The sequence below is a fragment of the Momordica charantia genome (genome assembly GCF_013281855.1).
Source record: "Momordica charantia cultivar OHB3-1 chromosome 4 unlocalized genomic scaffold, Mcharantia_2.0 BLBB01000004.1, whole genome shotgun sequence".
Classification (NCBI taxonomy): domain Eukaryota; kingdom Viridiplantae; phylum Streptophyta; class Magnoliopsida; order Cucurbitales; family Cucurbitaceae; genus Momordica; species Momordica charantia.
This window is the reverse complement of record NW_028275162.1, coordinates 22354092-22495688: the sequence shown is the minus strand read 5'-3', so window position 1 is coordinate 22495688 and position 141597 is coordinate 22354092. Positions and strand designations below refer to the sequence as shown.

General features: G+C 33.9%; 14 protein-coding genes, 1 long non-coding RNA gene and 1 pseudogene across 23 annotated transcripts in view; 7 read left to right on the top strand and 9 right to left on the bottom strand.

Moving 5' to 3' along the window:
* LOC111011840 (nodulin MtN21 /EamA-like transporter family protein) overlaps nt 1–2836 on the bottom strand; it is a 4878-nt gene extending 2042 nt beyond the window's left edge. Inside the window, exons 1-3 of the mRNA XM_022285753.2 lie at nt 1983–2836; nt 850–972; nt 31–180 (exon numbers count right to left, since the gene is read on the bottom strand). Coding sequence (XP_022141445.1) covers nt 31–180; nt 850–972; nt 1983–2732 — 1023 coding nt within the window. The 5' untranslated portion in view covers nt 2733–2836. The remainder of the gene's footprint in view (nt 1–30; nt 181–849; nt 973–1982) is intronic.
* A 4145-nt stretch (nt 2837–6981) lies between these two features.
* On the bottom strand, nt 6982–7826 carry LOC111011803 (uncharacterized). The gene is made up of 2 exons (XR_015790124.1): nt 7434–7826; nt 6982–7249 (listed from the first exon to the last, which is right to left on the bottom strand). It is a non-coding gene; the product is annotated as an uncharacterized LOC111011803 (long non-coding RNA).
* Nucleotides 7827–8500: 674 nt separating this feature from the next.
* On the bottom strand, nt 8501–12523 carry LOC111011975 (2-methylpropanoate--CoA ligase CCL4-like). The gene is made up of 3 exons (XM_088122341.1): nt 12399–12523; nt 12200–12286; nt 8501–10336 (listed from the first exon to the last, which is right to left on the bottom strand). Exons 1-3 carry the CDS (start codon nt 12456–12458, stop codon nt 8627–8629), a joined length of 1857 nt encoding a protein of 618 aa, XP_087978467.1. The 5' UTR covers nt 12459–12523; the 3' UTR covers nt 8501–8626.
* Nucleotides 12524–19650: 7127 nt separating this feature from the next.
* Nucleotides 19651–21695, bottom strand: LOC148212027 (2-methylpropanoate--CoA ligase CCL4 pseudogene; annotated as a pseudogene).
* A 3906-nt stretch (nt 21696–25601) lies between these two features.
* LOC111011789 (GRIP/coiled-coil protein) lies at nt 25602–28835 on the top strand. Its single transcript, XM_022285684.2, has 2 exons — nt 25602–25957; nt 28592–28835. Exons 1-2 carry the CDS (start codon nt 25808–25810, stop codon nt 28667–28669), a joined length of 228 nt encoding a protein of 75 aa, XP_022141376.1. The 5' UTR covers nt 25602–25807; the 3' UTR covers nt 28670–28835.
* Nucleotides 28836–29287: 452 nt separating this feature from the next.
* Nucleotides 29288–32277, bottom strand: LOC111011979 (NC domain-containing protein-like protein). The gene is made up of 2 exons (XM_022285983.2): nt 32033–32277; nt 29288–30161 (listed from the first exon to the last, which is right to left on the bottom strand). Exons 1-2 carry the CDS (start codon nt 32124–32126, stop codon nt 29482–29484), a joined length of 774 nt encoding a protein of 257 aa, XP_022141675.1. The 5' UTR covers nt 32127–32277; the 3' UTR covers nt 29288–29481.
* Nucleotides 32278–35587: 3310 nt separating this feature from the next.
* ARF8 (auxin response factor 8) lies at nt 35588–61215 on the top strand. The gene is made up of 14 exons (XM_088123042.1): nt 35588–36258; nt 36496–36611; nt 36787–36885; nt 37057–37113; nt 37200–37355; nt 37441–37525; nt 50267–50357; nt 50446–50610; nt 50707–50829; nt 56780–56855; nt 57385–57532; nt 59091–60118; nt 60187–60377; nt 60799–61215. Exons 1-14 carry the CDS (start codon nt 36216–36218, stop codon nt 60971–60973), a joined length of 2553 nt encoding a protein of 850 aa, XP_087979168.1. The 5' UTR covers nt 35588–36215; the 3' UTR covers nt 60974–61215.
* Nucleotides 61216–62921: 1706 nt separating this feature from the next.
* PQL3 (PsbQ-like 3) lies at nt 62922–63701 on the top strand. Its single transcript, XM_022285879.2, has 2 exons — nt 62922–63413; nt 63496–63701. The coding sequence occupies exons 1-2, from the start codon at nt 62964–62966 to the stop codon at nt 63589–63591; spliced, it is 546 nt and encodes a 181-aa protein (XP_022141571.1). The 5' UTR covers nt 62922–62963; the 3' UTR covers nt 63592–63701.
* Nucleotides 63702–64296: 595 nt separating this feature from the next.
* TIC40 (hydroxyproline-rich glycoprotein family protein) lies at nt 64297–74891 on the bottom strand. 2 transcript variants are annotated; one of them, XM_022285717.2, is made up of 14 exons: nt 74491–74891; nt 74285–74384; nt 74146–74203; nt 74015–74032; nt 71923–72172; nt 71175–71281; nt 71044–71098; nt 70596–70674; nt 69331–69371; nt 68941–68986; nt 66763–66857; nt 65912–66015; nt 65797–65844; nt 64297–64791 (listed from the first exon to the last, which is right to left on the bottom strand). In XM_022285717.2, the coding sequence occupies exons 1-14, from the start codon at nt 74693–74695 to the stop codon at nt 64732–64734; spliced, it is 1266 nt and encodes a 421-aa protein (XP_022141409.1). In that variant the 5' UTR covers nt 74696–74891; the 3' UTR covers nt 64297–64731. The 2 variants fall into 2 exon arrangements, with proteins under 2 accessions (XP_022141409.1, XP_022141408.1); XM_022285716.2 differs by having other exon boundaries at nt 71044–71107; nt 74491–74890.
* Nucleotides 74892–76115: 1224 nt separating this feature from the next.
* ATMAK3 (Acyl-CoA N-acyltransferases (NAT) superfamily protein) lies at nt 76116–79878 on the bottom strand. Its single transcript, XM_022285952.2, has 4 exons — nt 79518–79878; nt 79313–79433; nt 78769–78824; nt 76116–76662 (listed from the first exon to the last, which is right to left on the bottom strand). Exons 1-4 carry the CDS (start codon nt 79719–79721, stop codon nt 76453–76455), a joined length of 591 nt encoding a protein of 196 aa, XP_022141644.1. The 5' UTR covers nt 79722–79878; the 3' UTR covers nt 76116–76452.
* A 4871-nt stretch (nt 79879–84749) lies between these two features.
* On the top strand, nt 84750–87478 carry FUS3 (AP2/B3-like transcriptional factor family protein). The gene is made up of 6 exons (XM_088122401.1): nt 84750–85096; nt 86101–86190; nt 86292–86392; nt 86471–86517; nt 86713–86789; nt 86899–87478. Exons 1-6 carry the CDS (start codon nt 84884–84886, stop codon nt 87208–87210), a joined length of 840 nt encoding a protein of 279 aa, XP_087978527.1. The 5' UTR covers nt 84750–84883; the 3' UTR covers nt 87211–87478.
* A 6152-nt stretch (nt 87479–93630) lies between these two features.
* LOC111011780 (nucleolin) lies at nt 93631–94600 on the top strand. Its single transcript, XM_022285671.2, has one exon. It carries the CDS (start codon nt 93810–93812, stop codon nt 94410–94412), a length of 603 nt encoding a protein of 200 aa, XP_022141363.1. The 5' UTR covers nt 93631–93809; the 3' UTR covers nt 94413–94600.
* Nucleotides 94601–98426: 3826 nt separating this feature from the next.
* NRPB7 (DNA-directed RNA polymerase II) lies at nt 98427–103444 on the top strand. Of its 7 annotated transcripts, none has more exons than XR_002601477.2 (8): nt 98427–98585; nt 98680–98810; nt 100898–101063; nt 101163–101213; nt 102344–102409; nt 102500–102568; nt 102893–103024; nt 103260–103444. XR_002601477.2 is itself a non-coding variant. In XM_022286014.2 (8 exons), the coding sequence occupies exons 2-7, from the start codon at nt 98695–98697 to the stop codon at nt 102953–102955; spliced, it is 531 nt and encodes a 176-aa protein (XP_022141706.1). In that variant the 5' UTR covers nt 98427–98585; nt 98680–98694; the 3' UTR covers nt 102956–102998; nt 103260–103444. The 7 variants fall into 7 exon arrangements, 4 of the variants coding, with proteins under 4 accessions (XP_022141706.1, XP_022141704.1, XP_022141705.1 ...); XR_002601476.2 differs by having other exon boundaries at nt 103229–103444; XR_015790517.1 differs by having other exon boundaries at nt 103210–103444.
* A 2604-nt stretch (nt 103445–106048) lies between these two features.
* Nucleotides 106049–111349, top strand: DET3 (vacuolar ATP synthase subunit C (VATC) / V-ATPase C subunit / vacuolar proton pump C subunit (DET3)). 2 transcript variants are annotated; one of them, XR_015790362.1, is made up of 11 exons: nt 106049–106284; nt 106382–106450; nt 106679–106806; nt 106896–106995; nt 108046–108113; nt 108186–108327; nt 108548–108664; nt 108763–108905; nt 108972–109055; nt 109137–109216; nt 110991–111051. XR_015790362.1 is itself a non-coding variant. In XM_022285793.2 (11 exons), exons 1-11 carry the CDS (start codon nt 106171–106173, stop codon nt 111091–111093), a joined length of 1131 nt encoding a protein of 376 aa, XP_022141485.1. In that variant the 5' UTR covers nt 106051–106170; the 3' UTR covers nt 111094–111349. The 2 variants fall into 2 exon arrangements, 1 of the variants encoding a protein (XP_022141485.1); XM_022285793.2 differs by having other exon boundaries at nt 106051–106284; nt 108763–108888; nt 110991–111349.
* Nucleotides 111350–113426: 2077 nt separating this feature from the next.
* On the bottom strand, nt 113427–120269 carry LOC111012007 (putative calcium-transporting ATPase 11, plasma membrane-type). The gene is made up of 7 exons (XM_022286025.2): nt 119897–120269; nt 117569–117623; nt 115526–117468; nt 115277–115435; nt 114838–115009; nt 114181–114479; nt 113427–114093 (listed from the first exon to the last, which is right to left on the bottom strand). The coding sequence occupies exons 1-7, from the start codon at nt 120080–120082 to the stop codon at nt 113785–113787; spliced, it is 3123 nt and encodes a 1040-aa protein (XP_022141717.1). The 5' UTR covers nt 120083–120269; the 3' UTR covers nt 113427–113784.
* A 4767-nt stretch (nt 120270–125036) lies between these two features.
* LOC111012001 (zinc finger CCCH domain-containing protein 46) lies at nt 125037–130284 on the bottom strand. Its single transcript, XM_022286015.2, has 9 exons — nt 129094–130284; nt 128045–128215; nt 127704–127889; nt 126943–127028; nt 126228–126464; nt 126030–126144; nt 125765–125926; nt 125581–125674; nt 125037–125386 (listed from the first exon to the last, which is right to left on the bottom strand). The coding sequence occupies exons 1-8, from the start codon at nt 129828–129830 to the stop codon at nt 125602–125604; spliced, it is 1767 nt and encodes a 588-aa protein (XP_022141707.1). The 5' UTR covers nt 129831–130284; the 3' UTR covers nt 125037–125386; nt 125581–125601.
* Nucleotides 130285–141597: the final 11313 nt, after the last annotated feature.

Here is a 141597-nt window from a genome sequence, read left to right as displayed (position 1 = left end):
ATAAGAGATCACTTGAATGGTTGATCCTACCCATCCAGTTGCCATAATAGGATCAGAGTACTTGGAAACCCAGCGGACCATGACAGTACCCACGGCCATGCTCTGTGCAGCAAGAAACATCCACCACTCTCCACTTCCCCATAACGAAAAGGTACTTGCATCTAAAGCAAGTGAAGGAACCTGTCAAACCGTGTGCCATGTCAAACATAAGCTATGTTTTGATAAGTGCAGATAGATTAGTCTCATGAATGTCACGTCTTTCCAAAGGATAATATTCTTTAATAATCGTACCAACAAAATGATGAAAATAATATAAAGACATTACACACACACACAAGACAATTATTCTATTGTGGAAGAGAAAGAAAAAAGTGTTTTATTTAAAAGAGGCCAAGAAGCTAAGCTGAACATTTATAAGATAGTGCAATTACAGTTAACAAAAAGAGTATGAATGGTGAAATTTAAAAATCAAGATTTGATCAGATTGTAGCATCGAAGATGCTAAAGTGTGTTTAACAGTTCTTGAAATTCAGTATAAATATGATATTCAGAATCTCTCTGCATTTTGAGAGAGGAGAGTACTATAAGGCTCGAACTCTCAACCTCAAGATAACTCTAACTCTAAACCATGAGAGTACTATAAAATTATGGTTTTCATTTCTACAAGAAACTGGGTTTCATCAGACCAAAGCTCCCCAAACTCCCCACCAATTACATAAATCAAGCTAAGATTACACTCTGTTAGTCTCATGAGTTGTGCACATCTCCATAACTGTTCTGTTTTTTAGTACATCCGTAAGCAGTAACAAAAGAGCCCCCAACTATACCAACAAGGGGAAAAGGAAGTACCTCAAGAAGCAAAAGTCCTAAAACACCAAGTAAAAGTCCAGCGGCTCCAATCAAACTGATGGATTCACCAAATAATAAGGCTGCAAGCACCGCTACGGTTAATGGTTGAGAATCAATTATTACCTGCAAATTAAGGTGTAGGAACAGAAAACGTGAATGCTATATGTAATTTTTTTTAATATAAAATTGACATTGGAAAAATGAAAATAAAACATAGAACACTGAACATCCCCACCAAATGGCACAAATAAAAAAGACAAAACATAATTGCAAAAGTTTTTATCAAGAGAACTCCAAGTAGAGGTTATAAAATGATATCCTCCTCCTCGTCACTTTAATGCTCGAGAAACTCTTCAAGAAATTTCCTTTGAGAGGAGGTTAGGGGTCCCATCCCATTAAATGGAAGGTTGTGTTTAAATTGTGTGAGGCAGGAGGGCTAAAGGTAGGAAATCTGAGAATAAGAAATAACACTCTCCTTTCAGAGTCATTGTGGTGTTTTCCCTTGAAACTGATGCTCTATGGTATAAGATTGTGACTAGCAAGTATGGTCTCCTCGCCGTTGGCACTGGCACCTATAGAAATCTGTGGAAAGCAATCTCTATATAAGGAATCTTTCGGTGAATCCATTTAACCCTAGTGCTTTTATTGTACCCAAATTGTCATTGCATCAAATTTTCTTCAAAAGGGTCACCTCTCCGCCAAAATTTGTTGCCAATCCACAGCATCAGGTAAGAACCAACTCCTCTAATCTAGAGTCTAGAGTGTAAATTCGGGAAAGACTGATCATTTCTTCCTTTCATCTCAACATTCAACCGTCATCCAATATCAATTCACTAATAAAAGATTTATTGTCTCTTTCTATCGAAATAAGTGGAAAAGAGCTGAATTTCATCCTTCCTCTCGTTAGTAATCAAGCAAGCAAACGAAATAAAAAATAAAGAGTCCAACGAAATAACTTTATTGAGTTCAGTTTGTGTTCTTGATTTTTGTAAGAAAACAGGTCCATATCAGACTTTTTCCTTTTTATTTTTTGTCCACCAGCGCTTTCAACAAATACTAAATTAATTACCAATTTGCAATGAAGTAGAAAGATATAGATGTAACGAGGCATAAGATGCAAAAATGGAACATACACTGCCCAAGCCTGCGGATGTCCTCTGCAAGCCTTGAGCAAGAAAGCCCTGAAATGATGTAGCGTCGACTAGAGCAAAGAGAGCGATGGAAATCCAAGCAGAAAAACCAGAGGGAAAGGGGCGACCGCGGAAAGCAGCAAAGGCAATCAAAAGGAAACCGGCAGGTATAAGACGAAAGGCGGAAACAAAGAAAGGACCAGACCTCGGAAGCACCTCCTTCATGGCCACCATAGCCGTACCCCAGAAGAAAAATGGCGACACCAACACCGCGAACTCCCAGGCTTTCCCCAAGACTGCCAAAGAGCCATCACCATCGACATCGGCAATCGAAGATCGAGGATCTTCGTCGGCCGGGGAAACAACGCACTCCACATCCTGGGCAGTCCCCACGCAATCAACGGACTCCGACAAATCCAATTCAGTATCTGCCCCACTTCTGGTGCAATTCACCACGGGAATTGGTACATAATCGGCACGGAACCAGTCATTGTGGCCGTACCTTCCGGTGCTGCTGAAGTGAAACCCTACTCGCCGGTGAACGATTGGAGCAGGGGAGGAATTGGGCGATGCAAGAAGAAGTTGTCTGCTGAAACTGAAATGAAGAAGAGGGCGGGAGTTGGATGGAGTTGGTAAAGAGGAAGAGGCGGAGGGCCAAAACCCCGCCATTTTTGTTCTCTCTGCTACAGTTACTCGCTGTGGTTGAAGAAGGAATGCATTTGGCGGCGAGGACACCGCCGTAGCCAACGCCATTATTCTTTGTATGTTATCGTCTTCTCACCAAACAATGGCTCGATTTCGGACACAACTGCCAAAATCTTACCATTTCCATACTTCCATACTCTCTGGATAATTAAGGACCCGTTTGTCCTGATAACATTCCTTTTTGGTTTTTTATTTTTTTGTTTTTTGTTTTTAGTTATTAGAAAATAAAAACCGAATAGGTTGGATGATTTTAAAAAACATAAAATCAAACATGTTTAACAATTTTTAATTTTCTGTTTTAAAATTTTAAAAATTAAAAATATGTATTAGAAGAAAAAAATTATATATAAAGTAGAGATGATAATAGTGGGGTGGGAGTGAGGATGTACTCTCTTATTCTCGTGCTTCTAAAAATGTTTAGTCTACCATCTCCACCTCTTTCTTCAATTTTGGAATCGAGATCTAGGTTAAATAATTCTTATTTGGGGAGAAATATTCGTGGGAAAAATTATCGCTTTTAATTATTTTAGAAATAAAAAATATATAATAAATATACATTAATTTTTTTAACAATTATTTACTAGTATAAATAATTCGTTTAAAAAATATTTAATATTTTATTCACAACTTAGTAAATATGTTAATAAAATATATATTAATTATTTAGAAAATGGATCCAGATGGGGTTGTAATATTCATTTCCTATTTTTGGAATGAGACCCACCCTGCGATAATTTTTGTCATTCTTAAATGAGGAGACATGAAAATATAAGTTTAGTGGGATGGAAATAAACGTTTTAAAGATAAATTTAAGAGAGATAAACAAAATATTTTTAAAAAATGTACTAAAAGAAAAGTTAAAGATGAAAAGAAAATTGTAGAGAAAAAAAGTAAAGTTGGGAGAAAAAAGTAGGGGTGTTCAAAAACCCGACAACCCGGTGAACCCGACGAACCCAACCAACCCATAAGGGTTGGGTTGGGTTGAAAAATTCTCAACCCGACCGGGTTGGGTCGGGTCTCGGGTTAAGCCTTAAAATTTTCGGGTTGACCCGACCCAACCCGATAATACTTTATTTTTATTTTTTTATTATATATGTAATATATAAATTATATATATATATATATATATTAAACCTAACCAAGACCCTAACCTCCCCCCCTCCCCCTCTCTCTTCTCCCCCCTCCTTCCGCCTCCCTTCCTCCCCCGTTCCCCCCCTCCCCCTTCTCTCTCTTCTCCCCCCTTCTCTCATCTCCCTCTCTGTCTTCCTCCCTCCATCCCATTTCTTTTTCTTTCATCTCCCTCTCGGTCTTCCTCCCTCCATCCCATTCCTTTCATCTCCCTATTGTTCTCTTTGGTCTTTCCCTCCCCTCTTCTCCCTCAATCGATCCCTTCTCTAGTCTCCCCCTCCTTTCTTCTCCCCTCATTCTGCGTACTCTTCCTCATTTTATATGATGGCGGCTGGGATAGTGAATTGTGAATAGTTTTCTCTACGATGAACAATCGATTTTTGCAGATTTCGACTGAATCCTCTTTTGTTTGACTGCCTTCTCTCGTCTCAACCCGACGATCCAACCCGAAAATATAAGGGTTGGGTTGGGTTGGGTTGGGTTGACCTTCTTGTTCGGTTCCATCGGTTCTCTATTCTACCCAACCCGAAAATTCGGGTTGGTCCAAAAAACTCCCCTAAATCGACCCAACCCAACCCGTGAACACCCCTAGAAAAAGGTATGTTAAAGAAAGAAAAAAAAATTATATTATATTGAGAAAAAAAAATTAGAGATAAAAACAAGATTCGAAATATGTTTTTTTAGAGAAAATAAATTAATTAAAAGAGAAATAAAAGATATAGTAAACGAAAATAGAACGAGAAAATAAGATATAATTTTTAGAGGAAAAATAGATTAGGAAGAGAAATAAAAGTTACAAAAGAAAATTGTAGAGAGAAAATTTTTTGAGAAAATTTTTAATTTTTAGAGAGATAAATGAAAACGGTGTCTTAAAACAAAAGAAAAAGGAAAAAAAACATATAAAGATGAAAATTTTGGAGAGAGAAAAATAATAATAAATATTTAGAATATGAAAATTTTAGTGGGAGAAATTTAAGAAGAAAAAAGACCTAGAAAGAAATTTGTCAGAGATAAATATATCAAGGAAAAAAAATTGAATATTAGAAGAAAAAATGAGATTTTGAAAAGCATATTTTTGTTTTTTTAAAACAGATCATAAAATGGGTTATCAAAAAACACTATTTTTAAAAAATCTAAAAACTAAAAACTAAAAATAAAAAATCAAATAGTTATCAAACGGGTCATAAATTATTAATTTAGCGTATAGTATTTTTTCCCTTTGACCTCACGTTATTTTTTTAATACAACGATCCTGGGACAGAGATTGAACCTTCAAATTCTAGAGCATGAGAAAAATGTCTTAACTGCTCAACTAACCTCATGTTAGTTAATGCTTGCTTTTTTAGATACTCAAAATATATATACACGAAAAAAATACATACATACATAACATATATATATATATATATATATAATTATTATTTTGACGTTTAAATTTTTAAAATATTTATTCGTTGTAAGTATTGGTGACTGTCTCAGTTCAGACACGTCAAAGCGATAAGGTAAGGCCAACATGTCTAAAAGTTGTGCTCAGTTCGAATTTGACCAATGAAAACTATGACCAGCAAGAAATCTGTTGACAAGTAGTGGAATATCAATTCTCTGTCAATAAAGAATCTTTGGTAGGATATCAACTGAATGATAGGTACAGGTATCGTCAATGCAATGCAGGGCACCACTTTCCAATGCTCCTATTATGAAAGACAGAGTTCCACCTTCTTGAAGGTATGAAATCTCTTGCATTTGCATAAGCTCAACTTGATATTAACTCGAATTAGTAAAGTACTAACTTAAGCTTTAGAGTATATGTGGCCAAACACAACACTATTATGTTTACAAGTTTCCAGTTAAGCCAATGTCAAAGTCAACATTGGATCACCCGTTGACGTGCCACACATCAACATTATTTTTATTGAATTTTCAAATATTTATCTTAGTGGTTTGAACTTTTGAAAAATATTAACTACTTTGGTGATTGCTATATATTTTGTCACTGAATATCTTTTCGCTCAATCAATTTTTATGGCTTTAATAAGTACTCATCTTAGCCATGTTAATACACATATTTAAAATCATGTTATCTATTTGCATAATAATTAATGAAAAATAACAATGAGAACTAAAATGGTTGTTCTTTAAAAAAAAAGACTCAACTACAAAAAAACATTTTAAAAATTTAGGCACCATTATAATATAGAATAAACTTAAAAATTTCACAATTAGATATATTAAAAGTCTATGAACCAAAATAGAAGGATTCTTAAAAGTTGAAGAATTGAAATAGAGTTAAATTCTAATAAATATATATCAAAACTTTAACACCACATTATTTAAACCATTTTTTTAGTATGCAATAAATTGGAATATGCGGTGATTTGAACCTTTAATTTTTAAACAAGGCGAAGTAGATGTTGGAACTGTTGATACTCATGTTGGTATGACTCGTTTCAATATTTTGCATTACCAAAAGAAAAGTTTGTTTAAAAAAAATTACACTTAAATTCTATTCTTTTATTCCACATTTTAATCCATGAGATTTAAGAAATAATTCTAAATGATTTACAAAAGTTATTGTATCCTTGATGATGCTCACCCATGATATGACTTTTACATTTTTTTCTCATCTCTCTTTACTTTCTCTTTTTTATTTCTTTCCTCCTCTTGAACTATTTTTCTTGTTTCTATTTTCTTTGTACCAGTTGGTGGAATATGATAAATTTAATCGACCCAACAAGTGGTTATCACTATTAATTGGAGAGACTTTAACGAATACACATATCTGTTTCATCATTTTCTATTGCTTGGCTTTCTTTTGGACTTATTCCAAAGGAAATAAGACTTCTTTGTTCTTAATTATCTTACTTGATTCAAGTTTGAGAAACACCTCCCAAAACTTTCAAAGAAATGATCTCCATTTATATATATTTTGGCCAAATGCTACATTTAAAACCTCCGACAAAAATATCGAAACCTCAATTTCATAGATTTGTCAATGAAATATCAATAAAATATTGATGTCGATTTTCATAAAAGTTATGGAATTAAAAATGATTAATATTAATATTATATCAATATTAATGATATTTTGTTAATACTTTTCATATTTTTTTACAATACTACGTCGATTTACCCTGATGTTGCTATCGATTTCATGGACACGTAGAAGATCTCAATGAAAATGTCGACATATGGATAAAAATTTAATACCCGATTACAACACAATTTGGCAAGTGAACATTGAGAAAATAAAGTAGAAGAGTAACATGATAATAATTCAATACTCATTAACCCACAAAAGTAGAGAAAATAGTGCGGAAAATCGTATCAAGGGTTGTTGTTTGGAGGGTTGTAACCACCCTTCCATGGGAAATCATAACTTGCTGCCTTTGCTCTCAACACAGCCTTCCCAACACTTCTATACTCCATACCCAGTTTACCTTGTAAACATCACCAAAAGTCAAAATCAAAGTTAATAAATTAATAAAGAAATACAAATTTTATGATATTAAATATATGTCAAACACGTCGATACTTTTTATCTGATCTACGTTAAAAAAACATGGTTTTGTACCACAGACTTAAAAAAAAAAAAAAGAAAGAAAAGCATTTAGATGAACTTACGAATGCGAGGGCGTTTGTGAATGGAAGGAGTACTCGCAGAAACCCTAGAGGCGATGAGAAGCAATGCGAAGAAGAAGAGCTTCAAGACGAATGAAATCCTGAGAGAAGCCATTGTTGTGAGCTCGGAGGTCGCCGATAAGGCCGAATTTATAGCCAATTTCTGAGTTGCAGACTGCAGTGGACGAAGAAGAAGAAGACCGCTGGTCGTCGCTACACTCTCTTTCCTTTTGTCCATTTGGGGATTCGGATTTTACAGTCAAATAAATCTGCAGACGGAGTTGGTAGTGACTTGGATTTTTATGGCTGTCTCCCACTCTCTTGATTTTCGATCCTTCTTTTTTTTTCTTTTTTAATTTAATAATTACATAGATGGAGATTGAATGTAATAGGCAGAGTTGAAAGTTTAAACTAGCATTTCATCAAATTTTTTTTAGGAGCGTGAGGTGCGAGATTCGAATTCATAACATCTAGGTCAGAGTTATGGACTAATTATTGTTGAGCTGAACTAACCTTTATTTGTCTCTTTTTAGTACAACAATTTGAAGATATAAGAAATCCAATCTTCAACCTGGAGATAAGGAATACAGCTCAATTACAATTGAGTTGTTGTTTTGATAGACCTCTGTCATTGTCAATTGGACGTTAATATTGAAAAAAAATCATTAATAGTTGTATCATTTTTAATTGTTGGAATTGAAGTTCTTAGATAAATCACTGAGAATATGTTATATAATTTTTTATTGTGATACTTGTAGGTAAAGTTATTTTGTTGACAATATATATGTATTTTTCTTTTTAATATTTTGTTGACAATTAGGATAATTTCATTATAATATTTGACCACTAATAGGAAAATGAAAAAACAAGATTTCTTTTAAATGATGAGTAGTAAATTTTTTAATAATAATTAGGACTTTAAAATAGTAGGAAGAGAGAAGCCAACTTGATCAAATATACTTCAGCATTAATTGACATCTACTTGAGAAGTATCAAATATTGTACGAAAAAACTTGAAGATATTTTAATGAGATATATGAATTTTAATAAAATAATAACAATAATAATAATAAAAGTCAAACAGTTGTTTACTTATTATTAAACCAAGTAAGGTTAAGGAGTAATTAAGTTTTTTCCATTAAGTAAAATTGTTGTTGAGGACCAATCCACTACTTCTACTTCTACAAGTGACTCGTTCATGCGGGGCCCATTGACTTGGCGATCTCTTTGAGCACGAACTTCTGGATCTTTCCGGTCGACGTCTTCGGCAGCTCCGCCTTGAAAACCACCGTCTTCGGCACCATGAACCGCGGCAGCTTCCCTCTGCAATACTCCATTATCTCCTCCTCCGTCGGCTTCCGAGTCAGTCCTTCTCTCAAGCTCACGAATGCGCACGGCGTCTCCCCCCAAAACTCGTCCGGTCGTGCCACCACCGCCGCCTCGTTCACCGCCGGATTCGTGTAAAGTACAGATTCTACCTCCACACTGCTTATGTTTTCACCTCCACTTATGATAATGTCCTTCGATCGGTCCTTGATTTCTAAATAGTCGTCGGCGTGCATCACGCCGATGTCTCCGGTGAAGAACCAGCCGTCGTCGGTCATCAATTTGGATGTTGCTTCCGGATCTTTGAGGTAACCAAGCATGATCGATCCGCCTCTCATAACGATCTCTCCGATTGAGGATCCGTCTCGTTTCACGCTCTTGCACGTCTCTGGATCCACCACGTCCACCTCTGCCATCGTCGCCGTCCTCACGCCCTGTCGCGCCTTCAGTCTCGCTCTCTCCGTCGCCGGCAACCGATTCCATTGCGGCTTCCACGAGCAGCAAACCACCAGTCCACCGGTCTCCGTCAGTCCGTATCCATGGCTCACATCGAAACCTAACGATTCGGTGCGGAACAGAACCGTCGCAGGCGGCGGCGCACCGGCGGTGAGGATCTTCACCGGACGATCAAGCGGCTTACTGTCCGGGGAGTTTGTGAGCATATTCAGCACCACTGGAGCTCCGCACATGTGCGTCACACCATGAGTACGAATTAGTTCAAAAATCGACGGCGCGTCGAATTTCCGGAGACAAATATTTGTGCCGCCTACGGCGGCGATTCCCCACGAGAAGCTCCATCCGTTGCCGTGGAACATCGGCAAGGTCCATAAATAAACCGATTGCTTAGGGACGCCCCATTCGAGAAGCGAATCCAGAGCCAGCATGAAAATTCCTCTGTGGCAATGGACCACTCCCTTGGGCGACGACGTCGTTCCGGAAGTGTAATTCACAACGATCGGATCCCACTCGCTCACCGGCCGAATCCACCGAAACTCCGGATCCCCTTTCTCCACCATTCCCTCATACGTGTCAATGAAATCACCGGAAATCGGTGAAGAAGACTCCTCTGCCGCAGCATCGTCCTCAATAAGGACGAGCGCCGGTCGTTTGGCTTCCGCCGGAAACAAGGCCAAGGCGTCGGAGATAAGGGAGCAAGAAGCTTGGTCAACGAAGATGAGCTTGGATTCACTGTGGCGGAGGAGGACGGAGATGGTACGGGCGTCGAGGCGGAGATTGATGCTGTTGAGGATAGCGCCGGCCATCGGAACGGCAAAATGGAGCTCGTACATGGCGGGGGTGTTGGGAGCGACGACGGAGACGACGTGGCCCCTGTGGATGCCGTTGGATGAGAGGGAAGAAGCGAGTTGAAGACATCGACGGTGGGTCTGAGACCACGTGTAGGAAGTGGAGCCGTAGATGACTGAAGGGCAGTCGCCGTAGATGGTGGCGGCTCTGTCGAGGAAGCCAATTGGCGTAAGAGGAGAGGAATTTGCAGGCCTTGGCTTCAAATCTTCAATGGAATTAGTTGCAACTATAACTGATACTGTAATTGCTCTCCTACAACTCCTCTGTTTCTCTCTCTGCAAATACAAGTTTTTTTATTTAGACCATGTTATTCTCTAATATTTCGGTGTTTTTTTTTAAATTAAAATTGGTTGATTATGAACTTATATGACATAAATTTTAAGAAATTGGTGGAATTTAGAGGAAGAAAAATGTTAGCTCATGGGAAGAAATTTTTTAATTCTATAAAAATAAAATAAAAATAAAAATCTATAAAAATCATCAAGATTATGCAACCCAATATAGGGAAGTATTATTTGAGTATTTGAAACTTCAGCAGCAGCTCTTGAAATTTCTATGAATTTCTTTTCCTTTTTTCAGTAAAGAAATATGTATTTTAATTTTCTTTCTAGAGAATTCTTTAAAATGATTTTGAAATTATGGTCAAATTTTGAAAACTAAAATGGTAGATTATAAGCCTTTATTTTTCCCTTTTTTTAAATTGGCTTATGATTATGGATAATGTTTTTAAAAATTAAAACCCTAAATGAAGATACTGGTAAATATAATTTTTTTAATTATAAAATAAAAATAAAATATGTTTATGTTAATCTAATTTAAAACTATTTTTAGAAAAGTTGCAGTATTATAATGTATATATTAAATTTTCGAGGATTAATTTTTTCAAAAAATACAAAATAAAAACAGAAGCAAAGATTTCAAAAAATATTGGATCTAATAGAATAAATCTTAGCTTTTAAGTTCTGAACTCTAAATATCTTTTTCAATAATAAAAATAAGGAGAGGCTGATTGAATATATTAAAGTCAAATATTGGCGTAGCATTTCTTTAATATAAATGTTTAGGTAGGCTTAACTAACTTTTTATTATTTAATTCTAAAATATTAAATTGAACTAGAATTAAGTAAATAAAACTGTACTAAAAAAATTAATAAAATTAATACACAATTAAACAAATTAATAACTCAACCTTGGTTTGATAATAATGATTTTATTTATAGTTTCCTACTTTTTAAAATTAAGCTCTTAAAAATTATACATACCTCTCTCTGTGTATATATATGTTTTGGTGTATCACTTTTTAAAATATTTTTAATGCCTAAAATCAAATTTTAAAAAGAAAAACAAGTTTTTGAAAACTATATATATATATATATATATATATATATTTTTTTTTTTTTTTTGCTATACTTTTTAATGTAAATATAAAAAATAAAACAATCAGCAAATAAACCTAATTTAGAATACAGAAGAAAACACCGTATTTTGACGTATTTTGGTTACTGTTAAAAAAAGTGGCAACGGGTGCATTTGGATCACTCTTGAGAAAAATATTTTTTAAATAAAAACCATTTTTCCATGAATAATTTAGAGAGTGTCTTTTAATATATTTTTCTAAGTGATTTTATATAACTAAGTTTTTTTTAATCTACTACGTTCAATAATAAATAAATAAATAATTTAAAAATTTTGATTCCTTTGAACTCCCTCTTCGAAGAAACATACCACGATGTTTATCCGAAATTATTTTAGAGTAATTGACCATCCTAATTTAAGCATTTAAGAGGTAATTAAGCATACAAAATGAGGAAAACGCTAAAATTAAAAGATATACCAACCTCACATATTTTTTCTCTTTTTGTGTTTTTTTTTTCTTTAGTCAAAGTCCAGGCGAAGATAATCTAATTTACTAAATGTTATAATTATAACCACTAAAAAGCTTATCATCTAATTTTTCAATGCATTTTATAGGAATATAATCTTCACTTGTTATACTTAATTATTTTTCAATATTTTAAAGCATTGGAACAAAAATTAATCAAGTATGATCGATATAAATATTATAATTCAAACAAGGGATCATAATTCTAACCCACAACCTATAACTCAACATGATCGTGATTACAAAGTCAATTTACCTCCATTGAGAAGCGTGTGGCTGTTTTGGTAGGCATTACTCTTGTTCCAAACATGAGACTATGGCGTTTATAGATTGAAGTCGACTCCTACGACATTTTTTTCATGTTGGATCAAGAGAAGGTAAATTAGACGTGTTAGTACATAATACACTATAATAATTAAATGTCGTAGAGACATAATTAAAATTAATTTTCATACCTTCATATCTTTGAAGATTATTAACTTTTCCAAATGTGATGGAGACCAAGTGGTATACATTCTTGCTGAATAATTCTCTTTATCAACCGATGACTATGCAACTTTTGGATCTAAAATTGGCCAAGTGAACTCTCTTAATATATGTTGTGATTTTCTGTGGTTACATTCTACTATTCATTGATAATTAAATACAAGTTTCATATATTTATTGATAATTAAATACGAGTTTGTTTTTAGTATTTAATTTGAGAATTTAAGTCTTGAGAGGTTTTATTCCAAGGAAACGTACAAGAGAGACTAAATATTTTTAATTACTTTAGTTTTATATTAAAATTTCTAGATCTAAAAGTTTATATATATATATACATGCACCTCTCGTACCACGCTCTCAAAATACAACTCATATAACATATACAACATATTTTCTATTTTCTCAATCTACTTTCTTTATTTTGCTTTTCTAAGAGAAATGGGTTCAAAGAGGTGTATTCTTTACGTAAAGGTTTGAATCTCGTGGAATCACATTTCAAGCTAATTGTTTAAGTGTTTGTTTCTCAATATTTACTCCAATTACTTATCTATAATTTCCCCAACAATTTTAAATATATAGAAATGTAACTTCCAAAGTCAACGTTAGCATTAAACATATGTAAGTCGCATAGACATAAAGTCTATATCTATCTATACAATCTATATCTCAATTATATAACTAACCGTTTATTAATTTGAATTAAATGTCTTCAACAAAAATATAATATAATATAATCGTATCTAATTAATAAATTAAGTTAATTTAAGTATAACTAATAAGCAACAAGATGTGTTAATTTTTGGTACATAACTATAGTTTTTTTAATCCTAAGAGACGTAGGGTTCACGGGTTGGGCTGAGTCGGGTTAGAAGGAGTTTTGGGACCAAACTGAATTTTTGGGTTGGCCATATATATAGAAACCGTCGGGTTTGAGTTGGATGGTCACTCCAACCTAATATCTTCGTGTTGGGTCGGTTGTCGGGTAGTGTTTTTTTTTTAATTATCACGGCGGCGACAGAGAGTTTGGATTAAAACTAAATAGACGGTTGAGATTAAGATACAAAATGAAAGAATATAATATGAAAACTTTAAATGAAATGTGATGATTAAAACTAAATATACAGTTAACATTGAAGATAAACATATATATATTATATATAATTAAAAAAATACACATATATGCATAATAATTTAGGTTGGGTTGGTTTGAGTTGACCCGATTTTTTAAAGGTTGAACCCAAGATCTCGGGTTGGGAAAATCACAATCCAACCCAACCTGAGGCTTCATATAACTCAACCCAACCCTTACATACGGTTTGGATGTTGGGTTCGTTGGGTTGTCGGGTTTTTTGAACACCCCCTAAAAATAGGTCTTCAATCCTAAAAGAGGTCTTCTGCAAGGTGATCGTTATCTCCTTATCTTTTTCTCATTTGTGCGGAAGGCATATTTCCCCTTCTAACATAGGAGGAACAACTTCAAAACTTTTCAGGTTAGCGTATTAATAATTTATTGTCCTTCTATAACCCATTTGTTTTATGCAGATGGTAGCTTAATGTTTTTCAAAGCAAACTACCAAGATTGTCAAGTAGTCAAAAATATCCTACAAACTTATGAAAATGCATCTATTTTGAGAAGTCCATGTTTATGGTAAGTAAGAATACAACGGTTGGGATGATTGATCTTGTCGTTACGGGTTTGCGACATGGAGCGACCGACTTTCTTCCGGAGAGTAGAAAATGGAGTCGCCACCAGTCTTTATTTATAAGGTGTGACTGCGCACCCAAATACATGGATAAGTTGATCTGCACAAAAAGATTTAGGTTCGGTGGTTTTTAAGTATGGGGAAGGTATTAGCACCCCACAACACTCAAGGGCTATCTGGACACATACTTCGTGAAATGGTTCATGCATGCTTGTTGCCTGGGGCAACAAGATGGTTTTCAGTGCTGGTTATCCAGTTACAGAAACGACCCCATAGGCTTTCGCTTTCGCGTCTCTCTAAAATTGCAGTCATGGTAAAATCTTGGTTTATTTAATCATTAATCATCAGGGACTCCCAAGCACATGAATTATCTATCTTTTCTCCCACCTTCAGAAGAATAAAGTATAGGCATTCCACTATTGTTACAATTTTCTGAAAGATAACTATCTCGGTTTAATCTAGAAATTTATATAGAATCCTTGAAAAAGACTTTCCTTCATAAGAAAGAAAAGACTTACTGTCTTTGGGATCTGATGCTACACCGCTGCTCAATATCGTAGGGGATCCACCCTATTACATAAGTGGATTCCTTCATTTTGATCTTATATCATGATAAAACGTGAGTCCGCGGGCCTCATATATCGGTCAGGTGGGGTACCCCGATGGAGACACGAGGCTCAATTTAGCTGCCACCTACTCGCTAACAATGAAATGAGTAGACGGCTTTTTCATAAGTAACTCAGCGCATGTGTGTCAAGTAGTCCAGAGGGAAAACAAGATAAAAGAAAGATCATGCAAGCAATGAGCCAACATAAAGAACCGCGCGATCCCATAAAGCGATTGCAAACATCTTCCAAATGGAAGGGAATCCGGCCCACTAGGGCCTTATCACCTTTCACCGGAGATGAAGACCTGAACGATAATTTATTTTTCATATTATTTTCAAGAAAACGGCTTGTAAAAAAATAATTTTATTTTTATTTTTAAACGTCTCATGTTTTATTGATTATTATTGGTAAAGTAAATAATGGATAATAATTATGAGTGGCCTAAAGCCATTAAAAAAATTTTGTTTATTTGAATTTAAATTGGCCTTCCAAAATAAATTCATCACCAATCTCCGTAATAGGAAATTTTTTTAGGAAAATATTAAAATAAGATTTCGAAAAATATTTTATTTTTTACTTTTAGAAATATCATGAGTGCTTTAAAAAATGTCAACTTTTTAGGTGGAAATGTCCTTATAAAGATTTTTTTTTATCGTTTAAATGTTTTTTTAGCAAACTTTTAAAGAAGATTTACAAAAACAAAATATATTTTTATTTTTTAAAGAAAAGATATTTATTTGCTTCAAAATATGATATTTTTTAGAAAAAAGAAATGTAAACAATTTTGTATTAGTATTTCAATTACTTTTTAAAACCAAACAAGGGATAAACGAGAAAACGACTAAAAATACATCATTCCATTAGGAAACATATTAAAAATCAAATCTTGACCCCCCGAAATATTGATCTTTACCCTCAAGAATCCAAGAACATCGACCTCCCGAACATTTCAAGGTTCCATCGTTGGGAGGTTCCTTTTGTAAAATTTGAGTTGAAGATATTTAATAAAATCAAGAAAAATAACATTTATTGTATAATATTACACAATATATACATTTGCCAAATTTCATACATGAAATCAAAATAAACATGTTAAAAATATAATCAATAAAATCACATGTTATAAATAGTTCAAGCAACCATAATATGAAATTGGCAATAGGGAAAAGGAAAAACAAGATGAAATAAAATAAGATAAGAAATATATCTTGAAAATAATGTCGAAAGAATTAAACTTGTACTTGGAGCGTAGGTAGGCACAAAAAATATATGACGAAATACGTCAACCTACTTTATTCGGCAAGAACATGGAAACTTACCGTTTTGCAAGCAAATTCCGATTCTTACCTCCTTCAAATGCGGCGCGAGTCAAATGATGAAGAAGAAAATGGTGGAGAAAATAGTGATAGAGCAAAAATTGGAAGAAAATGAATAACGAGAGGGGAAAAAATAAAACAAACGTAGTAACCAAAAAAAAGAAAGGAATAGGATGAAAAAGTTATGATGAGTGGAAGAGAGAAAATAAATAGAGAACGAGAGAGAGATCGTGTGGTGGAATATGAGCAACGAGTGAGGTGGGGTGAGATAGGAGTTTGTGAGAGAATGATAAAGTGATGAATCAAGATAAAACAAAAGGAAGCAAATTTTAGAAGAGAGCAAAGAATAAAAATCAAGACTAGTAGACCTCTTTTGTGATGGGTTTCCTCAATGGAAAAAATATTTTCATTCATTACACAATCAATCAAATCTTATGATTTTATTACAAATTTTGATTTTTACCCAAATTATGTTAAATCAAATTTAAAACTTTTCCATATGAGTAAGAGTTTATTTTTATTCTTATTGAAAAGATTTTATTTTGAGAAGACGTGGAAATTCACATTTAATAAAAAAAAAATTTATGATTTTGTCACTTTTTTTATTTTATTAAAAATGATTTTGATTCAAAATAATAATAATAAGGAAATCGATATTTAAACCAAATACTTTTTACTTTTTTATAAAAAAATATTTCCCACAAAATATAAACAAAAATTCTGTTGGAAAATTACTATAAGAATGATGAAATGGGTCTACAGATCTTATTAAAAATGAGCTTGGTATTACTTACACTAATTCAATGGGTCAATATCTTAGCCTTACCTTCTCAGATCTCTCCAAGTCATCAAGTTTTTAATTTCATAAAAGAGAGCGTCTGGAAGGTACTGCAAGGTTGGGAGGAGAAACTATGTTGCCAAAGCAAAGCTGGAGGTTACTTAAAAAACCAACAAGCCTTCTTGCAATAATTTTTAGGGGAAAATACTTCAGACGTGGCAATTTTATGAGAAAAGAAGTTGTTTGTTCAAGGGGGTAGATGGAGAATAGAGAATGGTTCACTAGTAACAATAGGAAGTGACCTTTGGATTCCACGTGCGGTACCCCCTGTAAAGATTACTGGGAGTGGCTATTTGTGAAGACGAGTAAAGCAGATCGTGAGAAGTGTATGATAATTGTGTGGTAAATCTTGGGAGGAGAAATAGAGTTATTTCCGATAGCAAAAGTATTCAAATAAAAATTGACAAATATATCGAACAAATCTCATGTCACAATACAAATCAAGCACAAGCACGATCATCTTCATTAAAACACATTAAACTAAGTAACAAAGTGACTTAGCATAATGAATTACCATATAAAATACATTTTGAACTGAAATATTTTCTTTGGAAGCTCTTATTTTATTGAGTTGATCTGTTCACTTGTTATTATGTCATGTTTAATCATTACTCTTTATTTTTCGAGGCAAGCACTACATCAAAATCTAAGCTATGTTGATTGCAATAGGCCGGATTAAATAGAATCAAAATAAAAAGTTTAAGAACATAATATAATTAACATTTTTTAAAAGAATTTATGGATTAAAATAAACACAAATTACCTTAAATTTCTGTTTTTGATGTTTGATTTTTTATTTATAGTTTTTAGTTTTCTAATTTTAAAAAACAAAAATCATATATGTTTGATAATAATTTTTTGTTTTTAAAAATAGAAAAATAAATATATTTGATAACCATTTTTAATTTTCTGTTTGTAGAAAGTTAGAAAGTTGAAAATATATTGGTAGATAGAGAAAATTTTATGTAGGATAGAGATGACAAGAGTGTGTCGTATGAGTGAGGATGTCCTCTCTCCTATTCTCGTGTTCGTGGAAATTTTTAGTCTCCTGTCTCTACTCTGTTATTTGGCTATGGGAATCGAGATTCAGGTTGAAGAATCCAGATTTGGAGACGAGGATATTTTCGGAAAAGATTATCGGTATTGTAATTAATTGTGATTATTTTTTTGAATTTAAAAATGAAAAAGTGCAATAAATATATACTAATTATTTTTACAATTATTATTTACTAGTATAAATAATTAGTTTTAAAAATATTTAATATTTTATTCACAATTGAGTAAAAGTGTTAACAAAATATATATTAATTCTTTAAAAAGTGGAATCAAGGACGACGTCGACCCCGTCCCTGATTTTTTAGTGGAGACCCGATCCTTTCCTACGAGAATTTTTGCCATCCCTAATGTAGGGACATGAAAATAGGAATTTAGAGGGATGAAAATAAACTTTTTAAAGAAAAATTATAGAGAAATAAAGAAAAAGAGAGAGAAAAAAAATTAAAGAAAAAATTAGTGAAAGAAAAGTTAGAAATAAAAAGAGAAAAAAAATTAAAAAAATAGTAAATTTGAGAGGAAAAGATAGGTTAAAGAACGAAAAAGAAATTAAAAAAAGAAAGAAAAATTATGGTCACGCAAGAGAGAAATTAAATATATACTTTTTTAGAGAAAACAAATAAATTAAAAGAGAAATAATAGTTCTAATGAAAAAAATTGAACGAGAAAATAAAATATAATTTTTTAGAGGAATAGATTAAGAAGAGAAAGAAAAGTTACCAAACGCGAAATTTTAAGATAGAAAACGTTGGGAAAATTATTAAATTTTGAGATAGAAATATGTTAATTTATTGAAAAATAAAACAAATTAAAAATACATAGACATGAAAATTTTAGGGAGAGAAATAATAATAAATATATAATTTTAGAGAGAAATAAAATTTTTAAAAAGAAATTAGGAAAGAAATTTACCAATTTATGTCACAGAAAAAAAAGAATGGAGTATTTTAAAAAATAGAAATATGCTTTTAAAAAACATTTTTTTATTTGAAATCTAAGTAGAATTTCAAAATCGTTTTTCAAAAAAAAATTTAAAAAAATGAATTGGTTACTATACAGTAATGTTTTTTAAAAACAAAAAAACATAAGAGAAAATGGTAATTAAAGAGACCATAAAAATTCTAAATTTAAAAATTAGTTACAAAGATTATCCAACCCCGAGAGAGGAATTAAATTTTAAACATATTAGAAAATCTCCAAAAAATTATAAGATTCTCAACTATTAAATGTCTGACAGATATTTACATTGACATTTGCATGTATCTATAAGTTCGACATCAACGTAAAGGATAAATCGAAATTTTCATGATATTAACAAAAATCAATAAAGTATAAAAAAATATCCTTAATATAGACATAATATATTAATATTAATCGTTTCTAATTATTTAAAAAAGTTGAAATGCGATTTAAATATTTTTTATGAATTTTTTAATTTTATTATCATTTTAAAAATTCTATCCATATGATTTTTAATAGATATTTTTATAAGATTGAGATATTAGCATTTCTATTTAATCCTATGTCAACATTTAAAACTTTGGTTACATTATCTTCTATGTATTCCTCCCTTTTAACAAACATTTTGCTGCCAAATAATATGTTTCTAACAAAAAATACCACCTTCGTTTTGCTATATTCTCTTTCTTTTTTAATACGTGCACATACCCCAAAAAAAAAAAAAAAAAAAAAAACTCTAACCCTTCTATAAAAATTTGCTCAAATTTTATATCAAATACAATAAAAAATTGAAAATAAAAGATTTATTATTAAGTAAATTTGTTATTGAAGACCTCTCCACTACTTCTACTACTACAAGTCTACAAGTGACTCGTGTGTGCCGGGCCCATCGACTTGGCAATCTTTCTAAGCCCGAACTTCTCGATCTTTCCGGTCGACGTCTTCGGCAGCTCCGCCGTGAAAACCACCGTCTTCGGCACCATGAATCGTGGCAGCTTCCCTCTGCAGTACTCGATTATCTCCTCCTCCGTCGGCTTCCGAGTCAATCCTTCTCTCAAGCTCACGAATGCGCACGGCGTCTCCCCCCAAAACTCGTCCGGTCGTGCCACCACCGCCGCCTCGTTCACCGCCGGATTCGTGTAAAGTACAGATTCTACCTCCACACTGCTTATGTTTTCACCTCCGCTTATGATCACGTCCTTCGATCGGTCCTTTATTTCTAAATAGCCGTCGGCGTGCATCACGCCGATGTCTCCGGTGAAAAACCAGCCGTCGTCCGTCATCGATTTGGATGTGGCTTCCGGATCTTTGAGGTAACCGAGCATGATCGTTACGCCTCTCATAACGATCTCTCCAATCGAGGATCCGTCTCGTTTCACGCTCTTGCAGGTCTCTGGATCCACCACGTCCACCTCTGCCATCGTCGCCGTCCTCACGCCCTGTCGCGCCTTCAGCCTCGCTCTCTCCGTCGCCGGCAACCGGTTCCACTGCGGCTTCCACGAGCAGCTAACCACCAGTCCACCCGTCTCCGTCAGTCCGTACACATGGCTCACATCAAAACCTAACGATTCCGTGCGGAACAGAACCGTCGCAGGCGGCGGCGCACCGGCGGTGAGGATCTTCACCGGACGATCAAGCGGCTGATTGTCCGGGGAGTTTGTGAGCATATTGAGCACCACCGGAGCTCCGCACATGTGCGTCACACCATGAGTACGAATTAGTTCAAAAATCGACGGCGCGTCGAATTTTCGGAGACAAACATTTGTGCCGCCTACGGCGGCCATTCCCCACGAGAAGCACCATCCATTGCCGTGGAACATCGGCAAGGTCCATAAATAAACCGATTGCTTAGGGATGCCCCATTCGAGAAGCGAATCCAGAGTCACCATGAAAATTCCTCTGTGGCAATGGACCACTCCCTTCGGCGACGACGTTGTTCCAGAGGTGTAATTCAAAACAATTGGATCCCACTCGCTCAGCGGTCGAATCCACCGGAACTCTGGATCCCCTTTCTCCACCATTCCCTCATACGTGTCAACGAAATCACCGAAAATCGGTGAAGAAGACTCCTCTGTCGCAACATCGTCCGCAATAAGGACGAGCACCGGCCGTTTGGATTTTGTTGGAAACAAATTCAAGGCGTCGTTAATAAGGGAGCAAGAAGCCTGATCGACGAAGATGAGCTTGGATTCACTGTGGCGGAGGAGCATGGAGATGGTATGGGCGTCAAGGCGGAGATTGATGTTGTTGAGGATGGCGCCGGCCATCGGAACAGCGAACTGGAGCTCGTACATGGCGGGGGTGTTGGGAGCGACGACGGAGACGACGTGGCCCCTGTGGATGCCGTTGGATGAGAGGGAAGAAGCGAGTCGAAGACATCGACGGTGGGTGTGAGACCACGTGTAGGTAGTGGAGCCGTAGATGACTGAAGGGCAGTCGCCGTAGATGGTGGCGGCTCTGTCGAGGAAGCCAAGTGGCGTGAGAGGAGAGGAATTTGCAGGCCTTGGCTTCAAATCCTCCATGGAAATGGTAACTGATACTGTTATTTCTCTAAGCCTCAGTGTGGGAAAGGAAATGGGAGATTACTGGATAATTTACAGAAAAATAAAATGTCTCACAATTCACTGAATTTGATTCACAAACTTGAAGAAGATGATGAAGATAAGATTCAAGGTCACTTTTATTTTTTTTTCTTAAAGAAAATAGTTTGATTTAGACATTACTTTTTTGTTCATTTGAAAAGTTGGACAGAAAAGTTTTTTATATAAAGGAAAGAACGAAGAGGGAATCGGAAGAATGGACGGAAATTTAGGGCGTTTCTCTTTTCTGGTAACATTCTCACAATTACAATTGTATACAAATTTTGGAAATAACCAAAAGTAGTTTGTTCTCATTTTCAATTTGTTCCAAAACATAAACAAAAAGATTGTTTTATCATACTTGAGATATTGAAATCATACAATACATTTTTCTTTATTAAAAATAAAAAAACAGAAATAAGAAACATGAACATTACCATACGAGTCCTTAGAAGAAGAAAAAGAATCAGAGAAAATTTTCTAATTCTTCCTCATTTTAAAGAAATTTGAGAAATTTTAAATTTAATAACATATTTTCTCTAATAAATTTCTGTCAATTCATTAAGCGACTCAATTGTAGGATTTTTAGATTGAAAATTTTTAAACATTGGAATTCCAATTAAAAAAACATACTAATATATATATTTAACCTTATTTTTTAAAGAAAATTAAATAAAAAATACCTAAAAAATAAAATAGTGGTGCACATCAAGATTATGCTCCCCAATATAAGAAAGTGTTATTCAAGTTTCTTTAAACTTCAGCGGCTCTTGAAATTTCAATGAATATTTTGGTTTTTGGTTTTTTCAGTAACGAAATGTATCTTTTTCTTTTCTTTCTAGAGTATATATATATTTTTTAAATGATTTTGAAATTCTGGTCAAATTTTAAAAATTAAAAGTTAAAAAATACTTTAGATTCTTTATTTTGGTTAAAATAACAATTTAGTTCCTGAATTTTAGTTTGTAACGAACTTTCAAATTAGTAACAATTTAGTTATTGGACATTAATATGTAACGATCTAGTCGTTGTAATTTAAGGTTTGTCATGATTTAATTCTTATCGTATATATAGATGGATAAACTAAAGAGGGACCAAATATGTTTATTAGTTAGAAAGATTAATTTGTTATATGATAAAATTTGACACTTAATTTTAATTAAATTTTTTACGATAGAGACTAAATTGTTAAAAATTTTAAACTATAGGGTCTAAATCATTACCAATTAAAATTTAAGAACTAAATCGTTACAGTGACCATATGTGTTTTTTAGTCAAATTAAGATTGGAGGAAGATGTTGGTAAATATAATTTTTTTTATAAGCTTGATCTTTTTAAATAGAAAATAAAAATAAAAATATTATATTTTTTATCCAATTTTAATCCCTGAACTAAAATTATTATAGCTTTGATTTATTTGATTTTGATTGATATGAAAGGTAAGATTGGGTTGGGACTGAATTATGGTTTTGTGTTAAAAATAAAGAAAATTAGGGAGTTTACAAATTAAGTAGGAAACTTGTGTTATGCAAAAATTGGATAGATTTGGAGATTTGAGCTTTTAAAGACAACTTACCTGTTTTGCACAACTCATCTCATTACCTTTTTTAGCCTAAAAACCTACTCAATTTTCTTTTTTTCCTTTTTGACCTTCTTAACTTTTCGTGGGTATCACATCAAAATAGGGAACATAAAATTTCAATGGATCATCATTTTATCACATTTGAAGAAAATATGTCACATAATAATGGTGTGGTTCAAATGTTAATTCGTTGTCTCCTTTCCACATTGTTTGGGTGTGAAAATCGTACGAGGGCAGGGAGAGGTCGAACATACAAGTCTTCCTTGGTGCCGACCTGAAAGTTTTCCTTGATGGCCGACCTAAAGGTCCTCTCTGGTGTTCGATCGAAAAATCTTCCATTTTATCAAGGTCTTACCTGAGCACTGACCTTATCAATGTCTTGCCTGAAAACCAACTTGAAGACCGACCTGAAGGTCTTCCCTAGTGGTCGTCTTCCCTGAAGATCATTCAAAGGAGGAACGAATGACCTTTCATACTTAACCAAATTCCAGATAACAAATATATGAATTGGAATAGCTATTCTCGACAGGTCGACCTTTATCCCGACATGCTCAACCGTTGGTCGGATTTCTTGTTGGATATCCAAACTTATAAATAAGGCACTTAACTCTTCAATCAGGTATGATATTCCATAATAAGGTCGAACTTAAAATTTACTTGAGCGTCTAAGTGTTTGTTCCCTTGTACAGATTTTTCCTAACTAAGTGGTATTTCAACTCATTTGAACACTTCACCTCATACTAAGCAGTCTATCATGACCAGGTCATACCTTCGTTAGAACAATCAAACTCTCTCATTGGTCATACCTCATACTCCCTCCCTCTTTTTTTAAGCATAAACACACATTTAAAGAAAATGTATCACATAAAAATACAATTAAATCTGGATAGCATAAATGCTTTAGAATATTTAGTCAAACAACGACTAATATAATGAAAATTTTTTAAATTATATAGACTAAGAAGGATCTGACTTTCTTCAAAAAGATATATATATATAACTTAAATTAATTAACTTTTGTATGTAGACCTAACTAATAATTTAATTTGTCAAACCCAACATAGCTCAAGTGGTTAAGGTATTTATCTCTGACCAAAAGGTCACATCAGCTAATTCTAATTAATATGTTCAATTAATGTATCAATTTTAACTAAGATGATCTAATTCAATATAAATTAACTTCAACAATAACTCGCCGCAAAAAAAAAGAATCAACAATAACTCATTGTTAATTAATTTACAGTAATCATATCTAACTAATTAATTAACTTTAGATAATATGGCCTAATTAAAATCAATTAACTAACTTTTAAATAATTTTATTGTATGTTAATTAAGCCAATTAATTTAAATGACGGATTTAATATAAATTAATTAATTTTAAATTTCTATTTAATTGTCATTAATTACTAAAAATTAACTAGTTAATTTAAGTTTAATTAATAAGTAATATAATAGTTTTTCCAAACACAGTTCAGTAAATAAAAAATTATCATCTTCGGGAAGGTTCCAGATTTGTTCAACTAAGGAAAAAAAGTAATTTTTGTAAAACAAAGAAAAAAGTAATAAATGATTTGATATATTTTAATTAATTAAGTATACTTGTTAAGTCATTAAAAGTAAGCATATTTAATAAATTAGTTACAAGTTTTCAATGATAGTATTAATCTGGCCAAAACGAGCATAACTCAACGGTATTTGACATATACATCCAATCAAAAGGTTGTGAGTTTGAATCACCACCCTTACATGTTGTACTAAAAAAACAGCATTAATATGATTATATATATTTAATTATGCTTGTTGATGCTAAACGAGATGTTGAAAGCGTGAATCAACGTCTAAATCGAGGTGAACTTTTATTCAACCGAACTAAGAACCTACAAATAAAAACTTACAATGATGTATCTAATACAAACAATAACTCGTTGAATATATATATATATATATATATATATAATAAATAAATAAAAGATACATTAAAATAGATACGCTTTACTAACCATCCATTTAACACTTCTTCAATTGATAACAATTTATAATTACAAGAAAAAATTCTGTCAAAAATAAATAAATAACTTGTCAAATAAGTTAGATTAAAATATATAAAAATTTAGAAATTGAATGTTGAAATGGTTAATGATTCACCTAATTAATATCATTTGAATAAATAGTATTTAATCTAATTTATTGATAAAAAAGGTCAAATAGTCACAATAAAAATTAAAAGAAAAAACAACAAAATATATCACTCGGCATCCATATAATTTTTTAAAGTGTAACCATTTGTTATAATATGTCAAATTTTCTTCCATTATCCCTTAAATTATTAAGGCTTCATTGGTGATATTTTCATTTTCTTTTAAATAAAAAATTAAAATTACATAATTAATGCCCGGTGAATTTAAGAATGATAAAATCAAAGAAATAAAAAAATCCTCATTTTTTTTTCAAATTCTATATAATTTTAAAATATTTCTAAACAATAAAAATAATTGTGAAATTTATAAACAAGAAACATAAAAATTCTAAAAGCAAAATTTTATGAAATTGTTTAGCAGAGAGCGTTCAAATCGACCAGTCTTTTACACGTTCAATTGTCCCTATGAAGAGGAAATTTTAATCGAGTTCATATCTGGAGAGAGGAAAAAAAATCTGCTGAATTTGCCTCGAATCGTCTTTGATCGTTGAAGAGAAAGCAAGAGATTTCGTCAAACGGGGCAGTCGTCGTCGGTGGCTATGGCTCGGACTGGCGGTCGGAGCAGGAATGGGAACGACTCGGCGGTGGTAGGGTTTCTAAAAGCGGTGTTGAGATTCTTGAAGATGGCGGAGTTTGAGATCCTTTTCATTCTCTTCTTCGTCGTAGCTTTCATCCTCTTCAAAGATCTCGTAAGTCTCCCCGTTATTGGTCTGTTGTTAATCTTACTTTGTCTTGAGGTTAATTGTCTCAATTGGATTGGATCCTGCGATATAGATCGAAATGAAAGTTGTTGAGAAAGCTATCTTTCTTTTTGCCTTGTTTAGGATCTTGTTATCAGAAGTTTCCTGTATGTCGATTTACTTTGACCCTCGAATTAGATTTAATCTGGGCAGCTGTTAATCTTTTTCCTTTTTTTTTTTTTGTTCAATGTATCCAGTAACTGGTTCAAACTAAACTTATGAAAACAATTTACACCGATGGGGGTTTTTTTTTTTTTTTTTAGTTTTTCACTTTTTACAAACATTAGAAACTCGAGCTAATTTCGGAACGACAGATACAGATTTTTTATAACTGCTGTTTTATTAGTTTTCAAAATTTGCCTAGAATGTAGAAAGTATTTGTGAAAGTAGATTGGAAACAGAGAAGATCCTTGGGGCTGGAGTATTGCTTGTTGTCGCTATAATAATGGGAAAAGACTGGTTTTTTATTGCTAGAGACGGCCTTCTTATTGAAGAAAGGTTGACTTTCAAGTGGTGGTGTTTCGGTCAGATTCTTGGAAGACCCCTAGATGGGATCCTATCCTTCCCTAGGCATAGGCTTATATTCCAGTGCAGTGAATAAACGATTAATCGTTTGTAATTGTTAGGTTTATAAGACCAAAGGGTGGAATGGTGCAAGAGACGAAGGGATAGAGCAAAATATCAAAGACAGAAATGATTTCTATATTCACGTGTGGAACTGGGAGAAAAATACTAGTATAGATAACCTAAGTATCTCTGATATCCTTTGCAAAAAAAAAAAAAAAAAAAAATCTATCTATGCTACGGAAGGTAATAAAATGAATACATTTAATTGGTTAGCAAGCCAACCTGTATTTGGTGATTTCCAACTATAACTTCAGAGAGGAGAATGCCCTCAATAAATGACCCCAAGTTACATTTTAGAACGCTTCCTTACAAGCTGGGTAGCCTGGGTTATAGGTATTGATCAAAATGCTTTTTCTTGATTTGCCATGTGATTAAATTTTTCCATACATACATATTGCTAGTCTGCAAGTTTATAGATTGCAGATATTTCTATTTTCTTGAAGTAAAGTTGTTCTCTAGGTGTCCTTTTCAGGTGTCCCAATATGTGGCAAACTGGTTGCATATCTTCTTAAGTGGTATTGCTCTTGAATTGACCTACCATATGAATTTAAAAGATGATGCTTGGTTTTGTATGAGATAGGTAGATGAGTCTAACTATCTACAAGATGTGTGAACGCTTTTGAAACTAGTCTAACTTTGAGCCTTTCTACACTTTTGTCAGCCTTGTATTTAGTAATGAATATCCATTTGGAGCTACAACTTTTTTGTTCTGTCGGAGAAATGTGTCACAGTCCCTTTCTTTTTTTTCTTTTTCTTCTTCTTTTTTTAGAATTTGGATTTCATCCTTCACAACCCTTTCTAATTCAGGACGGAGAAGGGTTCGTGAATCGTCTTAGGAACTTGTATGTTATCAAGGCTTATTGTAAAGGCTTGGAACATTGGAGATAAGTTCTTATAAGAAGATAAGTTAATAGTTTATACTGAGGGTAGTAGTAGTTGGTGCACATTCTGGTTCCTTTCCTTTGACCAATAAGTAAACTAAGATAATTACTCACAGGTTCGTTAGAAGGTATCTCCTCTTGAGGATCTGAGCGGCTACTTGTTTGATTTTCTAGAATAGGAGCAATCTCAACTAATGGATTTTTCTTTCTTCGCGTGGAGGTAACATCTTGTTGGTTATTGAGATAGGTCAATGATCGGTAGTGTCTTTTTAAATAGGGGTAGAATTATATTCTTGATTAAGGTAAATGGGATTAGTTTAAATATGGATTGATCTTTGAAGACTTTTGTAGAGCCTGGAAAACGCAGAATGATATAAGTTATTGAAGATGCTACTTCAAGTTGGCCTTTCACTGCAGCAAAAACTATTTCCGTGAAGCAATTTGTCCATGTACTACATCGAGAATGTCAGGTTGAGACGTATGTGGCAATATTTAGAAGTTTCCGTAGCTATAATGTTTACTTGGGAGCATTTGCCTTCCTGAGCACATTAGCATATGCCTGCTATCAAACTTCAGGACCAAAAGGGCATTGCTATAGTAATTTTGGAACTTCTTCAAATGTGACCATACTTTATTGGATACAAAAACTGACCATGTTGATGACTTAAATTAGTCCTCGGCCGTTCACTAACGAGTTCATCGTATCAGATGAATAGTGTTTTGAGTATCGGTAAAGTTTTGTGTGATTACGTTTCAAAATTATCGTATAGTATCAGTTAAGTTTGGGTTTCTAGGTATTATCCATGAATTGAAGCCTGTAGGAGCCTCAAAATTGTCTAAAACAACATTCTCGGTTTGGGTGAAATACTTTTTTAATAATTGCACTTTGAAAATCGGTTTAATACAATATACAAGCTAGGTGAAATGTTAAATCAACTTTCTCCATAAATTGAAGGTTGAAATCTCCGACCCACGTTAATGTAAATCCTTTATTCCAAGGAAAAGCAATAGTAAAATCTGTTATCGAGTTTTCTCATCATATCTTCCTAATATTCTTATCTTGAATCAATTGCAGACATCAAGACCAGAGTACAATCAGATCCTTGTAAAGAAGCCTGAGGGGTTTGATATGTGGCCATTCCAGAACTCCTAAGCTTGCATTCATGTCATCTGACTTATTATACTCACTCAACTTTCTCTAAGTTTGTATCTTTTTATATCGATGTGTGCAGAATGATGTAAAATGGTGGCTTTTATTTTGTCATTTTTGTTGATGTTTTCGTAAATGGAAGGATTTAGTATAAGATATTTGAAGTGAATATTCATTTTCGAAATGTCGTGGAAATGTCTATAAGATGTCGAAAATATCAAAATATTAAAAAAACTTGTCAAAAAACATAAGTGTAAAATATTGCTAATGGTGATGTATAATTACTTGATGCATCACAATTTTTTTACTTGTTAATTTTAATACTTTTTTATGAGTCGGTAAGTTTGAAGCTTTCTTAAAAAAAGTTCATCAACGTGAGCGGGAGGTGTTTGAGGTGAGAGTTTGGAATTCGTAAGATGTTGAACCCATGTACAAATTCATGAGTTTCAAATATATCGAATTCATTCACTCGTACTTGAAAAACATATTTTCTAAATCTAAGATTTTTGACATCTTCAAGCGTAAGATGTAGAACTTGTGTTCCGAACACGTCTTTGATGTGTAATAAAGTAAACGATAGATAATTTACATAGTTTCTCAAAACATGTTAAATCTTCATCATACTAAAAGTCACCTTCTAAATAAACAATAAACATAGTAAAACGTCATCACTGAATCCAAGATGTCAAACATGAAATAAACGGTAGTTTCAGTTACAACAATGAGGATACAATTAAAGCAAGCGGGTCCATACTAAAGAATCGATTGTCACAGTTCAACACAATCCTGTGGTTTAATTAATACCAACGACAACACTACTCCTCCTTGCCTGTCTGTGCTTGCGTTGCTGCGTCTGGAGCATTGCTGCTGCTGCTGGCTCTAGCAACGAGTTGCTCGACGGGGATTTTAATGACATCACGACGCACTCCGATGTCAGAAACAAATCGACTAGCACAATACATACCCAACCCCACAAATGCCAGACCGCTGAAACTAGTGGTTAAATATCGAAGTGGTGAAGAAACTATTGCACTTGTGGCAGCGAGAACCGATGCAGCCTGCCCACTCCTACCGACGCTGAGGGTAGAGTAAACAAGCAACCCTGTTTTACAATAGATGGCAAAGTCTTCACAGTTGTTCTTGAATATGTTGTACATACCAAAGCCATTTTGGAGGAGAAAAGAAGCACGATGAAGGACAACTTCAGATGAGTCAGAAGAAGCAAGAGTGCAGGTCCCGCCACGGGCTTTTGCGAGAAAGAATGCAGACGTGACACCATATTCAAAGATGTAGAGATCACCGCCCGAAAGAAAACAATCCAAGCATGAACAGATTACACCATCACCACTTGACTGATCACCGCATACAGGGCATGGATTGTCTGGAGAATGAGGAGATGAACTAAGAAAGATTCGGTCTAATGCAGTTCCTGAGCCAATCTCCAAACCTCCTCCCCGAGTGAAGTGGATCACCTTTCCGTCACCAATATAAATCCCTATAGTCATATAACAAGACATGTCAACATGAGATAAAATTCCATTTTTTTTATGAGAGACGATAATATATTACAAACAAAAAAAGGGAAAACAACCTAGAGGCAAGGGCCCAGGAGGCCCCCTTAAGAGCTACCACATTAAAGCTTGTCAAATCTTGTTGAAATAAGACTATCTTGTTATTACAAAAGATTTTTCTATAAGGCATCAAGAGGCCGTAGTAATTTGTACGCTATCACAAAAAATGTTGAGGGACAACGTGGAGCTGTTGAAGACTCTTTGGTTCCTTTCCTTCCAAAGACCCCAAAGATAACATTCATTATACAAGATTGTGTACTTGCAAAAGTTGTAGCATTTAGAGAGAGACTTCTACTAACAATTGGGATCAAGGAATCACTTTAAGAACAGTCTTTTCCAGAACTTATTTATACTCTCGGGAAATTCCTCTTTGGTATTTGATTAACATGCAATTCCTCTACTTTATCCAGCCTCCATCTCATTAAAAAAACATCAGTTTCATCTAACACCGTCCAAACACTACATAATCTATTATCTAATAACTTTCAAAGGCAAGTAAAATATCTAAGTAATGAACCCATCATAGGGCTTCTTCTCCTCCAGCTACAAAGAATCATCGATATCGGGCAAACATTAACGATTGCAAAGGAGACAAAATTCTTCATAATATCACAAATATACAATTCAAGCACTCCAATTCCAAGTCCAACTATGCACGAAATCAGTGAAAAGGCCAGATTAATAACTCTATGTATCAACCAAACAGAAGCTGGACCCCAGCAGCAGAAAAAGCAGACTTTGGGTGCTACATACAAAGAATTTGAGAAGCAGGGCAAACAAGTTTCAAAATAGATAAGTCGTATCAGCATAATACATAATTGCATCTGTAAAGGGCAATCTACCCTTACCCCCTAATTTGTCTTAGATTAAAACAATTATGGTTTTGTTTGGGAGTGATTTTGGCCACCATTGTCAAAATCACTCCTTCCATTGATCCGTTTGGCTAATTGAAAAATCGATTTTAAGAAGGTTTAAAATTACTTGAAATTGATTTTTAAGATATCACTTAGATGGTGATTTCGAAAAATCAATTAGACTTAAATCTCTTTTTTCAAAATTTTTAATCCCACCATCACTCCCAAACATAATAAACAATGAAGAAAGAAAGAAAGGACAGGACAATTACCCCTATTTTGTCCAGATTAAAAAACTATACATAAAAAGCAATATTTTATAGTTTTTAATGTAATTTACTCTCTAGAATTTTAGGGTTAAAACATTTTATATGCACAAACTTACAACATAAAGTTTGCCCTCCAGAAATTATTTTTTTGGCTCTGCTAGTAAAAGTGGCATGATGGCAAAATCAAAGTGGCCAATGGAAATCCTCCACCACATCAGATATAATTTAACTCATGAACAACTTCCCTGACAACTCAGCAGAACAATAGGAACTTAATCTCTTCGGATTTAAATTATATATTCCTGAGTTGAAATTCAGAATCAGAGAAGTTAGCAAATATTGAAGCAAACATCACCCACCCCGATGGCCATAGTTCTAGAATAATCCCAATCTATATCTTTCATTTTTTTTTTTTCAATTGCTCAAAACAACGAATGAAAGAGCACGATCTAAATCGAAACCCACATAAAATCAAAATAATATAGCAATCGGAAAAATCTAAAATCAGACATATGTCCCGATTTGAGGGAGTGATCCCAGACTGCAGTTACGCAATTAAGGAAAAACAATGGCATACGAAAAATAAAAACAAAATACACAATTTTAAAATTGAACCCAAATTAGAACGGCATCACGAAAGAAGAAATCGGGAAGAAAGAGAAGAGAAGAAACCGTGATGAGCGTATATATAGGCCTGCCTCCAAGAATAGACGTGATCCCCCGGCTTCAACTCCTCCCTCGAAATCTTATTGGACAGCACTCCCATCTTCAAGCACTATGAAAGCGATCTCACTCTACGATGCCATTTGAAGGGCAGAAGAAATTCTTAGGGAGAGAGCTGAAGAAAGAGCAGAAACCGAACCAGAAACAGCGTAACGAAGAAGGAAAAACAAAAGGCTTTATCCAAAATGAATTGCGTTCAATTTTATTGTGTATAATAATTACTTGTATTTAAGTGATTTAATTGATAACTTTTAGTAATAACTAATTAGAATTAAATTATTTATGAGTTAGGTAAGGAATCATAATATTTGGTAATAAAATCACAAAAAGATAGTGTCTTTTTTTAGAAGAAAATTATGGGTAAAATTAAAAGTAAAATAGATAAAAGCAATACTTTAGTGATAATTGACATATTTCTTCAGTTAGTTTGATCCCCTACTCTACATGTTGTAGTAAAGAAAAAAAGAAAAACGATTAAAAATTATATAGTAATTAAAATATATATTAGGAATTGTGAATAGGTGTGAATTTATTTTTATTGATTGAAAAAGATAATAATAATAATAATAATAATAATAATAATAAATAGAAACTTACCTAATAATTTAATTCCAAATCTTGGCCTATATTATTGCCATTTTATCTTTACCAAGAATGCCACGATGGTCAAGAAAATGGGCAATTTGGCATGTTATCCCAATTTGTTTGTTAACAAACGGTCGAGGTGGCTATACTATACCTACTACTAATGTTTACAAATCAAATCCCCATGCTAGTTGTGATGCATCAGGTACGATTGTGTGGCTATCTTGCAGATTTGTGGATCTGAAGTTATGGCCAGTTGGATTCGAACTGTGTTCGATACTTTTTTAGCTAATAAACTAGCATTTAGGGTGAGTTTCTTATACCTGCTTTTTAATGAGACCTCGTGCATATTATATTCCTTGTTAGTGTTTTTTTAGTTCTTCTATTACTTTGTTTGAGTTTATAACTGTTGTTATAATTGAGTTTGAGTTCAGAGAGGAAGATGTATTTATAGTTGTTGTCATGATGTTGGCTTAATTTTGAGACTTTTTTGTTAATGTTGGGTTGGGGGGAGGGAGTTGTAGCGCCTGAAGTCCGTGATTCATAATTTGGATTCAACACCTATTTGTCTCGGCATTTTTCTGCATCCCTTGCGACCTGACTGCGCTACCATTTTATCTGAACTACTTAGATGAGCGAATACTATATCCACAGGCCAAACACGATTAAAGTTTAAGTTCTTATTATTGAGCCACCGAAAAGGGAGGTGCACATTGTTGGTATAGATAGTGATTATTAATTCTTTTAAAAGTGTTTCTTAATCATGCTTCAATTATCTAAAGATCTATCTAATTCGGATGTGGTACCGGTTCATCCACGTACCCCTCATCTCTGCTCATACGTCATAGAGGCTCGATGGGATTTGATTGTGACATATGCTTGAGATCATAACTCGAGCTTGAGTTTAGGGAGGGTTATTTAATGGTTATGTGTTATCGGTGTGTTAGACCTATGCTTGAGTTTGGGTATTATTAAGTGAATTATGTTGAAATGTTAGTATTCACGTTGTTGTTTAGGTACTTTGTTTTAAGGTTCGTTAGTTTGATACAATTATTTGCTTTGTTTTTTCATGTATTTTCATAAGGATGTTTGCGGGTTGAGTTGGATCAAGTTATGACTGTTTTTTTTTTCCAACTCGAAAATTCGGGTTGGTCAATTCAGATACCTGACGATATTGAAGTTGATTTGCAAGGGTCGCCAACAAATAAAATTGTCGAGAGAATTGAGAATCAAGCCAACATTGGAAAAAAAACATCAATTAGCTACATATTGGAGAAGTCGTCATCGTAAAACGACTGCCTACCTCAAGTAGCTGTCCTAAAAAGATTTGGTTCAAAAGCTTTTATGAAGATCTCAAATTTTCCCAAAGACTTAGCAGAGAGAGACTTGCAGAGAGCAAGAGATATGGTTGAACCGACCAAACAACTCACCAAAATGTAAATTAAACTGAATTTTCCATTCTTGAAAATATTAATCAAACCCAAACCAAATTTTATAGGATTGAGTTGTTGTGTTACCGAGTTTTATAAACACTCCTCGTTTTTCATGTCATTCTCCATTGTTCTATGAACCCAAAGAGTCGGAAATCTCCTGGTACCTTGGTTAGGTCTACGTCATTTTTTGAATGTAAAAACTTTAAAATATTTATTTTCTTTAGGCCTTTATTTTACAAATACTTTGTATAAATTACTAGTACGTCATTTATGATATATTTGTACTATAAAAAGATATTTGATAAATTTAAATAAGTTTCCATGATTTATGAATAAGAAAAAATAACGTCGACAAAAAATCTATCTCTCGACGTTTTACAAAAAGTCTAGAGAAATCCTTTCTCTCGCTGAAAATTTTTTCCCAATTCTTTTTTCTTCTTATTTCAAAAAAAAAAAAAAGAAAAAAAAAAGCCATTTTCTCATTTAAATTTGAATTAGAGATGTACCCAAAAAATGGGGCCAGGTAGGAACTTGCCTTGAATGGGGTGAAGATTCCTATGAAAACGAAGATTTTTCTCTTTCCAATTTTCATTGTGGCGATATTTCTATTATTTTCTCGATACTGTAAGATAATTTATATTTTAGTACAAATACTTGTAAATTTCTCTATTAAAAAATATTTAAAAATAGAAATAATCTGTAACACAATATTATATTATCGGATAGAGACGGGGACGAGAAAAACCACATCCATATATCTATACGAAAACGACACTTCAAACTCAAATTAAATTTATATTATAGTTTAAATTTTACCCCTCTCTTACAAGAGCAACGCAATATTTAGAAGTCTTTTTATCAGTAGCCATGTGTCAACATCGCATCTTTTGGAATAATCGCAAGTGTTGCCAGCTCGACAAGTAGTAGCCTAAGTGATCTACAAATTATCTGTCAACCAAAATATGTCCGATACGAATTGTTCCTAAAGAACACTCGCATGAGCAAAGACAATAAAGATGTTATCTGACAACACACCACATTTTTCGAAATGTCAAGAACCATTGAAACAGCGTCGAGAATTCCATCAAACTTGATCTAACTTAGCCTTTGGGTATGATAACCCGGGGCTTCATGGTATTTCACCATCAAACACACTTGAAAACAATATTTTCTCCAATTTGAAAGTTTGGCATCTCCAAATCTTAAAATCAAACCAAAGATATTTTAGCAAACAGAAAATTGAAAAAAAAAAGAAAGTGAAAAAAAAGAGAGAAAAAAAGAAAATGTGATTATTTAACATGATCCGTACTTCTGACAAGGACCACTGGAGGATGGTGGCACATGCCTGCTGTCAAATCAGTGGGAGAATGGAGGGTGAGGATGGAAAGGTACGGAGAGATGAACGGCTGTGATTCGTCGTTGTAAATTAGTATCTCCTGGACTCCATTCTCTTTTTTGGTTTAGATTTTCTCTTTTTCTCACTATTTTCTCACTCTCAGAGACACTCTCTTGACCGTGCTTTCTCTCTCCTCTGTCTCTGTCTCTGTCTCTCTCTCTCTCATCTTTGAGTTTTTGGAAGGCTTTGATTGAAGCAGCAGCGGCTCTTCTCTTTTACTCTTTCTCTCTGTATTTGTACTCACTGACATTCTCAGTCAGTTCCGATTGCGATACCGGCTTACTCTACACTTCTCTGTCACTGGGTTTCTTTTTTTTTTTGTTCGGTTCCACTTGATTGTTGTTGTTGTTCGCTTTGATTTTCCTCGCTCGGGGATCTCGTACGGCTTGATTTTTGATGTGTGTGTTTGGGTTTTAAATTTGTGGGTTTACGTGTTTGAGGATTGGGGGGAGGAGTTTGATTTTTGGGGATTGCTTAAACCCTCCTCCTCTGTTCGTGGGAGATGGATATTGGGTTGGTTTGATTCCCGGGGAGGAGATGGGAGACGGCGGTGGGGTTGTGAGTGATAGCGTTGAGTTTAGGCAGCGGAGGAATCTTCTTAATGTTAGCGGTTGAGAGGGATGAGTTTTGGACAGGGTTCTTGTCCTGTCAGTTAGGGTTTTACTATTCTTTTTGTTTGTTGTATTTTGAGATTTTTTAGTATCGGGGAAAGCTTGATATGAAGCTTTCAACATCAGGGTTTGGTCAGCAGGATCACGAAGGTATGATTTCTTCCCCTTTTTTGTTTTTGTTTTTGGGTTTAATCTACTGTTTCAATTTGGGAGGATGGGGATCCTATTTGAATTATTATGCGCCCTTTTCGTTTTGCTTCTTGTTTTTTTTTTTCCCTTCCTTTTTCCCCTTTATTAAATGCTAAGGTTCCCCCATCTCCCGCCATAAATTTTATTCTTCTGTGCCGAACTTTAATTATGGTGTGGAAATGATTATGATGATTATAGGAGGGGAAAAGAAGTGCTTGAATTCAGAGCTATGGCATGCATGCGCGGGGCCCCTTGTGTCTCTCCCAACTGCTGGGACTCGGGTTGTCTACTTCCCTCAGGGTCATAGCGAACAGGTTCCATGGTTTATTATTATTATTATTTTTACATTTTTGCGGCCAGATTTTTCTTTTCTATATTTCTTTTTTTGTTTGTATGGAAAGAAGTTGAGGAACTGCATATTTGAATTAGTTATCATTGCATAAATTTGCAAAATTGAAAGGATTTTTCTGTTGAATATTTGGCCTGTAGGTTGCTGCCACGACGAACAAAGAAGTTGATGGGCATATACCCAATTACCCGAATCTACCTCCCCAGTTGATATGTCAGCTGCACAATGTAACGATGCATGTGGGTTCTCTATATTTCATGTAATTTGAGTGTATTTAGTATTCCTTCCATGAATCAACGGTTTTTTTATGTGTAAATATTCCATTAATCTCTCCTTAACTACAAATGAGGAAATTACATTAACATATCAAGGGAAAATCTTAGGCAGGATTTGTATGTGTGATATTTCAGGCAGATGTGGAAACAGATGAAGTGTATGCACAAATGACACTACAGCCGTTGACTGCAGTATATATCTTTTCAACTCTGTTTCTCTTTCAGTTCTTCTCGCCACATTTGTCGATCCTTTAGCTGTAATTATTTTATACACACAGCAAGAGCAAAAGGATACGTTTCTACCCATGGAGTTGGGGATTCCGAGTAGACAGCCAACAAATTACTTTTGCAAAACGTTGACAGCAAGTGATACAAGTACCCATGGAGGGTTCTCTGTACCGCGTCGTGCTGCAGAGAAAGTTTTTCCTCCACTGGTACATACATTTTGTTTATTCTGTTATATGATTGTGTTGGGTCTGATGGATCATTCTGCCATCTTTCTTTGGTATGGCCTTGCAGGATTTTACGCAACAGCCACCAGCACAAGAGCTAATTGCGAGGGATCTTCATGATGTTGAATGGAAGTTTAGGCATATTTTTCGAGGTAGGTGCTGGTATATTCTGTCCCTTTGTGGAAATAAGTGTCAAAGTTTTCTTTGTTTATGGTTTCTAATTTATTTTCAATATTTTTATTGATCCCTAGCTCAACCAATTATTTGTAGTGTTGGCTAAGCACTCGATCTGGCAGTTGAAATAATTCTTAGTTGGAATTTAGAGACCTTCCTCTATTGTTTGTCACGAGAATTCTTGTTTAGGCCTTTAGGGGAACTTTCGATGTGGTTAGATGGTGTTAGATATAAAGGATTAAATTTACCCTAACCAATCAGCTTAAGCTTTAGGTGATTAGTGATTTAGTCATGTTTAAAATAGTATGGAGCAGGAGGTCGAGGATTGGCTACAATTTGCTTAACCGGATTGTGCGCCCGCCCCCCCACACACCTCCTCAACACTCACAATACACAACCGGCCCCTACACCCTACCCCTATCTATGGCAAGGTAAATGCCCCAAGAAAGTCAAATTTTTCTGCTGGGAACTTAGCCATGGAGCTCTAAACACTCATTACAGAATTCAGAGGAAACACCCATACATTTATCTTTCTCCACATTGCTGTCTCTTCTGTTTTGGAGTATCGGAGACACAAAGCCATTTATTTTTTCTGTGCCCTTCTGCCACTTGCTTTTGGAACTATATCCTCTCAGCCTTTGGATGGACTACAACCTTACATTATCAACCACATATTCTTCTGGACAGCATTCTGGTGGACCACCCTTTCAGAAATGGCAAAGCTATCCTATGGGTTCAAATCGTTCGCGCCTTCCTTTGGTCTATTTGGTTAGAAAGGAATCGAAGGGTGTTCAAGGACAAAACCCTCTCTTTTGAAATTTTTTGTGATAGAGTTATTGTTTTAGCTTTGGGTTGGTGGAAATGTTTCTACCCCTTCAACAATTACTCTCTAAATGAACTTATTACAACTTGGAGAGCTCTCTTGTAATTGCCTTTTCAGGGCCTTTTGTATATTTCATACCATTAATGAAATATTGTTTCATATTAAAAAAAAAAAGTATGGAGCAGGAGGTCCTGTGTTCGAACTTCTAAATTGTCATTTCCTCCCCATTTAATATCGATTTTCACTTGTTGGGTTTGTGCAAATTTCCAAGCCTACAAGTGATGGAGTATTATATATCCTATACATGATTAAATTTACCCTAACTCATTAGGTTAAGTTTTTGGATTCATCGGTGATTTAATCATGTTTAAAAGATGGGTTGTTGAAATTCAAAAGGGCAGAATAAAAAGAATACATTAACTTGTTCAACAAGTGGATAGTGGGAAGCCTTTTGGAAATTCTTCTCTCAAATGGACTCTTCACATGGATAGACTGAAGCCCTTTTCACTTTTTGGCTCTTATGACTTCTCTTGAACTAGTTGTGGCGGTTCGCTTTAGAACCTTAGGCTCAGTGGTATAAGGTAATAAGGATTAAGGTATAAGTAAGTATTAAGATTCTAGTCCACCTTCTAAAGGTCCTTTAGGAATTTGTGGAAAGTGGTCTCCCTCTTTATCCCATTTTACTTTCTAGCCCTCTCTAAAAACTCTATGGTATCCACCATCTTTTGTTCACAGGTTTCACCTGTTTCTTTGATTCCAAATTTTGTGAAGCCATCCTTGATTGAGAGATCGAGGAGTTGTCTTCCCTATTCCATTTGCTTCAATTAGTGGATGTTTCCAATGGATGTAGAGACTAAGAGTCCAATACTTGTGGTTCCTTGAGTCGTTAGGATCTTTTTTGTTAGTCATTTCTTGCCCCCACCTTGGCACGTTCTTTCTCCTCATCCTTGTGGAAACTCAGCATCTCAAAGAAAATTTGATTCTTTGTTTGGTTGGCTGCCTTGGAAAATGATAATACCTAAAATGTTTTGCTGAAAGCCTCCTCTTGTGCATTAGGCTTAAACTGTTGTGTTCTTTGTTTTCCCACTAGATTACGAAGCTCATGAAAATTTTTGAACAAGCTTTTGGTCTTTCAATCAATGTCCAAAAGTCTATTGTTGTCGTATATATAGTTAAAAAAAGAAGTGGAATGACTGAGTATCACCTTTGGTTTCAAAAATGATTTTCTACCTTTCACATACCTTGGTTTGCCTTTAGGTAGAAAACTTAACTCGCCTTTTGGGACATGGTTATCGTTAGAATTGATGTTGACTCAGCAGATTTTTCTGCTTGTTTGTAATGTTCAAGTTCAAGAAAACGTGACTGAACCATAACAACTTCCTTAAAGATTTTAAAGTTTGGTGGAAGAACCTAGAGGTTCATGGGAACCTGGTTATGCTTTGTTCAAAAGCTCAGGCTTAGCATAAGGTTGAAGGGTCTCTCTCTCTCTTTGGTTTTGTTTTGCTAATGAGATTGAACAAGTCTTGGCCTTTCCTGGAGAGGACACCCTTATCGAGGATACTTTGCTCTAGGGGTGCACAACAAAATCGAAGAAACCAAACTGATTTTTCGGTTTATGGTTTGGTTTGGTTCATTGTATTTTTAGAATCAAAATATTCGGTTTGGTTTTCATTTGGGGTTAAAAAACCGAACACCGAACTGAATATATGTATTTATATTATTGTTTTGTTAATGTTACTTTTGAAGCTTGCCTTTCAGTTAGCTTTACCAGGCCTCAAGGCCCAATCCTCGATTATCCCCCAAATCTCACTTACCACGCATTCATCATGTCCTTGGCATGATTGACATTTTTATCTTCCTTTTTTCTTCCCTCCTTTTATTCAATCCCTTCTTTCTTAATTGTTAAGTTGTTTTGTTAGGGTTTTATTTTTCCATCTTTCTTCTCCAAGTTCCACCCACATTCTTACCCACTCGCCAACACTGTCAACTATCACCACGCTGCTGCTTTCGCCTCTTCCTCTACCTAGTCACAACCTCTCACAATCCGTCTTCTACGCCAACCTTTCTGACTTAGGTAAGAGAATTATTCGGTGATGTTAAATTGTTTGTTGCCTTTAACATTGGCATTGTATATTTGGGTAATCATAAAAACGGACCAAAGACAAGTAGATGTAATCGGCATGCTCGACTTCCTAACCGTCAAACTGTTGGTTTGTGGTTCAGTTCGATGCAGTTCTTTTTGCCTTTTAAAATAATTTAGTTCGGCTTCAGTTTGACCCTAAAATCGAGCCGAACCATACTGTGAACACCCCTACTTTGCTGCGAAAGGAAAGTAGATAGAGGCCTAAATGTAAAGTTAGATGGATCATCGTGGAGGCAAAAATGCTAGATGAATCATTGAAAGGGACGAAAATACAAACCATTTCCAATATTTTGCTGATGTTAGAAGAATGAAGAATCTGATCATGGAAATACAAAATGAAGACAAGTAAGGGTGCATTTGGTTGGTGATATGAAAATAGAAATTTGAAAATAAGGGATTCAATGAAAAATAGAGTTTTATTCCTTATTTTTAGTGTTTTTGGATATATATTTGGCAGCAGCTTTGAGAATTGAATCTCAATTTAAAAAATTGTTCATGTGTTGAGTTATAAAAACTGTTCATGTGTTGAGTAATATATCTGTATACTAGTGGTAGTCACCAACTAAATATTTAGTTCAATTTAAAATAATATTAATTAATTATTTTATTAATATTTTTGTTACAAATTTTGTAGAAATACTATTGTACAATTTTATATAATTCATAATATAATTTTAACAAAAATGAAATGAGTTTATAACATGTCATAGTAAATTTATCAAAGTATTTAATTTTTTTAATGTAATTTTGCATTTTAAAGTTTCCAATTCAAAATTTGAAAATACTAAAAATTTTGTTTTCATGATTTCCACTATTTAGATCATGGAATTTGAAAATAGTTTTAAAAAACAATATGACAAACAGATATTTATTGAATCTAGTCTGAAAACAAGAAACAGAATTTGGATTGCATACCAAATAGGTTCTAAGTATCTTGGAGAAGAATGCCATTGTGCGTGGGTTTATCCTATATTTTCTAAAGCTATATTCTAGAAAAGTAGATAGAAGTTTCTGTCCCTCCAACAGTAATTGAATATCTATTTGTTTAGAGGTCAGCCAAGATCTAAGTACCTTTTTTGAATAAGAAAAGAAGATATTCTCAGGTTGTTGTAAGAGTTTTCTAAAAATGGCATTCTTAACAAGTGTGTTAATGAGACCTACCTATGGATTATTTTGAAGAAGATGAGAGCTACAAAGGTTTCAGACTTTTGGCCAAACATTGCCACCGATATTTATAAACTTGTGGCCAAGGTACTTGCCAACATATTGTAAGTCCTCTACCACTCCATAACTCACAACCAATCAGCCTTTGTTGCCAATAGACCGGGAACCCTGTATTGATTGCTAATGAACTAGTGGATGAATATAAAACCAGGAGAAACAACATAATTCTTAGGGTATGAAGAGGTATCGAGAGGTTTGATCCCTTGACAGGTTTCATACCTCAAACCTCATTTTGGCCGTCTGTTTCTAAAGACTTTGTAAAGACTTTATCTTTTTTAATTGAAGTCCATTCTTGTTAAGTTAGTTTTTGGTTGGGTTGAAGTCCATTCTTGTTAAGTTAATTTTTGGTTGGGCTCTTTTTCTTGGGCTGGCTTTTTTGTGGGCTTGTTTTTTGTTGGTTGGTTTGTTGTTGGCCTTTTGTTGGCCTTTTTGTATTATTTCATTTTTCTGCACCATTGATCTTTTTGAGCTCATGTCAAAGGTTGAAAGTTAACCTTAGCTAAACCTCTATTGTGGGGGTTAATTTCCAAGAAGCTTAGGTGTAGAGAGTGGCTCAAGCTTGGGGCTATGGAGTTTCGTAAATGGCCACTTGATTACTTGGGTATGCAGCTTAGGGTAACCCTAGGTTGAGAACTTTGAGTAATCCAATTGAGATGAAGATTAGCTCTAAGTTGGCTAATTAGAGGTGCTGTACAAGCTTAGGAAAGAGGCTTACCCTTCTTAACGCTGTTCTCAATTGCATTCCTCCCTAATATATTTCAGTTTTCAGATGTTCAAAAGGTTTTGTTAGAAGATTAGAAAAGTTGTTGAGAGATTTTTTCTAGAAAGGCAAGAATAGCACGAGTTCTTCAATCTGATCAGGTGTTTGCTGGGAGCAGGGAACCTTAATGCCAAGAATGTGAGCCTCTTGGCTATGTGTGGTCAGAGATTCATGAATGAGCCAACTATCTTTGGAGGAAAGTGATTGCTAGAAAGTATAACGATAGGAACGACCTAGAAACCCCTTTACAAAGTTCAGAACCATTACAAGCTCATCCTTGGGTTCCATAGCGAAATGTTGTAAGTTGTAACTTAGTTGAAAAGTGGTATATGCCTAAGTTGGGGAATGGGGAAAAGAATGAGCCCAACTATTAGAGGAAAGAGATTGCTAGAAAGTATTACCATAGAATGACCTAGGGACCCGTTACTAAGTTCAGAACTGTTACAAGCTCACCCTTGGGTTCCATAACCAAATGTTGTAACTTAGTTGAAAAGTGGTATATGCCTAAGTTGCGAATGGGGAAAAGATTTTATTTTTGAATGTAATTGGATGGATATTGGCTCGCTTAGATCCTCATTTTAGAGGACATATTGTGTTGGAAATTCTAAGAAGTGCATCGTTTAACAAGTTTGGCTTGTTGAAACCCTTTCATGGAATCTCCTCATTGGATGGAATTTGTCCAACGTAAAATGGAGGAATGGCTTAGACTTTTTTTTTTACAAGATAAGAACTTCTCATTGACTTTCATGGAATCACCAAGAAGTGAAAGTTTTCCTTTAAATTTTCATTCAAAAAAAGTTGAATACTAATCATCGGTTCCAAAAGAAACTCCCAACGCTTCTAGTTTCCCTATGTTGGTGCACATGTTCAAATTCAATTTGGAAAATCACCATCATTTGTTTCTTATTTGCCTGTTTGTGGAGGTTGCACGGTCTAGGCTCTTCAACATCTTTACTACGTGCTAGTGTTTTCGAGAGGTTGTGAGAGTGTCCCAACTAGTGTTTTGAAAAGTGCGGCCCTTGCCTAGGTGCACTTTCTAGAAAAGTGAGGGGTACGCACCTCGCTTCAAAGAAGCGAGCTCCGGTCACTAAAGTCCAATACAAATGCCTTAGTGGGCTTAAAGCCCCATTTGATTTTATTATTATTATTTTTTAATTTTAAAAACTTTTTATGAAGTATCTTTGAAATATAGTTAGGAAATCTTTTTTGTTTCCAATTTTCACAAAATTCTATATTCTTAAATTTTTTATTATTTTATTCTTCTTAATACTATGTTTTTCAATACATATAAAATTTAAGGGAAAAATATATTTTTGGTCCCTAAGGTTTGAACTAGGTGTCTATTTGGTCCTTGAAGTTTCAAAAGGGACATTATGTCCCTGTAGTTTGGAAAATGGTTCAAAATGGTTCCCAAGTTAATTTGACTGAACAACGGTGTGGCAAGGTGAGGTGAAAAATTTTAGATGGGCTGTCAACTTTTATTAATTTTAGATTTGTTTTTAGATTACATGGCTTTTTAATTTTTTCTGCACATTCTTTTCCTCTCGTCTCCCTCCCTTCCCCTTCCTTTTCCTCTTCATATTCTCCGTCTAGGTGTTGTTCGCCCTTCTCCAACCTCTGCCAACCACGACTGATCTGCCATTCTTAAGAGGCATTGGGAATAGCTATCAACAACAACAACTGTTTTTTGCCCCATCTCCAGACAATCGAGAATGCGCGATGGGAGAAGGTGTACCCCATGATTCAGAGGCCGAAGAGTAGAACCACCAGCAGGCGATTGGACGTGGTGGGGACCAACTTTTACCGATACTGGGTGTTCTAATGCAATCATCTTCCTGTCTTAAAAAAGAGGAAAATCTCGGCAAATGGCGTCAAATTTCCAGGTCCGAAGCTCTTTTTAGAAGAAATTATGGACTAATGGGAGGAAAATTGATAAGAAAACTAACCGGATCAGAAGAGACTCTTCTTTGAGTTTGATCTTAGTAACACGCTTTTAGGTTTGAGAATCTCTAAAATGTGTCTTACAAATTCTACACGAGACTACAAATTTTCTTAAAGACTAACCATGGAACCCTTGTTTGAATAAAACGATCAACTTTTGCACCCAAAATTTCTTTTGTGTAAGCAAAAAGCAAAATCCAAACAGGAACTTCATGAAATTTGACCCATTTGTCTTAATTAATAAAATCCAGAGGGAAGAAAATAAACCTGGTGAATTTTCCGTTCGGTGGGTGGGATAGAAAATTTACAAAAATGAGGTTTGGAGACAACCTGCAACACCTAGTTGGAGAAGAGGAAGAGGAAAGGGAGAGGAGGGAGGAAAAGAGTGAGAGAAGAATTAAAAATCCATGTAATCGATAGAAATATATAAAATTAATAAAAGTTGACAGCTAATTGAAAATTTGACACCTCACCTTACCACATCATTGTTCCGTTAATCAACTAATGGTCAATTTAATGTAGGGACCATTTTGAACCATTTTCCAAACATTAGGGACTAAAAATATTTTTTTTGAAACTTCAGGAATCAAATATCCACCTAGTTAAAACCTTAGGGACCAAAAGTGCATTTTTCCCAAAATTTAATTATGTTTTTCTATTATACGCCAAATGAAAAAAAAAACAAACTTTTTTTTCTCACTTTTTTTTTGTCACGCTTAAAGCTCTAGAGGGCCATTGTGTCTGGCTTTAAAAAAAGTTGGTCCCAGCTTTTAGAGGGCTCATTTTCTAAGGGGCAGGTGTTGGTTTTGGGTTTATGGTCCAATCCAACGCAGTAATAGCTACTTTGTGAAGGCTTTGGAGTTTTGTTTGAGATGAATTAGAGAATTTCAAATGGATGGAGGCCAACCATGAGGAAGTTTGGGATCCCATGAATATTTTGGCTTTTACTTTGTATTTTCTTTTCCGGATTTTTGTAACTATAGTCTTGTGCATATTTTTGCCAACGGAAAATAGTTGGCTAGAGTAACTTGTTTCCCAATCTTGTTTGGGATTTTATTTATTTTGTTATATTTTTCTATCAATAGAATTCCCTAGTTTCTTATTAAAAGAATCTTTAATTTTTTTTTTTGATTCTTGTGTTTGTCTGGCGATTGTGTGAACCTTGAACAATCTCACGAGACAATTGCTTGATCCTGCACATTTGATTGTCAAGGAAACTCTAAGGTTTAAGGTTTTAAATCTTATGTAGATGATCATAATGAGGTTTGAACCATTCCCTATAAGTTCATTTACTTTTTCAATACCTCAAGTGGCCTATGGTGGTTCTTTAAGGTTTATTTGGAGAGTGTATGACATGGTTGATTAGAATCTCCTTGAAGCCCTCTCAGAAAAGGTTTCGGCAACAAGTGGACCGTGTGGGTTAATGTGTGCCTTACAAATACCTCATTTTCGATCCTCATATGTTGGGAGGCCTAGAGGTCGTTTCAAAGCTTCTAGGGGGACACCTGATTTCTCTATTTCCCTTTGTGATAGTTGTAGATGTTATGAAGCACAGACATGTAAAAAATGCTCAAGTGTCATTGTCAGACGTGCTAATTAGAGTGTCCTTTTTTTTTTTTTTTAATTTACCGGACACACTGGTGACACGATAGGGATACAGCGGGGACTTGATATTAAGAAAAATAAAAAAATCCATGAGCTCCAGGCGTCAAACCCTCCATAGGTAACAAATGAAGAAAGGGAGGATAAGGAAGAGTCAGATGGGAGATGAACAGTAAAAAAGTGAAATAGAAAAAGGGGGAGTTGAAAAATGAAGATGAAAAGGAAAAATATCGAAGAAGAAGAGATAGAAGAAGAATAAGAAGAAGAAAGAAGAGAAGTCAAGAAGTTAATGACGGAAGACAAAATCTTACTTTTTCTAGAAGCATTGAAGTAGAAGAAGAATCATAATAGAATAGAAGAGTTAGATGGGAAGAAGAAGAAAAGATAGAAGAAAAAGAAGAAAAGACTAGAAAGACTCACAATTTCTAGGAGCATTAAAAGAAGAAGAAAAGACAGAAGAAAAAGAAATGAAGAAGAAAAAAGCCGAATAAAAGTAAGAAGAAAAGTCACATGGGAGGAAGAAAAAAGTCTAGAAGAACTTACAATTTCTAGGAGCATTAAATGACTGCCGCACATGATATCAAATTGACAGATGGAGCATTTCTCCTCCAATTTTAGAACTTATATGGGCTATTAGGCCACTATATTTTACCAAATCTTCTTTCTCAATTATAAAAAACATCATATCTAAAATATTTATATTTCTATTTTTTCCTAAATTATTGAAGTTTTTTTTTTAAATATCAAATAGTTTCGTTAATACTTCCATAATTTAAATATCACTACTACATCAAAATATGCACGATATATATTTTTTATATTAAAAAATCAACGTGTTCCCAAATTGTTGTGTCCTACTTTTTGGAAATTGACATGTCATTGTGTTCATGTCGTATCCGTCTTGCGTGTCCCCGTCTGTTTTTCTTAGTGCAAATGTGTTTAGTGGCCTTCTTGTGGAATGGATAAGGGAAGGATGCTTTTAAGACAGTATACACTTAAACCACCTCCAATCTGCCAACGATACACCCTTATTTTTAGCTGATTAGCGAGATCCTAATGCATATAGATACAAATGGACCAATGAGAGCAAGAATTTTCAGGAACATTTCATTGCTGAGTAGAATTATTTCATTGCTTCTTCTCCGGGAAAAGACGTTCACGACCCGTAGACCTTCTACTTCCATGCAACATTGCTCCGTTAGGCTCAAACATATTAATGACGAGGAAGACATTTTTCCTCACTTAGCTCAGTAACTCATGTGCTAAAGTGAAGTTTAAAGTTCTCTGCCCTTAAAATTAATCTCGCCAACTTAGTGCTTGTTGGCCTATTTGAGTGATGAAAGGGATATTGTCCTTGCTAATTTCAGGAACCCTGCGCCTAAAACCTTAAAAAAATTTTTCTGCCTTGTTTGTTGGCCATGGATTAATAGATCAAGTCTTTGTTACTGAATTGTATTTTCATGGGTGAAAAGAAAACTGCATCGAAAGAGCTCGTAGTTGGTAAAATCCAGGCTGTGGCAGAGCTTTCTGTGGGGCCAGAATTAGTCTAAAAAAATTTGGGGAACTGTGTGGCTGGCTAATGATCCCTTAGGGGGAAGTCCTAGAAAGAAAGAGTTTTGGGAGTTCATTAAAGACCAAATCACAAGAAAGTAGCCTACTAGCCAACTGAAAGTACATCTCTCTTTCTAGAGGCGATAGGTTGACATTGACCCTCTTGAATGCTACTCTATCAAGTGTTCTTTGGTACTTTCTATCCATCTTTAGACACTCAGGAAGGTGATTAAGACATTGAAGAAAAACTTCAGAGACTTCTTTTGGAAGGGAATCAAGCGTGAAGGGGTCCCTAATGCTATTAATTGGAGATCACCTCTTTGTGTGTTTCCAAAGCTGGTGCTGGTATAGGCGGTCTCGGTCTTAAAGAAAAGAGAACCATAGCTCTCCTAGTGAAGTGGGGTTAGTGATTTTTGATGGAGAAAAATGCTCTTTGGAGAATCATTATGGCCAGTAACTATCAACTTTTGAAGAGGAAAGAATCCCTTACCCAAGGCACCTAAAGATTCAAAGGCCCTGGAGTTCTATTTCAAATTGTTATCATAAAGCAAAAATATGGTACAAGCCAGTTGCAACCCCTTATTTCGGACTAAAATATACATTATGCATAAGTCAGGCCATTTAATTTCTTGGGTAGTGAGCCTTAAGTCTGAACCCCAGAGGGTTTATTTTAGTCCTTTCATGGGAACCCCTTGGAGTTTGGGTTTTTACCATATTTATTTATTATTATATCTTTTTGTATTTTAAAATTGGATCTTATCCATGATCAGAAGTATAGGAGTTTTATTATTTCTTCTTGAGATTCATAAACCAAGTGAAATTGAATTGAAAACTGCACTGAATTTGTGATTTAAATGTTGATTATTATGAATCCACTATTAGGGGCTCTAATAAATGCAATAATTGAATCTGCTGTTTCCTTCTCTAGTTGATGCATGCACTAGTTAATGCATCGTGTGGGAAATAAAATGAGAAGAAAATTGAGGGGTGTATGACAGGAAGTACAAAAAAAGAAAAAGGAGATTAGAGAAAAGTGACAGGAAGGAAGAGTAATAAAATACTGGATGACGTACCAGGAAAAGATGACGATGATGGTGAAGAAGCATGGGTTTAAGTGAACTTTAAGGGAGCATTTGATATGCGGGGAATGAAATATGGGAATGTGATGCTCGATCGTTAGTTGGTTGTGTATGATACATGGGATAAGAATTGTAAAACGTAATTTCAATTTTGATTTACTTATTCTTTAAAAGTTAATTGTATCTCTTATGAATTTATAATTATGTAGAGTTAAATTAATTTTATTAATAATATTTTTTTGAATAAGTTACTTTATATTAAATCTAAAATTAATTATTTATACTTAAATTAAGTAATTAATATTTGTAAATTTATCCCAAGGAGTTGGCACATTGGTGTGATGTTTGAGTGTCAACACTCATGTTGCAAGTTCAAGTCTCAATGTTTCCTAAAATAAAAAAATATTTGTAAATTATTTTTTATGGGTGTAGCATGTAAATGCACAATAGTACCACTGAACCCCCTCTGCCCGCCTGCCTGCCCAGCCCCAATTGCATAGTGGATGCCTAAAAGGTAATTTCAAAGATTAGGATTTTGACAGAGGGAATTATTAATTTTTTGGTGAAGGAAGAACAAGTCCTTTGTTTCCTGATGAAGGGTAGGGTCACAAATCGCTGACTAAGGATGCAAGTCATTGTTTCTCACAACCTTCTTATGCTAATATTTCCAATTTTTTAGATAATATAATATATGTAACCTCGTTTGGTTTTTGTAGGTTGGGAGGATGTCTTATTTTCCCTCCTTGTACTCTTTCGTTAATGAAAAGTAAGTTTTTTATCAATACATATACACACATTCCTAATTATCAATTTATAAAATATACCTTTTACTGTTTTATTAGTCTGATTCTAGGTTGCTAACTGCTGATGTCAAGAGAATTGGTAGGTTGACAAGAGTTGTTTATGGGGAGGGGAGGTAGAAGAAAACAGAGAGGGGGTACCTCACTTGGTAAAGTGGGTGCTCTAAACCCACATCTATGGTGGCTTGGAGTTGAAACTACCTCGTTATTAAGAACCAAGCCATCCTAGGGAGATGGCTCATTTGATTAGTGGCCACGGGTAGGATTATCTCCGATGCACTATTCACAGGAGATATACCATTTTCCTTCAACTCTAATGATCAATTCTTGCAGGCAAGCTGTGGATTATTGAATCTTCAATTAAAATCATTGTACATTTTCCACTAGTGTCTAGTGCTAATTCCTTCAAGTTTGGTTGAACTTGAAAAGGAGCAAAAGCATTTTTTAACAACGTTAATGGGATAGAGAATGGGTGATTCACTTTGCGTCTCTACTATTGCTAGATCTCAAACTGTTATTTTCTTTCTTTAATTTTCTTTATTTTTCTCGTTCTTTTTATTTTGAGCCCTAGAAATTACTTAAGGTCAGGGCTTTTGCATGTATAGCTTTTGTAAAGGTTGCTTGGGGGATCCTATGTTCTGCTTCTTTACTCTTCCATCACTGTTACTGTATTCCTGTGCCTTTCCTTGCACTATCATTTCTCTTAATGGAAGGCTGATTTTTAATTTTAAAAAGCTATTTGGGAACAGTATACTGCAGCTGCTGCTCACATGGCTTATTCTCTTCGTTGTCACAGGACAGCCAAAACGACATCTTCTTACAACTGGTTGGAGTGTGTTTGTTAGTGCCAAAAGATTGGTTGCTGGAGATTCTGTACTTTTTATATGGTAACTATTCCATTTTCTTTATGTGTGTTCCATTCTATGCATCCCATTTTGGAGTTAATAATTGTAACACCCTGATTCATTTATCTAGGAACGAAAAAAATCAACTTCTTTTGGGTATTCGGCGTGCCACAAGACCACAAACTGTGATGCCATCTTCTGTTTTGTCAAGTGATAGCATGCACATTGGGCTCCTTGCTGCTGCAGCTCATGCTGCTGCAACTAATAGCTGTTTCACAGTTTTCTATAACCCCAGGTTTGAAAATATTCTCTCTTTTGCTACTGTTACAGCTGTTTTATAATTTAGTTTGGCCCTTCTTAAAACAATTTCTTTTGTAAAAAATAATTCCAGGGCTAGCCCATCAGAGTTTGTCATCCCTCTGACAAAATATGTTAAAGCTGTATTTCATACCCGTGTTTCAGTAGGGATGCGTTTCCGGATGCTTTTTGAGACTGAAGAGTCAAGTGTTCGAAGGTATGATAGCATTCAATAGTTCATTATCATCTGTTTGATTTACGAATATGCTTGCATACCTCCCTCTACAGCACTTCCGGTTGTCATATTGTTTTTCCTATCAGTATTTTTCTTTTCCCAACATTTGTTTCTGTAGACATTCCTTGAAAGCTGAAGTTAAGTGTGTATTGGTTGAATTTTGTTAGAACTTTATTTGGACCATTCAGTTGGAGAAAAACAATAGGATTTTCTTGGGTAGTGAGATTATTTTTTCTGTATGGGAGGCTGGGAGCATGTTACTTTTGTAGCCCTTTCTTGAATTCTTGGTGCAAACTTTACTAACTGTTTCTGTAGTTTCAGGTTATCTTTCCTTTGTGGTAATCGAAAGGCTTTTTCTGTAACTTTCTTAGCCTGGGCTGAGGCTTTACTCCCCCTCATTAAAAAAAGAAAAAAGAAAAAAGAAAATAAAGAGAAGGAAAAAAGATAAAGGGATATTCTTGCATTCCCATTCTGAGAGTTTATTTCATTTAAATGAAAAAAGTTGTTTCTATTGGCAATGCATTCACTTCATGTCATTTTCAGATGGTTGTGTTTCCGTAAAATAAAAATGGTTGTTTATCTTGGGTTTAATTACCTTTTCATTTACATCTGATAATTTGTAATTTTTAAAGGAGTTGAACAAGTCACAATTCTGCAAATTTACTTAGTCCGTGATAGACTGAATATAATTCTTCCTAGGAGCAACAATTGATCTGTATTTGAATTCAAGGTTTTGTTTTTTTTTTAACTAATTAAATAATGACCATATGATACAAATAATAATAATAATAATAATAATGACCATACAATAACAATTACATCATTTTTCTAGAGAACCTCTTTGTTTTTAAACTCAAAAAAGTGACAGCGTGATAGGAATGCCTTTGGGTAATTAGGATATAAATAGGATGTTAAGGGTCTATAGTAATTAGCTAAGGATTTTGTTGGTAGGGATTTGTTATAAATAGAGTCAGGGGAAAAGGACGAAGGTAGACAATTGTTTAGTTGATTTAGACTTGAGTGGTATTTCAAGAGAGTAGGTTCCATTAAGTACCTTGAATACTTGCAGTTATATTGTAGTGTTTCGATCTTCTATGTTACACTATTATTCTAGTTGTTTGGTTTCTATCTGCGGTACCTGGGTTTGATATTGTTTGCAAATCTTCTGATTTCTAGAGGGTGTTCGTGAAATTAGGAAGGTCGGACAATTAGTTAAAAAGGAAAAGAAGGAAGTTATTTGCCAAGTTATTGGTTATAAATAGAGGGGGTGAGTTGAGATGAAGGTAGACATTGTTTAATTGTGTAGTGGATTTAGGCTTGAGTGTTCTCGAGGGGAGTTTCCAAGTACCTCAAAATACTTTGTTTTATCTAGCTGTATTTTCTTATTGATGTTTCAATATAATTTCCTAATCTTATTCGTATCTTGTTAAAAAAAACAATTTCCTAGTCTTATTGTTTACTACCATCATCATTACTTGCTTGCATCATCAGCATGCAAAACTAACCTTTGAGTAGTTGCTGTTTTAAGATCTTTGCAATTACCCTATGTGTAATCACAAACCTTTTGTAGTATCCAATTAACCTTAGGAACCCATGTAGTTCTTGCAAATGTCGAGGAATGGGCCAATATCATAGCTTCTATTTGGTTGGGTCCAATGCACCTTGACCAAAAACGGATGCCCAATGTACTTGATCTTTGTTTGGGCAGAATAGTACTGCTCATTTGTCACCAACTTTAGTATCACCACAAACAAGACTTTCTGGTGGGTGGGTAGCGTGATTTCTAAAGTGGGGCTGTAAATGAGGATCTCATCATTCGAAAGATACATTGTCAAATCTCCAAGGTAATGTTGCAATTTGTCTTTCGCCAGTGTATGAAATGTAGCCCGGCATTCATCAACCTGAATGCATTACCTTAAATTTATTGTGCACTTCACGAGTTCTAAAGGTGTACTTGTGTAAATGAAGCTCTGTGGGGTTGGCATTTCAAAGGAAAAGAAAAAATATTGTGGAATTGTGTAGCCCTCTTTTGGAATCTTTGGATAGAAAGAAACAATAGAATTTTTGAGGATAAGTCTTCTTCTTTTGAAAAATTTTGTAATACAGTTCAGTTACACACTTCTTGGTGGTGTTATAGGCATAGAAAATTCTTTTGTAATTACAGCCTCTCTTCGATTTTGCAAGACTGGAGAGCTTTTCTTCATTAGTTCGTGGGAGGGGGAGCCTCTTCCCCTGCCCTTAGGCTGTTTTTTGTGGCCTGTGCCTTCTGTCTATAAAATGTTTCTTATCTAAAAAATACTTGTGTAAATTCTCAGCTTGGAGACAAGTTGGATGGTATCCTAATGTAAGATCAATCTTAAAAAATATTGGGTCCCTTGTAGCTCATCTAAGAGTTCTTCAATCATAAGATTAGAATGGTGTCCTAGTCAATGTCAAATCTCCAACTATCATTTCTAATGGGGATTGCATGACTATTGAAGAGATTCATGCTTATGCTAAATGATGTTTTTAACACAGTTCAAGAAAACCTTTCAATCTTGTCGTTCTAAAATTAGGAATAGTTTTAGTGTTATTAGATGATTGGTGCAGTCCACTCTTCAACAATAATGCCATGGTTGTCTTCTGTGTCGGTAAACTTGGTAAGATAGCGAAAATGTTAGAATGAGCACCAAATACATATTTTATTTATGCCTGGTGAGCACATTTTCTTAATTTTCACTCTCTCTTATCAATAGGAAATTTGGATAAATTAATATCCTAATAGCCCCCTTATTACTAAGGTGTATACGAGAAATAGAGGTAGAAAGCATAGTGGGCACTGAGCATACGTGGCTCTATCTGTGGGCCAAAGTTAGTTATGGGTTATTTTGGGAATATGTTGGGTGTATATAATAATACGCTGAGGAATGGAGGGGTATCTTTTTGCTAAGTATCTGATAGCGAGGCAGTGTGCGGGAGAGGTAGGGAGTTCCCTAGCCCTCCATTTGCCCCTTGTAATCCTCACTGTTTATCAATAATAGAGGATGGTTCTATGATATTTCTATGATCCTTTTGCCGAATGACTCCATCATGGTTTTAAAAGTCAAGCACATTGCTATAATTGTCTACTCATTTTGAAGATTCGATTTTTGGATGCTTTGGATGCTTCAAAGTTTTGAAGCTTTTGCCGGGTAATGGTATGGTTTGCTATAATGGTCTTCTTTCCTCCTATCAAGTTGAAGTTTTCTTGAGCTGTGAAGTCATTGGCAAGGTTTTGTGAAGTCTGAAATTTAGGCGGTTCAAGTGTGTTTGGGTTCAGAATTTTGTAACCTAGTCCCTCTCCGCCATTCTTTGTTTGCTTCGTTTGCTGCTACTCTTATGTAGATTTTCATGAATGAATGTAACATTCTGTTTCCTTAGAGAAGAATATAACTGCATCATGGTCTTCAACGACACTTGCTAAGTTGTTTTAATTGGGTAAAGCAATGTTTATTACCTCCTATTTCGGAAGCTTAAGTAACAAGGGTAAGACCACCGGCCACTGGCCACCGGGTTTATTCTGATTTTTGGAGTTAAAGTTACCCATCATTAGCCTCTTTTGGCTCTTCTTTGGACTTCTGCAGAAGCTTCCCTAATGCTAGGTAACGGGTTTATAGATGGGATTCGACCTTGTATCTCATCAAGTTCGTTGTTGAGTTCAAATTAGAATTGGAATTTGAATGCTCTCTTGTTCTCAATAATCCCTTTTGAGCTTTGTATCATCGGTAGAACCCACTATTATTTCATAAATATCTAGTTGTTGGCAATAGCGAGTGAGGATATTGAAGTCTTTTGTGACTAGCATGTCCTCATATCTCAGTCCATGGATAGATCCCTCAATCTCAAATGACTGGGGCCATGTTTTCCAGATCATAAGAAATTCCGTGAGCTGCTTCCCAGATTTTATTTGCGATTGAATAGGGGAGACAGTTATCACCAATTCAGTTGTCATAGACTTGATTAGCTAGGAAACCGCCACTCAGAAATTTAAGGTGTTCGCGCACAAGGATATGCAGAAAATTCTACATATGAGAATTATAACTGGTAAAAGAAAAAGAGAGGTCCAAGTTGGCTGGCTTAAATGGGCAAGGTGCATGTATTTATTTCAACACCGCACCCCAGGTTCATTACTGCACCACCTTTGATAAATTACAGCACTTAGCTTCCCTATCTCTCCCTCTTGAAACTAAGGGAAATAACTACCAATATTTGCCTGTTGTCCTTACCTTATTTCCACCCCTTTTATCTCACGGTATCTAACAACTTTGACCCACAAGTTTAACTAACTACTTACCTGAGCCCAACGCTCTACATAGCTCGTCACTAACTATCCTACTTACAATCAGTTTACTTCTCCTCAGCGGTCTGTCTTTTGTTTTGGCGAGCTTTCTTGTAATCAGTGTTCAGCTTCTGTTCTTGGGCGTCAGTCCTCATATTTTTATGGGTTTTTGTTTTCTATGTGCTGTTTTGTTTTGTTTTTTTTTTCTTTTTCCTTTTTCGCTTCCTTTGGGAGCTTGTATCCTTGAACTTTTTTCTTCCTTTTCATATTATCAATGAAAAGTTTGTTTCTTGTTAAAAAAAAAAAATATATGTGAACTTTTACTTAGAGCACATTGAAAATATTTCTGAAAAGGAGGGGGAACAGATATGGACAGGAGTAAAGTGCACATTTTGCTTTTGTAAAAGCTTCAGTGACCAACCATTGATTTTATATGTTCTTCCTTTTTTTATTTTTAACGGAGCTGAGAACTGTGATTTTATGTCAAATTTGCATGATATTTTCTGGTCAGATTCCTTTGTACTTCTATAAAGTAGTGCATATGTTGTGACATTTAACTAGAATAATATTGTCTTGATTGCATGCTTCGCATTCTCAGGCAGTTTTTTCCATGAAAAATTGAACATTCATGGGTAAATATGCTAAAAGAAAGAAAGAAAGAAAGAAGAAACTTCCGAAAGCATCCAAATAAGAGACTCACTACCCTAGGAATTATATGGCCGACGTTCATGGCAAGAAGTTTGAAATTTGGTGGTTTCTGTTTATTTTTATTTTTCTAATCGATCTTACTATGCTCATGGCGAATTCAAGGTGTTTTTTGCAAGTTGCAACTCTTTGGTTGGGTTTGGGATGTTTTTTGCCCTTTTTTTATATGCCATTTATTGTGTGCTATGCAATTCCTCTCTCTCTCTCTCTTTTTTAATAATTTATCAAAGGGAAAAAGAGGCCTGATAAACAAAACTCCACTAATAGGTTTACCCAATTATTTTTCCCAACCCCCCATGTGATAGTGTCGTCATATTTTCATAGCTATAGCTTATCTTTTCTCAAAAAGGAAGTGTTTTATTTTAGCTTCGTATGTAGGGAGAAATCATCCCCAACTTTTTTATTTCATCTCCTCAACTAAATATTTATTCTAAACGAAAATGTGGGCCTTACTCCTACAGTTATTGAACATATGTTAATTGTATATATATCACTCGTTTGTTAGTGTGTAAAAGAAAATTGAATATTACAAAATCAGAAATGAAAAGGCTTGTGTTGAAGTGCACTAGGCTTCAAGCTCTCGACCTGACAATAGTTGTATGCTTATGAATTTTCTTCTCATGCCTCAACCAATCCCTGTAATGAGGGGCCAAAAACCCCGACAAGCCAGCGTCTTTCTCCCTCCTTCCCCATCAGGAGGTGAACCAAAGTGTCAAAGTGCACTTTTTCAAGGGATACTGTTTTGTTAATTAGATTGAGGAAGAGCAAGCAGCTTACTAGAAGTCCATAGACTTTATTTGAAATGTAGTTTGTTTCTTTGACTTGCATTCTTCATCAGTGTAAAGTTTAGAATTTCTACCTTCTATTACAGATATTTTAGCACCATATGCATGAGTCTGCATGCTAACATATGGATAGTTGAATTGTCAGGTACATGGGTACTATAACTGGAATAAGTGATCTTGACCCTGTTCGTTGGGCGAATTCTCATTGGCGTTCTGTTAAGGTGTTGCAGCTTTATTACTACAGTAGTTCCACAAAACACCTGCTCGATTTATAATGACATTATTTTATCTTAAATTTATGTAGTAGGACATGCTTAGATTTTGGCCTCGTGTATGATGACTATTTTCTCTATTGTACTGTTCATTTAGTACCCCATGTCCGTTAATGGTTCATTCAGTGCGAGCTGTCTACTATGAAGTTTTCGTGAACCATCAAGACAGTTCTCAATTCTTGATCTCATCTAATGCTAAAGCACAACCTTTTATACAGTTCTTCCTTAACAGTTAATCCTAGCGTTAGCTAGCGATAGAGAGTTCTGTCTTGTCTTGTATGTACAACTAGAGATGTCAGCATCTCAAAGACTTGGGAATTTATAACCAATTTTCTGGCACTGTTTTTGCCAAATTTCCTAGGTGCATGTTCCTTCAAATTATCGTTAATTCACATTATCAGGTGGCGCCATCAGAAGACTGTTCCTTTCGGTATCGTTGACCCTTGGCCTTTATTTGTGTTACTTTGTCCTTTTGCAGGTAGGGTGGGATGAGTCAACAGCTGGGGAGAGGCAGCCAAGGGTATCACTATGGGAAATTGAGCCTTTAACTACATTTCCTATGTATCCTTCTCTGTTTCCACTTAGACTGAAACGTCCATGGCATCCTGGTGTCTCTTCTGTTCATGGTATTTGTCTTCTATCTTCCTAAGTCATTTCTGCATTCTGCTTTAGGTGTGTGAACTATTTTTCTGAAGTCTATGGTGCTTTTTGATGCACGTTATTTGGGCAGACAATTTAAGTAGAAAAAACACTTCCCTTTTAGGCAACAAAGGAATTGATTTTGGTTTACTGATTGGAGTCCATGCAGAGGTTTGAGGATAAAGAAAGGAGAGTTGGCATGGTTGGCTCTCTTTTGGCTTCCACAAATAGTTTTTTGGTATTCCTTCTTGTTTTGGCAGAGGGGTGGGGGGTGCTTTTTGTAAGCTAAGCTCATTTGCCTAGGTTTAGGGTGGACACATGGACGCCCTGGTCCTTCTATAATTATTTGCGTCTATGGATTTGCTCGTCTATATATTTTTGGATTATTCCACTTAATGAAAAGTTGGTTTCTTTCATTAGAGAAGATTTTCCAATATATGCTCTATTATTAGTATTTTTTTTATCCATGGGTGTTATAGGTTTGAAACTGAGATTGGGTTCTATGCCTTTCTGGCCTTTTTGGAGTATGGTTGCTGGCAGTTAAAAAAATTCCAAGTACCCTGAACTTTTGATGCTATTACCTGGTCTTCTAGCTCCAGATTTCAAAATGCTGGATGTGCAGTTTATGGGTTCTCTTTGTTGTATCCGCATATCTCTACTTTGTTGTTGGGTTTTCTTTTTGATACGTTATTTCATCATTATGGATATTTTGTTATCACATTCAACATGTAAACATTTGCATTTAAGCTCAGCTAGGTGTTCACTTTAGGATTCCTAAAAGTGTTTTCATTTAGTGTCCGGGCATCTCTACTTCATATGAGTTGTTTTCATTAATTTTCTTTCCTTTTGCTTTTATTCATTTCTGAAAAACTTCAGTAAAGGAAAAAATAAAACCAAATAACTCAGAATTATAGATTTTGACTTTTCCACGGTCTGTTACTTTTTAACATACAGTTTAAAAATTCATCTTTTTGTTAACGTAGTATCATTTTATATTCTTGAGAAATTGATGTTTAAAAATTGTTGATTGTACTGTATGAGTTGGAACATAGGACAGATGTAAACTAAACATCTTACCCATGTCAGATGTTAATTTTTAATTAAATAAAAACACTAAAGTTTTAATGCGATCGCCAACCAGTAATTTGTAGATGCTCTATGACAACAATACTATAGCAATAAATAGTTTGAGAATAGAATTGATTTATCGGCCCAATAGTGTATCTAATAGGAATATCAATTGGAGCCTATTCTTTAATATCTTCAAACAATGTTTTTATATCCTTGCATTTATTGTGATGTTTTATCTGAAAAAATAGTATTTGTTTCTGACATACCAGAGCTTTATGAGGTGCTTATTTGTATATCTTCTATCATTCCATTTTCTCTGTGTTGTGGGAAATTGTGGTCCCTCTTGTCAATAACTGGGCATTGATTATGCTCACGACACTGAGTGGTTCTTGCCAGTTTAGCATTATATGTATACATTTTCACAAATGTGCTCTTGGTTATGACTACATTTTTTAATGGTCTGTTTCCTAACAGATAACAGAGATGATGCATCTAATGGCTTGATGTGGCTACGTGGAGGAGCCGGGGAACAGGGTCTACACTCACTGAATTTGCAATCTGTGGGCTCATTGCCCTGGTTGCAGCAGAGAATTGATTCTTCCATGTTTGGAAATGATCATAATCAACAGTATCAAGCCATGTTGGCTGCTGGAATGCCGAACCTTGGAGGTGTTGATATGCTGAGGCAGCAAATTATGCATCTTCAACAGCCTTTCCAATACATTCAACCAGCAGGCTTCCATAATTCTCTGTTGCAGCTGCAGCAGCAACAGCAGCAGCAGCAGCAGCAATTGGTTCAACAATCTATGCCTCAGAACATCCTGCAGGCACCAAGCCAAGTGATGGCAGAAAATCTACCCCAACACATTCTCCAGCAAACCCTGCAAAATCAACCTGAGGATCTGCCTGACCAGCAACAGCATACTTCTTATCATGATACCCTTCAGGTTCAAAGCAATCAATTTCATCAGGGTGGGCATTCGAACGTGCCATCACCCACGTTTCCTAGAACGGACCTTATGGATTCCAACACAAATTACTCGGAATCCATTACCTCTAGAAGAAACATACTTGCTTCATCATGTCCTGAAGGGACTGGCAACCTTTCCAATATCTATAGAAGTGGGCAGCCAATCCTAACTGAGCAGTTAACTCAACAATCACATGTTTCTAAGAATGCCCCTTCACAGGTTGATGCTCACGCGAACTCAATGTCCTTTCCACCATTTTCTGGTAGAGACTCAATTTTGGAGCTGGGAAATTGTAATTCAGATGCTCCAAGTCCTACACTTTTTGGTGTAAATATAGATTCATCTGGACTCTTACTTCCATCTAATGTGCCCACTTTTGCTTCTCCTTCGATTGGTCCTGATTCATCCTCAATGCCACTGGGAGATTCTGGATTTCAAAATTCTCTGTACAGTTGTGTTCAAGACTCTTCTGAGTTGTTGCACAGCTCAGGGCAAGTTGATCCATCAAATCCAACTCGGACATTTGTGAAGGTGTGAACCGTGCAAGGTCAATGCTGTTTTATTAGTTGTATGCTGGCATATAACACTTCTTCTTTCAGGTTTACAAGTCCGGATCTGTTGGGCGCTCACTAGACATCTCCCGGTTCAGCAGCTATCAGGAGCTGCGAGAGGAGCTGGCTCAGATGTTTGGAATCGAGGGACAGTTGGAAGACCCTCATAGATCAGGCTGGCAGCTTGTATTTGTCGACAGGGAGAATGATGTACTTCTCCTTGGAGATGACCCTTGGGAGTAAGTACTTCACATATACTTCTCTGCTTCCATGCACCCCCTTAATAGGTTACACTGAAATGGACATGGTATTATCGTTCTTAGAGTTGCTTTTATTTAATAGTAGAAAGATCTTCGATTCTAAATTCCTCTCTAAAACTTTCCCATCATAGAATTGTAAAAGAAAATGGCTGTCTTCGTTCTTCTCATCTCGACTATTATATTGACTTCTGAGATTATGAAGTTTATTTAGTCAATATTTTGAATCCAGCAAACTTGATTTCCAGCAAACTTTCCAACTTGTTACCCTTTGTGAACCTTTAATCTGTTGCCTGTCTATCTGTTTTTTCATCTACCATCTGCTAATTCTGCATGTAATCTTCTTATATAGTTTTGGAAAAAAAGTTGAGACAGGCCGTTAACATAACTAACTATTTGGCAGGGCATTTGTCAATAATGTCTGGTATATCAAGATACTTTCTCCCCAAGATTTTCAGAAACTAGGGGAGCAGGCGATTGAATCCTTCAACCCTATGGTCGGTCAGCGAGTAACTAGTGGTGGCAATGAAGCTGAAAATGTTTCGGGGCTACCATCGGTTGGTTCACTGGAATACTGAACTTTTAAGGGAATCGTACGAGGTTCAGGAGACGTTTACTTCGGAACTTGCAGTTAAAACTAGATAATGCAGTTGAATGCCTTCAACTTAGATCAGTGTGTGTAAACTGTTTTGTATTCATAATTCCTTTTGCTTATAAATACTCTGGAAACAATTATCATTTTCAAAGATTATGCGGTTAAAATACATGTAAGTCGTTTACTTTAGATATGAAATATAACACGTTGAACATTTCTAGCTTACATGAGATGCTCTGTTCATTATGGGAATTGCCTTTCTTGCTTACATTTTGTTGATTAGGATGCATGCTGATCATAGCTCTCTCTCCCTCTCTCTCTCTCTATATATATGTATAGTGAATGCAGTTGCTTGGTATGTTAGGATGTGCCTCTAATCTCGTTATAAGGGATGATTTTTCACTTCATTTTGAGCAGGCCCCCCAAGAAAGTGTCTTTTATATTAATAGAATTCCACTACTTTTCCTTTGGATTATGCCAACGAAAGTTAATCAAATTTCGTAGCCACTGTTCTTTACGTTAATTTTGTCTCACAATGCGTGGTTGTTTAATTGCTCTTTGTATAAAACTATACTTGTGGATTACAATCATAATTAATTACATTATTCAATCCACGAATCACGTCTAAATCTATGACATCACTGATACATGAATAATCCAAGGACGGAAAATTGTGGGACTTGCGTAATTGGGAAGGTGTCATCATTCTTGCAGGCAATCGTTTCGTCTTCGTCGATAATTGTGGGAGTGTGAAGATGTTGGAAGCTATGGCTATTTTGGAAGGAATGCAGAACCTGTTGTTTATGGTTTCTTATCCTATTCAGGTGGAGACAGACTCGATAGAGATGGCTAAGCTATTGCGAAGGGAAGACGATGATCTTACCAAAATAACAAAGATAGTCAAAGAAATTTTACATCTTCAAGATGTTTGCGGCATCATCTCTTTTCATAAAGTATTCAGGGTAATTTTTGTGGCCATTATCTCGCTCGCAAGGCTTTCGATTTCGAAAAGTATATGTTGGTTTTCTGATAACTAACTTTTGACCTTATTAGATTTCACAATAAAAAATAATGGAGTGGGATCTAGTGTAAGAAATATTTTACTTACTATTAAAATTAATGGGATCTAGTGTTGTTTAATTGCTCTTTCCTCCTTTTGATAGCAAGAAGAGCTGCAATTTCAGGTTCTCGCAATTGACTTCATTTCATTGTATTGCGGATTTGATGATCTAGGTCTGGATATTGTTTTACTTTCCTGTACGAGTAGCTTTCTTGAGTTGTAAATTTGATCGATGAGAGGTCTCACTTTTTTTTTTATATTTCGGTCTATCCACTGATATACCATATCAATTCAATAAAATTAGTATATAACAGTGATTATGTGACTTCCATTTTTCTGTTAGTGTTCTTTCCAGATGTTTATCTAATATTTTGTTTATCATTCATATACTATATCAATATAATTAAAATATATAACAATGATTATGTAACTTTGGTTTTCTATACGTGTGATTTTTGCATGTTGATCATGATCTACTATAAGGTCTATCACTAATATACCACATCAACAAAATGAAAATGATATATCAGTGATTACGTAACTTTGATTTTTTTTATCACGATTCTATTTGCAAGCTTCTTTCATATTTGACTCCATATCACTAGAATTAAAATGACTTCTTAATTATTATGTAACTTTTATTTTCTAATATAATTTGGTTCGCATTGCCATATCAGTAGAAATAAAAACGACATATGAGTGATTATGAAAATGGTCTATTGATATGGAAAAAAAAAGGGAATTAATAATAATTATTAATCACACCGGTAATTTCACTCTACCAAAATATAAAATCTGATAAAAAAAAACAAGGAAAATAAAATCCCTTGCTTACGTGGCACATTCCAAGCTTCTCACATCCATAAATAGAAGAGTTTTCAGAACAGACCAAAAAGCTTCACTCTGTAATCCAATGGCGGAATTGAACCCAATCTCACTCCCAAGCCTCTGTAGCCGCACCAACTTCTCTTCCTCTCCCGCTGTCGTCTCCTTCCGATCGTTCAATATCGCCGCCAATTGTTCTAACGAGAACACAAGCATCAGCAGAAGAATAGGGTTAGGATTAGGGCTGGGATTGACAGGTTCAATGGCGGTGGGAGCGGCAAATGCTTTGGATCTGAAATTGATCGCGCCGGGCCAGAGCTTCGAGGAGGCGGAGAGCGGAATCAGAGGCCACGCGGAGGCGCTTTTGGAGGTGAGAGGTTTGATTGAATCGGAGGCTTGGAAGGAGGCTCAGAAGAGGTTGAGAAGCAGTTCGCCGCCGCTGAAACAGGATCTACATACTATAATTGAATACAAACCGCCGGCTGAGCGGCCTCCTCTAAGGAAACTTTACTCTCTTCTCTTCAACAATATTACACGAGTAAGTAATTAATCCTCACCAGATTTTCTTCGATTCAGAATATTGATTGATGCAAATTTTGTTTGTTTTGGTGATTTTGCAGATGGATTATGCAGCGAGAGACAGAGATGCAGAACGAGTTTGGGAATGCTACGGTAACATTGTGATGGCCATTTCTGACATTTTGTCCAGAATTTAGAAACACAAATAACAACTCTCAACCCAATGAAATCTGCTATCCAATTCCCTATGAGTCCAATATAAATTTTGACTTTTCGTTCGAAATGCTATCAATTTATTCCTTATTGACATTATAGTCTCTACTATTAAAGATTTAATAAGGTTATGTAACTTTAATAAAATTTTACAAAAGAGAAACTTTAAGGTTTTATATGCTAAATTTCAGACGTTAAAGACTAAAGTTCAAAGACTAAATCGTATAACTGTTGAATACCAAATACATCTTTGAGGTGAGCTCATAGTTCCACTTGATAGTGTCAACTATATAGACATATTGAGAATAAAATAAAAGACTAAAGTTCAAAGACTAAATCGTATAACTGTTGAATACCAAATACATCTTTGAGGTGAGCTCATAGTTCCACTTGATAGTGTCAACTATATAGACATATTGAGAATAAAATAAAGTTCGACCACTAAAATTGTAATTTGGATTTAACAAAATGGCAACAGAAAGCAATGGGCGAGGTGTTTTCTGGGTGCATTTTATTTAAAACAATTTCTTCAAACAAAATTACAAGGCTGTTTACTCAGTGCAATGATCCTCAGAGAACTCCCATAATATCTAATTTATGTTAAAAAGAAGTATATAATATAAATGGAAAAGTAACCATATATCTCACTCCTCATTTTTCAAATAAACTGTGGTATTTTTACTCAGCAATGCTTCCAATAATGTGATTCAATTGAAGCCAAATAAGAACGTGCCAAAATTACTTATTAAATTACATTGACTACTTTAATATTATATCAAGCAGCTTTCAGAAGGAACCTGTAGAAGACTCTTACAATCTAACTACTACATGAAACAGATGTCCCTATCAAGTTTATTAAATTAAATGCAATGCCACTATTAGGGTAATACACCAAAAACTTAGTTTAAAAAGGAAAAAAGAATTAGCTCACCCAAACAAAAATTCCAATATATTTCATATAATTGAACCAGGTGAGACCGTTCCTGACTAACTTCATTTCAGGGAAGGCGTAAAAGTATCGTTCTTCGACTTATCTTACAACGGGACGGGAAGCGTGCTCAATCTTCCATATTTGGTTTCACATCTTATCATATACTCTTCAGTAACTAAAATAGCTACAACTATCATGGTGCTCCGGGGACTCCGGGGAATAGTTCTGATATCTTATTGAAAACGTCCATGACCTAAAAGGGCAATTGAAGAAATTGAAGGAAAAAAAGGGAATGGTAGCACATATCAGTGGAGAATTAATTTAGAATTCGATTCAATTTGAATCATACAGCTACAATTTTTAAAAAATAAGGCAACGGAAATCAATACTCTCATTTACTAAAGGGACAAGAAAAATTAGGTTAAAAAAAACCTCCAGAGATGAACATTGCATCAGGGAATTCAACACAGACAAATGAAACAATGTACTGCACCAAGTGTGGAAGAACAGAATGTAAAGAGTGATGAGTGTAATGTTTTTATTTTCATGGTACTAATCTATTAGATAATTCTCAATGTTGTCCTTTTCATCTTTTAAAATTCTTGACCGTGCCCCTTAATGCATTAAAAATTCTCAATTAGATCCTCCCGTAATAAGAGGTTCATGTATTATTAAATTGTTGCTCTATAACATATTTTGACATGTGGACATGTGGACATGCTACTCGGTCCAAAAATGTTAATAAAACAATAATTTAGTGACACATAAGCATCCATTAACCAGTTTTGATGGATTTTGAATACATAAAAGGATTTTTAGAGTTTTAAAAAATTAAGTACCAAATTGAGAATTACCTGAAACTGTAAAAGAATAAGGACCATTTGATATATTTAGCGTTTTTTTTTTCTCTAATGGATGGAACTATCGTTAGCAGGAATGTTAAGTAGGAAGCATATGCATGCATGAAACATAGGGTCAGAAAAGAGGACAGAACCACCCAGCTAAACAATAGAGCTACAGACCATACACAATTCAGACACTTCCAACAAGTTCTCTACAATTTCATTATTGTTAGATAGGATCAACATGAATGAAACTATAAAGGCGTAGAGTGAAACTGAGGATAAACAACTATAAATATATAACAACAATCTGCTAAAAGAAGAGCCCCACCAGAATCAGTTAAGAGAAATTCTGTGTTTACGTCAATATTTAAACAAGCAAAAGATGGAAGTAGAATAATATCGACTTAACATACCTCTTTGTCATTTTGATACTTTGTTATACTCAATGGATTTTGTGAACACTGCAAAAGGCAAATTCAAAATGTTAGATTTGAACTAAAAATTTTATTAACCTTATGTAGAACATACATCCATAATGGCTGCTTGAACTCTCGGATTTTGAAATGCCATTGCGATTTCTGGATTGGCCATAATTTTTGAAATAACTTCTTCAGGTGTAAGCCCAATTTGATCTGTCAAAGGTTCCAGATAGAAACGGTGAGCCTTAATTATTTTATAAGCCCTAAAACAATTTATATTTATAGATGAACAATTAATTGATAAAACATCACAGAAAACATATGAAAACAACAAGATGATGTTCTTTTCATATTCTTAGGGTTCTTAAAAACTATTTTCAAAAAACTTTCTGCAAAATCTTATAAAAAAAAAAAAAAAAAAACTTTCTGCAATAAGTTTTCTATATAAAAAGAACTGTTTTTTATTCTTAAAAACAGAGAACTGTTTTAGAAATCTCATTTCCAAACAGGTACCAAGTAACTCAAAAAAGTACATATATACAAATGAAATTATTAATTCTTGGAAAAAGAAATAATCTTTGACCATTCATGAATTGAATCGAAACTTTGCAACTAAATTTCAAAGAATGTATTTAAATCAATTTCAGCATTGACACTAAGAGAAATGACAATAGCATCAGAAATTCAAAACTAAAGCAAAGTTTACATAGCAATCTTCTATGCTTATCAATTATTTTGACAAAATAAAACTACAAAACGTTGGTCCATATCTTTTCATGAGTGGAATTATATGATTGCATCAGTGAGAAAATAATATATATCATTCGCATTTCAGCTATATATGATATACATGATGCTAAAGCAAATCTCGCCTAGAGAAAAGTAATCAAAGCCATTTAACTCCCACCAAACAACTACTGAAAAAAATGTACAAAAGCAAAAGAGATCGACTTGACTGACCAAATTGTTGCTTAACTTCAGGGCTGCTAAGATCAAAGTTTTTCAAGGAGTCCATGAGGCGGCCATCCCATTGAGGGCTTCCACTCATATTGTTACTGGCAGTAATAATTAAAGCAGGATAAAAATCATATTAGAAAAAATATTAAGTCCCATACTTCAACGAACTAGAACTCCAGCCCAATGGAACAAGATGATGAAAATGAAAGGGCATTGGGACTAGAACTAGCAGCTAGTAATGTGATTATCATTTAGCATCTATGGCATATATATTATATGAAGTGAAAAATAAAATCTATATTATTAAAATTTTATATAAACGTGATAGCCTAGAACAGATAATTACTCAGCAAATGAAGAATACTAAACCATACAAATCACAAAATAACTTTTTAAATATGTTTTTACAATAACTATCCAGGCCAAGCTTACAAGCACTCCAACTAATCCCACTGAAATATTTAAATGCTGGAGAACTCATAGAACTTCAATATCTTAAATTTAGGTCGCCACTGGGATTTGAACCCATCTTGTCCTAATAACCACATGGCACGATGGTTAGAGTGAGCCACCCTTCAAACCTCTCTTTGAGACCCCTCTACATCAACAAAAACCTTACTTTCCTTTTACTTCCAAATAAACCAAATATTATTAATAAAAGGGAAAAAATAACTTGTCTAAAAAGGGTTACCCCCAATCTTGAAAAGATTAATGCTCTCATAGAATGATAATCCAACCTAAGGTTAGACACACACCAAAAGACTGTGGAAAGTAGAAACCTTCGCAAAACCCTTTCAAAAGGATGTGACTCACACAAACACACCACCATGGACCAAGAATCATAGTAAAGATCTTATTATAAAGTCAATGATGTTAAACCTCCCATTGTCAAAAAAAATTCAACCTTTGCAATTTTGGACCTCCAAAGTCCAGCCCAAATGAATGGAAGACCCATACTCAATGGAGTAAAGCTAAGGTGAAGATCTTAGCTTCATCAGAAAATTGAGAGCGAGTGAGGTGAATTTCGTCTCTCCCTACCTAAAAACCAATGTTGTTGAGGCATGGTCAGCCCCTTGCCCTATAATGGCTCCAATGGCGATAAGAGCCTCATCAAGAATCAATCTCCTCACCATAAAGGCACCTACTTATGGGGTACGCTATGGGTCAACGCAATTTTAAATTTATCCACTAGGACCTTACCTATAACCCTCTATGGCTCTCCAATCAGGCCATTCCAAAAGCCAGTAGCCATGCGAAAACAACCATATCTCCACGAAAATATCAATGTCAAGTTGTCGTAAGCTCAAAAGAAAGAACAAAAGTTTAGAAATTTTATTTCTTAATAGCAACCCACAAATCAAGAATTCAACCTATGGTGGTTAGTATCATGACTGAAGCATAAAAGCTAACTCAACGTACTTAACTAACTTCAAATTTCCTTCCCACTTCAAAATCAAACCTGAGTTATGCTCGTCAGGGTGAGTTGGAAGCATTGCTTGGAATAGAGCAAGACGATGGTAAAGGAAGGCCACTGAAGTAATCAAAATAGAGAAATTTATAATCCTTATTGAGAACTAACCTCAAACTAATAGGAGAGGCCTCTTTATATAGACAAGGCCCTCGTACAGAGATTGGGTTTTTTAACTAACCCAAAAGAAGCTATAAAACTAGTAAACTAAACAAAACATGACTAATGATTACATCAGCCACCGACACGTGAAAATAAACTTGATAAAAAAGCTACCCTTTGAATAATCCTAAGTTAGACCCATTTTAGATTTCCACAATACATGGAATGGAATACAGGATCTTGGTTTCTAGTGTTATGGGTTTTAGTCAACTAATTAAATAGGAAAAACGTTAAATTCCAACATCACCAAGCATGTTCTGCAATTTATATCTTACCAAATTTTTCAGTAAAATAAAATCAGACATAAAACTTGGTTATAGTTTCAGAAGTTTGAAAACAACAGTAGTAGTTTATGATCCATTACAGAATGTCACAAGCCATTTTAAGATTATAAAAGCAAACACAAAAATGAAAGAAAGCACCAGCATGAAAAGTAAAAGATTGCTCAGAAATTCTACGACATGAATATTCAAACTAATATGATATAAGAAGGCTTTGAACAGAATCATATTACTTTAAAGGAAAAAAATGAATAAAGAAATTGAACTTACAGCATTTCTTCTAATTGCTGACGATATTGTGGATTTTGCATCATCCCTGTTCAATATAGTTCAATTAATAAGTGATGCCTTGCAGAAGATTAGACAATATTAGTACTAAGAGACCACAAAATTTTTATTCTAGAAGATTAACATATGAAATGAAAAACTTGTCTAACACCTAGTTATCAATTGGTAAAGTTAACTTCTTCCGTGCATTCATACCCTCTGTGTTCACACATTCGTTTTCGTTTTTTAGTTAATTAATTTGCTTCTCTTATTTACTTCCAGCATACCCTCCCTTCCCTTAGGGTCTCTTCTTCTATTTGCAGCAGGAACGCCCCTTTCTCATTGCTTATTAGAAGGCATAATGCTTGAAGATGCATTAATCAATAGACTCACACTTGAATGTTTCTGGATTTCTCATCTCTTCAGGCAAATGGCTGCAAGATGAAAAACAAGCACAGTTCCTTTCAGAAATAAACACAAGGTCAAGTACTCAGGATCAAATTTAGCTGTAAGTTGCTTCAGGAAATGATCGGCAAGTTACATGCATATGCAACAAACAAGCAACAAAGGATCCCAGTAGGCAGAAAAGATATGCACCTAGAAAATGAGACGGCATTGAATACCCAAGACATGGTGGAAAACAGAACTAACATTAATGCATAATGCAACTTATTGAAAAGAAAGAGTTAGTGTAAGCATAGGCATGTAAAATACATGTTCATCATTCTCCCAGAATAACTAGTGGCACAAGAGATGCTCTATCAACAGGCAGAAAGCGGCAGTTGCAAGGATCCTCACTGAGTTAGAGAAAATGAGAGAGAAATTATAGACTTTACTGAAACCTTTATCCCAAAAACAGTTAAAGCAGCTTTCATTTGAATATCCCTGATGGGTCTTCCACTGATGAATCTTCCGAGGTTTGCCTTAAGAGACATTAAATAGGTGAAAATCAGGAAGCCCGTCCTAGAATTAGGTGATAATAGCGTCCCCAGGCTTGATGATTTAACCAGTGAATCTCCTAAAATCTTTCAGAAATTTTTGAAACGAGGTTTCTTGAGCGGGGGTGTTAACTCCACCACCAATGAGAGAGAAAAGACAAAAGGTATTGAGAAGCAATTATTTTTCAAAAGGTGGCAGAGTTGTACTAGTTTCATCCCCTCGAATATTCCTACTTATGCAAAATTTAAATGAAGATTATCAAGACTAATGAGAAAGTTATAACTTGAGCAGACACAGATGCATGAAGGTAGTCATTTAGTCAAGTGGAATATTATTTCCTATCATAAGAAATTGGGGGGCTTAGCTAAGGCAGTATCCAGTATAAAAATCAAGCTTTAATTTCCAAGGGCTGGTGAAGAACTCCTCTTGATCCTCTTCTCTGTGGAACTTTAATATATATTTGGGTTACAGTTTCCATCCTTGGATTATTATTACCAAATTGGTTCAATGTTTTGAAAATTATTATTATTGTTGTTATTAGTTTATAAGAAGTGTTTTGTAAATTACTTGTATTTATATATGTGAGGCAATGCCTATTTCCACACATTTCTATACACATATTTTCAAAACAGCAATGTGTTGTCACTGATATAAACAGATATACATATGGGGAAACCAAATCATATAAAATTAAAAATTATTGAGTAAAAGCTTCATACGGATATATCATCTTCTGCACTGTCGGATCTTCCATCATTTTCTCCACAGCTTCCACTGATAAGACTGAGCCAGGTTTTTCTAATACATGAGAATATCAGAGATTTTATCAAAATTTTATGTAATGACTAAAGTGCAGTAATATACATTCAATCATGAATTGCAGATGCTGCAACACGTCAACAACAAGATCACAGAAATATAAACTAGCTGTTGAATTGAACACAGAAATATAAAATAACGGGCTTAAATTTTACTGATTGGGCCAATATAGTTAAATATTAGCCTTAGCTCTAATTTTTCAAGACTGGGTTTTGAGTTGCCATGCTATTTAGCTTTACTTTCTCTTTGTGTAGGACTTGTCCATTTGCTATTTCAAAAGGGAGAAAAAAAGAAAAATAAGGAATAGCGTTAGCGAATAAATATTATTATTTATTGTTATCAACTTACGGTTGAACTGGGGTCCCTCTGAACCGGTAAAAGCCTGCTTAGAAGCAGCTCCATTCTGTGGAAGCTTCACAAATAAATCAGAGTAAGTCAACATACCAACACTAGCCACCACTACAGAAAAACAAACTTACTTCCTCAGTAAGCTGAGCACTCTTTGAAAAACTTGTGTCTGTGACATCTTCGTTGCTTTCGAAGGGACTCTTTTGGTTAGTTTCATCAGGAGAGATATCTACAAAAGCTGTGAAAAGAGGTTTCAGGTTCCTACGCTTCCTAGGAGGGGGGAACGATAACATCTAAAATAAATCTTTGAATAGACCAATGGTGATGGTGAGTAACGAAAAATATCTAATCTTTTTTTTTTCCTTTTTTTTCAGATCCTTCTTTATTTTATTTAACTTAGTTGGTATGTGTGAAAAATTACAAACAAATGGCAAGGATAACGCAAGGAAGGTACAAAGAAATGGAAAAATTAATAACATTTCATTGATTATATTTACATGACTTGCATGCTACTGTGCAGGTACAAGCAAAGAAATAGGATTAAGCCATATCACCTATTCTACTGGAACTTACAAAGCCAGTTCCAAAAAAATTGAAAAATTGACATCAAGGAGTTGTGATGGCTACTAAACCTCCTTTTACATATCTCTTGTTATTTTGTTATTCATCAAAGCATCCTACAACTAGGCAAATTGGTGAAATGTTGCACCTAAACGGTAAAATGGAATTTCAAAGATTCCTCAAACGCATCTAACAAATAAACAAGTAAATACACACACATAAATACATATAGTTCAAAATCCAGTACAACAAGGCAATTAAAGTACTCGAATCAAAATGGCCATGTAATTTTATTATAAGAGGAGGATCCTCAGTTACCAAACTTCTTTGATTCCTTGATCTCTGCCCCATTTGTAACATTACTAACTGGTTCATCTTCAACTTTTGTTGCAGTTACATCAATTGAAGCATTGGGTTCAGAAACAGATGGAGGTGCGGTCGTGCCAGTCCCAAATGTCAAAGGTATTGGAAAAGATGGTCCAGAAGATTGTGGAGGATTACTAATCGGGCTGTTTTGAGAATTCATTTGAGACATCATTGTCTTGAAAGCTTGTTGCATTGCATATTTCTGAAATTCAATTACAATGAAATAAATAGGAACAAAAGAAACACATGGACAGATAAAGGTTAGTACTGATCCAAGTTGTAAAGTATATTGAAAGAAGAAAATGGAACAACAATCTTATAGAAACAAAAGGCCCATGGAATGTAAAAGGGCAAACGGAAGAAAAGTACTGGAAAAGATTCTGCACGCTGGAGGGGGGCAAAGTAATAAGATGAAACATTAATATATACTATGGAAGATGCAAAACTGTTTATAAGAGAAACATAACTTCTAGTAGGCACAAAGAACAATAAAAACATCAATGCACATACTGATTCATGATACCAAGATCCAATATTGAACATATGGTATTTTTATAGTTAAATTGATAATCCTTAATTTCCCTAACAATTAACATGTAGCTTGTATTATCCTTTTATCAGGTTTATAAATTGAAAGTTAAAATTAAGATAATATGAGTGGTCGATTGGATAACGCATCATCCAGACTATTGGAAAAAAAATACCTTTAAAATATAAACTAACCAAAATGAAATAGAACTGAAGATACATTACGTTTCCAAAAACAGAAACTTGACTCTAGCCTAGTTTAAAGACCTCAACCTTATTTCAAAAAGACCCTTTTATTGCCTTGCAACCATAAATAAATAAACACATCCTCAAGAAAAACTCAAGGCGTCAATTTTATGGAGCAGTTTGAACCATAAATCTCTTGCAAGCTGAAACAGAGAGATAAACATATTTATACTCGTAGTTGGACCTCGAGGTTAAGCAGGCATATTGATGGTGAGAGTACGACAAGGAGGAGCCAGTGGGACTTACTGTTAGATGTTTTTACTCTAAATAGTAGAAAAGAAGCAATGTATGGAAGTTGGCGATAATCACACTTTTTTTCCACTAAACCGTATGGTGTGATTGTTTTTTAGGATTTTGCTTTGATCCATTATACCAAAGTGCACCCATTCTCTTCATTTATTTATTTAATTGAAAATGAAACAGAATTTATCATCTCCCAATACAAAAAGTCTACGAAGATAACATACAATTCATATCCCAAAGATAATTTCAGGACATTAGGGATCCCTCATACAAGTAGAGCTTGAATTAATCTAAAATAATCCTAAACATCCAATAAATAAAAAATAATAATGAACTATGCAGCATACGGTAAATGCACGGCATATGACTCTTAATTGTAATCCTGCATTATAAATGTAAACAAATTTATGATCAACAATGATCATACTTGTCTTTTGGTACACAAGCAGTCATTTCTTGCTTATCACTCCAATGTAACATTAGTACATACAAAATCCTTTTAATAGAGTTTCTTTCAATCCTAAATTTGAATTAATAAAACATCACAAAACAAAGCAAGGCTAGCACAATCCAGGTGTGAAAACATATTTTTCATGCAAAAACAATTTACAAGTTTCGAACTCAAGCCCTCAGTCATAAGTAGGTGAGTCTAAATCCACCAGGCCAAAGAATTTTCATGCAAAAACAAATTGAGAAGAGAAAATTAAAGTTATAGCTAATAGTAAATTAGGGGAGCAGCCAAGAAGGGTGAATTACCACATTTTTCCAACATCAAAAAGTGCAGAAAGTTTTGTATAATGAATGATACGATTTTTAAGAGGTCAACAACTCCACACCATCCACAAACATGAGAATAAACAGGTTGTAGAACTCCAAGCAGAGAAACTAGAATTTTCAAAAAAAAATATCTGCGGAAGCTCAGAGAAAGCTATGGTCATGGAAGACTGACTCTAGCAGGAATGACAGCACCCACAGGACATTTCATAAAGCGTAATCATAATCCCATACCTTGTAGGAGAAAACTCACCTTTAAGTAAGAAGCCACCTGTAATTTTTAAGAATTTGTTAAAAGAACATTCAGCCTAAAAGCTTGTTGATAAGTTTATTCGATCCAAATTTGAAAAACAAGTAGTTTAGACATAGAGCTTTGGTTCTCACCCATGAAAACAATGCCGAAAGGCCAACACCAACACCAACCCAAAAGAGAGGCGACCCTCTAAAAAAAAAAAAATTTAAGTGCAGAACCGAAGTCTAGAAATCTACAATAGAAGTAAAAGATAAGGGGGTGACAAATTACACATAAGATGAGGGGGGAGGAACTGATACTGATGGAACACCAACGGAAGATGATTGATTGCTAGTTGTCGAAGAAGAAACACTTGCGAACCGTTCAGCCACTGTTTACACGACAAGAAGAGAACAATCAAATACGAAGACGAGTAGATTACTGAAGATTACAAGCTACGTTAAAACACCATTTCCAACCACGAATTCGAACATTACCGACGATACGGTGGTTGGGTCGACGATTAACGGCAGAAGCACAAATCCTTGGAAAAGGAGGTGGAGACTTGATCCTGGACCTCGCGAGGCGCCTGCTTCCGCATAATTGATTGGTTCGAGTGGCAGTGGAGATAGTAGAAGTGGAAGAATAGCCGAGTAGAACAAACTTGGGAGGAGATGTTAGGGCTAAATTGAGCCTGTCCATTGGATTTTGCACTTCCGCGCGGATGCTGAACAGAGAATTTGTTGTGGGAAGGAGGAAATTGAAATGATGATGATGATGATGATGAGATAGGATTCAAGTTCAAACCCTTGGAATATTTTCGGTTAGTTCACAGTGTGGAGACTGAAGAAACTTCTGTACAGAGTTGCCGGTGGTCTTGATTCACGGTCAGGATCACCTGCCCGCGGGCTCATGCGTCCATTTCATGATATCTGCGTATATTTTATCCAATTTTTCAATGTTTTGGAAAAAGCAAAATTGAATAGTGATATATGTAATTTATTTTTCTTAAATGGCTGAGCAACATCATAAATCCAATACCTTACTGATGTTAGAGCTACCACGCCGTCTTATGGATTATTTAATCTATTTGAATCCAATATAGTTGAATATATTTGCTCAAAATGTATATTCCGTCAGCTTAGTTATGATTCAAATCAAAAGATTAAAAGTTCAAATTCACACCTCCACATCTTGAACCATAAAATAAAATCCACTCATTACTTTTAAATTTATGCTACGAATAGGACTAGATAGATAAAGTAAGATTAGTGAATCCAGTGAAAGTCGAAGACTAAGAAGAAGGTACGGAAGTCGGAAAAACGACTAAATACGATAACGAGACCATTCACAGCAGAACAAGTAGTTGCCTTTAGAGCTAGGATAAGTAGGGTGGATAGCAGTTAAGATTAACTAAAAACCTTCAACCTAGACGTAGAACTCCTAGCTCTGGAACAGATTTCATTTCTTCTTTTTAACAACTACCGACTTTTCTCCTCGCTCACGGAATTCCCCCAATCGAGTCTCAGGTCAAGAGAGAAGAGCGGTGGCATACCTTGAGTCACTCGCTTCCATTAGGCGGCTAGTTATAATAAAATAAAAATGATCTACGAGCCAGAAAATTCAATTTTAAATTATATTTTGTTAAAATTTTTTGACCTCTTGTATCATCCCAGTGCTCAACTCTTCATTGGAAACCAAAACCAAATGTTTAGTAAAATGGAGAATAGTTTTCCTACGTGAAAAAATATTCAAAGAAAAAAGAAAAGCTAAAACTTAAAAGGAAAAAGAACCGGTAAATCCAAACTCACGATAAGATTACAAGCTAATTTGAAAATTATTTGTTACCATTATGGTTTTAGATATTAATTTTAGAAACATCAAGGAAAAATGGGTTAAACAACATGCCGAAATTGATCATTATCTAACGGTCAACCCGAATATATCTTAACTAATTGTCAACCCGAATATATCTTAACTAGTCAAAAGATCAGACCTTTGAATCCCCAAATCCCACATTTTTAGTTGAATTAGATGAAGGATCAGGCTGGCCCAATTTCAAAATGAAAGATCTGTATCAGGTCAGGTCATTGGTGTGAACAAGCACTTATACTTGTTCAACTTAAAAATAATAAGAGCATTCTTCATCTTCATTTCACTTATAACTTATAACTCCCATGTAAGAATACATATCATCCCGCTCAAATCCCATCTCCAAAACTGTGTCTAATTCCATTACAAGTTTACAACATCATAATAAACTATGAACTGTGAACCCAAATGCCTAAATGTACACCACAAACAACCTTCTCAAGCTTTGTCAACTTCTAACAACTAAGGATAACATCAAAAGGATATTACGAGGTTATAATCGACTTCTCCACGACTCTGGTTTAATGCACAACAACGCACGGTGGACAAAGTAGTTTCGGGCTTTGATGGATATTGGAACCTTCATGTTACAACCCATCAATATCCCTCTGACTATCATCTTGGGTCGCCATCATAGGCAAGGATGGGTGGGATTCCATGCGTGGGAATAACAATTTTAGACGAAATGCATCGACTCCATTCAAGTAATAATGAAAGAGTCGCTTCGCCCTTATGAACCCAAGACGACCATATAGTGCAAGTGCTCCTTTATTTGTAACTTCAGCTTCTAATGTGACCTTGAGACAAAACAACCGCAGATGGTAAGTTAGCATGTCAACTTTCTTTTACAAAGGAAACAAAACCGTTCATTGGTCCAGAAAAGGATCAGACAAGGAGAGAACAAGTAGTCCTCTCTTGAGGCCAAAGAGATTACAGAAAACAATTCCGGTTGGCAAAGATAATAAGAGAGTGGTCGCAGAATTGTTTAAAATGAGAAGACTGACATAAATACAAAAGTCAGACATTGTCCCAAAAAAGCAGTGCTCTCTCTAAAGTAGTCTTCAGATTTCTTTTGATTTTTTGTTTCACCACCGAATCCCACATCAAAGGTTTAACCATGATTATCCAGATCTATGATTCCTTTATTAAAGGGTGACTTGCAAAATAATTGCAGCTAGCATGTTTGTTCAAACAACTCAAAACATAATTAACAAAACAACAGCCATACTATTTTGCAGATAGAAACTCAACAAGCAACCACTTGGTTCAAATTGTTAAATAAAATAACAGCAAAAAGAAATCTGCTACTCAAGACAGTAATGCTGCAGATAAATTCAATAGGTCCCATCCCATTAGTTTCAAAGTCAGATCAGGTTGAGCTATTTATTACCATCTTCTTATGGGTTTCTTGGCAAGAACAGAACCAAAGAATCTTCAAAGAAAAGGAGCTTTCTTATGATCAATTTTTTGACACTATAGTTCTATTGGTTATTACTTGGTGTAATTTCTTTTTTTTTAGGATATCCGTGAGTGTTCGAACCAGCTTACGCACACCTAGACTAATTTAACGGGACAACCGTTTGACCCTACAATATTTGGTGTTGGAAAACACATAGGAATTACTAATTCCTAAAGTAGGTGACCATCATGGGGTTTGAACCCGTTATTACTTGGTGTAAATATTCTCCACTTTTCTACCATCAACATGATAGATGACTTAAACTGGAAAAAGTGAGCCACATTCAAAAGAATTTAAAGATTGATAAACATTTTAACATCATAAAATGCTATTTTTTAAAACTGACAGTGTTCAAAACCAGTTATGCACATTTCAAGTAATCAACCAGTCCTATAAGATTATTGCCTAGCTCTACAACTTTGGAATTGAGAAACTCATTAAATATTAGTATCCTATCCAACCTTAAACCCATGACCATGGTCTCAAAAATAAATAAGTTCCACAGAATCCCAGCACACATAAAACCTTGTTAATCAGGAAAGGAAATGGATTCTTTTCAAGTTTAATAAATTGAGAGTGACATTAACACCCAATTTTTTCTTTACCTCTATAGTACACCACATCAAGATTGAACTATCAACTGAACTTGATCTATTTGATAGTTAGGACACTTGAGAAGTACTCAACATCTCAAGTAACTAGCTCTAAGAGGTTTCGAAGTCATGATCTCTTGTCTAATTTAAAAGACTTTTATCCCTATATTACCAATACTTTCAGTCTGATTAATGGGTACATCACTACTTTATGTTATTACATTTCAACCCTTTACACATACTCCATTTTCTCCGTTGTAAGCAACTAATTGTCAACCTAATACTGATAGATGAAGTTAAATTACAAGTGCTAAAACAATTAAAATTTCCATATGAAAATGGTTATTGCAGACTTGAAATTATTTCCTGCAGGGTTATGAGAAAACATCATGGAGAGGACCCCAAACGGAATTTCTTTTCAAATTTCATTTATTAAAAGGCACTGACTTGGACTGAAACAGAGTTTAATGAAATGGGATGTCTCCAAATCCAACTCCAAGTGACCATGTAACATCGAAGAGAATCAGAATTTAAGGAGATCATGTCATGGAAAAAAAAAACCACTTGGGATTAAATGGAGATAACATAACAGTATAATATTGCTGAGGCATACTCAGAACTTTATTTTTCTTTAAAAGAATGTCCTGTTTGTTGATGTTTCAGGCTAGACAACCATCCAGTATTAACTCAAAGTTCAACAATTTGATTAAAAACATACAGAAGCAATCTCTAAATTACAGAGAAGATAAATCATGAATTAGCTGCTTTGACTCTAATGAATCAATAAAGGAAAAGAAATATTCACATGCATATAATACAGAGAATACCATACATCTATGATGCTGACATACCTCATCACAACCTGACTCCATCATGACTTTTATAGATCTCGTGACTAGTTCTGTAGCTACAATACAGAGGGAAAAAACGACAATCTATGAACAACTGAACTCCAGTAGGTTTATAACAAATAAAAAAAAAAGTATATTGAAACCCAATTCAAAATGGCAAAACATTATGAAGTAATGTCAATATTATGCATATAGATAAAAGATGGTATAGGAGAAAAAATTAGGATCATTCCAAGAGTAAATCAGTCATCCTTAACAAAGAGCATTAGATAGAAATTATCCTAATAACGTAGTTGTAAATTGTAATTACATCCAAATCCAAGTACAGAATACAGATGAATCTTCCTCAGAAAGCATAGCTCCAAATAAATGGGCCCATTGATAGTTCAATTATACAAGGAAAAACACTGAAAGCTTCTATATAGGATAGCTCAATCAGCTACCAGGACCATCAATTTCATTGATCACATAAAACGAGCCACTCCCAGACACAGGTCAATGGAAACCACTTCACAGAAGCCATAAAAAGAAAGAAAAATTTTACCAATGCCTTTTCCTCTATAGGGCTTGATGACGACCAACATTGCAATATACCCTCTGAAAGTGCTCCGATGCTCCCCCATCTTACAAACCACCGTCCCGACACATTTTCCTCTATGAAAGGCCTGAGAAAACAACAAAAATTAAAGAAAAATGGCGACGATCATGATTTAATTAGCCAAAACTTGATACGAAATCGAGAGTTATACCAGGAAAGAAAGTTGGGGCCAGAGGTAGACGAAGTAACGATAAGTGAATATGGAGTAGGGTTCGCTGAGTTCTTGGTCGACAAGATTCATGATAGGAGGTAAGTGATGCTCACCGCCGTAGCTTACGTACTCAATCTCCGATGCATCAAATTCAACTTTCCTTGTTTCTCCTTCTTCTCCTACGCCGTCCAATTTCGTTTCCATTCTCTGATACTCTCGCCGGAGGAGTTCGCCGTAGACCGCGGCGTCGCCTGAAGGAATCCGGCGGGCGTTTGGGGTAGTAATCGGTGAGGAAGAATTAAACTTGAATGTCTGGGAAAGTTTGAGGCCTTTGACGAACCCCTGAAAATATTCATTTGTTTAAATTATTGGAATTATAATTTGTATTAGTTAATGTTGTATAAACTTAGTATGTAAATTCGTTACAAATAAGATGTTTAAGTCATATAAATCTAAGTACACGGTAGATTCGCTTCTACTTAACTTATATTAAATTTAAATACATCTTAAACTATCATACAAAAATACATTATTTCTCGAGATATAATTGTTCATTTGACATACATCCCTTCCATGTTCTCAACAATATGGATTTTTTTTCGTTTGAAGGCAATATATTTGGGTGAGGATTCGACACATAATCTATTGATCGAAGATATGTGTCTTAGCCATGGTTTCAAATGTCCAGCAATACGTCAACATGTCGCTCGACATGTCGACGTGTCGAGATATTTGACATCGACACAGGGGAAAGTCGTTTTCCCCAAATGTCATTGACTTGTAGACTCAAATGTCGTTTTTTTTATTTAGATTATTTTATTGTCATCTTCTTCCTACCACGATTTATAATTTCTCACAGCCTCAATGAATGTAATCTGTTCAATACAACTTTCACATTTTAAGATAAAAATTTAGTAATAAGTATAACTAATAAAATCATTACGAATATAAAATTCAGAATTTACTTTATGTTCTGTTAGAAGCAGTTGACTATTACTTTTTTTTTCAAATAATGGTTGACTACTTCTTCAGTGTCTTACATATTAGGAATGCAACTGCAAATGAGATAATTACTGACTTGGTTTTCAAATATATTTCTAAATTATAATTAACTCATACTTATTTCTCTTTTCAAATTTGAATTTACACATTTTTAAACACATTTAAAAATTCTACGGTTATTTCAATCTTTATATATGTCAATATTTCACATATATTGTTCTGTGTAATTAAATACTAAATTTTGTATTAGAAATTATCAATAAAACATAATTAAGTAACAATAAACTTTAATTTAATAATTCAAATAATTTCAATGTATATATACACGATTTTGTTCCAACATTTTCCATCGCAATGAAATTTTCATAAGTAATATTACTTATGGAAATTATAGTCAAATAATTTAGATATGATGGTCAAAAGTGAATAGGCAAATTAAGCTACAATTAAAGTTTCCTTTTACTTGCAAATAATTTACATCAATCTTCATTAAAGAAAAAAAATCTTTTTTGGATATTTCCATCGACGTCGATATTTTCATAAATAAAACGGTTAGGGTGATTAATTATAGGCTAATTAAACTACAATTCAAACAATTTCAATCAATTTCTACAATTTCCATGATTTTTTCCGAAATATCCGTCAACATCAATATGTTCGTAAAATCAAGACCTCGGCATTTCTATCGACATCGACATTTCGAACACTGGTCTTAGCTAATTCAATGTGAATCTTTAATCGTAGATAAGACCACACAATTTTCGCTAACGTTATGAAGCATGTGATGTGACAGGTGTAAATTTGTACAATTCACACCTTTTAAACTTCTCATTAACTAGCTACATATATACATACACGGGTGGAAAATACCGTTCTTATTTCGAGATGTCGTTTACTCATATCTCGAAAGCTAATTAAATTGACTATGTTAATCTAAATACAGCTAAATAGATAAGATATTTTAATACCATCTTAAAAATCGATAATTCCATCTTCCAGTCTCACAATCCTTGAACTCAGAAAAAGAAAAAAAAAAGTGATAGGAGCAAAGCAAGAGAATCGTGAGTTCTAAAGCAAGATGCAAAGAGTACGAGCAGTTTTTGTTTTTCCCCAAGGATTAAATGAACTATTTAATAACATTTCCATCCTTTTTATTTATTTGCTTTATTTCAATTTATATATTGTGATAGGAATAACAGTTTGGAGATTGTGAAAAATAATTAGTTTAATCTTATATTGGTATGTAAATTTCAAATGTCCATTTTGGTCATAAATTTTTAGGTTAAATTTATTTGTCTCTAAACTTTCAAAAAAGTATATTACAGTTTTCAAAATATCAAATAATTATAAGGTTCAATCACAATTTCAATCCCGACACTTTTTACTTTTTTATCTTAATATAGATATGTGGAGGCGTTAAAAAGTATCTAACTTATCATTGAACTTTCTAAATATATTTTTTTTTCAATTCACAGACTTAATTAGATACGAAATTGAATTTTATGTTTAATCTAATAGAACTTTGACCTAATTTAATTATAAATATAAGCACTAAATTGAAATTAATTTTTTAACATATTATTACATTTAGAAATACAAGATGATACAAATTACAAGGTAAGGATTCAAACTCACAAAAAGTAGAAATGTCACCATTACTAAAGTCATGTTTGATAACTATTTTATTTTCTATTCTTTTAAAAATTAAGTTTAGAAACATTACTTTCACCTAAGGACCCGTTTGGTGACGTTTTCGATGTTTCTTGCTTCTCCTATTTTTAGAAACACTCTCAAAATTGTATAAAATTTTTGTAAATTAAACACAAGTTTGTTGTCTTTTTTTTTTTTCATTTCTCTTTCCAATTTGTTCCAAAACATAAATGAAAATACAATTTTATCATTTTTTAATCTACAAGGGTTAGGGTCATAGAGAAAACATAAACAAAAAAAAAAAACGAAAATTTTATCCCATGGATCCTAAGTTTTCCTCGTTTTGCTATAGGATTTTTATAAACATTTTCAAAATCTAGGTCAAATTAAAAAAAGAACAAATAGTAGTTTTAAAAACCTCGTATTTGCTATTGTAGTTTGACTAAAAATTTAAATATATTTTGATCTAGAGATAAAAACTTACCAATGAAATTGCACGAAAACAAGTATAATTTTAAAAAGCATAAAATAAAAAATAAAAATGGTTATGAAACTATATATTACCCAACCGACAACTGAAACCAATAAGTTATAACTCAACCGACATCTGAAATCAACAACTCAAACCATTAAATTAATATTAATAATGGTTTCAAGTAAAAAAATATTCATATACGCAGAGAAATGAAAGAAGAAGCTTGGAATTGGGTATAAATTATAATAAAAAAATACAATATAATATAATATATTGGATGCCATCCAGTAGAAAAGAGGACGCAGTGTTCGTCTCCGGTTCTCCTCATTTTTTCAAAAAGAAAAACTGCAAACAGAGTTTTATTTTATTGTCCAATATTTAAGTGGAACTTAATATACATATATAATATATATAATAATAATAAGGATTTTTGTAAAAAAAGTAAACTTTATAGGCCTAATCCACTAACAATAAAATAAAAGTCTAATGTACCTTTAATGAACACGGAACCAAACATTAATAGTTACCTAATATATTTTACTTCTTTTGAGTGTATTCAGTTTCATTTATTAAGTTGTTTTGTTTTATTTATAGATTTTAGATGAAATATTTGTTTTTTTAAAATTAAATATACGCTCTTTTACACATTATACCAATGCTAATGTACAATTAATACATCAAATTAGTTATATATTTTTTACAAAGGAATTAGTTTTATATTATGGAAAGAATCAATAACATCCAATACACCTATATAAACTAATGATATACCCAATATAGATATTGATATATTTGAAAATATAGAAGGATAAAATCAAAGAACTAAAAAAGTAAAACTTAGGGTGCGTTGGTAATAAATGTTGTAGAATTATTATTTTATCATATTATATAATTTACAACCTATTATATTTTACATGTTTTTGTAATATTTAATATATTTATAAAAGTTTCTTCTTAATATTTCTTTTAAAAAACTTGAAAACACGAAAACCTATAAATGTTGTTTTCCAAAATTTCACCACTTGAATACCACAAAATCTGAACCTAGCTTTCGAATCGAAACAATCACAAGTTCTAGCCACCTACCTTATAAATTAGTCCCTACACGTTTCCCAACACCATATGTCGTTGTAAGGTCATAGAGTTGCCCTATTATAGTCACAAGTTGGCTCGAACATTCACAAATAAAAAAAATTAATATATTATATTTCTAAATATAATACAAATAAACCACCAATTAATACATTTAGTAAAATATAATAAATTAATAAATTTAATATATTATATTTTATTTGCTTTACTTGTAACCATAACATGAAATAATATATCTATAAAAGTTCCTTTTTAATATTTCTTTTCAAAAAACCAGAAAACACGGAAACCTAAAATTGTTGTTTTCCAAATTTCCACCACTTGAATATCACAAAATTGGAACTCAGCTCTCATTCAGTGAATTATCTGAAAAAAAAATATACAACCATAAGTTCTGACCATCTACCCTTAGAAATTAGTCCCTACGCGTTTCTCAACACTAAATATTGTTGTAGGGTCAGACAGTTGTCCTATTAGTCGCAAGTTGACTCGATCAACACTCAAGAATAAAAAAAAATCACAAGTTCAGATCAGAAAAGGAAAGACGTAACTAGATTGGATCAGATACACCTTTACATTACTCAATACTCACGGTTGCCACGTCAGCATGATATAAAAAACGGATAGCGTAAACAAACGAAGTATGGTAGTCGGAGTCTCATAAGGTACGTAAGAAATGTTCGAATAATAATAATAATGTAAAAAGGGGAGGGAGGGAGATGACGGAGAGTCCAAGGCGAAGAGGCGCCAAAAGGCGATTGATGGAGTAAAATGCGGGTAGTGCATGCAATTGCAAGCTCAGAAGTATTGCTCCACCTGTAGCCCTCCTCCGCTCCCCAGTTTTCATCTCCCTCCACCGTCCATTCGTCTCTCCTTTTCTGCCCATTATCCACACCAATCTAATTTAACCATGGTTAACTTTTAACCCCTCCCCTCCCATCTCTTTTTCCTCAACGCCTCCTCCACATTTGTCACTCCCCATTCCCCTTCTCCTCCTCTATTTCAGCCCCCCTCCCCCTCTCCCCTTTCCTCATAATGTCATCTTCCCAAAAATAGCATATTCCCACTCCTTACCCCTTTTAATTTTCCCCCCCTCTTTCATCCCTTCAAAAAATATATACATACATATATATATATATATATATATATGGAGCACCCGCTTTTTCAGCTGGAGCATTATCACGCCGCCGCCGCCACCGACGGACCCTTCCCAGGCGACCTCGCCTCCGCCGTCCCCAGCTTTGGCGCCGCCTGCGTCCACCGCAAGAAGCGTATGGCCAGACAGAGGCGCTCTTTTCCACCTTCCTCTTCGCACGTGCCGCCACCCCAAGTTCTCCCCCTCACTCCCATCCCCGCACGGGTACTCTACTCTACTCTCTCTCTCCCTCACTTCACAATTTTTTTTCTTTTTTATTAACTCTGACTGGTTGTCAGATACTTAATAGGGATTAATCATATAAAAAAAATTTCAATATTATCTGTTCAGCAATAATTGATATATATTTATCACCAAAATCAACGCTAAAATTTTAAATGTAGTAAAAAATTAATTTGTTCATCTTTATCCTTAAATAAAAGAAACTTTCTAACAAATTAATTTTTTACTAAATATTATATAATTCTAAGAAAGTTTCAATATTTTCCTCCTTATTCTCACTCTCCACTGTTTTTTTTTTATAATTTAATGGTGGTTAGAAGAGATTTGAATTTAAATATTGTCGAATTATATAATTTGGGGGAATTTTCAATATTTGAATCTCTCCTGCGCGTCGATCCATCCGAATTAGGTCCAGGACTGGGCAATTCAAATTTTTAAATTAGGAATTGGAAAATAATAATTATGATTTTTTTTTTCAGGAAGGTGGATATTTTTGAATTTGTGGGGAGTGGGGTTAAGGTGGTAATTTGGCAGCGAGTTGAGTTAATTAAGCATTTAAAGAAGGGAGCAACTTTGTTTTATATATATATAGAAAGTGATTATTACAAGAATCCAAACCCAAACACATCTTTCTAGTTGGATTATTCTTAAAATCAGTTTCTCGATGGAATTTTATTGTTTTAGGAAATTAAATTAAATGTCCCCAGACAGTATGGTTTCGAAGCTAGCGAATTTGAATTATGGTGTAATTTAATTAATTTTAAATGTTTTTTCTACTTTTGGTCCACCAGACACAACAATGTTAATGTTGGGACACATTAATTCTTGTGTTTCATTTTTTTCTTTTTAATGTTGATTTTTGAGTTGGTCGTGTTGGGAGCAGTGTTTTAAGCACTGGGTTTTTTTTTTTTTTTTTTGAAAAAATAGTTTCAAAACAAAATTATGAACACTAATTTTGTAATTAATCTGACAAAATTTGTGTACAGGTAATTGATCCGAGGAGGCTGAAGTTTCTTTTCCAAAAGGAGCTGAGGAACAGTGATGTTAGCTCTCTTAGGAGAATGATACTCCCAAAGGTTTTAATTTGTTCAACAAAATAATTTATATTCATATGCTAATTAATTTAATTTAGATAATATAATTAATGTTTTAGTTTTAATTAATTAATTTTGATCAGAAAGCAGCTGAAGCTCATCTGCCAGCTTTGGAGTCCAAAGAAGGGATTATTATGACAATGGATGACTTGGATGGGGCACATGTTTGGAGCTTCAAATACAGGTTCGTGTCATTAAGATCCCGTTTGATAACGATTTTATTTGAAATTTAGTCAGTAGACGTAATTTTTTAACATTGCAGGTTTTGGCCAAATAACAATAGTCGAATGTATGTACTTGAAAATACTGGTAAGCTCTCTTTAATGGTATATATCTTTATTGTTAATCCAAGCTCTCTTTAATATCTAATACTCTATATTTATCCGTTTGATAACTATTTTTGTTTTATTTTACAAAAAGTATGATTGTGGTAAGTTATTTGACTGGAGATAAAATCATCATCAAATCTGTTTCAGTATTTATTTTGGTATTGAATTTTGACAGGGGACTTTGTCAATGCCCATGGCTTACAACTTGGAGATTTCATCATGGTTTACCAAGATCACCAAAATCACAAATATGTATGTTTTTGTTTCTCTCTTTTTTCTAAGAGAATATTTGCAGGAGTTATTCCTTTGCTTGTTTGCCCTTAATCCAATTAATAATGGATCAATTTTCCTCTTCTCTTAGGCCATTCAAGCCAAAAAAGCCTCCGAGCAAGAGATATATTCCGACATAGCAAAGAACGTCGTCGACGTCGAGATCAACGACATCATCTTTAGCGACTACGATGATGTTACCAAAGCCAACCCCATATACATGCCTTATCCAACCGTGGACGATGATCCCGGCATGTCGTTCATCTACGACACCAGTTCTGCCTTCGCGGACGACTCACCCTTCGACTTTCTGGATGGATCAATGACCACCAACTACTCGAGAATGGGACCTCTTGAAGGATTCGGGTCGGTCGAAAACCTATCTCTCGACGACTTCTACTAAGAGACGGATCGATCGAGAGAGGGTGCATGGTTAATTAACTACATAGTAAAGAAAACTCCTGCATGGTTTCACAACAAGGTCAAATATTAACTTGAAAATCCTTTGGGGACGAAGGGTTTTGACTTGATATTTGTACTGTCTATTTTGGTACAATCCTTGTTTTATTTTGGTACTAAATGTGTGTGACCATGCACGTTTGTATAATAAAAGTGTCAAACTTTAAGGTTGTTTAGCTTATCTTAAATAATAGTACATTAACTTTTCATCACTTTGTTTACTATTTTTTATATCATATAGTTTTCAATTCTCTATTAAAAAAAAAAAGTCAATGGAAAATCTAGATGTATCATAGGGCACCATATTTTTGCACGTAATCATTGCTTTAATCTCAATCTTTAAACATATGATAGATTTAAAAAAAAATGTTATCATAGACTTTTGATTGTTTTTTTTTATCATGCCACTGTGTTGTGAATGATTATTTTAAATAGTATTTAAAAAATTATGATGGATGAATTGAACCGATAATCTAAATTATGGTAAATTTAATCTGCTATAATACCCTTAATGCTAACTTGTTGGGCTTACTTATGGGCTTGATCAGAGAAATCATCTAATCCATCTAAAAATTTAAGTTAATGGATTACAATAAATTTAATTTTAGTTTGGTACTCTTTCAGTTTTTTTTCTTTAAATTTTATTTTAGTCACTATATTTTCAACATTGGTTCATTTTGGTTATTCTACTTTGAAATATCCATTATTTTAGTCATTGTATTTTTAAAAAGGGACCATTTTTTGCCTTACTTTTGTTTTTAATCTCATTTTTTTATCACAATTTCAACACGACACTATACTCAATATATTTATTTAAAATGTACCATGATTTTATATTAAATGGTTTTCATTATGTTGAGAATTTGTGTTAAAATTTTGACAGTAAGAATAAAAAATCGTCACTTTTTAAAAGTACAGGAATCAAAACAAACATTCTAAAAGTACATGGATCAAAATAAACCAAAGTTAAAAGTATAGTAAATATTTTGAAAATATATAGAACCAAAATAAATCAAACCTGAAAGTCCGGAGAAAGCCGATATTTTAACCGATATTTTAACATAGTTATTATGTATAGTTGTAAAATTAATGTCTATTCGCTACAAGAACGCCCATAGCTTAACCACAAGTTTCCCCAAAAAAGAAAATGAGGATTTGGAATTGTTTTTCATAAATAATGTTAAAACCAAAAAAGAAAAAAAAAAGTATTATGATAACTGTACGAGATTCCTCCATATCACCAACGAATACCATGATTTCCATATAAATAGAGTGCGATTTCATGATTAAATACAAAAATATTGTACAATAGATTTCACTTGCAGATTAATTAAATTGTCTCGCCTGTTGATTAATTAGATTATCTTTAATGTCATGATCTACTAATTAATTAGATTACCAATATGATAATTAGTTAGATTATCTTTCAAATCACGATTAGAGATGAATAAACCACCACTCAACCCAATTTATTTATATGGATTCTCAACGTTGCCTTCACTTGTAGGTTTGGATAATTGACAAAACCCAACAAATGAAAATCAATATAAATGGAGAAAAAACAACAATGCAGGGGTTCGAGCATAGGACCTCATAAGTCATACCATGTTAATATTCATGGTTCCAAACGAGCATCCGGTCCAAAATTGGGATCCGACCAATATCGATGAACCAAAAGAGCCACCATCTTGAGAAGACATGTTAAGGATAAGGATCCCACATTGATAAAATAAGATATCTTACCGGAGTTTATAATACATGTAAATTTTGTACATTGCATTAGCATGACTACCAGGTGGAGACCATGCAAAAAGAAAAAAAGAATTTGAGTTTTTTTTTCGTGGTCCCTGTTACACGACTTTCCCTCCATCTTTTGATCCCTAAGCTTCATATCATTTCATCTTGGAAGACCTATCTCTTTCTAATGTTGTTGAGTATCCAAATATTTTTGTCCTCCTCACCGCCTCCACCCTTCTCCTTATTTCTCTCTTCTGTTCACTATCAAACATTTCCCTAATATCTATGGTAAATACACGGCGGATTGGAACTAGGTCGAGAAGGACTTGGTTGGTAACGTTTTCGTTTCCAAATTTCCTAAGAAATCTAAGTATTTTACAAGTAATTATAGACTCGTTTGATAATGTTCCTGTTTCTTTATATTTAATGAAGAAAAATGTATTGCGTGGTTCCAACCTCTAAGAATTTAAGTATGACAAAACGATATTTTTATTTATGTTTTGAAACAAATGAGAATGTTCACAAAAAGGGAGAAATAAGAAATAAAGTTAGTTGTAAAATGCTTACCTTTCTTAAGAAAATTGGAAACAATAAACAAGAAACGGAGACGTTACCAAACCGGCCATATGTTTCTTGTTTCTCATTTTTTTGGAACATTCTCAAAATTGTATACAAATTTTGGAAACAACCGGTTTCTTCTTTCGTGTTCCCATTTTCAATTTGTTCCAAAACATAAATAAGAAGATTGTTTTATCACACTTAAATTTATGGATGTTGGGATCATGCAATTCATTTTTTCTTAATTAAAAATGAAGAAACAAAAGCAAGCAAGAAACGAACGTTACCAAACGAGTCCAAAGTTTTCAAAGGTAGGATGTTGTGCCACCGTCGTTTTCTGGCCACAACAATAAAAGAAAGAAAGAAATTGAGGGTTAGGTCTTCTTTTTTAATAAATAATTTTTCAAAAAAGAAGTTAGTTTTAAAACTCATTATAAAAAAATATAATTCGAATTGTAGGATCTACCACCATTCACGACTAGTATAGTTACTAGGTGGAGACCATACAGAAATAAAGATTTTTCTTTCTTAGTTCATCTCTAACTAATATGTATCTTACTTTCCTTCCTTTTCATTTCACAATCATCATGTTCAAAATTCTTTTTTATACAACATGTGTGGGTGGGGGTTCGAACCCACGACCTCTTGGTCAAAGATTGTCAACAATATGATATTTGGTATCTTTTTTTTATTATTTAAATTCTAATATTTTAAAATTTTTTTGTTGTTGTTTTTTTTTTTTGGGATAAAAAGATTTGAGCGGTTGAAGGTTTGGAAGGTGGAGCATTCAAACAAATTTCAGTTAAAAAGTTTAGTCCAAAATATCAACTAATTAATATATAATTAGTTTTTCTTTAGATAATATAAAATTTTATATAATTATGTGTTCCATAGGTACATATTTATGCCCAATAAATTATTTATTTCATTTTTCATAAATAATGTAATTTCCTTTAAAGAATAAATAAAAAATAGAGGTAATTTAAAAAATACGATGCACGAATTTGTAGGATAATGACACAATTCTCACAAAAATCACGATTTTCATAGAATCTAAATAGGAGGAAAGATTTAAACTTTGAGACCTTATTAATAAATTTATTAATTGAAAAAGATTCATAGTTTTTATAAGATGGTGCTTAATAAAGAGGAGAAAGTTTTTGCTTAATATTGGCAAAGGATTTAATGAAGAACATTTAGACAAATTTAACTTTTCATCACTTTGGTTGCTATTAATTATTATATTATATACAGTTTTCAATTCAACTATAAAAGAATGAAATATATATAGATTTAGCAACATAATGCTTAAATCCAACCAGGAGTATGAAAATAGTCCTTAAAAAATACCCATGACTAGTCACAATTTTACAAACATGGAAAGAAAGAAAGAGTTCATCTTTTTTTTTCCAACCAACCACGGTAATTAGTACATATTTTTTATCGAGAAGTTATGAGTTTGAATCATGCTCTCAACAGGTTTTTCATAAATAATGTATTTATTTAAAAGATCAAATAAAATAGAATAATTTTTAAATTAATTACACAAATATGATAGATGAATAATAGGATAACAGATTTAAAGAAATCTTTGTGAATTAGATTGTCCCTAAATATTATCAGATCTTTGAATTAGATTGTCTCTCAATTTTATCAGATTATTTATTTGACAGGCAGCATGGATGCCAGATGGAAACCATGCAGAAATTTAGATTCTATTTCTGCCCCCTACTCTGACTCTACTCTGAACCCTAGCACTCTACCCTTCTCCATTTCATTTTATTGCCAAACTCTGACCTCGGGTTCTTCGCTAGCTTCTTCTACAAACGCTCTTGTCACCACATTGATTAGGGAAGAGAATGATCTATGATATATAAGAGAGGACCATTATCATCTGAGACTGCCGTAAGAGCTATGTCCAAAACGAACAATGCCATATCATTGTGGTTCACAGACTTCGCCTATCATTTTATTATTCATTGTCAAGGTCAAGTATTTTTGTCTTCCTCACCGTCTCCACCTCTCTATTAAGTATCAAATATTCGTCCGACCCTTATCTTTTATAATATATAATAAATACATGGATGAAATATGTATATATATTTTTCTTTTCTGCTGAAATTATTTCTCACGAAAACATTATGCACCTAAATGTTTTGTCCATTGAAATGGGGTCTTGAAGTTTGGAGTCGCCACTATTATTTTAGCCACCACAAAATGAAAAGGAAGAAAATTGAGTGTTATGACTTTTTTCCCAATAAAAACATAAACAATAAATTTCTCACAAAGATTATGATTTTGCAAATTAGATTCTCCCTTAAGTTTTACCAAATATCTATTCGATAGAATATAGCTGCCAAAGGAAGAACATGCAAAAATTAAGATTATCCAGTATATATAATTAAATTTTTTAAGCAATAAAAACTATTTATAATTTGTTATTCCATAGGCACCATATTTAAGAATAATATAGAAAAAGGTGATTTTCAAACAAATTTTTGGAGAATCGAACTTACGCCCTTTTGGTTATGATCAGAAAGAAACAATGGAGAGTTGGAGGACTATTCTTTTCATAATTAAACAAATGTATTTATTTAAATAGTTTTTAAACTATTTACACAAATATGAAAAATGAAAATAATAGCACAACAACACGATTTAAAAAAAATCTCAACAATTTTCATAATCTTAATAATAGATTCTCCATTTTATTTCATCCACAAACTATAATCTTTAACTCTCCGTGTCAAAATTTTTTGTCCTCTATCTCTCTCTTTTTGCTTTTAATTAAGCATCAAACATTTTAGTCCTTCTGACCATTTTATTAAATATATAATTACATAATTTTTTACCATTTTCTATTTATAGGGTATTTCATGGGCTTGAGGTGGACTTAGACCCATGTGATTTTAAGTCCTTGTCATGTGTCACAATCCAATTACAATTAGGTCGGTTATGTTATATCATCAAACAGGGACAGATTTTGATTGGACTAAATGATTCGTGGTGCAATCTATGATATTGATCCTGTTAATGTCCCAATAAAATATGAATCTTGTGCAAATTTTTGATTAACTATTTTTTGATACATTTTTATACCAATTAATCAAAATACGAATTTTGGTCAAATTTTTTATATTATTATTTGGCAATAAACTTTATTTGAATTTTAGTAGATTGTATGTTGTACCTTAATTTCAATTTCAACTTTTGATTTGGGATAAATTTTGGAATATGCTCAAATTTTGATTTGAAGTAAATTTCCAATTCTACCGAAATTTTGTCTTCTAATAAAATTCTCGATATATTCAAAGTTGGCTTGAATTTATAATAAAATTTGAATTTTACTCCAATTTCAATACGGGTAAAATGAAATTCCAATTTAATTCGACTTTGGTATTCTAAGAGATAAACATGCCCCAGTTCATTGTCAATAAAACTTACCTACCACATGGCGAGATCATCTACGACCGACTTCGTCAGCTCATCTATGGCCAAGCTCTTAAGCTCATCTACAGAAGAGCTTCTAAGCTTATCTATGAAAAATATCCTAAGTTTATCTAGGAAGATTTCTTAAGCTCATCTACGGAAGATATCTTAAGCTCATTTAAAAGGAGCTCCTAAGCTCATCTACGGAAGATATCTTGTAACGTCCCAGACTCGGGATTTGGACCAAAACGGAATCTTCCTGGGCTTGGGCCGTTACATAATGGTATTAGAGCGGAACGTCTCCCAGTACGCCGATACCACATCTGAATAAAAGGGATCCTGAGATCGTGTAAGAATGGTTAAGAAAATGTTTAAAAAAATTGATAGTTACTACCTATACTAACAAGATGCACCTTTATTTTCGATAACTCAATCGTAAGAATTCTAACTTGGAACAATATTCGATTTCTTAAACATCAAATCGATACAAGTCTACCTAAGGCCATGAAATAATTGATAGGATGAAATTGATGGAAAAACTAAGAAATTTGAAAACAATAAAAGAAAGAAAAACAACGATTACAAGCCACTCTTTCAAACCTAAAAGTAATATTTTGCCAAAATCTAGTTGAAATATGATTTTCTTTATTTACATAAATTACTTATTTTTTTTCCCTCGAAACAGTATGCAGCTGGAATTGTGAAGTGATCAAATCCTCGTTCATTCCTCGTACAGTTCTACCGAAAACCCTAATTCGTTTCGTCGATTGATTGCAATTAGGTCTTGAAGTTCCGAAGGTAGGGTTCTGCGCCACGTTAATGGCGGAAACTACCAGTAGAGAGGAGACCACATTTGACGCCAAGCGTAAACCTGACCCCTGCTGCGAAGCAAAAGAGGAGCATTCGAACAAAATTCAAAAGCTCGAAGTGGTTAAGGACGAATCTTGCCATGATGTGAAGAAAAGTGAGAATGGAGACCATAAGCGGAGTGATGAACACATTGATGACGATTCTTTGGCTGCCGAAGGGAAAGACGGTGAAGTTGGAGCTGGTGTAGATGCGGGAGAAGCAGATGACGAGGAAGACGATGAGGAAGATTACGAGGATGAGAATGACGAAGTGGACGAAGAGGAAGACGCCAGTGAAGCAGTCGAGGATCGTAAGGGGAAGGGCATCGTGAAGGATGACAAAGGAAAAGGGAAATTGATAGAGGAAGACGACGACGACGACGACGAAGATTCCAGTGACGGTGGAAGCGAGTTGGGCTCTGAAGAGAGCGATTTGTCGGATGATCCGCTCACGGAGGTCGATTTGGACAATATCCTTCCTTCAAGGACGCGGAGGCGGACGGTTCATCCTGGAGTTTATTTTGCTAAAGATCTGGGGAACGATGACGATGATAGCAGTGATAGCGATGCTTGAAAGCAGGAAGGTCAGTAAAACTCCGCAATCGAACCTTGAAGTCAGTAGAAGTTGTATGAGTTAATATTTCTCACTTTATCTTCTTTAGGGATAATGCAGCAATGTAATGAGTTTCCCCCATATAAATTGATTTTGAAGGTTACATGTTTTTTCCCACTTTGATATCCAAGCTTTGAGGATTGCCTGCATATTTTGTTTTCTCTAACGTTCCTTTAAGTTTTCATTGGGAAATCTGTAATTCTTCACCAATTGGAGATGTTAATAGTGTCAATACTCCTGCAATTCATTAGCTTTGTGAAAGCTGTCGCTTCAGACTTAGTTCATCACTTCCCTTTGGGATTTTTTAACTCTAGCTCCATTGAAGTAAAACTTTGTGCTAAAGATCTTCTCCTCTCAGCTCTACTGCATTAAAATTTGTCATTAAGAAGTACTTTGATTGAGAAGAATAAAATATTGGGCTAAAGATCTTCTCCTCTCAAGCTGTATTGCATTAAAACTTTTCATTAAGAAGTACCTTGAGAACAATAAAACTTTGTGCTAATGATCTTCTCCTCTCAAAGACTATAATAATTTAAATGCTCTTGAAGTGAAAATTTTCCATGGAGAAAGACTCACTTGATGAAAATAACGTGCTAATCTGTGAGGGAGTAATCTTGTTCAATGAGAGAATTCTTCTTTACATATCTCTTTGAATTTTTCGGCTTCGCTCTGTCTGTGTTTCCCTTTTATCTTCCCCATGAAAAAACATCTGTGTATATCTGCAGGAATAGTCACGTTTGGTGTTGTTATTTGCTGTTTAATAGTGCATTGGACCATATATGTGAGTCCTCAGTTTAGGTTTGCCATCATCATTCTTTCTTCTATCCGTTAGGCTTGTTTATTTGAGAAAATCTTATCTGTGGTATGTTGTAGAGATGCTGGTATAGTACTATGTTTCCTTATGCTCATGTATCTGTTTGATATTCTCTCTCATATATATATATATATATATATATGTATGATTTGGAGAGGGGGTAGGGGGTGGTTTTAAGAAACAAGGCATGTACTCATAGTAAAGGAACTCGGAAAGAACTTGGGCATAAAACTCCGTTTGGATGCTAGCTAACAAGTCTGATCTAACTTTGCCATCATCTGCAAAAGAATTCTGTGGTTTTCTTCTGACAAAATTTGTCTAACAAGTAGTCTAGATTGCGATGAGCCAAGTAACATTGTCCTTGCCTACCGACAATGCCCTTTCCAAAATGGCATGAAAAATTCTTCATTTTGATGAGGATTGTGCTGTGCCAGCGTAGGCAAAAATATCGAGTTGAGAAGATTGGAATCTATGAGAATTGGTATTGGATATTTAATCATCATAACCAGTGAGGAGAGACTGAAATACTCAGATTCTTCTTGCATGTATTCAGTTTTTTTAGAGCATGAGAAGAACTTTACTTTCTTAGACATGGATTTCCCCCAAGTGTGGGTTAAATCTCTCATTAACACAATAAGTTGTTTGAAGAAAGTGTTGTAGGAAAGCTCACTAGAATAGAACCATTAGGCCCCAAGGGGCAGCCCAGTTGGCAAGGACTTGGGGTCTCTTAGTGGCTTAGAGGTCTCGAGTTAGAATCTTCTTGTAAGCTTAATATCAAAAACCCTGATGTCTCCTGGGTCCAAGCCTTAAGGCGGGTGTAGGTGCCCGTGGGTATAAGGGAGCGAAGCTTCGACTCCCAGTTCTAACAAAAAAAAAAAAACTAGAATAGAACCATCAAGTTCCATGCTCTGGAATCCAGGAGACTGACTGAAACACATTCCCATCCATCTCTCAATCTCTTTCATGGCTTAAAATTTTGGATCCCTAATGCTCTTCTGATTACTATTTACAAGTGGATACAGTTTTTGCAAAGAAAGCATGATTGAGCAGGGATCTTCCAATGCCTACTTTTCTGAAAAGAAGAATTACATTTGAAAGTTACATTGGAAGCAGTAGATTTCTTCTTGCTGTAACTGATGAAGATATTACTGACTTGAAAAACAACCGTGAAAGCTCTCATTTTAACTGTTTTACTGCGCTCTGTGATTCTAGAGAGGTGGGAGGAATCTTTGATTTAAGTTTATTCATCTGGGGTCAGGATGCTCTGAACTCAAATCAGTTTTCGATTTTTTTTATTGATTTATTATTATTATTATTATTATTATTTGTTGGTTTTGTTCTACTTTTTGTTTGTTCAGTTCAAGAATGGCTCGTTCTCTTTCATTTCTCTTGCGTCTGTCTGCCGACAGGGAATCTATTCCATTCTAAATACTGATAAATATTTGATGTGGATGGGTATTTTTGTTAAGGAAATCGAGAACTAAAATTACTTTAATTAAGAAATAAATACTTTACCTGTCAAGTTACAGGTTAAAAAATACTTTTGGTCCATGTATTTTGCCCAAGTTAGTTCTTGAATTTTAGATTGTAATGGTTTTATCTTTGGAATTCCAAATTTGGGTTACAATTTAGTCTTGATTTAGAGAATTAAATGTCTTTATAAATTACAAAGAAGAAATCGAAATGTAATAAAAAATTGACACTCGGTTTTGATGAGATTTTTGTAGAATTAAATTGTTACAATTTTTTAACTATAGAGATTAAATTGTTACCGATTTGAGATTATATGAAATTCCTTACTTCAAAAAAAAAAACCTAAATTATATATCTTGCTATAATATTCCAGGTGAAATTTTTTGTATAATTGATATTTTATATTTGTATTGTATATCATGAATTGATATCAATTAATCTTTAATATCGTTTTCAAGCTTTCCAATTTCTGCCAATGCCTTTATTCCTCGACTAACATGAAAATAAATCATAAACAAGGAGCCCATGTTTATCAATGTGAAGGGTTTTTTTTTTTGGAAAAAGGAAAAAATTTATGGGCAACATCAAACGAACTTTGTGTAGATAATTGAGAAATCGTCAGATTTTGAAGCCCGAGTTTATGAAATCTTGTTCCACTCAAACAAAGTCGAGATCTTAAATATATTTATAATCTTAATTTTAATAATTTGTTCTTTGTAAATGATTAATAATGTTTTGTTTAATAATTATGTTCGATTTCAAATTCAAACACCAACTAGAATATATCTCAACTAAAACATTTATAATGTTTTAAAATTTTATGGTTAAAATGTAACTCTTTGGCTTTTTTAACAAATGTAACAAATTTGAGAGTATTTGAATCTTGAATGAATCTCTTAGGTGTAATTATCTGATAATTACGGGGAACAATCAAATGCTAAATATATAATTTAGTGCCTGTGTATTTTTTTTTTAAAAGTTTCAAATTTAGTGTTTTTCTTTTTAAATTAGCGCATGCATAAATCTTGATTAAAGAAATTCAACCAAATTGCAAAAACTAGGGAGATTATACATAACGGTATTGTGCTAGTCACACTCACACACAAATTGATGCAAGTTTGTGTGAAGCTTAAAGAGAGTTAAAGTTTTATAACGTAATTATGAGACATTTTTCTCTACAAGGCAAAACTTCAAACCACACATATACTAAAAAGGTCGAAAATTCAAATCCTCATCCACACATGTTGAAACAAAATAAAAATAAAAAAAATCGGATCTCTAACAAAAAAGATAAAATGAACCGAACCCGACATATTCCTCCAACAACCTACTACCATCCAGTAGCCCCAGTTTATTATTTTGTTTTTCCCTCTTTGAAGAGATGAATAATTTCAACTTTCTAATCGCGTAGAATCAAATTAAGCTCAAAAGACAGAAATTAAAATTTATTGTTTAGTTGTTCACGGTAGATAAATAAAAAGAAAGTATATATTATTTTATTGAAATGTTTTTAATAATAATAGTAATAATAATATATAATATCAATTATATATAATAAATATTTAATTAAATCAATAAACCTAATAAATAAAAATTGAAAATTTCATATTTATTATAAAAAAAGGAAAAAAAAAAAAACTTACAAATATCAAGTTACTTATTAAGCAGGACTCATATTCAAGTTATTTGAAATTATTGCAAATCCAAAAGTTTTTTAATTCCCTTTCTTACTCACCGAGAAAACCCTACTCTGCAACGAGAATTGTTTGAACTCTGTCCACCAAATTGACGTCTCCTTTTCAGACTCTTGATTATCTCTTTCGTTTTCCCCTTTCTCTTCTTCTTCGGTATGAATCTGACTCTGACTTTTCTCTCAATTGAACTTTTCTTTCGCCATAGAACTTTGCATTCATCAATCAGCTGAAATGGGTCTTTCAACAGGTAGAGACAGCCACCATGTTCTTCCACATAGTGTTGGAAAGGAATATGCAGCTGCACCCTCGGCACTTCGGTCGTAACCTCCGTGAGAATCTGGTTTCCAAACTCATGAAAGATGTCGAGGGGACTTGCAGGTTTCTTAACTTTTGCCCCCTTTTTATTTGCTGCAACGTTGCTTTTGATGTTCTTTTCTTTTTGTTGACATTTTCTGAGAAAATTCCATGGACAAAATGAAGAGCTGACTCGATCTTAGATTCTGAGGTCCTTGGGTGGCATCCCATTTTCTTTGTTTAACTCGTAAAGTACTATAATTTCTTTCACTTTCTTCTGCCTTTTCGTTTAGTAGTATTATTGGGTGGTTTGATGATGTGAATAATACATCGAAAATATGATTGTTAGAAAGGGGTTGGGCTTCTGAGAAACACGTGAAAAGACAGAGGTGGAATTGATTGGCCAAATTGGAACCACACCTATCACAAAGATAGATACAACAAGACCGCCTCAATCATGTTAGAGGAATAGCAAATGATAATTTAAGGTCTTCAGAAGTGCATTAAACTCACCATTAGAGACAAATCGCCATAGAGAACCTTTGTATTGAATCATTGGTAATTGGTATTAATCATGTGAAGAGCCACAATTCCAGTGAAAATTATAATTTTCTTTAGAGTATTTAACTTCCATAGCCTAGAAAAGGAGGGATGGTGAGTATTATGAGAAGAAATCAACTGATTAAAAAGAGATTTGTGCAGCTGTTTTGTAATTATCAGGTAGGTTTTATTCTTTAGATTGAAGGCCCTTTCTTTAGGCAGGTCTCTAGCTTTTGGGCTGGTTTTTTTTGTATGTCCTTGAATATGTGCTTTTGTTTTCATTTGTCTCAATGAAAAGTTTAGTTTTTTATTAAAAAAGAGAGAGAGAGAGAGATTTGGAAGAGAAAGTTACATAGGTTGATAGGAGTAAGGTCCAGACATTACTATCCTAGTACATGAGTGGCTGCTAATCCCTTCCAAAATAGTAAGAAGGGAGGGAACTTCATCAATGTTTCTATTAAAAAAAGTTCCAACTCTATGTTAACTTTATGGGACGAGTAGAAAGTTTTATGGTGGAAGTACAAATTATGGATGTGGGTGTCAAATGGTTGAATTTTTAGAGGGATTGAGAGGCCTTGGGAAGAGGTGCGGGATGTTGTTAGGTCCAACTCTTCCCTTTGGGCATCTATTTTTAAGTCATTTCGTAATTATCAGTTGAGCTTTATTCTTTTGGATTGAGTGCTTTCTACACAGTTAGATTTATGACTTCTTTTGTGGAGCTGGTTTTTTTGTATGCTCTTATTTTTTCTTTCATATTCCATAATGAAAGTTTGGTTTCTCATTAAAAAAAAAGATATATATATATATATATATATAATTATATGTATGGTCCTCATTACCATAAGGATAGAAATGATTTTTGCAATGAATCAGAGCGTTTTTGGGTATTGTTGTGAAAAACGATGTTTATAAGGTGGTCATATGAAACTTGGGGAAGATGATCAGTGTATGGAAAAGTTTAGTTTGCTGATTGAGCAATTGGAATTGATGGATATTCCTATGTCTAATGGGAAGTTCGGGCAAGTATGAGGGGAAATTTTGTTTTTCTTTAAGATTGACAAGTTAAGATTCTAATTATGTTCCCTAAATCTTTTGACTTTACTACCCTGCTGTTTAATTCCCACCCTTGCCTTTCCAGTCAAAGACAGAGACCTAAAATTTAGGGGACAAAGTGACGACCAATTTTAGCAAAAAACACTCGAATTTGACCATTCCTTACTAGACTGGCCAGAATGATCTACCCTTCTTGTTAGAACAGAGAAATGCAAATTTACCTCTTGCCTTCAAGGATTCAAACCAGGGAAAGACATTCTCCTCTGAAGCCATGTACAAAGGCTCAAAACTACGAACATCATCTCTTACTATTTCCTTAATATGATAGAGGGATCAAAATCGATGGTTGCTTAAGTTTTGCTCCCTCGTATTTTTATTGTGCTGTGCTGCATGGTAGCATAAAATCCTATTAGAGAATAGACCAATCCTTTTGCTGCATATGCATGTCGATCCATGAACAGAAGAAAGCAAATAAAACCAGCTCGATGGATGATATTTCTTTTGTAAGCTTGATATTTCATTCAACTTGTAAACAGTTTGTAGGATTTCATTATTAAGAAACTTTTACTTTGGCACAGCGGACGACATGGTTTTGTAGTAGCAATTACAGGAATTGAGAATATTGGGAAGGGATTGATTCGTGACGGCACAGGTTTTGTCACTTTTCCTGTTAAATACCAATGTGTTGTTTTTCGACCATTCAAGGGAGAAATCTTAGAAGCAGTTGTTTCAATGGTAAACAAGGTAAGTGGGTTTATGCCACATTTTTTAGCTATCTAGTAAGTAATTAATGAAGTCTTTAAATAATAAATATGAATATGACCGCAATCACAACTTTTGTAGATGGGTTTTTTCGCTGAAGCTGGACCTGTTCAGATTTTTGTTTCAAACCATGTAAGTATATATTTATAAAATATTCCAATTATCTTTTACGTCTCTCATATTTTTCAAACCACCAAGTATCTCCTCTGGATTGGGGCTTGGATTTTTTTTTGTAAGATAAATTGTTCCTTACCAAATATAAATGGTTGTGGTCATCTCATCAATGAGATAGTTCAATGTTTCTCATAAAAAAAGAAATATGCGTGTGTGGTGGGAGTTGGGATAGCATGGCACTGATGATTGGAGATATTTTTTTTATGCCGATTAAACTTGTCATGTTCAGAGAGCTGTGTAATGTTGTATTTAGTGATAAGAGTAAACTGCATTATATGAAAAAGCGAACTGTAAAAAATCTTGAAAAAGAGATTCAAAAATTTATTACAATGCTCTCACTGAGTCGCTGACTCTAGTTCTTACAGCGTTTGATGTATAGTGAAGTGTTCAAGTAAGCCAACACATTTTCTTATTAGTTTCTAGTTTGTTCCTTTGATACTGTACCATGTTGAATTAAATATTGCTCGTCGATGGGATATGTTTGCATAATTGTATTTGATAAAACCCAAACAACCAAAAATATATTGAAATATAAATGATTGAAGAACTAACAAAATTACCCAAGTATTCAAGTTACTTGGAACCTCTCCCTCTCCTCTCTTGAGGTACCACTCAAGCCTAAACCAACTAAATCAATGCCTACCTTCATCTATTCCCCCTCACTCTATTTATAATAAATTCCCCTAACAACTTTCCTAATTAATTACTAATATACGCTTAATACCCTAATAATATTCATAATTCTATCCTTATAGCATTCCCATCAGTAATACACATGCATCTCATTCTTGGCAACCCTATACATAAGTTATCATCTCCAAGCTTTTCTTTTCAATATAAATCGTACCCATTCCCGACTCTAAATACTACGTCTTATTCACACAAACTAATTTCTTAGCTTTCCATTCTGGAACTTCCCATTATTAGGCTTCATAATTGATGCCAACATAGCAAATGCTTCGTAATTGAATTAACTCTCTCTTAACTGTATTTGCAACATCAACGACTTGGGTTTTACTTCTATTGAAATTTTTTCTTCATAAATGTGCTTAATGTTCAATGGATTCATCCTACATTTTGCGTTTCAGTTGATACCAGATGATATGGAGTTCCAGTCTGGAGATATCCCAAACTACACCACTTCAGATGGATCAGTATTTCTCTGTCTCACATGCCTTCTCTAACATCGACTGTTAATCCTGTAGTTGTGTTACATTTATTGAATTGCTTATGTTCTCTTGTAGGTTAAGATTCAGAAGGACAGTGAAGTTCGATTAAAGATTATTGGGACTCGAGTAGACGCGACTGAAATTGTATGTCTTTTTCTTATTTAGTATCGTCAGTTAATGTCTCTATTGGTAGTTCGATCACTACCGTGATATTAAATTTATTTGCTCCTTTCTCTGAATGGGTTTTTTTCCCCTTCAAGTGGGGCTCTTGAATAAATATATTGGGGTGAATTTAGCTTGGCTCTGAAATTCTGATTAACTTTACCTGAAAGTTCAAAAGTTGTGTCCACTGAAACAGTTTTATCTGTTTTGCATATTCTCTGACCCTGATAGAACTTTGTGCCGCTATCTAATTTTGGAATTTAACTTTTGACTTGCTGCTGATTTAACTGTTGTTTTGGCTTGCAGTTTTGTATTGGAACCATAAAAGATGACTTCTTGGGTGTGATAAATGATCCTGCAGCAGCTTAGTGCAATCTTGTTCAGGACATTTTTCTTTGCGTTGGAGTTACCAGTTTGTATCCTCTATCCGCTAACCTTGTACTGTTCCACATTTTCTTGCCTTATTTTACTGTATAGTTTCTGCATCTTCTAAACTGGTTATCTATTTAATGATACTGTTCTTTTGGCCAATTATGTCGTGGCAGAGTGAGTTTAAGAAACCGATTTCTTAATCTATTTATATCTAAATACAACCATGTTGGTCCTATTAATCTCAGTTTTAGGCTATACATTTCCTTGCAGCTCAAACAAACTTCTTATGACATTTGTTTAGCTTGATACAAGAACAAGGAGATGAACTTGATGCTGCCAACCAAGGAACCGGGGAAAGGAAGATTGGAATTAAGAAACAATGGTTCTAGTTTTGATTTCATGAATATAGATGATGACGAGAATGAGATAATGTATATGTTTCTCAATTATCCCCAGTAGTTTACATCATGAAGTCCATTCTCTTTATACCATTCTCTTATGAGGCTTTTTGTACATCATCAAGAGAGCGAATTCGACTCGCGTGCGATCAGCCAATAGATTTGGCCACAGAAGTCCAAAATTGTTGGCATGAGTATAGTATGATGGGATCAAGTTGTCTTTGTTCATTGACTGACATCGTCAGTATCCCCTCGCTCGATCTTAAATTACCTCATTGAAAGAAAAGTCCTTTCGCTTTATATCAATCTTTCTCAATCTTGCTCTTCCTTAAATATAGCTAGGAGAAGATTTCTAGCCCTTTAACCATTAGGTCCTAACATTCTCTCATATATACCCAATAAAGTATCCTATCCCAAAGGCCCGCGTAGTTTTCTATATTTTATTTTCATTTTAAAAAGTTGTGAAATTAGTAGACCTTTGTAACTTTGGCTTGATTAGACCATATGGTATTAAACCCGACCTTCCATCAGTCGCTCGACTCAACACATCATATCAGGTATAAACCTTTTAATTAAAGCAAAACATCCCTAACCTTTGTGATACATGGTGAGATCTTTATTTAAGATCTTCAACACTTAATCATATACCAATTAACACATTGAAATTTTGGTGCAATTTCCTCTCTTTGCATGTTTCAAGATGTGTTTTCTAATATCTACATATTTTATGAATTTCCTATTGATTCATTACTTAATTTGTGACATATAAAGAATACTTTAAATCACAAAAGGCATGATACATTTTCTATTTTGTTTTTAAGATTAATTTTGAACATTGTGATCAAAGGATTCCTAAAAGCTAATATTATTTTAAAATCATTTCTTCCAAATTTATAATTTTATAAAATAAGTCGTAAGTGCACTTGAGATTATAAAGTGTTGTCCATTAATTGTGCTACTAATTCTTATATGCGCAAATGTACACAATCGTCGGACTAAATGCTTAAACACTCAATATTTACTCAAAGAATCAATGCAATAAGTCAATGGACTTTCCTTTCACTAATAACTAAATATATTGAGGTAAAAACTATTTAAAGCGATTATCTTAAATCAAACACAAGGGTAAAGTCCACTAATCTACCACGCATCCACAATCACTCAGTAAAATCGTATAAAAATAAGGGTGCAAGGGGGAGAGGAAGTCGACTCTTTTGGGCTACTCTAACTATGCTGTAGCATTAGTGGAGTATTGTAGTGGTCAAACAGACAAGGTGTTCTTCCAAAAACCCCAGATTTTCTACTACTAATATTTATAGACAAACATTAATAGCATATACACACAGTTTTTATGACCAAGCTAGGTGATGTTTATCCCTAAGTCACCACACACTAAACTCAAGTAGGCTCTAGCCCAAGATGAATGGTTTCACTCCTTAATACATTTTTCCAAACATTATGAAAGAGTATTTCAAAATGGTGATCAAGCACATTGAAAATAGAGTGATAAAACAACTTCAACTCAAAACAAACTTTCATTCAGAAAATAAGTCTAGAACATCTCTCCCTTGCACAAGTTGGTTAGCTATGCAAAGCCATGAGGAGAGTCAAACAAAATGTAGGAATGAAAATAATACAAAGATGAGAAAATGAAGAGAATGAGCTGAATATCAGCTCCCAAATGCCACTTAAGAGTCTTCTTCTTCTCTCGACTTTCTGTAATGGTTTGGAGTGGTTTTCTTGGAGTGAAAGTGGATTCCTTCAAGAATGAACAATGAGAATGTTTCTTGGTGTTTGTGTGTCTTGGAGGCTTCTCCTCTTGTTTGCATTTATACCCCCTTCAGGTATTAGGGCAACAACACGAGCCTGGAGGGACCCAGCTCTCACTTTTGGATAAAATCTCCAATTATTGTGATAAATTCCACTGAGAAGCCCGTTCACTGTTAGCTTGCTGTTTTTTGTCTTTTGTCTTTATCTGGAACCGATGCTGATCGAAGCTGCAGCAAAAATACTCATAATCAGATCATTTAATTTAGTGCTAACATAGCCTCTTAGTCATGTGATATATTGATTTATCTTGTAATTCAAGCACACCCACTGAATAAATGAGATTAGAATTGACTAATTTTAGCTATTTCATGCAACTCAAAGGCACAATTAACTTTATTTAGGAGAGTTATCACAAAGCCCGAGTTGTTTAATCTAAGCTTGTGAAATCTATATTACAAAATATCGTCTCAATTCCTAAAGGAACTTTGGAAAGCCGTTGCCATTCATACCTGGTGGTCCACGAATTTTATGCTGGTAGCATCCATATTTTAGGTCGGTGTCGACGTGGATTTTCACTAGTTCAATGAAATTGCTTTGGGTGAAGTGAGAGAACCACGTGACAGACTATAATTCCACCTATCATATTAGATATAATATTAACCATTTGACAAGTTTTTATTTACCAGATACACAACCTAAAGTTCATGCAAAAAAATAATAATAATAATAATAAAATAATAAACTTTGAAAAACACACATACATATATTTTCTTTGGCAAAGGAAAAACATACCGAAAATTTTGTTGTAAAGTGAATATTCCAGTCACGAATTTGGTGTCCTACACGTCGATCGTATAAATGAATCTGAGCCGTTGAATATTTTAGATCTTGAGATGTTGTAATATTATTCCTCAATAAAATAAGAAGAGAGAGAGAGAAAGAGAGAGAAACTCTTGATCTCGGGCGCAACAGCTTCTTCTTCTTCTTCTTCTTCCTCTCTCTCGTTTTCAGTTGATACTTCCACAGCTTGGGAACGAAGCTGTAATGGCGAGCAGGTACTGGATGGTCTCATTACCGGTTCAAGGCACCGCTTCTTCCTTATGGAATCGTCTCCAAGAACAAATCTCCAAGAACTCTTTCGATACTCCTCTCTACAGAGTACTGATTTCACCGCTAAATCTTCAAATCTCCTCCTCTTCTACTCCCTGATTCCTGTGATTTACTTTTTTTATGTTTATGATTCTTTTTTGCTTAGTTCAATATTCCTAATCTCCGCGTTGGAACGCTAGATTCGCTCCTTTCCCTCAGCGATGATCTCCTCAAGGTACTTCTTTCCGGTATTTGATTGAAAAGTTGTCTGTGCGTATTTGAATTTAGTTACAAGTCTGAAATTTCCAATGTTATTGGATTTTTTCTTTTGTTTTGAATGTGGATTTTTTAATTAGAATGGTTTGGACTGGCTCGTCCTTTGATTATCCTGCCATTGTTTATACGGCCAAAAAAAAAAAAATTGTGTTATGTTGGAGATATCAAAATTCGTTTAATTGTGCAGTCGAACAGCTTTGTGGAAGGAGTTTCCCACAAGATCAGACGGCAGATCGAGGAACTGGAGAAGGTTTCAGGTGTGGAGAGCAATGTTCTGACAGTTGATGGAGTTCCCGTTGATTCGTATCTCACTAGGTAACATGGACGTTTTTAAATTGATTTTAATTGGAAAAATCAGTTTCTGGTTTTGCGATTGATTGCTGAATTTGGTTTGGTAATTGAAGGTTTGTATGGGATGAAGCCAAGTACCCAACAATGTCGCCTCTGAGAGACATTGTGGATAGCATTCACAGTCAAGTGGCCAAGATTGAGGATGACCTCAAGGTAACTTTTCTTTGCTTGAGCTGATGCCTATGTTGGGATTTGTTTATGCATAAATATTGTTGAAACTCTTATTGACACTCTGGAAATTTTTATCTATAAGATTTCCAAAATCTTATTGCAACACAATGGAAAAGTTGATTTTCCTCCATTTAGGATATCGCTCCCTCTTAATGAGTTATTACCGTTCTTAATATTTTAGTAGTACCATTCTTACTGGATAAGTATTTTATTTGTCCTTTCTCTTCATGGTTGATGCTAATTGTGACCTTTTTTTGTATATAGTTGTTACTTCCATACTCTGACTGTGTTATTGCCACCACTTGTTATTCTTTCTTAAGATAAAGAATAGTCAAGCTTCAAATGGCTAGGTGTTGAAAGAAGTTTACTTCCACCTTAAGGTTGTGTTGTTGATCAAAAATAGGCTTTGATGAAGGTGAGAGTTGACGAACAAGATATGAAATCCTAAGTCTTGCACAGTGGTAGGAAGTACTTAAATTTTTTGGAACTATCACAATCTGATTATAATTATATTCGTCTCTTGGCCTGACCTAATTAGCAAGGCAATAACCATTAGTATGGGATGAGATTGCAGCAGATTCTAATGGATAAAATAAATTAAAGGTTAAACACTTCAACTCAAGTATCTAATAACTATTTGACTCATGTGACGTATCAGATATCACATAGAATTCAACAAACATTCAACATTTATCGAATATGTTTGGCAAGCATCATACACATCACTAGAGTATTCGTTCCTTATAGTTTATTACCATCACACCATAACCTAATTCATTGATTTTCTAAACTGAAATATTGTGCTAGTTTTATTATCAATGAAGATATTTCATCTCAATAGTGACTCAATGTATGCTTATTATTTTGTGTTTTCCTGGAACTTTCTTTATGTAAAAAGCTTTCTTTAGTGCCACTGGATGATAAACTAACAAATAATAACTGAATCCTTTAGTTATTTACTTGGTATATAGTTTTTGGATGCTATGGGGGTTCAAATAGAAATTTCCATTGAAAGCCTATTTCTATTTCTAGATTCGGGTTTCTGAGTACAATAATGTGCGGAGTCAACTTAATGCCATTAACAGAAAGCAAAGTGGAAGGTATGAATGCTCACAATCGATATATTTTTGTTTAGCATATTTGATATTTCTAATTGATCTTGGTTTCATCAGCTTGGCAGTCCGTGATATTTCCAATCTTGTAAAACCAGAAGACATAATTACCTCAGAACATCTAGCAACTCTTCTTGTAATTGTTCCCAAGTACTCACAGAAAGAATGGCTATCTACCTATGAAATACTGACTAGCTATGTGGTAAGTTTGTGCTTTTAACTTTTAACTCGCTCTTGTACAGCACTTCAATAGGGTGTTGATTTACACACTAACTTCTTTACAGCTCACTTAGATTATGTTAGAGTAGGTGCAGTGAACTATTTTAGCCTCACAGTGTTGAATTGTCAGGAATTATGGTGCTTGCTTCTTGTCTTTTGTTCTGTTCTTTTTATGTTCTCATAATTATGCTAAGCTTTTTTAGGTTCCCAGGTCTTCCAAGAAGTTATTCGAGGATAATGAATATGCCCTTTACACTGTAACACTCTTTAGTCGCGTTGCAGACAATTTCAAAACAAGTGCACGTGAAAAAGGGTTCCAGGTGAATATTAATTCATATTGAATGATTTTTTAAAACCCAGTTATTAGTATATGGTAGTTTTTCAGGCCTAATCTCTTTTAATTTTTAATGTGTCGGAGATTCGTGAATTTGAATATAGTCCAGAAGCACAAGAGAGTAGAAAACAGGAGTTAGAAAAGTTGAAGGAGGACCAGGAAAGTTTGAGAAGTTCTTTATTGCAGTGGTCCTATGCTAGTTACGCTGAGGTTGCTCCTTTTTCCAGGTGTAACTGTGAAATTTCATGTTATTTTTATTCCTTTCCCTTGATTGGTTTCTAACATATCATCAGGTTTTCATTTCCTGGATGCACTTTTCTGCTGTACGTGTCTTTGCTGAGAGTATCCTGAGATATGGTTTACCACCATCCTTCTTGGTATGTATCTTGCATTTTCTCCCCTGACTTCCGCCTAGCATTTTCTCTTTTTACAGAGCTGATTGTGTCAATGATTTTCAGGCATCTGTATTGGCACCAGCTGTTAAAAGTGAGAAGAAAACAAGGTCAATCCTTGAAGGTTTGTGTGACAGTACTAACAGGTAAGTTATTAAGTATTTTCATATTCTATTGCCATTTAATGTAAGTTTATTGATGTTGCTCTCATTGGATATTCAATTATTACATCATGTTGACTGAAAGTTACTGGTAAAGATTCAATTGCGATGCCAGTTAACATAGTTTAGATTAAACTGCAAAATAATCGGTAAATGTTCAACTGTCATGTCAAACACTTGCCACTTGCCATTTAATGTGAGTTTTTAAAAGATATGTTTGTTTACTAACAAAACATGTTGAAATCTTAGCAAAAATTCAAAACACAATTTAGGGTTTTTCTTTTGTCATAATGAGAAAGACAACTTTCATCGAGAACAAATGAAAGAGTGAACAATACACAAAAAGGAATGCTCAAGCCAAAAGGAGCCTACAAGAACCCAAAACAAAAGAAAAGAAGAAAGAGAAAAATCAAAATACCAAAAGGAGCTTCGATTCTAAAGAATGGGAGATAAAGGAAAATCACTAAAGTCCTTGGTGTGACGGAAATCCAAAGGGTGGCGTTAAATTTAGCCAAGTCCCGAACCTCGTCCCTAGAAATTTTCTTCTCTCCGGGGTCAAATGTATAGCTTTTAAATCTACGGCCTTTTTTAGACTAAAACATGTTTCTGCTTTTGTTTTCAAATCTACTTTTGAGAACAATGATTGAACGACAACAAGTGGTGTGTGAAGGTTAAGATCATTAGGCACTTTGAATAGCTCATCTAGGATAATAATTTTTTAAAATAAAGGAAAAAACAACTTTAACTAAATAGTTACTTAAATATGTTTTCATTGTCTTGTTATCTATAAACATAAAACTATTCTAAGAACAATCTCCCAAACAATCCATAATTTTTTATATTTTGCTAGAATTCTAAAAAACATTTTGAAAATTAGATTAGTAAAAAATATTGTTGATAAGGTTGTTTAAATTTCTAAATGCAGAAATTCAAAACAAAATATTATCAAACATATCCTTCTAAATTAATTGCTCCTCCGTGGTAGCCATAGGCAACTCAAATTGCCTATTTGGATTTAGTTTAGAGTTCACCTTCTATCCTCTGTGCTTCGTGAAGCTTAGATAGCATCTATTCCTGATAATTCTACTTTCAGATTTGTATTTTGACAATCGAACCATGAATCATGAAATTGGTAATGTGACCCAAGATTTATTGTATACTCCAATATTTTGGCTCTTATCATCTGCTTGTTCAAGATTTGAACTAGATTGTTAAATCTCCTTTTCTATTTAAGAAATTCATGGACATAAACATAAATATAAGAGGGAAAAAAAAGATAAATTTTGAGAGTGGGAAAGATTAAAGTAACTGAACATAATTTATACTTGTGTTTTATAAGATATCGAGTTATCTCATCAAAAAATATATGTATGGTCTAATATTGGGTCTAAAAATAAGTGGTTTTAAGATTTCTGTTAAATATAATAATAAAATATTCTACGACTAGGACCAAAAGTAGATTCTTGAGCAAAATTTAGGGGCAAGAAACAAAACAAGGTATATGGGAGGATTAAGTAAACTTTAAACCTATATTCAATACACTTGTCCTGATAGACTGTCAATGCCCCATGTCCATGCCAAAAACAGTTAAAGACATTTATCTTTGACCAAAAAGGTCGTAAGTTTGAATCCTCGTCCACACACGTTAAACTCAAAAAAATGTCCCATGTCCATGCCCTACGAAATTTGTGTATGTGGAATGCTTTTTATGGGTGTGGTTTTTTCGTTTATGATCGATTTAGGATTTTGGTTGGTGCAGTACATATTGGAAAAGTGAAGATGAAGCGGGAGGAGGAATTGCTGGTCTGGGAGGAGATTCTGATGCACACCCATATGTCTCCTTCACAATCAATCTTGCCTAAATCACACAGCTCCTCTTGGCTTCCAAAGTCAGAAGGTTTGTTCTCTATAGAGAAAATAATAGTGGAGTGGACCAGATCTACATTTGATTATTTCACTGTCATATTGCTATTCCTGGTTATTTATGAATAATTGCATCTCAAGTTGTTCATGTGAGGGTTTTGTGGAAATATGTTACTGCGCTTACGTATTTATTGGATTTGTTAATAATCATATACACTGGGAATTACCCGTCGAGGAGTTCGACATTTTTGAAAAGGTGCGACCACGACGACGTTCGGTATTGTATTGTATTACTTCTTGATGTTTGATTTGACTGCACTGTGACTCCATGTTGAATCCAGTTACATTTTTTCGCCTGCATTATATTTATACAAGAGGCTCTCAAGATTCAACTTGATGTTAGATTTCATGCTGAGCTTAGGAATAACATGTCTGTATTTTGAGTGATGAGTGAATTTGAAAGATGGTTGTGTTTTTTGGTTTTACTTTTTACCTGGAAATGCGAATAGAAATGGAAAGATTTACAAAGAAATGTTATGGAAGAAAATTTTGCCCCAACATTTGAGAACTTTCAATTCTATTCTGTTTTCTAATTCTCGTTAGAATTCTGATGAAGATTGCTAATAGATAGTATTCCCAAAAACAAATTGAAAGTTGCGGAGGGCCACCTTTGCCTTGCTAAGAGATTTTATTCTTAACGGAATTAATTAGACAAATCGCACCACCATAGTCATGCTCTACCATTCATAGGATCAATAAAAAGCTCACTTTTTATACAAGTAACTTGTATTGGATTTATTAATTGATTCATTTTAATATGTGTTAGCATTGATCCAAAACTAAAATGGTTTTGAAATTAACGACAAAGATAGGGTGGATAAACAATACGTAGAAGCCACATTTTTTCACAAATTGCACCAAAATATTATGACTCAAGGCTCAATTGCACGAAAAAAAAGTTCATTTTAGAGAGAAATTGCGGCTTCTTTACAAGATTTCACCATAATTAAGCATTTTGCAATTATGGTGCAGCCAGTCGTATAGACCATGAGTTGAATATATGATTTTGGTGTCCCAAAAATCTCACACCATTGATTTTATTTTGTCCTCAAACTCATCCATTGTTGCTATTTTCTCTCTTTTTTGTTAAATATTAAATGTTGATGCCCCACCTCCATGGAAATGCATCTTGTCGTTTTCACTACAGTTCATCCATTGCTGTGTAAATGACATCACACATTTCAAATCTTTTTGCTACATAGAAAACGAGATGCAACGAAATGTTTCTAGATTTGGACTCTTTTGTTGACATTAACTCGTCAATTAGTCGTTCAGTATATATGTATATATACACACACACAGGATGAGGAGAAGCCAAACTAGAGGGAATGAATTCTACGAAAATGAAGCTTTTTTTTCCACCACATGAGGATGCTTTGTTAATGGGAAGAGCATCTTAGCTCTTTTTTATATTCTTTTTTATTTTGGGGAATAGAAATCATCATCCCATGGATTTTCCATGTCATATTTTGTGAAGAAAGAAAAAGAAACATTAAAAGTAATAATAATAATAATAAATCTTAAGCCATTAGAAATCGTGTTGCCCTGTTTTTGTTTCCTGGAAAGAATGAACGTGAAGAGAGGAGGGGGAAGGATTTTGTAATTTAGCAAGTCACACTTGTTAAGCCCTAATCAGTTAACAGTTATTTTCGCACTCACTATCAATAATAAAATTGAAAATTTTTAAATTTTTTAAAAAAACTGCAAAAATATCTCTTTTCTTTGTCTCTTTTAATTGTCAAAAATTTTATGGTAGTTAACAAAAGATGGATTTAATGAATGAGCACCTAACTAATTTTTTTAATACAACCACCTTTTAAGTAAGATAGAGCCATAAATTTTATAGGAGGGGTGAGAAAAAATTTTACATTATAAGTTTTTGTATATTTAATTTTTTTAATTATAAAAAATTTAAAAGACAAGTTAGCAAAAAAAAAAAAAAAATACAAAATCGTATTAGAATTACAACCACAACCAAACCAAGAGAGGTAACCCCTTCCTTACTACAACAAGTGAGGTGGAGGATACGAACTTATAACCTCGTATGTATCAATTACTCATGAACTAGGCTTATACTTACTTTAAGGAGCAATTACAACTTAAAACATTATGCTATTTATCTACGGTTAGTTTGGATATAAAATAAAAAAGATCCATGTGAAAATATGGAAATGTTGGGCATATAGATGGATGATAATAAAAATAAAATAAAGTAGCATTTATTTTTAGTATAGTTTTAAGTGGTCGTAGTAGGAACAGACCAAACCCAAGGGAAAAAAAACATTTTTAACCAAACTTTATTACAGTGTTCTTAATTGGAGTTATTCTACACATCAATGAAAAGAAAGAGAAGAGTCAACCCTTCAATCATTTGAAAACATACCCAAATATGAACAAATTTATAACGCATCAAAACAGCAAGCAACATCGAGACATTTGAGAGCACAGACATAAAGCAAATCAAGCAATAAAAAGCTTTAATAAAATTACAAAAAAGAACAAAGAAAAGGAGGAGGAAGAAGGAGTTGAAGAAAGATGAAAGTTCATAGTGGATTGGAAGGAACTCACCTGATATATCTTGAAGCCAACCAGAATTACGTGTGGTTTTGCAGAACGTTTGGGTTATTTCTTCAAGCCAAGTCTGGGCCAGTGGGGAGGGCCTCATAACCATCGTGGAAACGACGTGTGGTTTTGGAGTTTGAAACGGGAATGCATTTGAGAACCATGGCTATTGGCAAACTCAGAGCTCCGATTACGATGCTGGCTGCCCATAACCTCCAGCTTAGTGACGCTGTCTCTGCGAAAGTGCCAAGAAATTCAACGATTATAACTTGGAATGCTACTGTTGAGGCCATCACTCCCATGAAAACCCAGCTCCCGAACATCCCTCGGAAAACGTTTATCTTCTCCATGTCACGGCTGTTTATTTCATTGAACACCTGCCAGTTTGGACACAAAATAATGTAATCAGTTGTTGTTCTTGAGTAACTATGAACTCAAGTTTGTTGTATTTGGTAGAGACATGCCTGGCAAAACACGAAGGAGTTGAAAATAAATGTGTCGAGGATGATGCTTGAGCCTGGGCCAGTGAGCTTCAGCAGCCGCTTCCCTTCAAATCTGAGGATCAATAAGACGGTGATTTGGTAGATGCTCTGACCGATGATGTTCCTCCACATGATCCCTGTGATGATGTTCACGTTTCTCCCAATTGGTTTTCTTTGCATCAGCCCGTCGGTGGGAGGCTCTGTGGCCAAAGCCAGCGCGCCCAGCGTGTCCATGATCAGGTTCACCCACAGCATTTGAACAGCAGTCAGAGGAGCAGAACCTGAAAGTTAATTCATTTCATCAACTTAAGTTTTTGTGTAGTTTAGTATGGTTTTGAACCCAGTGTTTTGAGTAACTCGTGATATCTCTTTTTTCTTTCTATAATTATGAGTCGAAGTTTTGCTCCAATATATCTAGAGTATCTACGCCCGCCTTAAAGCATGTATCCGGAAGACAAGGATTTTTGGTATTAAGCTCACTAGAAAATTTAAATTTGGACCTCTAAATCAGTACAACTAAAGACTCCAAGTCCTTACCAATTGACCGCCTCTTAGTGTCCACCGATATCTCATTTTAAATTCAAGAAGTGGAACAAGGGAACTGCAGATACAGGAGAAGGTGGAAGATGAGTTACAGACCTGAAGCGCATGCAGATATAAAATTGAGCATGAGAGCGACAACGTTGACTGTAAGCTGGAACTGTACAAACTTCTGAATGTTGATGTAGACTGCACGTCCCCATCTAGCAACATTCACGATGGTTGTGAAATTATCATCCATTATGACTACGTCGGCATTTTCTTTGGCAACCTGCACGCAGACAAAACAAAAAAGAAACAAAAAAAATGTTATTAATGCTCCAGGTTTCTAGAACTGAAAAGGAAAGCAGAAGAAGAAACTTCCAGAGACCCAATTGATTAATTATGTATTATATCATCATTTGATTAAAATTGTCCTTCCATTCAAGATGTCTTGATCGAGGGACTGATTCAATCTTTGGAGTCAATTTTTCATCCACACGTTGTTGCTATTCCTATAATAGAAGGATTACAAATCCACATGTAAGAAGAAACAAACCTCTGTTCCCGCAATACCCATGGCCAATCCAATGTCTGCCTCATGCAAAGCAGGGGCATCATTAGTCCCATCACCTGTGACGGCCACCACTTCTTTGAACGTTTTCCTCAACTGTACTACCAACGTATACTTGTCAAGAGGAGAGGACCGAGCCATCACCTACACAAACAAACAAACAAACTAATAAAAACAAGCACAAGGCGCCAACATGTCTCCCTTTTACTAATTTATGAATCTCAGGCTCAGGACCTGGAGTCTTGGTATTAACTTCTCCATTTCATCTGGGCTCTTGTTGCGGAACTCTGGCCCTTCTATTGCTAAACCATCTGATGTCAAGATACCACACTCTTTGGCTATGGCTTTAGCCGTGTGGATGTTATCGCCAGTTACCATCCTTACAGTTATCCCTGCAGCCAAACACGCCTGAACCGCCTCCTTCACGCCCGGACGCACAGGATCTTTAATGCCAATTACAGCTATTAAAGTATAACCATCCTCGGGAATTCTATCGGGTGCTGTAAAGACTTCTATGTCCTTGTAAGCGATGCACAGAGTTCTAAGAGCGTCGCTGGCAAAACTATTAATGATATTCGAGATGCTTGTTCTTTTTTCATCTGAAAGAGGCATTGCTTCTCCATTAGAGCTAAGAACCTTGTCACACATGGATAAAATGATCTCTGATGCTCCCTTGCAGCATGCTCGAAACCCATCACCAGGAAGAGCCACGAGAACCGACATTTTCTTTCTATTTGAGTTGAATGGTTCAACTTTGACGATCTTATACTCGTCGTTCAGTGAATCAAAATCACCGCCCAAAAGCAAACCAAATTCTAGCAATGCAGTCTCAGTTGGAGTACCTAAAATCGTGTTTCTCCCGTCTTTGCCTTTGACCACCTCTGAGCTAGTATTCTGAAATATAGATTGTACGAGGAGATTGTAAACCGTTTCAGTTACTGAGGTTTTCAAAGCAGTCTCTTCATGGGCATTTTTTATTGTCCTCGTTTCTTCACAGATCCACATTTTGTCAACGACCATATGATTTGTTGTCAATGTACCTGTTTTATCAGTGCAAATGCAGCTTGCAGAACCCATAGTCTCACAAGCAGAGAGATGCCTCACGAGTGCCTTGTCCGCCATTAACCTTTTCATGGCAAAGGCAAGACTTAGTGTTACTGCTAGAGGCAATCCTTCTGGAACTGCGACAACAATTATGATCACAGCAATGGCAAAGTAATTCAGAAGCGTTGATGCATCACCAGAGGACCAGTGCCCAATCTGATTGTGTAATGCTTTATTCACAAAAAACCTTGCAATCAGAACTAGGAATGTTAACACCGCGAAAACCAAGCCGATCTTTCCAATAATTGTCGCAACCCCATTAAGCTTTACCTGAAGTGGCGTTTCGTCGTCTCCCCCTTCACTCAAAGTGACCATCAATCTTCCCCATTCAGTTCTCATCCCAACCGATGCAACTAGCATTTTACCAGAACCATCCTGCACTTTGGTCCCTGCTAGAAGAAAAGGCCTATTATTGTCATCTACACTTACAGGTTCGCTTTCACCTGACAAGCTCGATTCGTCGATCGATAAGCTGTAGCCTGACACCAAAATGCCATCAGCAGGGACTTGATCTCCAATAGACAAATGAACGATATCCCCAACCACCAAGTCGTAAATAGAAACCTTCTGTCTGCATCCGTCTCTAGTAACTTGAATTATAATGTTTTTCTTCTGCTTGTCCAAGTCCTTAAATTGCAAAGACTGATTGTAGTCACTGACCGCCGTTACTATCACGACCAGGAAAATACTTAGTATTATTCCAAGTCCGTCGTACATGCCTTTAGGCCAACCTTCAGTTGCATTTCCGACACCCATAGAAACCACGGCAGAAACCAAGAGAATGATAAGAGTCAAGTCATGCAGGGCTTCCCATACGAACGTCCAAATGCCTCTTGAAGGTTTCTCAACGTAACGGTTGACGCTGTATATATTCTGCCTTGAAGGTATTTCACTTGAAAGAATCCCATCTTTCAGGGAAACTTTTAATTCTCTTGCTAATCCCGCAATACCTCCATAATGTTCTAAACTCTTGGTATTGTGGGTTTGAACAATGGATGCTAGTACATCAGGTTCAACGCCATAACCAGCTTCTCTTACTTCTGTAGAGAGCTTGTAATCACCTCGCTTCCCAGCTGTTACATGGGGATAAAAAAATGTATATATAATTCAGAAATGTGTGTACAAACATTCAATGTTTAGAAGATATTGTTATATGGAACTAAAGGAGCATACCATCAATGAAATGCAATGCTGCTTTTTGCACGTATAGAGCTACTCGTATCTTTTCCTGTACAACATACAGGGAAGAGGATGAAAAGTAAGAAGTTTGGACTTACCATTTTTTAGTTCGACAAGAAAAAAAAGGTTTTAATCAGATGCATTTCTGTTCTTTGTTCTCCAATTATTTGGATTTATCACACCGATAAACAATGATGGTGATCCCGTGGATATGCGGGGGACTAGAAATGGATCTCCAATTACATCTCCGCGGATCGTCTAATCCAAATTCTAGGGTTTGCTAAAATAAATATGATTTCGGAAATTAAAACTCTTAAATACTTTGAAGGAAAGCACTGCGACAGTGAGACTAATTAAAACATCAATGTATTCTCTCAAAAATTGGGAGTTTAAAGATTGGAAGAGTGAATTTGACCTGACTTTTCAAATAGGTGAAGGTATTTTTAGTAAGTATTCAATTAGCATTATTTTCACTCGTACTATAGAAACATTATTTAACTTACCAATACTACTCTCTCAAAATCACACTAATACTCATATCCACTCGCCATAGCCAATTTGAGAAATCCTTAAGCCTATGTAAAAGTACGTAGTTCTCAATTTACTTCTCTTCACTAGTTCCCTGCTCGTCTCCATTTTTCAAGTAACCATTGGTGCTTTTATGGGCCCGGAAACCTTGGTTAGAAAAGTGGCCATGAATATCTGTCACTGCTATAACTGGATAAGAATTTATTTATCTTGTCTGAAGCTTCTAACTCAACATAAAACTAGAATCTTCTCTGTCAGCTTCTAGTTTTTAGCATAATGAGCTTGAATATAAGTAGCTATATCTATTGACCATGTAAAAGAAACGTAATTGTGACCACACTAAATGGGGAAAAAATCAAAAAAATGCAGGAGGAAGACTTCATAACTTGCACTACAGTACAAGGCGTGTAGTACACACTGATTAACAAATAAAATAGAAAAGAAAGTGCGCCCATGGTTAGAGAAGCAAACTTAAGCTTGACAGAGACATTGTGGGACAGAGACATGCACGACATCATAAGAGATAAAATGATGCTGACAAGATACATCGTGTTCATCAGTTTCTATGGCCAATGAGTTGACAAGAAATTATTGCCGAAATTTCGAAGAAACTTCGCAAAATTTTGGACCGTCACGATGAAGATATGTTCTGTCATAAATGAATTGACCGAGTAAAATTACATTATATCCCAAAGTTTAAGGTTGTGGATAATTTTTTAAGTAAATTTTCGACACAACTCACATGTGAGTTTGGAACGGAATACGAAATGGAAAAAAGAAATAAATAACATTATAGAAGTTTAATAAATTCTCAAGTGTGTTGAGCTTTCTTCATCTTCTTTCTCGTCCAAAATCTTGAGCGTTCTAAATCACTAAAATTTTAATCTCTCTTACAACTAAGTCTCATATACAGAAATTATCAAGTCTTGATCCTAACACTCTTGTTTTGGGGATAATTTCTACATGATTGCTCTTTTAGATGCTCAAATCTTCTTTCCATAGAAGACTAGAAGTCTTGGGTTCTACAGTTTTCACGTTTCATTTCCATAGAGCTAACAAAATCTAGCTGAACATAGAACAAGAACTAAAGCTGAAGTATAAAAAAATTCATAACCACAACGCCTCCGAAGCAAGTTCTTTATTTAAACGACTTTGTTCAGTAGTCCCTGCAGAAAGTTTTTCGAATAAGCTTCATCCCTTTTTTTTCCTAGTTTGAGCAATTTTTTTCTTTTGACGAGTCTTCATAATTCTGTTATAACTATGAACAATTGAAAGTGTGAAATTCCGAAATCCTGTCGCAAAATTTGAAACCAGAGTGCCGGCTTCATGATTAAGCCAACAGAAAGTTGGCCTTCGCTGTCCAACTTGATCTAGAAGAATGTAGACCGAAGACTTGAAAGCATTTCTCCAATTTGACTTTTATTGTTCAATCTCAATTGGCTACCGTTTCCGTATGGAGAAATCCAGCGCTTTTAAACTCAGCGGAAACTACGTGTGCATTTTTCTTCAACGACTTCTCATTCGAAGACCATAACAAACAGAGCTAAACAGAGAAAAACCTCTTTCTTCGCTCATATGGTAACAATCTCCAAATCAATATCAACATCCAAGAACAACGTGAAAATAAAGCCAATTGTATTAGTTAATTGTGTTCCGAAAATGTATTAATCATGTAAACTAATTAAAACCACCACCAATTCAACGCAGAGAATAACACCACACAACAATGCAAGATCTAACGAACAAGCGGTAAATGGAAATTAGAGTTAGATCGGATACAGTAAACGAGCAAACCTGGAGTTTCTTGCGCTTCTCCTCGGCCTGAGCACGCTTCTCGAGATCGGCAACCATGCGGAACCTCCGGCGGCGATTCTTGACAATGGAGACCGCGGATCGCCATCGCATTTGAGCCTCCTCGGAGGGGCCCTTCGGCTCGAGTTCGAAGTTCTTTCTCAAGTAATTCTCCATCGTTCCACTCATTGTTGCCGTTTCTCCTCTGCAACTTCAATCAATCTGTGAGCAAAGAAGATGAAGAAGAGAAGTTTGGTGATGGTGATGATGAGGAGGAAGAATTCAAACAGCTCCGGGGAAGGCGGGAATGAAAGAGAGAAAATGCGATTTTCAGTTGTTAGTTTACCAATATTTTAAAATTACTATTTGTAATCAGATTGTCAGTTTGTACTCACAAATATATATATACACTTTTTTTTCCTTTTTCTTTTTTTATTACAAGAACGTGGGATGAAGGATTTAACTTAATTTTCATCAATATTTTTCCCCAAAGCCTCGTAATTTTGTTGATTTTTTTTTTAATTACTAAATGTTGTGCGAATCGAAATCACTTTATTTGTTAGTATTGGGTGTGAATCAAACTTGTAATCCGATATATGTCAATTATCACTGTACTATGCTCACTTTGATGTAATAATAATAATAAGGGTAATTGTAGTGGGTAGCAAAAATAGTTCGTAAATTTCAAAAAATGTTACCAACTTTTCAAATTTTCAAATATAGCAAAATATTTGAATTTTTATTTTTGAAATTTTTATCATTCCAATTTTACCCTTATGATATCGGCTATAGATTCAATATATATATCTGTATCTGATATAAATTTAATGTAAATATGTATATGATATACATCTAATTTATATATGATATACTTCTGATATACATCTGATATACCCCTAATATATATTATCAGATGTATGTATTATACCTCTAATATATATATCTAATGTATCTCTAATTTACGATATACTAAATATATTTACAACTGATATACTAAATATAAGGTATATCAAATGTTTAATTTTTAGTGTATATCAGTTGTTTAAGTTATAGTTTATCATTGTAATTTGTTGATTGATATACTAATATAATCAATAATGTTGATTACTATATCACTACTATTTCTTCAATGAATATTAATTAGATACTAAATATAAGAAATATCAACTGTTTAAATTTATAAAGTATATTAGATTTCTAACTTTTTTTTTATGTGTATGATCCACGTAAACCTTTTATACAATAATTTTATATTACAAAATTTTTTTGCATCATTGTTTTCCTATGAAAAAAAAAATTGGATATAATAGTATTTATATCAAATATATATCAGTGTTATATTGGACATAATTATATTAGTAGATATCATGATTATATTAGAGGTATATCAGTGGCAAAATAAAAGCATATTAAGTATATATCAAATATATATCAGTTATATTAGTGGTAAATCATATAAGCATATATACGAAGTTATATAAATAATATATCATTTGTATATCAGGCCCCGTTTATTTACTCTCAATCGTAATGGAAATCAATCATAATGAAAATCAATCGTAATAAAATCAATAAAATGTTATTCCATTAATGTTGTTTACTTGAACATATCTAGAATCGGAATCAGAAACCAATTCATGGTGTTTACTTCCATCTGGAATCGTAATCAGACATATACTGATTACCAAAATACCATATATTTATAATTAATATAAAATTACATTAATTAAAAAGGATTTTATGAGATTTTTTATATTTAAAAAAAATAATTACTTATAATAATTTTTAGATGTACTTATATTATTTTACTTAATAGTAATAAATTATATATTTTGTATTTAAGTCTAATTTTTTTTACACTTTATTTGATATTATTATTAAACTATTTATTATTATAAACTTTCTTTTACCAATTCAATCTAAAATTAAATAATTTTATAATAGAAACACGAAAATGAGAAGAGTAAAAGCGGACATGGAGCAGTTGAAAAAATAACCCTAAAAGAAAGCAAAAGATCGTGAGTCTCTAAGGGCATTGGTTGTCAAATTACCAAAAAAAATGTATTGTGGGTCCCACAGATTAAAGAATTGGAATGAGATTACATAGTTATTTTGCGTGTAATGGGATTGCGTATTTTTTAGGGAGTGATTCCAAAATTTGGAGTGGGATTCCTTGATTACGATTGCGAGCAAGTAAACAGGACCTCAATGGTAAATTAAAGACATATCAATTATATATCACAGATATATAAATGTTGTATCGGCATGGTGAATCAATGGCTATCATACGTATATCAGTGGTAAGTCATATTAGAAATTCAGTAGATATCATAGTTACATCCGAAGTAAATCAATTCTATATTATTATTATATCAGTGATATATCATAGACATATATCGGTAATCAGATATATTACAGATGTATATCAGATATATTGTAGGGTAAAGTTGTAATTTTAAAATTGGACCTTCGTTTTTTGTTGAAAAAAATGTTATATTTGAAAAAACTAAATGCGATTGTTATTTTGCTTATTTTACTAAATATTTTTGACATTTTTGCAACTACCCTAATAATAAATGCTAAATGAGTTCAGTTTACAATGTTGGGTAAAAATGGTTTATTTCGAGTTAAATCATAAATTTGGTTAGTATACATATTGTGTCTGATTAGTCTTTTAATTTTAAATATGTTAATATATATAATTTATAAGATTTAAAACTAAATTTTAAACATCAGCATGGTTAAGATATCTACTTATTCTATCCCGATCAAAACTCAAATCTTTATTTTATATTTTATATTTTTTAGTAAGAAATGGTTAATGAATTATACTCGATAGAGACGATAACAAATAATACTTAGATACATAACAATCAGCATCTATTTTTTGTTGAATAGCTACCGTTAGACTTTTTACTTACTCTTTCAAAAAATTAATGGTCAAATTTTTATTGGTGATCAAAAATAGATGTTAATTGATCTGCACCTGAATATTTGTATCCACGTGGAAAATGCCTCCCCCATCCCCATCCTTGTGGCTCACGAGAGATCTTAGTCCCATCTTCAATTTCAAGAAATGAAGTGGGTTTAAGAATTTCTCATACAAAAGATCCACTAATTTCTTTTTGTTTTATTAATTCAATGTTAATTTACCTATAAAGTACACATTTTAAATTTAAATTTTATAGAAAATTTCTTCATTAAATTATTTAGCATCTTTACACATTAGTTTTTCACCATTATTTAATAAGTTCTTAATACATGAACATATAAGTTAATTAAAAAATGATTACAAATTTTGGACTGGTGACTACATTCTCGATCTCCATTCTCAAAATTAAATCGAGAAAAGAAATTTTCATCTTCGTCCTCGTCCTCGTCCTCGCGAAAAGTTGTGATCTCAAACATCAAAGGAGTGTCATGTTTTCCATTATTAGGCTTTAGATGTCCCCTATGACTTGACGAGTCTTTAACAAACTTATTATTATTGTCAACTACTTGGTATTTTTGTAGCATTGGAAATAACTTTTCATGTAACACTATTCACCATGAGTTGACAAGTCTCTCCACAACTTCTTTGTATTAGTTGCTTCAACCATAACTTCAAGTGACATTATTTAGTGAAGGCCACTTATTGTCACTATTCAAAAGTACAATCAACCTTGTGATATTACGAATGGATAAAAAATACTATACAACAAAGTTCGATTTAACTATAGTTCTCAATTAGTCAAAATATCAGGCCGACATGAACATAGTTTAATTAGTCAAGATATTACTTATCTCCCCAAAAATCGAAGGTTGAATCCTCTCACCTCTGGTTGAACTCGAAGAAAAAAGGAAAAAAACATTACTTACTAGATTTAACTATAATTCAGTTAATCAAAATATTAGGCCGACATGAACATAGCTTAATTAGTCAAGGTATTACTTACCTCCCAAAAGATCAGAGGTTTGAATTCTCCCATCCCTTGTTGAACTAAAAAAAAAAAAGAAAAAAAAAACATTATTTACATCCCTAGTAGTTGAAGATTTGAATCCCCTACACTTGGTTGAACTCAAAAAATGGTAGAAACAAACGAGTCGTTCCACACAGTATAATATTGTCCACTTTGAACATAAGACTTCATGGTCTTTCTTTTCGTATCATCCAACATGTCTAATGTTAATGGCGATATATCCTTACTGTAGACCCATGAGCTTCTCTAGCCATCTTATTATAAGCAAGCACACCAAACCACGGATTTCTTGAGGCTCGTCACTTTGTTCGGAATTAGAGGATTCTACCCACATGGCTAAGTTAAAGGGCATGACTCTGATACCAATTGTTTGGTAATAGATTTGACAATTGGTACGATATTGTCTATTTTACCTCATACTTTACTTTTGGTATCACCCAAAAAAAAACGTGTAGTTTAGTTGCTATTTTCTTTTAATTACTCAACAAATACATATATAAACCATGAGTTAAAATAACAAAATATGCATGTGTATATTTATTTATTTTAAAGAAAGTAATGGCAAATATGGTATTTTTTTAAAAAAATGTTAAATATTAAATTTGATAGTAATTAGTTTCTTTTAAACTTTTTCCCACATAAGTAAAGATTAAAACATTTGGCCTCAAATAGATATTTTGAACCGATTGAGTTATTTTTAAGTACAATATGTGAGATGGATGGAGATTCGAACTTACAACCGCTTAATTGGAGATATATGTCAATTACCGCTAAACTAGAATCATTTTGGCTTAAACTGCTAAGTTATACTCACATTGCTTTACCTAATCAATAAATTAACATAAATTTTATTGAAGTAAATTACAATAATCAATTGATATATTTTGTCAAGTATAACTTAACAATTAATACATCTAATTTTTTTCCTTTAATCCTTTAAGATTGCAAATTTAAATTTTCACTCCATATATTTATTGTACTAAATTTAATAAGTTTTTTTTATTTGAATAAGGTCATATATATATATTTTTGCAGTTTCTCTACCATGGACTAAATCTGCTTTTTTTTTCAAGAAGTTCGTGTATAAGACATCAATTACCTTCCATATTAAAGGTTCGACTCCTACTCTTGTATTATATTGAACTTAAAATAAATAAATTAAAAAATTAAAAAGAAAAATCTCATGGTTTTGAAAAGACTATGAGCATTGATCATTCAATTTAATCATAAACGGTTTTGATGTACAAAGAAGACTAAAATTTGAAAATGTTGGCTTCTGAATTCCCCCTTGTAAGATTTACATTGGTAAGAGAATTACAGTGCCCAAAGCAGCCAAAACTACATGTCGGACATTGCCTCTCTTTGTCGTTTTACTCTCCTTTAGTTGTTATCTCCTCTCTTTAGTTACTTCAATACTACACTAAATAAATTGAAAAACTACAACTAGCTACAACAACAATCATAGAAGAATGGCCTCTCCTTTGATTCTTTTTGTTTTATGTTTTGTTATGGTAATTCTCATGTCCTTGGTGTTCTGCAGAAGACAACAAAATGTTTGAATCACAAACAAAATTTGAAGAGTATCTCGTTTGATAACAATTTTGTTTTAAAAATTTAGCTTAACAGTAAGATAGAAGTAGTGTTTATAAGCTTAGTTTTCAAAAACAAAAATGTTATCAACGGGGTGTGAAGTGAAAGTAAGTTGAAGAATGTAGGAGTAGAACTTACATGATGGAGCTAAATAGGAAGCTAAATCCCGACTCTGCATGTCGGTCCGCCCGTGCTCGCGTACAATCCAATGGCTCCATGGCCAGAAGAGTACCTGAAAATAATTGAGACACAAAACTCAGCATCTGCATCAAATGATAGCTCAAAATAGCAGAAGATTCAAGGCGAGAAAAGAAAGGCCTACTGGCAGTTGAAAGATTTGAAGGGTGCGTCAAGGTTCGATGATGAAATGAAAGACGAAGCTGCAGAATGATTGTCAGTCAAGGCATCCGAGTCATCCGCCGCGACACCGTTAGGCGTGTACAAGGCAGAGGCGAAGGGACTGTCAGGGAGATTATGCTCCAAACTGCAACAAAACAAGAGTCATAGAAAATACATATTTTTTTCCCTTTGGAGACAAAATTAAGAAACAAGAAACGATAACATTGTCAAACAAATCCTTTAGATACCTTGTTTCTTGCACGTCAGTCTCCTTCCCATTACTATTGTCACCGTCAGTTGCAGAATCCACATTGTGCAACATCATTTGCGGCTCCATCTCGAGCAAGCGGTTCGAGCCATTCTCTGCAAACAAGAGGAGAATCGTCATTGAGCTCCAATGAACCCAAGTTGTGAAAATCAGCCAGAAACAAAGAGGAATAATGTACCTTGAAGAAGTTGTGGGTTGGAAGAAATTGAATGGAAAAAAGGGGTTTCATTGAAGGGCTTGGGAGAGTGAGTGGGGGAGGGAATTGCAGGGTGGTGGTGGTGAGGCTTTTTCACATCAACAAGTTGCAAATTCGTTACTCTTAAAGCTTGAAGCTCAAGGGCTTGCTGCAAATCAGCTTGCTCCTCTAGTTTCCTCCTCCATAGCATGTCTTGACTGTTGTACAACATTCTTGCCCCTGCAAAGTAAAAACATGTCATGAAGGCGACTTTCCAAGATCATTACTTCCGTAGCTCGCTTGTGGTTGTGAGAACTTTGGACTCCGGAAACTTGAGGCTCATTTAATGATGCTCTCACTCCCTGTTATTATCTCACTCCCTGTTATTATCTGTTTCTTGTTTCTAATTTTTATAGAAACAAGTGTGTTATAACCACCTGATCCTACTATATTTAGTTGTTATTACACAGGTTCCATTACCATTCATGGTGGTTGAAATGATGAGAAACTTCACGAGTGTTTTTGTTTCTAAAAGGAAACCGAAACATAAGATGAGAAACATACAAAAGGACGAGAATATTACTAAATGGGTCATCAAACTCAAGATTCAAATTTCGGTAGGGACGAGAGTGAGTATTTTGAGGCGTACTTATAGCTCTGAAGGTTCCTTGGGAGTTATAAGACACAAAATACAATTGAGAGAGAATTGATTGCTTACCAAGATGAAGATCATGAAGCTCTCTAGAATCAACACTAGTAGGAGTACCACAAGGTGAGAAATCCCCCCTTTCCATTGGCTGTTTCCTAATTATAGTTTAAATATAAGATTACAATCAGCCATGGAAAAATGTTTTAAACTAAAATCACAAATCAAAATTTAGAAATCAAAATAAAACGCGAAAGTATAATGTCCGAAATAAAATTTAGGCCATGTTGGAAGCTAAAACCATTTTTTCGTCGTAACCAAAAGTAATTTCCACTCAAAATCGTCATACTTTAGGAGTGACTTAAAAGTGCTTTGGGCAAAAAGTAAAAAACACTCAACAGTCCTCTGTGAGAAAGTATTATAGAGAATTATGCCCTACATAATTTTAGGACATATCTAAAAGTACCTTAAAAAACGTAGAAACCCGACATCAAAATGATAAAATGTATCCAATCAAAATACTTTTGCTAAAATCACTTTTTTTAAAAGCAATCCAAACCTACCTTCAAACCATTTAAGGTGCCTTTTGAAGTAATTTCAAAATTAATAACTTCAACAAAACCACCTTGATCATAATCACTTTAGTAAAAAAAGTGTTTAATGACAAATTCAACACTCCCAAAGTACTTTTAAGTGCTTTTCTAGTAATCCACTTCGGGTCTTTAAGTGTTTTTTTAGATATGATCAATTTGAATGGAAAGTATTTTTGGTCATGGCAAAAGTGTCAAAAAGCCCTTCCAAACATAAGCCTTATTTAAAATAGAAGCGAGAACCTGAACTTGTCAGGGACTTTTCCCTTCTCCTTATAAGGCTTAACCAGAACACGAGAATCACAGACAAAATGGGGATTTCCCTTAGCCAGAATAAGCTTAACCGTGTCCGGGTACACGAAAGTCACGAATCCAAACATCCTCTTCTGCTGATATGGGATCCTCACATCCTGAACCGGTCCATAAAAGCTGCATAATAATAACATTAAAAAACAAAAAATAAATTGCATAAAATAATTATGTAATTTCAAATATAGAATACAGCTTAAATTTTTATAAAAATAGAAAACTATACTATAATTTTTTTAAAAAATGTGAAATTTGTCTTTTACAAATTTTAGAACCTGAAATATTTGGACACGTCTTCCTCTTTGAAACTGCTGTCCGCAGGAAATGTCAAGTAAATTTGTCTGGCCGCCGGATTCCCCATTCCGCCGCCGGAAAATTCGCTTCTTTCTAGCCGGAATCTCCCTGAGTTGGTTGACTCCTCCGCCATGGATAATCCCACCGCCGCTCTGAGTACGTTTTCATAATTGCACAAGATTTGAAAAAAGGAAAAAAGTTAAATTATGGATTTGGTGCATATGGTGTTTTTTAATTGTAATATTTGTGTGTTAAAATTGACGACTAAGATATTTACTGAATATTAATTTAGAGAAAGAATTACACACCTAGAAAAAGTTGAACTTTTTGTTAATTTCTTAAAAATTTTAGGTAGGAATTAGAAACTTTTTTTTGTGACTTGATTCCTCCTCTAATTTTATACCGCTTACTAAGTATTACTAAGTATCATGTCAGGTTAGTAATGCTACTCAATTTTCACATCCAACGACCAAAAAAAATTTAAACAAGTTAAAAAAACACTTCAACGTTCCCGTTCAAAATACATGTTTAGCCATTTGGTTATCTTACAAGTTTCAAATTACTTTTCTTTTTTTATTTTTTCTTAAAGAGTGACAGTTTGCTAATAAAATTGGTGAGTTTTGAATAGAAAACATAGATTGCTAAACGAATTTTGAGTAAAGGGAACTAGAAAACGAAGAATTATTGAAGAAGACTGAATAAATGTGGCTAATGAGAAATTGTAAAATATATTATAAATTTGTATCAAACGATTATCATAATCTATAGATTTAGAACATGCATCCAATAGTTATGTGCAAAGCCAATTAATTTTTGCGGTTTAAGTTTTCTTGTTTTTTTTTTTGAAAGTGATTCACAAGTCTAGTAGCTTTCGGGATTTTACTTTCTCATTTAGTAATAAAAAGATGACATTTTAATAAGATTTGACAAACTCTAAAAACCAAATTAAAAGGTAAAATTGAAATCAAAGCACAAACCACATTAAAATAGTAATAAAAATTTATTTAAAAAAAAAAAAACCATTCGATACCTTCGCATTTCATTTTGCTGCTGTTGAAGAAGGAAATCGGAAGCCGCCGCCGGCGAATAGGGGAAGAAGTTACAGTTACCGAAAGCCGCAGCAGCCAATCTCTGCTGCAGAGCCGATTTCGACCGGAGAAGAAAATCACTACACTGCTCCACCACATCCGCCCTGCCGCCGCCGCCGCCGTCGGCCGCCACCGTCGATTTCAAACCAAGCTCACCGCCGCCGGAGTGGGAAAACCTGCAACTCCCCCCGTTCTTACAATACCCTCTGGCAAAGTACAGACACGGCCGCCATCCCAGCCCCAAACCCACCTCGTCCGACCAACCACCGGCGAACATCCGGTCGCCGCCGGTCGGGCTCGCCGGCGGAGGAGGGTAAAAGAAATCTGGGTTTTCGAACGAGAGATGATCCTGAAGCTGAAGCTCATCAATTCCATCACCTCCTCCTCCATTTCCACAAGCAGCAGCAGAAAAATTCTGAGGAGCGATGAAAAAATCATCTGGGTTTGGAATTGCAAGAGCTGGGTGATTAATTTTGGGCCTTGATGAGGTGAATTTGAGCTCTGTTTTGGCCTTGAGTACTATGGAGTGAATCAGAGCTTCAGGGCCAAACGCCAACCTGATCATTTCCTTTTCCCCATGATCTTGGAGCAGGATGAGGCCCATGATTTTGGAGGCATTTTCAGGGTCTAGATTTTGAACCCTTGAGAACACAATTCTTGTTGCTTCATAATCATCCATCACCACTCTGAGAGAACAAAAACAGAGGATTTTCCCCTCACTTTCTCTGTTTTTACAAACCCAAGAAAGGGAAAGTGAAGAGAAAAGAGAAGGGCATTCAGAAAACAAAACGAAACCCAGAAGAAATCATGCAAAATCCCCAATTCCCAACAAGTTTAGATTCAACAAGGGCCAAGAAGGAAGTGGAATTAGAGAGTGGGGAGCAGCGCCATTGAAGAGGAGCTTCATTTGCAGTGAAGGTACAATAATGGGAGTCAAAAAGTTATGATTTTTATGTAATATTTAAATGGAGAAAGGGGAGGCAGGGTGATTAGTGATTGGTTTGGGTTTAATTGAAAGGAAGGATGATTGAGTAATGGCGATGGCGGTGTGTGTTTTTATTGGGGCCAGAGCCAGAGCTCAGCTACTTAGTGGGCATGGCGACCACAGTTGCTTTCTCACTCTACAGTCCTTGTTTCTCTCTCTCATGCCCATGTGAAAACAAGGATCGGTAAAAGTGAAGGGGGAAGAAAGTGGGAAAAGACAGGGAAACCAATTGTTTTATATAAATTATAACTTTACCTTTTTCCGGTGCAGTGGAAATTCAAACACAAGATCTCCTACTTGATACTTGATATTTTGTTGAATTATCCATCAAGTTTAAACAGTTAATTTGGTGGATTGGAACAAATTTAATGCAGCGTAATGGACACAAGTCTCCTTAAAAGGGGAGTCATATAAGGTGAGAGCCCCATTGCATTCGGATTGAGTTGTTTGGGAATGGAGCCCCAATCGAACATTGAATTATGTCAAATGCTAAATAACGAGCAAGAAACTAATAGCAAAAAAGTACCGCGATGAAAATATGAAAAAAAAAAACTTTAAAAAGATAGTTGTGCTTGAAATTGTTAGGGGAAGCAGATGGGGAGGTGATGTGCTTCAATTGGATGTAGAACAGTGACGAACCAATTCGTCGATCGCTTGAGGCATGAACCAATGTGGATTGAGATGTTGGTCAAAGCCCAGACGTTTGTTACGCCTGTGGAGATGTCGTCATCCCGATCGTGGTTGGCAGCGCGTTAATACTTTAAAAGGATCTGGACTGATTAAAGGTGGGTTTGGCATTCTAATCATAACTCGCTTTTTGGAAAAAGAGTTGTCAATCTCGAGTTTAATTGGAAAAATCGCCATGAATAATAGTTCACTATTCAAGCTCCCGACTCACTCTTTCTAGGCTTCTCATACTCCAAATTTAAGATGTCGAATTCAAGTTTCAAACCTTTATGATTTCAGCGGCTGTAACCTCAACTTTCAACCGTTCAACTTCATTAAACGTGATCAGAATTAAAAAAAAAATTCTATAAAATAGAAAAAGAAACCAGAGGGCATATCCAACTTAGGTTAAATTTGTAAATTTTTTACTTTTTTGGGTTATTTTGAAGTGAATTTTCAGAATTCAGATCCGTGGTTCCAATGCCAGATGGTGCACGTTCACTTGCCCCAACCTCTGACACACACCCAATAAATATCCCTCTTTTTACTTTTTACTTTTTAGTAGTTTGATCCAAGTTTAAACTTTGTTTTGGAAATGATTTCAAAAGTTTCTTTTCTAATTTTTTAAAAGTAAATTTTGTTTCACACTATACAAATTATGTTGAAAAAAGTATTTTTTTTTTAATAATTTTAAATTCTATTTTCATTTACTAGTTCATTTTAATTCATGCACCATTTTGATTGATGTATTTTCAATTTTTTATCATTTTTAATCTTTATACTATTAAAAAATCTATTTTTGTTCATATACTTAAACCATGACCAATTTGATTCATGTATAAGTCATTTCAATAAATTTAATGAAGTGAAGTACCATGTTAAATTATGATCAAAAGAAATTAGACAAACATAAAATGAATGGACTAAATTTGTCATTTTTTAAAAGCATAAGGACTGAAATAGACAATTTAAAAGTACACAAACAAAAATTAACAAAATAACAAAAGTTGAAAATATAGAGACTAAAATGGACATTTTAAAAATATACCCATCAAAATCAAAATACACTGACCTAAAAAAAATAAAATCAAAATAATAAAACATATTTGGTTACTACTATTTAGTTATCGTGTTTTTCAAAACAAAAAAAACCAAAACTTATTTGATAACTTTTTCAAAAATTTTTTTCTCTCTAAAGCATAAAATTAAATTTCATTTATAGTAATTTTATCAACTATATAATTATTATTAAATTACGTATTTGTTTTTCAATTATAAAAATCAAATGTTATATATATATATATATATATATATATATATATATGAACACAGCTTTCAAAGTTTGGCATTGTATTAATATTTTATATTTCTCAATTGGCTAGCACGTTTTAAGATGAAAGTAAATGTAACTTTTTTTTTTCAATTTTTGCATATATTATATAATGAATTTTCTATGTTGAGGCTATGAAATCAAAATATTGGACTCCAAAAAGTGCAAGTAAAGTTGAGAAATTTATAGTGATCTTCCATGAGCTGTAGACCTAAAAAAGGGATGATTTTAAGTGAAGCTTTCCAAGCAGCGGTTGTTATGGAGAAGTTGTCTCCAACTTTGAAGGACTCTTCAAACCTAATCGAAAACCATATAAATGTTGAAGACATCTCATCGAGACTTTGAATTGAGAAATACCAATGAACATTGACTCTACAAATAAATAAAATAAAATAAGTCAATTATTGATTTAAACTAACATTTCGCATTAATTCTTGAAAATTTTCAAATGGACGATAATTCACCATTGTCATAATTGCAAATATAGCAAGATTATGGTTTTGTAAATATGATTATTTTCTAAAATTTTGCACGTACCTGTTTAAATATTTATACATAATTTCATTTTTACCCTAGAATATCATTCATTTACAGATGGTTTATCACTAATAACCTAATAGATGTGGGGTTGGAGGTATATGTCAATTATCGTTGAGCTATGCTCGCGTTGGCTGCAAATCCCTAAGTTATGGGTAAATCAATGAAGAAGATTATACTTAAAATCAAGTATTAAAGGAATTAAACACTCAATCAATGTTTTAAATAATTGTCAACATGAACCTGTTAAACAATATAATATGACCAAATATTGGAGTGTTCAAACCTTCATCCTATGAGTTGTCTGATAAAAAAAACAATATTTTAATTTTTAATTCCTAAAAAAATTTAATTTTTAAAGCAAGGTCCTCCTTGATTGATTGGCAAGTGATGAACACGCGCCAGTGGTGTTTTTCAACTTTTTTTTGTTTTAATATATATATATATATATGTAATTTGGGTGTTTATTAATTGTCTCATAATTGGGATTTTCACGAGTGGAATGAGTCAATGCCTCCCAGTAGGTCCACGTCACACAAATTTTTCAAACATTTCATCATCATTTTTTTAACCAATATCCACATAATTCACTTAAAAAATTTTAACTCTCTTGATATTGAATTTCTACCTCAGTGTAATATTGTAAATAATTAAAATTCTAAATCATGTTTTATCATTTTATTTTTCACTACCAAACACCATTATTTTATTTTTCACCCGTCATATTTTTATTTATATCAACAACGAAAATTCGAAGATTTAAATTATTGTAAAAGGTAAAGTTAATACATGAATTGTGAAAAACAATTAATGATTTAAAAAATAGTAAAAAAATAGGTTAAAAAACACATTTTGTCCCTATACTTACACTAAAGTTACAATTTAGCCATTGAACTTTAATTTGTAATGATTTAGTTCCTGTACTTTCACTAATGTAATAATTTAGTCATCAAATTTTAGCTTATAATGATTTAGTTTTTGTAGTTTAAAATTTGTAACAATTTAGTCCCTATCTTATAAATTTTTACTAAAATTAGATGTCAAATTTTATCATATATCAATTCAATCTCTCTAATTTATAAACATATTTGGTCCCTCTATAATTTATCAATATATATAAGAAATTTAACAAAAAAAAATTCATGATAAGGACTATATCGTTACCAACTTTAAATTACAAGGACTAAATTATTACCTATTAAAGTTCAATGACTAAATTGTTACCAATTTGAAAATACAGAGACTAAATCGTTACAAATTAAAATTCAATGACTAAATTATTATTTTACGGAAAGTACAGAGACCAAAAAAGTAAAGTATTATATATATAGTTGGTTTTTAAAACCAAACTAAGAATCTAAAAACATCTAGAAGAGGAAAAAGTGACAATGTTAAAAAATAATTTTTTTATACTTCAATCAAAGTCCAAATTTGAAACAAAAGCACAATGAATTAGTGTAGGAACTTTAATGTTAGGGAAGTGTCCCACCATCATATTTATGCTTCATTCTCTATGCCCCATATTGTCCTTTTTGCTTAGTCCCACATTAAATAATGGCTTATATAATCATTACCATCAAACTTAATCAAATAAATATTCTCTATTTGAATTATAGAGATTAAATACAACAAAAAAAAAAATGATGGGAGATAGAGATACAAGTGGGAAGAAGGATCCTTTTTAGTCGGGGGATTCCTTATACTTTTGAAGGTATGTGAGAGAATCTTACTCTATTTTTTTTTCAATTTCTATTTATCTCCACAATGGTATGATATATTGTCTGTTTTGAATATAACCATCACAGTTTTGTTTTTAGTTTCATCTAAAAGACCTCGTAGTAATGGAGATAATTGTCCTTATTGTATATCATAGATCACTCCCTTCCCTAACCAATGTAGGATTTTGTTTGCGCACCTTTAGAATCCCAACATTTTACTTGTAAATATTTTATTTTGATCTCTAAAAAGGTATTTTTGGTCTTCGTTCTGCTGAACTTTGGTATAACCTTTGATAAAAATGTATTAGACTTGTATTCTTAAGCCTCAAGTATTGAGTTTGATATTAAATTTGAGAACATCTACTTTAAACTTTTGTTAAATATTAGGGGTGAAAACCAAACTATACATGTGGCCTGGGACGAAGATTCTACCGACGAAGGATCTGCGGACACTCGGTTGGATGTCGATTATGTTGCAATTACATAACAACAATGCTTCCCTTGTAAAAGGTAAAGGCGCACTTTTCCAAAGATTGTGATCTCTAAGCACTTTACTAAGCTCGACTCGACTCAACAAAAGCTCATACTAATTACTAACTTAAGTTTTAGAGTGTATGTGACCGAGTACCACGTAGATATAAGATTCCATGTCGACAACTCATTAGACATAAAGCCCACCTTGACTAGCGTATTGGCATGTCACCTTGGTCAAATGCATAATCAAAGTACAATATTAAAATGAGTTTTTATGAAAGGTTAGAGATTACTACAATAAAGTATCCAAATATAGATTAGAGACCAAAATATTGAAATCTTATGTATGGGAACAAAATAAGTAAAAAATTTAGGCCCATTAAGGTTATCTTGTTTCATTTTTTTAATAAAGAAAAACATAATTGTATTTGGTAACTATTTATTGTGTTTTACTTTTTTTTATTGAAAAAAAAAAAGAAACTTGATTTTGTTGGAAATGAAAATAAGAACAAGAAACAAGAAACTTCTTTTTTTTTCCAAAATTTATATAGGACGTTTCTAAAAAAATGAGAAACCAAAAACACGTGTTAAGTGTATTTTAGACTAGTTTATATGTTTCTTTCTCAAATAATAGAAGAGCGGTTTCAAGTTTACAAGAATTGATCTTTTCAATAGGATAGAAAGTTTGAAATTTCACAAATAACACAATACAAAATCAGTTTCAAACTCAATTGTAATATGAAACATACCTAAAAACTTATACTATGACAAAAATTAAAAAAAAAAATTGTGAAATTTCCTAAATATTTTATTATTCACCCAAAAGTTGTTCTTGAAAGTAGGTGTTAAAAAAAACTCAAAAAATTCTTTAAAGTTTGTTTGACTATCGTTTTCAAACAAAGTTTTCTATCTTTGTTGACCATTTATTTTTTTAATAATTATTATCTTTTTTTAGTACAACATGTTGGGAGGAAATACGAACTCACGAACCCTTGGTTGTAGGTATGTGTCAATTACCGTTTAGTTATGCTCGTTTATTGACCTATAAAGATTAATATTATTGTGCACAATGAAATTAGTATCTATAAACTCATGATTTCACCGAAAATAAAACCCAACTATTAATAATAGTTATTCGAACACAATTTCATAAAAAATTTGTTTTTACAAATTATACAATTGTTAGGAAACGGTTCCCAGCATATGTTAATTGTTTTCAATTTGGTTTCAGATTTAAAATATATTCAATAAAATTAGCAAAAAAGCAATACCAAATAAACTTACTATTAAAAAACATTAATTAAAGACTCCAATTTTATTTATATTGTTCTTTTTTTTTAAAGAAAAATGACAATAATTTGGAGAAAAAAACACCCATCTCAATGAAACCTTCAATAAACCTTTTCATCAATTAAGAGACCATATGTGAGATTGACATTTTAAGACTTCTTTATTTTAACTTTCTTCTTTCTTTTTTAAAAATCAGAACTTTTGATACACTATGCAAAAAAATAATTTCAAATAATGTTTTTTTTAATTTTTTTTTCTTTAATTTATGATTCTCTAATAACATATACTTTGTTTGCTTCCCAATCTAATATAAAGTCATTTATAAATATCATACATAAATTTCTAATCTAATATAACTCAATTAGTTAAAGATATATATCATCGACCAAAATGTCAAATATTTGAATATATAGCTCTACATTTTGTTGAACTAGAATTTATTTGAAAAAGAAACTTGTTTTTGAAATTTAGACAAGATTTGAAAAAATGTCATGTCGGTCAATAAATATTTTTTAAAAAAATTGATCATTGAACTTTCAATTTATGTCTAATACGTTATTGGAAGTTTAGAGACTCATTAAAAACTTTTTAAAGTTAAAAAACTTACATCGAAAACAACGTTGAAAACTTAAGGACCTATTAAACACATTTTAAAGCTTAATGACCGATTAGATACAATTGTAAAAGTTCATGGACTAAATTTGTAATTTGACATTTCGATAGCCTTAGTTTAGAAAAACACGAAACCAAAAACAAAATTGTTACCGAACGAAACCCTAAACTAAATCGCTTGTAAATAGAAAGCATTTTATTCTCCAAAATGACAACAGAGAAAATAAAATGAGAATCCAACTTGAAGGGAAAGCATGGGTCTTACTTTCTGAATTGTCAGCTTTCCAAGAGAGATGCCATCCACAAACCAAAACAAATGGTGACTGAATCTCCCTCTTCCCCACCTCTTTTTTCTTTTGTTCAGCTCAAAGATTTCTTTACACTTTCATTCCTTCATCACTTTTTTTTTTGACGTGTTACATAAGAAACGGATGTGAAAAGAAAAAGTAAATATCTCGTCCGACCTTTCGAAAAAAAACAGTACTTCGATGCTTATCGGTCAGTTCTTAGTTTTTGTTCTTCAACATGAATAAACGACCAATGAACCTAAAAATGAACGAAATAACAATACAAAGTTTCGAGTACAAGACCTCTTGCTCTGATACCATCTAAAACATGAATAAACGATCAATGAACCTAAAAGTTTAAGCTAATGAATTATGGTAAATTAATCATTTATATTGGATATCTATGTTAAGGATCCCACATTGATAAGATTAAGGATCTAACAAAGGTTTATAATAGACATGAACTACTCCTCTCATTGTCAATTGGTTTTGAGATGAAACATTGTGAATGTTGATATGATATCAGAGCTCAAAACACGATGAGCCAAAAGAGTCACGATCTTGAGGGGCATATTAATATTGACTTTTTTCTCAGGGTTCTGTTCCGTCTTTTTGGTGAGCATTGAAAGGAGTTTGTAAACTTTGAAAGGAGCTTGTGAACTTTGAAAGCTTTCAACTATACATAGAGATATCAAATTGTGATACTCTTTATGGGACCCTTTTTTGTCGTGGGAGAATTTTGAATATTGATCTTCTTCTCTTCTTTTTTCGTGTTTTTTGGAAATGTATATTGGATATTCCTTCATATTAGTTTTACTTTTGAATTTTGTTAATATTTATTTTAGTTTTGGAACCTTTAGAAATAACTATTTTTCAAAACTTCATTTTTACTGGTAAACTTTGTAAGGCGTGTTAACCGTAAACTTAGTTAATGTCATAAAGTTTATCTTATTTTCAATTTCTATTGTATTCACTTGCTAATTTAAAAAATAATATTTGCAGCTCAATTTTGCCTTCAACATTTTCAAAGTTTAAATTTTTAGATTTCTTTTTGAAAAATAATTTAGGTTAAAATGCTTCAAATATTTTTTGTAGTACAACAAATTAATATGAAGATGATGGATTAAACCTCACTTCTAGAAAATATATAAGATATCTTAACTGTTAAGCTAACCTTATGTTGTCGTGACAGTGGAATGAAAACTTTTTAAAGGTTAGAGGTCAAAATTTATGAAACTAAGGATAGAGTTAAAATCTCATTAAATTATATAAATTGATCTAACGCGCTGAAATTGGTTTCTTAACAACATATTTTTAGACATGTCTTTCATCTTCACAGGAAATTTCTGGTATTTCGGGAGTATCATAGTCCTTCTATTTACTACTTATCATGTCAAGATCGTATTAAACATGATGTGAAATTCACTAACAGTACAAAATTATTTATAAAGACAAAGCCATAGTTTGAACAAAGGGAGTATGATACTATGCAGTATTAGAATTTTCCACATTTTACTATGTTCCGACATCTCCAAGAACATTAAAAAGAATTATCATTGGTATCTTTCATTGGTTTTTTCTTCAATATGAAAAACTATAGGGAGATTCGAACCTCGGTTGGTCGAGTATAATCAAAATAACTTTCCACTCAAAATTATTAAATATCAAAGATGTTGATGTATTCCAAAATAATTATCCTTAAAGATGAGTTAGAAAGTAATCCTTGTAAGAGTATTTTGAACATTTTGAAACATTTGAATATTTGATCAATATAAGAGCTCGTTTCTACATTTTCTTTTTTAAAAGAAAAACAAGATGTGTTTCGAATTTTTTGTTATTAAAAAAAAAAAGAAACATATCTAGTAATCCTTTCTTATTTCTTGTACTCTATTTAAAAAAATATATTTGTTCTACAAAATTTATTTTAAAATTGAATATTTAATTTTATGTTATATTACTTATCCATTTTATAAGTAAAAAAATTAAATATTTATATTTATATTTTTAAAAGCTAATAAAAAAATGAAACTTGCTTTATTATTTCTAAAATATTTACACAATTTTGGCATTCCTAAAATATGAGAATAATAGGGGAGATTACTTCACTAACTAAATTAAAAATAGAAATGTTAGAAGATTGGGAGTTTCAATATATGGGCGATCTTACAACTAATACATACCTGGTCTATTTAGGAGCTCTAATTACGTAAAAGGATGAAAAAGTATAGAATTTACACTTTTGTCTAAAATAATTCTCAAATTAAATAGCACCCGTAACAAAAATTATTAATATACCCATCTTAATATTAAATCATTATTAAAATATGAAATGGGTAAATCATCATTAAAATATATTAAATTTCTAAAATTGTGCTAATTCAAATTTCCAAAACTGAAAATCCTAAAACCCCAAAATTACGTAACCTCCTTCTTCTCCCTCGATTTTCTTTCACTGTTCCGACTGTCGGGCTTCTTCTTCCTCTGAAGCATCCGATCATTTCTCCGACATTGTCGCTGTCTCCGGCGGCTCCGATTTCTTTGTTTGCAGAACATTTCACCGCCGGCCTCCGTCCCATCTCATTCCACTGGTTACTATTATACGGTAACATCGTCGCTGTCTCCCTTCGTCTCCGACGGCTCCATTATACGGTAACATCTAATTTCATCTCCGACCTCCGTTGCATGAGCATTTTAGTCCGTCGGTTCCCATTATACCGTAATTTATGCTATATTTATGTTTCAATTTTGGACAGAATCGAGGTTCATCTCTTGCTCTCTGGTTCTATTGTTTAAATTAGTTCGCATACACGCTTACGAAAATAGAACCAGAGAACCAGAGAAATCAGAACTATATACTCGAATATTATATCTTTGGTTCTATTGTTTTATGTATCATTTAACTAGAGATATAATATATATCCTACGGAAATAGAACAATATCAAGAAATCGGAAGAAATCGGAAGAAATAGAACAATATATAAAACTAGAGATATAATATATATCATACGGAAATAGAACCAGAGAACCAGAGAAATCAGAACTAAAAAGACATATTGTGATATGATTTGATATGATTTAAGTTTTCAATTAAGATTAATGATTTGATATGATTTAGGTTTCCAATTGGATTTAATTGAGATGTCTTATTCTTATTATGATGAGGAATCATTTTCCAGTCAAAACCTGTTGAAGGAAGGGCTTCATAGCCTTACCTTATTATTAGAGAAAGGGGAGCAACAAACAACTCTCGCGGTCTCGAATCAAAAAAATAAGAATTTTGAGCATTAATACGAGGCTTAGGTTTTTTTTCCTCAACCGGGAATCTTGCCCGACCCCGAGCTTTTCTATCGAATTCACCGCAATGAAATTGTATTTTGTTATTGTCTCAAGTTTCTCTCATCTCTATCTATTTGAGCCTTAGGTATTTTCCTAGGGCCATTAGGGAGAGATTTCAATCGGAATTCTTAAAACAAATTTAGAGATTTCGATTTTGAAGAAGTTTGTCGTCTGTACATGTCTGCACATGTCGGTGCTATTCATGGTCTCTCATACCAGAAAATTGAGTTCGTGGTCTCTGGTGCTATAAATTGAGTTTGTGGTTTAATGCCAGAAAACTGAGTTCGGGGTTTCTCGTGCCAGAAAATTGAGTTTGTGGTCTCTCGTGGCACAAAATTGAGTCGCTCCTACTTGCATTGTAAAAAACTGTTATGGATGAGAAAATCTAATTCCCTTTATTCAAGGGATTTAAAAGGGAAGATATCTTGATCTTCATAGATTCAGATAACCAGATTTCCTAGATGTATCGGTATTCGAATTCCACAATCTTTTCATGATTCAACTTAGTAAGTCAAACCCTAAAGGGAGGCAACAAATCTCTACTCTTTACTATGTTCACAACACCCTATACTTTATACTAACTACTCCGATTTTGACTTAAGCATCGGAGCCTGTGTGGCAAAAAGCCACACTGGTCTTTAGTGCTATTCTGTTTTGCAATTCTCGTCGATCCCTTTTATTCTTAAATATTAGTGCAAATTTGGCGGAATCCCAAGAGACCAAATTTCTACATCAACAATTAGTGCCGTCTGTGGAAACGACTAAGATCTAAAAGCTAACAATATGAACTCTGTAGTCTGTGGGAACGACTAAGATCAACAACGTTCCGACGATGATTGTTATCCAAGGAGGATGGTAAACCGAGAGATATTCTTGCTCGAGGTGGTTGAAGGTGATGAATTGTTAATAAAAATTAAGCATGTTATGTTCAAATTTGAGGTAAATTAATTATTTCATATGTTTTATACTTAAGAAAATTATTTGTTTGATGCCCAAACAAAACCTCGGTAAGCTAGCTGGTCAAGGAGCTCGAACTAGGACAGACTCAGAAAGCAGGCATGCCAAGAATTTGGCTTTGTTTACGAACTTGATGTTGATAAATCCGGAGATTTAGAAATTCATTTCGGACAATTGAACCTTCTCAAAAACTGAGTTTATGGTCTTTAGTGCCAGAAAATCGAGTTTGTTGATACCATGACTTTTTTTTAGT

What these genes read in the sequence shown, in the direction of transcription:
- PQL3 (XM_022285879.2), top strand. Translation starts at nt 62,964, where the DNA reads ATGGCGGAATTGAACCCAATCTCACTCCCAAGCCTCTGTAGCCGCACC. An exon ending in TCTTCAACAATATTACACGA is followed by an intron (nt 63,414 to 63,495) that starts GTAAGTAATTAA and finishes GTGATTTTGCAG; the next exon opens with ATGGATTATGCAGCGAGAGA.
- LOC111011780 (XM_022285671.2), top strand. Translation starts at nt 93,810, where the DNA reads ATGGCGGAAACTACCAGTAGAGAGGAGACCACATTTGACGCCAAGCGT.
- LOC111012007 (XM_022286025.2), bottom strand. Translation starts at nt 120,082, where the DNA reads ATGAGTGGAACGATGGAGAATTACTTGAGAAAGAACTTCGAACTCGAG. An exon ending in AGAAGCGCAAGAAACTCCAG is followed by an intron (nt 117,624 to 119,896) that starts GTTTGCTCGTTT and finishes TATGTTGTACAG; the next exon opens with GAAAAGATACGAGTAGCTCT. An exon ending in ACTCCTTCGTGTTTTGCCAG is followed by an intron (nt 114,094 to 114,180) that starts GCATGTCTCTAC and finishes CCAAACTGGCAG; the next exon opens with GTGTTCAATGAAATAAACAG.
- NRPB7 (XM_022286014.2), top strand. Translation starts at nt 98,695, where the DNA reads ATGTTCTTCCACATAGTGTTGGAAAGGAATATGCAGCTGCACCCTCGG. An exon ending in GATGTCGAGGGGACTTGCAG is followed by an intron (nt 98,811 to 100,897) that starts GTTTCTTAACTT and finishes ACTTTGGCACAG; the next exon opens with CGGACGACATGGTTTTGTAG. An exon ending in TTGTTTCAATGGTAAACAAG is followed by an intron (nt 101,064 to 101,162) that starts GTAAGTGGGTTT and finishes CAACTTTTGTAG; the next exon opens with ATGGGTTTTTTCGCTGAAGC.
- FUS3 (XM_088122401.1), top strand. Translation starts at nt 84,884, where the DNA reads ATGGAGCACCCGCTTTTTCAGCTGGAGCATTATCACGCCGCCGCCGCC. An exon ending in TCACTCCCATCCCCGCACGG is followed by an intron (nt 85,097 to 86,100) that starts GTACTCTACTCT and finishes ATTTGTGTACAG; the next exon opens with GTAATTGATCCGAGGAGGCT. An exon ending in GGAGAATGATACTCCCAAAG is followed by an intron (nt 86,191 to 86,291) that starts GTTTTAATTTGT and finishes AATTTTGATCAG; the next exon opens with AAAGCAGCTGAAGCTCATCT.
- TIC40 (XM_022285716.2), bottom strand. Translation starts at nt 74,695, where the DNA reads ATGGACAGGCTCAATTTAGCCCTAACATCTCCTCCCAAGTTTGTTCTA. An exon ending in AAATCCAGAAACATTCAAGT is followed by an intron (nt 68,987 to 69,330) that starts GTGAGTCTATTG and finishes TATATTGAACAG; the next exon opens with GGATGATGCAAAATCCACAA. An exon ending in TGAAGTTAAGCAACAATTTG is followed by an intron (nt 66,016 to 66,762) that starts GTCAGTCAAGTC and finishes AACCTTTGACAG; the next exon opens with ATCAAATTGGGCTTACACCT.
- DET3 (XM_022285793.2), top strand. Translation starts at nt 106,171, where the DNA reads ATGGCGAGCAGGTACTGGATGGTCTCATTACCGGTTCAAGGCACCGCT. An exon ending in TCGATACTCCTCTCTACAGA is followed by an intron (nt 106,285 to 106,381) that starts GTACTGATTTCA and finishes TTTTTTGCTTAG; the next exon opens with TTCAATATTCCTAATCTCCG. An exon ending in AAATACTGACTAGCTATGTG is followed by an intron (nt 108,328 to 108,547) that starts GTAAGTTTGTGC and finishes AAGCTTTTTTAG; the next exon opens with GTTCCCAGGTCTTCCAAGAA.
- ATMAK3 (XM_022285952.2), bottom strand. Translation starts at nt 79,721, where the DNA reads ATGGAAACGAAATTGGACGGCGTAGGAGAAGAAGGAGAAACAAGGAAA. An exon ending in CTATAGAGGAAAAGGCATTG is followed by an intron (nt 78,825 to 79,312) that starts GTAAAATTTTTC and finishes TCTGTATTGTAG; the next exon opens with CTACAGAACTAGTCACGAGA. An exon ending in TGGAGTCAGGTTGTGATGAG is followed by an intron (nt 76,663 to 78,768) that starts GTATGTCAGCAT and finishes TTTTGTCTCAAG; the next exon opens with GTCACATTAGAAGCTGAAGT.
- LOC111011975 (XM_088122341.1), bottom strand. Translation starts at nt 12,458, where the DNA reads ATGTATACCACTTGGTCTCCATCACATTTGGAAAAGTTAATAATCTTC. An exon ending in TAATCTTCAAAGATATGAAG is followed by an intron (nt 12,287 to 12,398) that starts GTATGAAAATTA and finishes AAAATGTCGTAG; the next exon opens with GAGTCGACTTCAATCTATAA. An exon ending in CCACACGCTTCTCAATGGAG is followed by an intron (nt 10,337 to 12,199) that starts GTAAATTGACTT and finishes TTGTATTTGCAG; the next exon opens with AGAGAGAAACAGAGGAGTTG.
- LOC111012001 (XM_022286015.2), bottom strand. Translation starts at nt 129,830, where the DNA reads ATGGATGATTATGAAGCAACAAGAATTGTGTTCTCAAGGGTTCAAAAT. An exon ending in ACTGACGTGCAAGAAACAAG is followed by an intron (nt 125,927 to 126,029) that starts GTATCTAAAGGA and finishes GTTTTGTTGCAG; the next exon opens with TTTGGAGCATAATCTCCCTG. An exon ending in TTCAAATCTTTCAACTGCCA is followed by an intron (nt 125,675 to 125,764) that starts GTAGGCCTTTCT and finishes AATTATTTTCAG; the next exon opens with GTACTCTTCTGGCCATGGAG.
- LOC111011789 (XM_022285684.2), top strand. Translation starts at nt 25,808, where the DNA reads ATGGCTCGGACTGGCGGTCGGAGCAGGAATGGGAACGACTCGGCGGTG. An exon ending in TCATCCTCTTCAAAGATCTC is followed by an intron (nt 25,958 to 28,591) that starts GTAAGTCTCCCC and finishes AATCAATTGCAG; the next exon opens with ACATCAAGACCAGAGTACAA.
- ARF8 (XM_088123042.1), top strand. Translation starts at nt 36,216, where the DNA reads ATGAAGCTTTCAACATCAGGGTTTGGTCAGCAGGATCACGAAG. An exon ending in CTCAGGGTCATAGCGAACAG is followed by an intron (nt 36,612 to 36,786) that starts GTTCCATGGTTT and finishes TTTGGCCTGTAG; the next exon opens with GTTGCTGCCACGACGAACAA. An exon ending in CACTACAGCCGTTGACTGCA is followed by an intron (nt 37,114 to 37,199) that starts GTATATATCTTT and finishes TTATACACACAG; the next exon opens with CAAGAGCAAAAGGATACGTT.
- LOC111011979 (XM_022285983.2), bottom strand. Translation starts at nt 32,126, where the DNA reads ATGGGAGTGCTGTCCAATAAGATTTCGAGGGAGGAGTTGAAGCCGGGG. An exon ending in CTATATATACGCTCATCACG is followed by an intron (nt 30,162 to 32,032) that starts GTTTCTTCTCTT and finishes ATATGACTATAG; the next exon opens with GGATTTATATTGGTGACGGA.